The 112,603-nt window shown below is 33.6% G+C and overlaps 1 protein-coding gene across 5 annotated transcripts; it reads right to left on the bottom strand.

The window, feature by feature from the left end:
• Positions 1-37,157: 37,157 nt before the first annotated feature.
• Positions 37,158-107,230, bottom strand: LOC143230340 (growth factor receptor-bound protein 14-like). 5 transcript variants are annotated; one of them, XM_076463743.1, is made up of 15 exons: positions 107,132-107,216; positions 93,329-93,421; positions 80,612-80,724; positions 66,878-66,986; positions 65,276-65,435; positions 63,363-63,490; positions 62,487-62,576; positions 61,318-61,455; positions 60,353-60,460; positions 58,271-58,372; positions 55,713-55,820; positions 54,849-54,968; positions 52,833-52,978; positions 50,905-50,998; positions 37,158-43,807 (listed from the first exon to the last, which is right to left on the bottom strand). In XM_076463743.1, exons 3-15 carry the CDS (start codon positions 80,656-80,658, stop codon positions 43,643-43,645), a joined length of 1,515 nt encoding a protein of 504 aa, XP_076319858.1. In that variant the 5' UTR covers positions 80,659-80,724; positions 93,329-93,421; positions 107,132-107,216; the 3' UTR covers positions 37,158-43,642. The 5 variants fall into 5 exon arrangements, with proteins under 5 accessions (XP_076319858.1, XP_076319859.1, XP_076319856.1 ...); XM_076463744.1 differs by lacking the exon at positions 93,329-93,421 and having other exon boundaries at positions 107,132-107,230; XM_076463741.1 differs by lacking the exons at positions 93,329-93,421; positions 107,132-107,216 and adding an exon at positions 92,422-92,615.
• Between the last annotated feature and the right edge of the window lie 5,373 nt (positions 107,231-112,603).

The raw sequence follows: 112,603 nt of genomic DNA, 5'->3' as shown, positions 1-112,603 counted from the left end.
ACCATTCGCTAAGGTTTATCGTAATTCCAGGCACGTGATGAACTGGGCTATCTTAATGAAACTGTAACGTTTTTAAAATAAAGATGTAAGAGTAAGGTTTTTATGAACAAAAGTGACTGAACTTGTAAAATGTTCACAAAATAAAAAAATTCAGGGTTAACTTAAACTTTAAACTATGGCATCACAGTTAAAGAAAAACTGCTGTAAATAGGACAAATTGTTAAGTGGCTTGATATTGGAAAACTTTTTGGAGCACACTCGTGTGTTCTCTTCAGTCTTATGTTATCTTCTGACAGAAAACAATGTGATACTAATGATGATACATTAATGTGTCGAACTAATTTATCTAAGACTTCTGAGAGTTTTTTGTTTTTTTTTCCATTTAGTGTAGTTTTCTACAAATTGCTACACCCAGTATTATGTTCTTTCATTACTATGGCATCACAATCATTGGTATATAATGAAAATACAATTTAGAGGCGTTTCATGGCTACAGTTAGCTTACTTCAAGAGTATGAAATATGGTTACTAAGAAACTCCCTTCTGACATTGATCATCTTCATTAAAGTTTTGTTTGCCATGTCGTTCTTCAATGTAGAATATATTTAATACTACCAAGTGACCAGTCTGAATGTCTAGATTAAAATCTCTCAAAGGGTAATGTTCAACATTTCCTGGTTTTGTTCAATGCCCAACCTATTCAGTGTCACTAAGTAGGACTATAAAACATAAATTATTAAAGTGAAGACCTCATTGAATTTGTTTTACATATACACACAACAACTAATCAAGAGAAGATTTACGGATAATTTAATCCAGGTTTTCCAGTAATGAATAAAAGTTACATTTCTGAATTTTAATAACTGAGGAGTATATATACTTCGATACCCGTAGTAGGTACAGAACAGATAACTCATTGTGTAGCTTTGCGCTTAATTCCAGACAAATAAACAAAATAATTTCTGAATGTACTGGAACGCATATCGGACCCTTGTCACGCTGAAATGGTATTTCATCTTTGTTTCAATGTACTTTTGTAAATCTAATGAGCTTCTAACAGCCATTGTAACAGGAGTTTAAAGCTTCTTTCTCCTAGAAACACAAGTAAACAGTTTTATTAACATTTTTTGACATCCTGTATAACAGGTAAATGGAAAACTTACAATATGTTCATTTATTATATTACGAATGCAAATCTGACTGCCTAATGTGTAACTGTACGTTTATCTATGAAATGTACAATACCGTGAAAAAAGTGTTAGAATAAAGTCAAAAATTAGATTTCAGGCTACTTTCAATAAAAAATGAAAGGTAAATCACAGGTGAAACATCAAGATTTTATTTATCTTCGTATTTAGAACAACAGAAACTCAGTGAAAGTGGTTGAGTTCAGCAAAAAGTTAACATTTGCGTGTTCTCTTTTTGCCTTAATAACAGTAGACCGTATTTCAAGCGTTGTTGCAATGTAATCAAAGTTTCTTTGGAAGTAACTTTTGATTTATCTAGTTTTGATCTATCAAATTCTAGATCTGGTCAATTGGGTTGAGATCAGGATTCTGTGAGAACAAATGCATCATTTCAATGACTCTAGCAGCTTCTTTCTTAGCTAAGTAATTTATGCATAGGTTGGATGAATGTTTGGAGTCATGTCATTATCTTCTTGGTAGTAGAATCCTTTACCAATAATATGTAAAATCACTGAGTATACCATGAGAGATTCATATCAGGCTCATTATTTCATCTATTTTGCAAATGTCTCTTATTACCTCAGCAGAAAAACATCCGAAAACCATGACACTGTTTCCTCCATGCTTCAAAGTAATATGCATTGAAGTAAGTATTTTTCACTTTTTTTCTGCTGGATGTATAACCTACGCATTGAATCAAATATTTCACACTTGCACTCGTCCGTCCATAACACCCTTTTCTAATCATTAACAGTCCAGTTTAACACTTTTTACTAAACTTCATTTTCTTGACAATATCTGGAGATCAAAGTAATTTTTTAAAACTGCTACACGACTAAATGTTCCATTCTCGTTGAGTATTCTAGATACTGCATATCTGGACACTTTTCTGTTATTTGGTAAATGGTCATTTATCCCATGCTTGAGATCAGTGGCAGTCTTCTTTCTGTCCCAAAAGCTGCATAAAACGAAGATATTTAACATCAATATTATTGAGTTTAGATGTTCTGCCTCTTCTTTCCTATTTTCAAATTCACCTGTTTTGGTTTAACGATCTAGGGTGTACTTTACAATGTTGGGAGAGCATTTCATGGCTGTAGCAATATGTTGGAGAGTTCAACAAGCATCACATAAAACATTTATGCGAACTCTCTGCTCTACTGACAATTCTCCACGCTTTTAGGACCGTGGCATGATAACAAAACTCAGTATATAGTGCTAAACACTATTTTATCAATGTTCATTTGGAGAGTGCTATTAAATTGATTTCTTCTAACATATACCAGTACCATATGCTAGCTCCTTGCTAGCTTTATTCTATATAGTTAAAACACTGCATGGGGTAACATGACAGTTATTTTAGACTCTAAATTTGATCAGTACATTCATTCAAGCAGAGCCCTTTGGAAGTGTTTTCTAACATATTTGATACATACAGGATACGTAGTGCAAATTATGTCAATTAACTTGTACTATGCCGCTAGGTAGTAATAAACAGGAAATTTGTCGTTCTTTCCATTCTATGTATCTAATTTTCCATGTCATTACAGAATGTAGTCACTTGAAAAATTATTTCACTATGATTTTTTTATCAATAAAAATCAAATAGCTTGTTGAAAGAAATATGAATTTCTGTAACATGGCTAGGCATGACCCGGAATTTAGAAATAGTTGTCCCTAATTTTGAGCCACCAACCAGAGTAAAAATAGTTAGTCAGCAACCCTTCTTCCCGGTTGCAAAAAGACTGTGTCTGGCTTTTTGAACAGAGAAACAGAATTGACTATTACTTTTATAACGTACTTACCATTGAAAATGCGGATCGTGTTCAGTGGCATCACAAATCGAATATTGGACCCTTCAATCCACATCCCAGAACACTGACCAACACATCATGTCAAACACATATAGATAGCTACACATTATCTGATCTTTTGAAGAACTTAAGACAAGACACATAAGATCACACCTAAACCTTTAATTTGTTGAACATCCATACCAAACACTTCACGAGGGCGTAAACCCAAACACTTGTATATCCATTCCCATTGAAACAGGATTTGAATTCCATTATGTTCTACTACATATAGATTTTAATGTTGGCAACTGCCAAAGACAGTCCATTGAAACAAAAATATCACAAGAAAAGGAAATAACAAACCTAAACAATTACATCAATTGAATACAGCATTAATGGTAGGAGTATTCAAGATATTTTAGCATAACTGCTCATCCACAGAACCATTATTGGTAATGTTTCGAAAAGACGGAACGCTCACTGCTGGACTTGTTAATGTGTTGAGGGATAAAACTGCCTATCTTGACTCAAGTTCACAATTGCAAAATACACCTGCTGCACTTCTAGTGTTCGATACTGCTATTTTTCATGAATAAGTTGCTTTCCATTAGCTACTATCACACTCTTGATGGTGTGATATTCCTGGATTTGAATGTTTACATAAGTATCTACTAGAAGTATGCTGTAACTGAATATTCATGAATTTAGTTGGCAGGAAAGAATAAAATATTAAGTTATGTATACCGAACTAATGAATTTTATAGGCGACCTAGGAATTCACTGGTGTATGAAAAAAGAGCAAAGGCTAGGAAGTCAGAATGTTATAAACACCTAAAAAAAGCAATCTCTATCACTACACAAAGACCAAAACGATTATCCAAGATAACACAGAACTAACTCCAGATGAACAGACTGTACTAACTACATCAAAAGGGACAGCTAGCCCTATCTAACCGACATGAATAACTAAACAACAGAGATGTAGCTTGTTCTCAAATTCCCTGGGAAAATTTTTTTACACCCTCATTAAACCTTTCTCCGGGCTTTAGGACTGCTGCCCTATGTATTGTTACGTCACTGTTAAACAGAAATAATTGATAATTACCGTACACATCAAGCGCACATTTTTACCCTATTATGAATCTAGCTAAACGTTTTACAAGAAAGGTTATGTGTAAACTGATTTTAACCAAAATTCATTGACGTCACCGTGTTAATAGGGCAAGACAGAATGTCAACTTAAAGTTAGGACATATGTCATATTATCAGATGATTCCTGCTTCCAGCTTTAGCTGATGGTAGATATTACGTGTTTGTCGTTTGCCTGGAGAACACACAAGGTAAGATTGTCTTTCCCACAGATAACACACAGAAGGTGGTGCAGTAGGGTAGGGTAGCTATTTTTCATGATGGAAAAATTCTATTTATAATAATTTGATGTTATATACTGCCATTATATATGTTTTACTAAGGTTTTATTGTGATAGGTTGCTAAATTACACATCTTTCTACAGGTGTCTGATAAAAATGTTTGCTGCGATTATGATTCGTTCATGATGTTCATAGAGCCTGTCTCTAAACAAATTTGATTCCGTCTGAGTAATAATAATCTTATTTGTTAGAAAATTTACACACATTTTGGCCAAGACTCAATATGTTGATATCTTCAAATAATCTATGTTCAACTATTTGTGTTAAAGATACTTGAAACACTAGTGCCTCTTTTATAAAAAAAGGTTTTGGTAAACGGATAATTTTGAATTATCCAATGTTGCTGAAAATATTTTGTAAGACTGTAAATGTAGTACCACTATGGCTAAACATATTGCATATCCTAGATTGATGTTTCATAAAGTCAAATAAAACTTCCTAAATAATGTAACATTTAAAGAAAAGTCAAATAAAACTTCCTAAATAATGTAACATTTAAAGACTGTACCGATCACAACGTTTCCTGTAGTCCAATGACGTTTAAGATTCTTGGATACAGTACACCGGGGGCACCCTAATGTTTTAGCAATGGCCATTTGCTTCAATTCCTGCACAGTCAAATAGTATGAGTCCCTATAACTTTCTGGCAGGTGACGCAGCATGACTGTAAATGAAGTACAGAGACATTGTCTAAAAAATGTTGATCTGCTTCGAAAATGATTATATTAAAAGCCCAGCCATTTATACACAACAGGTTTGTATGTGTGTTTTACTCAAAACAACTTATACAGACAGGAATAACAACTGGTATATGTTTGCCTGATCATACGCTACCTTCTATATCACTACTCCTAAAACATTTAGTCAATAACCACTCAATGTATGTAGACAATATCATCAATATAGAACAGTACACAAACTTTATGGCCTAGACTGTAGTAAATTCGATATGATGAACAAAACTTCCTGTATGAGTTGGAGGTCGTATTAAGAACGAAAAGGAACATTTTCTGCCATTAATTGAGAGACGTTTAAAATTCTTTTCCGATGTCGAACCTAGTGTTTTCTTGTAACAAATTGTAGGTGAATTCTGAGTTATGCAGTCAGCAAAACTACGACTGGAATAAAATGTGGGTGAATTTCTTAATTCAGGTGTGTCTGTCAGTGATATATTTTTTTTAACATAATGTAAATTCATAATATGTGTTTATTTTTTTGTATCTCTTTTGAGGTTTCAATAATTTTAGATAATCACCCAAAAGTGACTTTAAGTTCTTAAGTTTCTTTACGTCACTTAGTCTACCTGGCCCGAAACTTTCCAGTTTTCTTTTATGTCGTTCCTCTAAAATTGATAGACATACACACAATAGTTTCTTCTTTAGTGGCATAAATTTATTTTTGTCGGTCAGTAGATTTTAGTACATAGGTTCAATAACGGTCACTAAAACTCAATATCTGTTTTATACAAATTGTAATACATTCTTCTTAGTTAACACTGTAAAATTATTATTATCACTTTTTAGTAACAATATAATGGTCAGTAATCACCAATAATGCACTTTCATCTGAATTCTAAGTAAGAGAAATGTAAACATTTGTTCATATCTCATATCTACAATGAATCAAAAACTAATTTTTTCTAGAGGATTCACTTCTATTGACAACTGGGACCGTTACTACACCACCATTCCAAAGCCAGAAATCAAAATTATATAAAGTTTCAAAAGCCGAATTATGGATTCCAAAATTCATTGAGAAGCAGTGATGACAATGATAACAACTGTAAGGGATGTAAGTCACTCTTACAGAAACACAGAACCTAAAACAGGGTATTAATAAAAAAAATAGTATCCCTTCACTTTAATAAAGACAATTATTAACTTATACCAATGGGCCAGTTATGATCTAGTAGTTTACAGTTTAAAAGGTTCGAGCCTGTTTACGCAAATGAACATACTTTCTACTTTCAACTGCGGTAGGTGTTATAACGGTTATAGTTAATCTCACTATGCGTTTAATATCATCAATTAATAGGTAGTGGCTGTGCTACTCGTTTATCTTTTTCTAATCAGAATTTTTAGATTAAAAATAACTATTCCTTGAACATAAGAGGCTCTGACCTGACAGAGTAGCCCATATGTTGTAGAAGGTGCCATTCATATTTAAAATACAAAATACCAAGACCAGCACTGATGAAGAGATAGGGAATATATTTTCATTTATGAACATTGTTATTCAGCTACGAGTATATGAGCAACACTTTAACAGAGACTTTAAAGCAGAGGTCATAGTTCATCGTCTCGAAGAGTGAATTATACTCAGTTTCCTTTAACATTCAAATAAACACTTCTCAACATTGTAGGGTCAACCAAATTTTCTTTTCAAATGTACTGCAATACATAGTTCAGAACAAATGAAGTAATGTACACTTACCTGATTTTATCATTGAATTACACATTTACACAAACCCAACACCTAAGACGTGAGAAAACAAAGTTTGTTATACTGACTCAATCTGTTATCCCACGTCAAACGATAGCGAAGCAGAATTTGGGTTTTACCCACGAGAAAGTTTTATGTACGCTTTCTGCAAGATGAAAATACTAGTGAAATAGAACCTTTCAGCGATCAACTGCAACTGACCAAGTGTGACAGTTCTATTCATCGTATAACAGTATCGATCAGAGGCGTTACTATTGTTCTTAAAAACATCAACTGTATTGATTTATAGATATTTTGCAATTAAATGTATTATTTTTTATCACTTCACTTTCTCTCAGCTTTCTTCACCAAATAAAACATGTTATAAACATAAAATAGTGTTTAGATCTTTCACATGATATTTCTTGCGTACGTTTATATGCTTGTAATCAGGCGGAAATTGTTGATTTACACAATATAGCACTACTGAGGGCACTTCTGGAATCATCCTCTGATAGCGGAATGTATTTGTATCAAACAATTCTCAGTTTGTTCTAAACGATACGGACTACTGTGGTTTTGTAAGCTCACGATATCTACTCCACACTTTATTTGAATTTCAAACATTATTGTATACACGCCGTTTCTGTTAGGGATATATTTTTTCTTTTTTGTTACTAATGCTGCCTTTTATTGGTTGCGTAATGTTCAGTTAAGTGTGATGGCCACCAGGGTAAATAAAAATCAAGCTAGGGTAAAAGAGAATGCGTTTTATAAAATGTATAAATCCAATACGACCAGTAAAATAACGGCGCTGAAGACATGTGTTTTCTAAATAAAAAAATAAGAATGCAATATTTACTAATGATTCAACACAACATGGTTATTTTTGTTCCCGCTTGAAAACCTTTCGAGCCATTAAATTTTGCAGAATCTAAACAGGGTACTGAGTACTTTTGTACAAGATGAAAGACACAGGGATTTTTTACTGAATGAAGAACAAAGGCCAAATATGAATGATGTAACTCAAAAACTCAATTAGACTAACCACAAGTTCTAACGTCGCAGCTTGTAGGTTTGTGTCAAAGTCTTCCCACTTTGTATAAGGCAATCAACCTCTTAGTATGACCACAAATAACAAACTAGACCATTGTTCTCCAAATATACACCGTTCTAAATTTTTTTTGATGTGGCTGTAGGAAGCTAAAACTGCATAACCTTAAAAATTATCACTTATTTTGATACGTTGATGCTGACCATAAAGACACTTGAGTCCTTTTACTGCAAAGGTTGTCGGCCTTAAGTGACGAAATTATCGATAAAACATAAGCGTTGGCACCGTCAGTGATACGTACTTTAATAAATAAAGACTGAACCTAGAAACAGAAATAACTTATCCATTAAGTTTCGTCTGTAGATCCTATCGACTAAGCTACTTCCTAGAGCTATAAGATTGCTTTTACTTGCATATTGTGCCCTAGTGATATATATATATTTATTTTTCTAAAGTAGTTTAGTATAGACGTTCGTGTTACTGAAAGGTCAAGAATGGGTTTAACACATTATATGTTTATTTTCATGCACCGTTTATGAACTGATACTAAACAATTTGTTTTTGCACTACTGCTGAGTATGTACTTAGCCTGGTGGTTCAGGCACTTAACCCATAATCTGAGGTTCGAATCTCTCTTGCAGTTGTGGAGGCATTATAAGGTGACGGTTAATCCCACAACTCATTCGTAAAAGAGTAATTTAAGATTTGGAGGTGGGTGATGTTAACTAGCTGCCTTCTCTCTAGTCACAGTCAATTGAACTACCCATAGAAACTAGCCACAAAGAACTGTACTACCTATTACAACTAGTCCCAACCAACTGATCTACACATAACAACTAGATACAACCAACTGACCTATCCATAGTCACAAACAACTGAACTACCCATCGAAACTAGCCAAAAACAATTGAGCTAACCATAGAAACCAGACCCAACTAACTGAATTATCCATAGCAGCTAGTCACAAATAGCTGAGCTTCCTATAGCACCTAATCACAACCAAATGGCTACTCGTAGCAACTGTATACAACGCGTTGTTATTTCTGTTGTTTTTTTAAATTTTAATACATGTTGTATTATTAACTAAAAATTCCTGACCCCTATCGGTGTATAAAGTAAGCATTTTGTACGATTATTTCTGCTGATAATAGCTGTAAGTTGTTATTTCAAAATAACAAGAGTACTAAACACGGACAAGAAAAACAAATATGCAAGGTCTGAAAAAGAAGTCATGTGAGCAAGTGGCTTTTAATGACAACTGATAACATCTCTGAAAATAAGCTGTGTTGAAAACAGACGTTCAATAACCTTGTTTGTTTGATTCATTATTTTGAAATATGGTATCGAAATATGGTTTCTAGCTGTCTGAGTCTGCAGACATACTGCTGTGCCACCAGGGGAGTGTTTCGATAAGCATGCCTGTTTTCAGATGTCACACCCACACAAATAATTCCAAAACAAACTAATAATTTCTAATTAAAAAAAAACTAAGTATATGGATTACGATAAGAAAACAACTCAATATCATAATTATACGCAAGAAAAGTGAAACCTGTGATAAATGCGATTCATTAAACCATGCTTTTCCACAGAATACTGAACAACCTCAACAATTCAGGAAGCTGTAATCACGAACTGGCCAAATGAGTAGTTTAGCAATTTATTATGTAATTCTGTACATACGTACATTAAGAGACTTCTCAAAAATCTGACTAAATTTGTTATGTAAAAGTTTTAGACGAAGAAAACTTTTAATGACTTCCATACAAAGGGAAGTTTGTATAATGTAAACCTACTGTTTCGGTTGAAATTTTTTTAAAACAGTAATCCTGAAATCATATAAATGTACATTTTTTGTTCGTCTGTTTTTTTTACCAATAGTACAATCTACTGTAACATTTTATGTGTACAGAAAAACAATTATAACATACTGTAGTTATATCAAAAAGTGGACGAACCTCACATGAGCTCAGATAAAGTGGCTGTTTTTGTAAGACACTGGAAAGTTTGCTAAACTGCAGTAAAAACACAAAGATTAAAAGAAAATAAAACGTGATAGAAACTATAAATTCTCTGCCTTACGAACTAGAGCCTCAGTGTATCAGGAACTCTAGGCGATAGGAACTGACTGTTAAGCGTAGAGGGAATTTAAACGTTTTTCAAAACATTCTGCTTTGTATGAATGTACTAATTAAACATGGTATCTAAGAGATATAAGTTTGTGAGCGTTTTTGTTAAGGGCACCATAATGAATACTAACAGAAACGCGTGAGAATATTGCGACCAGTTCATGGAAGAAAGATTAATAAGGGTAATAGTGAAGTTTATATCACGCTTCACTGAACTGCTTTAACATGTTATGTACTTTTTTATCTTTGTGCATAACTGCTTAAAAGAGCTTAGTATGATATTAAAAAATAATGATCAAGAGAGAAATAGAACAGTTACTTGTCGTACGATGACAGACAACTCGTAAGTTGTTCTTTTTCATTCCCCACGGAAATACAAAGCGATGCAATATATTTACACCATCACACAAGCATAATATTGAAATGGCTGGTTATAAGACAGTAGCTTCTTTAATTTATAGGGGGGTTAAAGATATTTTTATATTTATTATTTCGTTTATGTGCTATGCTTTTATCGTTGAAGTATACGTAACACAAGAGGTAACAAATTATGATATAAATCTGAAACGTTTTAAAGGAAAGGTATTCACACGTTATTGTTTGTATGCTAGGTTTTGAAAATAGGTTATGTTAATACGCTGTGTGATATACAGGTCAATATGGTACACTACTTGTGAGTTTTCTGGACACAATCAGATGTGATATCAGCGATATTTGGTGATTAGGGCAATCGATTCGCCGATTTGCGGGTTCAAATCTCCTTCACCGAACACATTCTCCCTTTCAGCCGTTGGGGCATTACAATGTTCGATTAATACCAAATAGCAACCCAAGTTGTTTTTGTGTTCCAAGAATCCTGAGAACATGCTGTAATTATCTCTATCCATTTAAGCAAGAACCATTAGTTCTTAAGACTTCAGCTGAATAAACTCTTTCAATTTTAAATCATTATTAGCTATATTAATTAAACTGAGATCCTCCTTCTTATCCCTTTATTTACTTTATTATCTGAGCTAGAATTTTCTTTAAAGTTCTTTTTACCTATATTGCCTAAAACAAAATATTCCCTCTAGTTCTTTATTAGGCTTATTTATGAATTAGAATCCTTCTTCTAGTCCTTTGTAAGCTTTATTACCTAGGCTTTAATCTACCTTTTAGTTCCTTATAAGCTTTGTTACCCAGACTTTAATTTACCTTCTAGTCCCTTTTTTTTAGCGTTACTACTTGATCTAGAATATTCATTCTAAATATCCTTTATACGCTTTATTACTTTTAATTAATGATGTAACAAGAAGCTAACTAAATTGTTATAAAACATTATTTTGGTTACAGAGAAATTTGAGAATATCTGCTATAATACTGAGTTGTATTACTTTATCCAGGATCTTAATGTTTTACGTTCGAACTGTTTTACTTTAATTTCTTGATCATTATTATAACATTATCCGAAGTAGACAATTTTTACTTAACCTTTATTATTTGTATTAGCTACACTAAAATAATTTCCTTAATGCTTTTAGTTATATCCCTTAAGCTAAAATTTCCCTCAAGTAATTCATTAATTATATTAACAGTAGTTTGACAAACAACTGAGCTTATGAGTGTGAGCAGCACTCGCCGTTTTTAGTGCCATACTTGACAAGTGTAAGTTATAATCATAGGTCTAGCTATCAATCTAGATACTTAAGAGTTAACTTATCTGTTGTAGGCTGTAATATTTATTATAAAGTAAGCCATTCACTCAGTTTTTCCTTCTGGTTTTTAGCTTTTTTTAATTCAAGTTATAATCATAAAGCGTTTTATTTACTCGAATAACTTGTTTTTGTTGTTTATTTCTGGCGCAAAACTACACAATGGGCTATTTGCGTTCTATGCTGCGAGTAGTCAAAAGGTGTAAATCTGTAATATTAACGCTGACCCACCGGGAGACACTTGAAGAAATAAAAACATTTAAAAGGTTACCACCTACAATCCAGTATAACTTTCTCTTGATCATACATAATTAAATATTATAAGCCTCTTGAAAATCTAACACTGACTAAATAATGAAATTTAGCTTGTTTTGTTTGTTTGTTTTTGAATTTCGCACAAAGCTACTCGAGAGCTATCTGTGCTAGCCGTCCCTAATTTAGCTGTGTAAGACTAGAGGGAAGGCAGCTAGTCATCACCACCCACCGCCAACTCTTGGGCTACTCTTTTACTAACAATTAGTGCGATTGAACATTACATTATAACGCCCTCACGGCTGAAAGGACGAACATGTTTGATACGACCGGGATTCGAACCTGCGACTCTCGGATTACGAGTCGAACGCCTTAATGCGCTTAGCCATGCCGGGCCGCTGAAATTTAGTAATAATACAAATTATGCAAGAACATTTATTTTGTAAAGATTAGTTTGAATTAACAACTGACTTTGTAATTAAACATTTGAGATGAATAATAATAAAATAAAATGACAAGTAAGAATATATATAAAACATTTTAAATTAATTCGTTTGTTTGTAGTTAACCACAAAGCTACATAAAGGGTTGTCTGTTCTTTGCCCACCACTGGTATCAAAACCCGGTGTCTTGCGTTGTAAGTCCGCAGACATACCAGTGGGGGTATATTAGTTCGTATAAGAGTTTTAGATATCCTTGATTTAAGACATTGCTTGAATAGCTTGCTTATGTGGGTGTGTGATTGTAAACTTGATGTTTACGATATGATTTCGATACACAATCCCACGAAATATATATACATATATAAAAAACACAAGAATGTACATATAAGTTTATGACGTTTCCGGTTATACGTTATTTATAAATGTAAGAGTAAAAAACAATTAAAAGGGTCTAGGATGTAAATATATATATATATGTATAGACTTCATTCCATAAATGCAGCATCCATTTTATTGCTCGCATCTATCAAAACATTCTTCTCTTTGAAGAGGAAGTTGCAAATATTTGCTACACCATTTAGTTAATTTATTACATGTCATCTTGGGGATATGTTGACAAAACCTAATGATGTCCCTCTTCTGGATTTTCATCTAGAAACAGAAAAGAGATCAACACGTGCATGAAGTCAAAGGCGTGTTTTTTTATACCTTCTGTCTTGGGCATCCTTCTTAGAGTTTCTAATGATTAATGAACTTGGTACCACCACAAACAAATGTCCTTAATAATTATATTAAAAAGTCACAGTTTTCAGGAATACTCACCTCTCAACAGAAAAGAAAATAATCTTCTTGTCAAGACACGTCTTCCCAGCATGCATTATGAAACCGTGTAGCTTTAAGAAACTGAATATCAGATCTCTTGCAGCAAGTACCAAAACTTGCAAACATTCATAAAATACTTTTTCCACTCATACACACAAATATATACGGAAGTAAATGCATCGCTTCACTCTGTAAATTCTGTAACCGAAGGTAACAAGTGTTACACATTAGGGATTGGGATTCCACATACATTTTTCGTTTTTTTTATTTGTTCCTGAGGCTAGAGATGATAGCAGCATTCCATCTGGCACATTTATACGGTTTTTCTCGCTATTTTGGTAATCAGATCTTTCTCTTTAACGTCATGTTTAGTTAGCTTCTGAAGAAAAGGAATCTTTAGAACTCTAGACCAGAAACATCTTGTTTGTTTTTACTTCTGACAGGGACTGGTATCGTTTCGTACCAAGGCTCTGTGCATGCACATAGCGAAGGCGTGACACATTGGGTAAACAATTCGCACTTGAGATTTTCGAAATGTGTATTGTTTTTGTTGCCTTTTTCTTTACCCAAGCCGTGCGAATTCATTACAGGGAAGGACATATTTCGACAAATAGGACTAATCTATAACGAACATGTAAATACCAACCCTTCTAAAGGCACGGGTCGGTAACTTTCACGATTGGTAGAAACTGAAGAAACAGATACCAGTGATATTTTCGACAGCAGTGCATGCTGTGTTTGAAGAAGGATCTTTACACGTATCTGCAAATATCTACTGTACAAAACTACATAGGGTGCCTTTTAACAGATTCAATCTCAGTGATTATAGATAACAAGAACCTCATAACACAATTTTATATATATATAAACTAAACCTTTCATCCCTATCTTATAAAGTTCATACCAGTTAGTCCTAATTCGTCTATTCATAAAAACAGAATGATGACGTTGTTATTTACACACAAATTGTTCTAATTTTCCTACTCAGTGGCTCAGAAGTAATTCTACGGGCTTACAAACCCCCAAAACTGGTTTGATACCCCTGGTGGGGAGAGCACAGATAGTCTGTTGTGCTGTTCCATACTTAACACCAACCCGACTTTTTCAATGAGAACAGCTGAAGTAATACAGCATCGCGAACTGTTGCAATAAAGCTAAGAAAACTCAAAAGAAATATTGTTTGTTTAGAATTAAGTACAGTTATACAATGGGCAATCTGTGCTGTGCTCGCCATGGGTATCAAAACCTGCGGTGTGAGTCCGCAGACATAACGCTATGTCACAGGGGGATTTCAAAGGAAGTAACAGTTCTGTTGAATTCAGCTATTAACTTCTTTGTAGTCTTAGGTTATCAACACATAAAGAATTTGTTGCCGTGACTTATAAATCTGTTGTTGTTTCCTATTCAATAACTGTTAAAATTCGAAACAGTGAAAAACAATGTCTTTTTTTTTCCATCTTTTTTGGATTCAATACATCAATATTTAATTACACGTAAATATTTATAACCTACTTATTATTCATGTTTTCATACGTGCATGTAACGAATCATAAACGAATTAAAATTTACACTGATGTCAAATCAACAAATCGCAAGTTCGTTTCTTCGACTTGCACAACATATAAAGTTTCTAGAAATACGAAAGGAATTGTCATACACTTGTAGCCCACAATTAATCTCTGATTGATTACTTTTTAGCACAGCTTCCCCTTCCTGTGGGACAACGGTAACTTTACGAGCTTTTAACTTTAAATTCTGTGATTCGGTTTTTCTGTGATGGATACAGGAGATAACTCAATGTGGCTTTGTTCCAAAGCGAACAAACAAAATCTTAGCACCGCTGAATTGTTAATACTTTTGCCTTCCACAGCAGTAATAAGTGACTCGATGAACCATTCGTTTATCTGTATAAAACATCATGGATGTTATAAAATATTTTTTTTATTAAAATAAAAGTATTTCTATTTGGAATATGAGTAAGCTTACACTTCAATAGACTTAATGAGCACGTAACTGTAAAATAGTCTGAGTATATTAATAAATATACGTTCTGCATATATGATTAATAAAACCGTGTTTAAATCCTATAGTTTACGATCAAATTAAACATATTTGCTAACAGATTGTTGGGAGATTACTTAGACTTAATACATTCAAACCTAATGATTGCACATAATTGTAAAAGGTAAAAAAGTTAACTAGTTAATCCCTTCTTTCTCCAAAGACACACACAGGCATACATATACATCTCCCAACACTAAGAGGAAAATCTCATGAACCACTGTTTTAATGTATGATAATGAATATAGTGCCTCGATGTTTTCATGAGGAAAGCAATATTCCAATTTGAGGGAAGATTAAAGTAGTGTTTCAGGTTTACATCTAGTTTATGGTATTTTGGTAACTACATTAGTACTTTAATGCCTGTGGAAAATTCAGTATATAAGTGTTTTGATTATTATACTAGTGTCGTATTGTATAGCAACAAAAGCAGTGTCGTTGTGTGTTGATATCTTTAGTAATGTACAAACCAGTTGATAACACAAGAAATATGGCCCGGCATGGCCAAGCGTGTTAAGGCGTGCGACTCGTAATCGTTATAATGTGACGGTCAATCCCACTATTCGTTGGTAAAATAAATACTAACACAAGAATTGGCGGCGGGTGGTGAGAACTAGCTGTCTTTCCTATAGTCTTACACTACTAAATTAAGGATGGCTGGCGCAGATAGCCCTCGTGTAGCTTTGTGCGAAATTCAAAAACAAACAAACACAAGAAATGTTCTAATATATAATAGATAATATAGTATGTTAGTATATATGATAACGAAAAAAACATCTTAATGTTTTGGTAAATATAACTATAACCTAGTGTTTTGAGATAGTGTAAAAGGATCTATACCAGAGTGCTTATTTATATCTGTATTTATCAGTCATCCCTTAAGTAATGTCCGATTTTCAGATTCAGAAAAAGATAAAGGATTTCAAACTCTTTTAATATTAATCAATCAGTAATGCATGTTCTATTATTATTAATAATTTCCTGCTAATGATTCACAAACTTCTAAATGCCACTTCTATAAAATTCTCGGGGTTTGGAGGAAAATAATGTAGAGGGTAGTTTTGACATCTTCATGTGTTCCAAGCTCTTTTCCATCAAGACAGTTCTGCAAACTTTGGAATAGATGATAATTAGATGGGGCAAGGTCTGAAGAATAAGGATGACGTGGAAGTTTTTTTCCAGTCTAGCTCTTCATTCTTTTTATATGTGATCCTTGCTGTATGGGGCCATGCATCATCCTGGTGTAACACCTTTACGATTAATCAAAACAAGCCTCTTTTCTTTCAGTGCAACATTAAAGAGCTCTAACTGTTGACAGCAGAAGTCTGATATAATTGTTACATTGAGTGGCAGCAACTCAAAGTGGATCACACCAACAATATCCCACCAAACACTTAACAAGTCCTTCCTAGGGTGAAGGTCAATTTTGGGCTGTGCTTTAGCCAGTTTACCTGCACTGAGTCATTGTCTGCGGCACTTAACATTTTTATAATATATCCAATTTTTATCTCCAGTCACTAACCTGTCAAAAACAGGTGAGTTACGTTCATGAAAGTGCAGAGAACTGCAAATGTCCACTCTTCCTCTGACGTTGGCTTCTGTCAAATCATGGGGGACCCATTTTCCAAGTTTTGACACCTTTCCAAGCTGTTGCATATGACGTTGAACTGTTGAATGTGTTGTATTAAGCTTCTGTGCTAGTTCTTCAACTGTTACAGCATAATCTTCATCAAGTGCAGCCAGCAGCAAGTCATCATTAAACTCAACAGGACGACTTGAACGTGAAACATCACTTAAGCTGTACTCACCTGATCTGAACTTCTGAAACCACATTCGACATTTTCTTTCATTCAGAGACTCCGCACCATAAACACCTTGAATATTTCGTGTAGTTTCTGCTGCACTATTGCCTTTTATAAACTCATAAAGCATTATACGCCTAATGTGCTCTTCATACACATACATGCATCTTCATAAGGGTTTATTTGATTAATAATCTGAAAAAGTGAAGTTTCGTTAGTTTCTTTTGTTTGTCTGAACATTTTTATACATGTCCTACTACATATTTTAGTCATTAAAGCTTTCTACAAAGACAGAAATGATGATGCACTTTCTGTATTAAATTTTTGGACATTACTTATGGGATGACCTAATATATTTCAAATATCATAAAGTTTCGTAACAGTTCTTCGCGCACTAACTGATTTATAAAAATTATAATTAAACTACAGTCCAGTGTTTCTTTAAGGCCAATAACACTTCAGTCTAAGCTGTGAATTATTAAATGCTAGTATGATAAATGCAGTCGGGCCTGTTGTTGGACACACTAAACTAAACTGAAATAAGTACTATCACTCTGTATACAGATGCATATTTCCAAATATGCTCGTATAAAAAGTTGACTGTACATTATCCCGAAAATACAGCTTGGATGAATTTCATACCGCATGACTTCATTCTGTGTTTTGAAAGAGTCACAAACACAACTCATACAACAGTTTATGTCAAAACAATAACATTAATAAAATGGTGTGGTTGAAAGTATAGTTTCAAGCGAGTTACGTCGTCATTTGGATGCTATAACTATGAAGATTCATCTTTTTATTATTGTATAGCTAATCGCTTTTATTGTGTGAAGCCCAAGACACATCTTACAAAAAAGCCACCCCAGTAACACAGCGATATGTTTGCGGACTTAATACCGCTAGAAACTGGGTTCCGATACCCGTGATGAGCAGAGCACAGATAGCCCTTCATGTAAATTTGTGCTTACTCAAAACAACTACAACTTACGAAAGTACTGATTACACATGTTGTATATGATAAATTTTGTTTTCAGATAATAATATCACACGAGGTAAAATAAACAGAGGTAGTAAATGTTTCTCCTTGCCGCAACTCAGTCTCTCTATGATTTACAATTTAATAAATAATTCTATAAACCATAACTATATAAGTATTTTATAAAGTAAAGAACAAAACAAACCATATATATATGAATTGGTTTAACAGTTAACGTGGTTATATCTGAAACTTTTCAAATTCTAGTAAATAAAAAATGCATATTATTTTCACCTATAAAATCAAACCTTTCCAGTATGTACAAGTGCATATACTAAGAACCTTGAAATGATACCTGCTTAGTAAACGACCCAAAAGGAAGTAATTTATACTAGACCCTTATGTTCGCTTTAATTAGCTGAACGACCTGCCATCAAGGGGTTCCGGTGGGCGATTTTCAAATTCCACATAGTCAATCAGTGGCATACCAGAACCAGATGTTCCTCTATTATTTCAATTTTCCATCCCATTCGACTTAGGGTGATACTCTCAGTACAACTGGGAACTAGATTCTGTTATTATAAAGCAGAAGTTAGAATGGCTGTTCAGTTTGACTTCTTTTTCCAGTTATTTAGAGGAAGTTTCGTTCAACAATAATACGTGGCTTCCTGGTCAATTTCATATATTATTTTATTATGCGTTTTATTAAAAACAGTTTTAATTATCACTAATGTATACTGTCCTGTCTCTCATAATTTTTTAAATGCTCGTAACTAATGAACATAAAAATAATTTTGGAATTATACTTCTTGGCAAAGTTTCAAAAATATCCCTTTCATTGCACATCACATTATCTGTCATCTTCGATATGCGAATTGATGTTATTACGCCTAAATTTCCTTTTTCTTTGAATACTGTTTGTTCTTATTTGTAATTTGTTCTCAAAAGTAATTTCAACTCGGATAAACTTTAAACAGTATTAATACCGAGCACTAGTTATTAGTCAATAAACACTTTTTCTAGCTCGTTGACGTGTATTTGTAAGCAAACATTGCATATTATAGATCGTTCTAATGATTATCAGTTTCTGTTTTGTGGCTTTGCACTCTCCCAGTTTACCGGTATATTAAATTATCTGTATTAACTACTCTTAATTTTTAGTTATGGTCCAAGTTGATCGTTATTGATAGTTAGTTTCCAATATTTTTCGTTTCCATTTTACAACTGAGACGCAAACCTGATATTTTTCAGGTTCTGCATTCTTTTAGTTGTTTTTTTCTGTGTGTTTTACTGTCGTCTATGTTTTGTACACCCCAGTAGCACAGCGGAAGGTCTGCGAACTCACTTTGCTCGACACCGGGTTTCGATACCCTTAGTGGGCAGAGCATAGTTAGCCCATTGTGTAGCTTTGTGCTTAATTCGAAACAAACTATGTTTCGTAATTTAAATTTTTATTTTCATCATGCATAATTTTTACTGTCTTTCAAACAAGTCTTCATTATAAAAACCAAGTAAGCTTTCATTTTGTGATGTATAAAGTATCGTAATGGTTAATAAACAAAAACAGACTTGTGCACAAATTTACTGAAACTCCTCTAAATGAATTCGCGAAGGTCATTAAAATTTTGTCCTAACTACGTATTGTAAGTGTCATAAAGCAAGAGACATTCAGATCAGTGTTAATTGCAATGATCCAGATGTTTGCGATATGAACGTGAGTTTCGAGAATTTCCCTGCAAATCTGCATGAAAGACTTACTTTCCTGTTGCCACAAAAATACACTCCGCATTTGGTGCGCTATAACATCGACGGTCAAAATCTCACTATTCGTTCAAACAAGGGTAGTTTAAGACTAAACAAGGTCCAACATGGCCAGGTGGTTAAGACCCTCGACTTGTAATCTGAAAAAAGCGGGTTCAAATCCTGTCACACCAAACATTCTCGCCCTTTCAGCCTTGTTTGTGTTATAATGTTACGGTCAATCCCACTATTCGTTGGTAAAAGAGTAGCCCAAGAGTTAACAGTGGGGGATGATGACTAGCTTCCTTTCCACTAGTCTTACACTGCTAAATTAGGGACGGCTAGCGTAGATAGCCCTTGTGTAGCTTTGCGCAAAATTCAAGAAAACAAATAAACAAACAAGACTAAACGGTGGGTAATTTTTACTAGCTGCCTTCTATCTAGTCTACTAGAGACTTTTATTTGCATCTAACTTCTGTGTAATGGTTTTGATTAAAATTCTGAACAAATATTAGCATAAAAACTTCGAATTTAAAATCTATTTTGGTGATAATCAGTCAACACCCTGAAAACCTAACTATAATACAGACACAACAGTCCACGCTGTTGAAATATTCGACATTGTAGTAGTTTGTTATAAAAATAAATGTGCAGTCAGAAAGAGAAGCTAACCTGAGCAAGAAACGAAATAACTTTCTGTGTATTAACTAGAGTATTTAGTTATTAGGTGATAAATAAATTACTTTACCACATTAAGAACAGATTGATATAAATAAATGCTTCATAGTGGCGATGTCTGGTGGTAGGTTACGGAACTGAACTCTTATTGACTCAGCTTTCCATTTTTAATTTTTTTCTCCCCACTTTCCAACAAAGAAGTTAGGCAGTCAGTCATGACGTACTTATTTATAGACTAATACAACACATTCCAGCATCTCTACAACCTATAAAATAACCCCAGTTTAAAAAAAAATTCAAGCTCTTAATCATCAGCAGTAAAACAGCGAAATTGTCTTGGTAAAGAATAAACACGTTCATACAGACAAACAACAGTTTTGTTTTGCAACACTTCAGTGTTGAATATTTCAAATAAAACACAAAACTACTCGTTTTAGTTTGTATTAAATATTTAGTTTTGCAAAAACTCAATGGATCTCATGCACCATGATATTTACCTTCTTCCTGTGTCTTATCATATGAGAAGGTTCAGAATTTTTAGTGTAAGCAGCACCTCAAGCTCATTCAAATACTTGTACATTAACACAATTTTCTGGTTTGTATTTCATTAACATGTTGCAAATCTTCACCTTTGTTTCCAATAATAATTAAATACGTTAGTAGTTATTCATCATTACAAAGTACACGTTATTAATCTTTATTAGGTTTTGTATGCAAGTATTTAAATAATATTATCAATATGGACATAACCTAGATAATTAATATAGCTACATAATAAGTTATTCTTTATATGATAGCCTATTTTAAATTTTATAACGCATATTCATTGGAAGTTATAAAAACGAAGGAAGAGCTCTGCTTTTTTGTTACATGGTGTAGAATGACTCATTACCGAAAGCATTTCCTTAGTTTGTAATAACAGTATTTCCTTAGTTTGTAATAACAGAGTATCTACACAAAAGTGGATTAATTTCCTTAGTTTGTAATAACAGAGTATCTACACAAAAGTGGATTAATTTCCTTAGTTTGTAATAACAGAGTATCTACACAAAAGTGGATTAATTTCCTTAGTTTGTAATAACAGAGTATCTACACAAAAGTGGATTAATTTCCTTAGTTTGTAATAACAGAGTATCTACACAAAAGTGGATTAATTTCCTTAGTTTGTAATAACAGAGTATCTACACAAAAGTGGATTAATTTCCTTAGTTTGTAATAACAGAGTATCTACACAAAAGTGGATTAATTTCCTTAGTTTGTAATAACAGCATTTCCTTAGTTTGTAATAACAGTATTTCCTTAGTTTGTAATAACAGTATTTCCTTAGTTTGTAATAACAGTATTTCCTTAGTTTGTAATAACAGTATTTCCTTAGTTTGTAATAACAGCATTTCCTTAGTTTGTAATAACAGCATTTCCTTAGTTTGTAATAACAGCATTTCCTTAGTTTGTAATAACAGTATTTCCTTAGTTTGTAATAACAGTATTTCCTTAGTTTGTAATAACAGTATTTCCTTAGTTTGTAATAACAAAGTATCTACACAAAAGTGGTTTTAAACGATAAGCTCGTACTTACAAAGACGTGAAATTATTTATAAAAGTCTAAATTTACACTGTAATTTATATGGTTAAAGGAATAACTATTTGGATTAAATCCTCTTTTAAACGTATGGAACTATTAAACACAATATATGAAAAGTGTATCCAGCATGGAGCAGCTTTATCACATCTTATACTACTTAATGTGTCCATTACATGTTGGGTTGAAAATATTTTGCAATTAATTGGTCAAAACATAAAAATGCCGTACAATACTTTTATCCGCAAAAGTACATTCAGTATTCTTCTAGTCTAATACCAGCATGTAACATATAAATATATCACCAGGTGTGAGAACCGTAAGTCTACGGAATGACAACACTAAAAGCCAAAGTTCGATGCCGTGTAGAGAAGATGACCCAACGTGATTTAGCTTAAAAAAGAAATCAATCAATAATAGGTGTGTGTTTTATATTTTAAGGAAAAGATAATTAATAAGAAGGAAATTTCCATAAAGCATATAAACTAAATAAATAAATAAAGTTAAGTGTTATAAGCTATACTTTAAATGTTAAGTAAAGAGACCTACGGGATTAACGATAAAAGTGAGATCGAAGTTTTAATAAAATAAGCCTAGAACACTTACTAGAAAGTTCTGAGAATATGATGTAAAATTTAACATATTTGAGAGTACATTACAAACACATAGTTACGTGAAATATCGGTAAGTTAATAAGAGTTAAGAATGTTTTGAAGATAAAAAAGTGAATCAGTCGATTTGTTAGCCCTTGATGCCGGCCCGGTAAGGCTAGGTGGTTAAGGCACTCGACTCATAATGCGAAGGTTCGGTTCGAATCCCCCGTCACACAAAACATGCTCGCTCATTCAGCCATGGGGGCGTTATAATGTCACGGTCAATCCCACTATTCCTTGGTATAAGAGTAGCCCAAGAGTTGGTGATGGGTGGTGATGACTAGCTAGCTGCCTCCCTCTAGTCTTACACTGCTAAATTAGGGACGGTTAGTGCAGATAGCCCTCGAGTAGCTTTGCGCGAAATTTAAAAAAAACAAATAAGCATTAATTATTAGAAGTAATTTTTTTTTAACATTTGTTAATATCAATTGTAATGCAGACCTACAACAATTTATAGAAGCGTACAGGTGTTCAAGTTTGTAGAATCGTTAAAGAAGGAAATAAGGTAAATTATTATGATTACGTGGACTATACATTTTCACCAGATAACTTAAAAGAGCCTGAAAGTGAAAGTACAAGGTCACTATAGTATTACATAACAAGAAACAAAACTTTTCTTCACAAGTGCTATTGCTAAGGCTAGACGTAACTTAGTGGTTAGCACAACTGGACTGTGAATCCAAAGCTCATAGTTCACTTTAGGACCGTAAGTACGCCGTAAGAGTGTTTGTTTGTTTCGTTTTTATGAACTTCGCACAAAGCAACTCGAGGGCTATCTGTACTAGCCGTTCCTAATTTAGCAGTGTAAGACTAGAGGGAAGGCAGCTAGTCATCACCACCCACCGCCAACTCTTGGGCTACTCTTTTACCAACGAATAGTGGGATTGACCATTACATTATAACGCCCTCACGGCTGAAAGGGCGAACATGTTTGGTACGACAGAGATTCGAACCCGCGACCCTCAGATTACGGGTCGAACGCCTTAACCCACCTGGCCATGCCGGGCCTCTGTAAGAGTGACGGATAGACTACACTTTTAGGTCAGATAAGAGTAACCGAAGAACTGGCGGTGAGTGCTATTGACCAACTGTCTTTTTTGTAGTTATCCATAGTTACCTCTTGCATAGCTTTATATGTTAAAATTCTAAAACAAACAAACAAACAAACAATTTAACAGCTATTTACAACTTTACAACACAAAATGAACTCTCATATTCCGTAAACTTTGACCTCACTCTGTAATTACAGACTATGGATTTATTGAGATATTTTCAATCACAAAATGGTTGTAATCTCAATTAAATCTTTAAAACTGTTAACTTTTTTATTACAATGTTTTGTGTTGGGAACTATCACCAGTTTTATTGACAACCAGAAACAATGACTAATTTTACAAATGTGCAAGCTAAATGTAAACTCTATGTAAAGGCAAACGAACAAACTCAACATAGAAAAACATAATGATAATATTTTCACTCACACAGCATAAAATAATACCCTATATTCAGGTATTTGACACTTATAAAATGCAACTGTTTAAATTATAAATCCTGTAACGCTTACAAAATATTTCGAAAATATATGGTAAAAAATCACGACTGCTTACGTTGAGTTTGTCCTATCCCAGCCGACCTAAAGAGTTCTGGATTGAGCGAAGTGCGTCATCGACAATGGCTATAACAAAAACCTCTAAGGGACTTGATGAAGAATACAGTGTTTAAAAATGTAATAGGTCTAATACTAATGTTTTGTGACGAGTATAATTGTAATCATTCTTCGTCAGCTTCTAAAATGCGTACACACAACAATAATTGTTTAAAATAGATGAAGTGCATTTCCTGTTACTAATAGACTTTAAAAATATTTAGTTTTTAACTGATCTGATACTTAACACCTAGCTATTTTTAGAATGTAGCAAAAAATGTCCATTAAATTAATTAATGTCTACACTTTAAACAATTTTGATATAATATGAGTTGAGTTAGAATTGTTTTGTTAGCATCAAATATTTTATTTAATCATAAAAGCAAAAAGCATAAAATAACACTCTTGAATGGGCAGTTGGCTAACCACAGAACTAAACAATTGTTACAATGATTGGTTTGTTTGTTGGTTTTGAATATTCGCAAAAAGACTCACAATGAATATCTGTGTTAATCACTTATAATTTGAAGTGTTAGATTAGGGAGAAAGAAGTTAGTCAACAGCACCTAACTCCAACTCTTTGTCTATACTAATCGAGGTGTGGGATTTGACAGTCACTATTTTAACAAGTCCGTGTCCTCAAAATTCGGAGCATGATTTTGTAGCAAAAAGACACGAGTCATAGATCCTCAGATTCAGAGTCCGGCAAGCTAAGCAATAGGTCAAGCCTGGTTCGTTACACTGGAAACAATAAATAGCCATGATATGACAGGTATTATAAGGGTATATGTTAAAGAAATAAATTTTGTTATAGGTTAAAGAAAATGAAATCGTGAATTTGATAGAAATAAAACTATTGTTTTAAAACAAACTAAATTGTTTGAATTATATATTTGATTAAGGGTTAAAAATAAAATATACAACGTGAGAGATTGCAGTGTTACTTTAAAGGCAGATAAAACTACACACCACGACTTCTGTAGTGATGAAAATGAACCATGAAAATTGCTTTCGCATTCTACATTCTCTCTGAGCGTAACTAATTATACTAGTTTATAAAAATCCGGAAGTGGTCCTGTTCCTTGGGGTAGTTTCAAAATAATCTCACATTCAGAGTGATGTTGGAAACAATACAAATATACAATGAAACTGTAATGTCCGTGATTGAGTTACAATAGAGAGTATAATACAAAGGGCTAAATTAACTCACATCTGACTTAGATCGAGTTCATCAGGTTTTGAATTAAAATTCTACATAAAAAAATATTGTTGTTGTATCTAAAGTGTATGCAGATTGTTGAATTCTGAAAATGCTGATCAACAAGCTGGAATAAAGTCGTGGTAGAACAGAATGTATCAGAACTAAATTTGAGTATTGTTTGGTGTTCGTAGGTAGTCACTTGAAATTTATTGCTTTTGGGAAATGTATTTGACGGCTCTTTCGGTTGAAAGTATTTCTAGATTCAGATCACAAAGATGTGTTCCGATTGAGGATTTAAATTTTTTTAGATAGGAATATTCTTTGTAATTAATAGCATTGAAAAAACAAAGAAACGTGGACCAACTCTGTGCAAAAGATTCATCCAGAAATATACCTGGAACAAATCATACCTTAGCCATAGTGAACAAATTGCAGAGTCTTGTAACAGATGAGAATTAATAGACACAAAGGTCAGATGTAAAATATATCTATGTGGCCTAGGCACCAATACGCAACATCATCAAAAAGGATTTCCGTAAAAAAGAAAAAGAGAAAAATTAACATAAGCAATATACGCATAAGTTTCTTCTAGGACTACCTGTTAAACTGTTGCATACTCCAAGCAGCTAAATAATGTAACAGGTATCCATGTTACTCCATAAAAAAAAAACACAAGAAACATACTGGTAAATTTTTCTATGGATCTTTGTGTAACCAAAGTGTTGAAACAGGTGCTGGGAAACCGTCGTCTCTGTACACTAGATAGACTATGGAATGCTTGCAAGGAGTAGTAGTGTATTTTTTGATATAACAGCGCCATAAGACAGAACATTTTGTAAGAAAACCATACTGAAAGACTATGGTTCAAATGCATGGTCTCAGATAAAGTATGAAAGGACATGCAGATATGGACTGTAGCGATGTGGTGAGCTCCGAAATAGTTGCCCCCCGCTAGTACAGCGGTATGTCTTCGGATTTACAACGCAAAATCAGGGGTTTGATTCCCCTCGGTGGGCTCAGCAGATAGCCCGACGTGTCTTTGCTATAAGAAAACACACACACACCGAAATAGTTTTAATATAATGCACTCATCTTTTTTACTGTAAGGAAGTAAAATATGCGATATAGGTATTCGGCAACTACAAAACAATTTTGTTTAGTTCTATATACGTAACGCACAAGTTTCTGTTAAGTTGATATTTTTTAGATTTCGATAATTTTGCGTATTAAATAAATCATCCGATGCAAATATGTGATAAAACCTGAATAAAACACATCTTACAAAGACGATTGTTACGTGCACAAAACATGCAGAACTTTTTCTCCCTAGTGATTCAGCAGTAAGTCTAATGGTTTATAGCTCTATAAGTCAGGTTTCAATACCCACGGTGGGCAGAGCACTGAAAAATCCCATTTCTAGATGCCCCAGTGGAGAGACAGCATGACATTGAGAGGAAACGAGCTCCCTGAATGGTTTGGCTTGTTTTAAATTTCGCGCAAAGCTACTTAAGGGCTGTTTGCACTAGCCGTCCCTAATTTAGCAGTGTAAGACTAGAGGAAAGGCAACTAGTCATCATCACCTACCATCAGTCCTTGGGCTACTCATTTACCAACGAATAGTGGGATTGACCGTAACATAACGCCTCTTCGGTTGAAAGGGAGAGCATGTTTGGTGTGACGGGGATTTGAACCCGTGACCCTCGGATTACGGGTCGAGTGTTTTAACCATTTGGCCTTGGCCGGACCCCCTCTCGATGGACGTAGCAGAAAGCCTGCTGTGGCTTTTGCTATAAGAAAAGCACACGCACACACATATTTCGTTCTTTTTCTGCCATCTGGTGACATATTGATGAAAATGTGTATGATTTCCAAGTGGTTCAGCAGTAAATCGGAGGGCTCACACTGGTAAAATCGGGTTTCGGTACTCGTTGTGAGAAAAGACAGCTCATTTTGTATATTGATGCGTGAAAAACAAAGTATCTGCGCGAAAGGTATTTTAAAGAGCTGTTTGAGGTATGCAATGCTTTCTTTATTTGTGACTTGTTTAAAATACCCATAGTAACGAGATATTTTACAAATATGTCTGTATTTCACACTACGGTCAATTTTCACGTAAATTCAGCTGCTTTTTCATATTTTTGAATAAGTTTATTATTGTTGAATTTCACGCAAAACTATTCGAGGGCTATCTGCACTAGTTTTTATCATTTTGAAGTGATAGACTAGAGATAAGACAGCTAATCAAACACCGCCTAACAACAACTGTTAGGCTACTCTTTACCAGCCGATAATTGAATTGATCCTCACATTATAAGCACACTCATTTCCTAAAGGGTAAGCACGTGCGATGGCGGGATTTGAACTTGCAAAAAGCAAATCAAGTAATATTTAAATAGTACTTTGATGGAGTTTATTTACTGATTCTAAGCAGTATATACCTGTAAAGATTCAACGAGTTGTAATGAATGGGAAGTTTTAAGACCTTTTACCAGTAGTTAGGCCACTATGGGTAAAATCGTTTTTCTTTTCAGTTTTCTAAGCGCTCATTGTTGATATTTATAGAACTCTGTTTTCTGAAGTTTTTTAATAGTTACGCACAAACCTAAGCAATGACCTAGCTGTGCTGTACCCACCATGAGTACCAAGACGCGGTTTTTAGCGTTGTAAGTCTGTAGAAGTTCCGGTGATCCACTAGAGAGTTTTTTCAAAAGAGACTATACACATTCCGAAAGTTTATAATATACTCATAACTGTTTGCATGTAATAAATATCTACCTTTCAGTATTGATATATCATAACATATTTTGTAAAATTAACCCTTTTGGAATTAAACGATGACTGTTTGTTGTTTAGTAAAGTTGTTATTCCACAGATAAAACACTAATAACTATTCTATTTCAAATATAATTTCAATTTTTTGCAAAAAAAGATATAAATCCAGGTATTCAACTAACAGAAGGAACTTTTACTGTGTCAATACCATACAATGATAGAAATCTTGCTTGAATGATACTGGAAAACCATTTTAACACGCGATGTGCAACCAAGAATTTTTATCTTGTGTGCATGTAGATTTGCAATAAGGGTCACAACTTTCTCGTTTCGCCTCCATTTACCGTCAAAGAAAACTTTATTTTTCTCCATTCTCAAAATACACATACCACGTAATTTACCTCACACACAGATATAATGCACTGGCGCCATCTATAGAAACACAATAGTACTGTCTGTTGTATGTTCAAGTAAATACTTCGCAGGGTATTGGGGTTCCATGGATAATACACAAATATTTTTAATTTTGAATTTTGCGTTTTTTTACCACTACTTCGTCAATATTAATGGATCTTCACCAAATTTTCCATGAAGGTTTGTTGGATCCATGACAAGATACATTGAAATATACGGTTTCACACTTTGTGTTTTGCTATTTTTATGGGTGTTTTTTTAATTATATAAACAACGGAAACAACTTTTCGTGTCCTAAGATAACCTCTCATTAATCATTAATTAGTATAACTTCCGTCCAGGATACGATACCTCAGCTAGTTATTCTAAAACATTTTCTTATTTAAAAAAAAAAAAAAAATTTGACGTGTGGAATCTTCTAGTTTTAAACAAAGAAAGGTAAAGACAAGGGGAAAAGTGATTTTGATCATTATACCCTCAAAAATTATTTCTCATTGACTCATTTGGTGTTGTAAATATATGTTTTCTGGCCCGGCATGGCCAGGTGGGTTAAGGCGTTCGACTCGTAATCTGAGGGTCGCGAGTTCGAATCTCGGTCGCACCAAACATGCTCGCCCTTTCAGCCGTGGGGGTGTTATAATGTGACGGTCAATCCCACTATTTATTGGTAAAAGAGTAGCTCAAGAGTTGGCGGTGGGTGGTGATGACTAGCTGCCTTCTCTCTAGTCTTACACTGCTAAATTAGGGATGGCTGGCGCAGATAGCCCTCAAGTAGGTTTGTGCGAAATTCAAAAAACAAATATATGTTATAGATGTTTTCTAAAGACCTCTGCTTTTCGAGTCTTTTCGTCATCCTGAGTATTATTGTATGTATGTTTATTTTTAGCACTTTATGTAAATAATTTAAAATGTAGTTACCAGTCTTTTGGACCTACATATATGTTAATTTGTATAGAAATCGTCGCATTTTTTATTTTAAGTAATTTGATTTCATTTCTTAGAGCGTGAAATTTGATTTTTAATTGAGAGTTTCTTGTATTTATACAGAGTTTTCTAATTTCCTGGCGTTCTTTGACTGCGTTCATGAGGCACCCATCTGTCAGGTTTAGAGTTTTGGACATGTGTCTGCTGAATGTTATAAGCACTCCGTGATTGTATTGTACTAGTTATCAATATTTGTACAGCTATCCGCAAATTCTGTTAAATATTTCTTGATGCTTTGGTTGTTTGTTGTTTTTAAATTCTAGTTGTGGTATTTATTTTTATGTTATGATTTGGACAGAGATTGAAGTCACAGTAAATGATAGGAAAAATATTAAATAATGTTGTTGAACAAGGACAATGGTCTAGGCTATCGCTATTGTTGTATCCATTACTCTTATGTGTTACATTACTGTCGTTCAACGGGATAATACTTGTTTCCTCTATAAAGTATTACTGTTTTCTCCTGTTCCTTGATGTGCTTGAATCAAACGTTATCAAAGCTCTTGGTAGAGATGAACTGCGACACGAGACAAAATTTGGTAAAATCTGATGCAAATAACCTAATTACTTTATTTTTAAAATAATTAGCATGCAGAACATTAAAGTCAAGGATCTTCAACAAACAAGGCCAAACACTCTCATTAGCAATGACTGACTTTGAAGCACAATTTATCAGTAAATTTGTTCGTTATTGCAAAGGACCATCGGCCCGGCATGGGCAAACGTGTTAAAGGTGAATTTTACAGAAAAAAGAAAACTTTGCAATCAAAAGAACTACTCATACTGATTAATATTGCAGGTTCACATTTTTCATAAATGAAACATAGAACTTGGTGCAGAAAAAGCCCTTTCCGAGCGGTAATCCGAACGTTCTAGTTTTTACGTTTGCCGCAAGGAAAAGTACTGTAACGTAATAGTTGCCAAACAAACCGCCAATGCCAGCGCGTTGAATGTAAATAAACATGGCCAGTGCATATGGAGAAACAGAGGCGGAGTCTGTTTTGACTTTGTGTTCTGAACAGTGTCGAGTAGCGCCATATCAATTCGAATCTACTCTGAACGAACCTAGAACAGTTACTTTTGACACAGATCTGACAAGTTCTAGCTACTCTCGCTCGTGGAACTGTGAGTGATACTGATAGCGCCCAGGCCGATTGCGAGTCGGTTATACCTCCAGTGGAAAAATGGTAAGCCTAAGTCATGACAACAAATATGGACTGTATTATTTCACGTGCAATTTTAAGCATCTCGAAACCTGTCTGGTGTTTATAAATTATTGGTACCACAGACTGGGTTTTATTTGTATGTACTTTGCCGACTATGGTAACTAATACTCGGCCCTTCCACAATCATTGTACCATAACGTGACTCGTAACAAAATGAATTTCAATTATACGTTATAATTCTCTCTATATAATCAAACTAGATGTAGCAGTCTGAATAGTTAATTTATCTTGAAATATTAAATTTGAAAAATGGAATTCTTCAAACTTTTCCATATTTAAAAATTATGCAAAAATATCTACAGAATGATCTACCAGCTTTTAAACTTGGAATATACTCTATTTGGGATATATTTGTCCACTATCTAGACTAGGAAATCAAGGTTTCACTGACTTTCAGGTGCCACAACTGCAAAACACGCTTATGAATGAGAAATGTGAATGTCTAGTTACATTCTTCAAAAACTTGTACTTTTTAAACTATTATATCATACTAGTTATTGTTTATCGCTTTATACTACACACATACCTTTAAGTTTGTTCTTTTTGTGATGGCAAGGGATGGCTTTAAAGGGGTGGAACCTGTACGCTGCAGGCTAAGATCAGTCCTCAGCTCTACACGAGGAAAAATAGTGGGGCGATCCTATCCACTGCCGATGTTTTTTTCAGTCTCAAACTGCCTGGCTTGAAACCCACGGAATCCAAAACAGTGGGATCCGACACAAAACATGGGCGTTCAAAGTGATTTTGACAAAGCTTTGCATGGTGTGAAGGAGTCCAGTTTTTTTCAATTGACCATCCACACCCACTGTCGCCACGGAAACGAAAAGAAGCTTTTGCCCGATGCCGAAGCGTTTTTACAACCATAAGCAACGCAGTAAACCATGTTATCATAAAACAAACATAAAGTAGCAATATCAAGACAATAAATAGTTTTACAAAGAATGTAATCCGAAAAAAGCACCGATATATTTACATAAAGCACCAGCACTAAAAGGAACACAATGGTCGGCGCGCAACGAAGTGTGTTTGGCAACTATTACGTCATAGTTGTAAAGCGTCACGGAAACAGCCGAACGACCGAGAGAAACTTGAGTTCGAGGACCCGTATACTTTGTTTCATTTTTTGCTCAAAAACTAAAGTGTTTAAAAATATGGCAACCGCACAGAAATTATACCTAACCAAAGTACAGTTTCTAAGGCAATTATTAAATTTGTTGAAAATTCATCTTTAAGGCATTTGACTCCTAATCCGAAGGTCGCGGGTTCGAATCCCAGTCGCACCAACATGCTCGCCCTTTCAGCCGTGGGGGTGTTATAATGTTACGATCAATCCCACTATTCGTTGGTAAAAGAGTAGCCCAAGAGTTGGCGGTGGGTGGTGATGACTAGCTGCCTTCCCTCTAGTCTTACACTGCTAAATTAGGGACGGCTAGCGTAGATAGCCCTCGAGTAGTTTTGCGCGAAAATCAAAACAATAAGCAAAGGACCATCAAGCGAACTTCAGCTTCTTTGCTGCTGTGCAGAAAATGAAGTAATGCTGCCAGGATCTTCTCTTTCACTGAGAAGCGTCTTCCTGTTAATAAAGTTATTTCCAGGGCATCAGTGGACTCCACTCCTCAAAATTACTTTCTCAAACTGCACGACTCCCAGTCACTCAGCTTCCGCTTGGCTACCTTCTTACAAAAGATCTAAATGTGATTGAAAACTGTCATGCATGTATGGAATGAAGAATTTCAAATTTTTATGCAGTGCTTTTGACTTGAATCTACAAGTATTAAATTACCATGGGAAACAAGCTTTGCAAAAAATTGGCACTGTATGCATTAGCCCTCTGCGTAATGCAGTTGTCAAAAAATCCTTCAACCAAGTCTCATGTGTCAATTTTACTTCAGATTCTCGATGCTGCTGTGTGCTCTAGCACAATTATGGTGATGAAAGGCATGTGCTGTGTCAAATGTGTGATTACGGATGATATATTGGAAAGGTTTAAATCTAACATGTACGATGTTGTGTCTGAAAAAATATGATTAGGTTAAATAAAGATAAGTAATAGAATTGCATTTGTCGATATATTCCATTAGAAAATATTTTGGCTAAATAGTAGTGATAATATAGCATTGAGCTTTTGTTAGACAATGTTTGTCTGCAATAATTTCTATCACCTGGAAAACTTTCCACGTCTGTCTGTTTCGGAATCTGGTAAAGCTAGCTTGAACACCCAAACACCTAATGTTCTATGTTAAAATATGTTTTTATGATTTTGTTACAGTTTTTACGTGCAGTAGTACGTAGATGATCAATGTCCAGTTCTAAATGTCGAGAGTACTATACATGTGTTACATAAATAGTAAAATTATTTGTTAGCACAGTGCAGACGAATTAGGTGTTTACTCATGTTTCGTGAAGAGCGTTTTATTTTGTTTTGGACGGTTCTGACTTTTATTATTTTCGCCCACAATACCCATACTTTTACAAAGGGCTTCTCGCAGAAAACGTAACGCGTTGAGTAAATATCAGATAATTACTGAACTATTTGATGGTAATTTGTCAGATTTTCCAAGTGAAGATAAAGATTCTGATGTGGCTCACTCTGACAGTGACTCTAGCTACAAAGATGTTGTTGCGCCCTTAACTGATTCTGAATCAGAAAATAATGATGATTCTTGAAGTGTTCATGTTAGTGATTTGGTTTTCTGTTGTGATAATGATAATTGGCCAGAAGAAGATATTCCACCGAACTTGAGAAAAATGTTTGAAGGAAATTTAGGAATCACTAAACTCCACTCGAATCCTGAATTATTGCTGCCGTGACAAGTTTAATGTTTGATGATAACTTGTTAGAAATATTTTCTCAGGAAATGTGCACCTCGCATAATAAAACTACGAAGAAAAGAGTTCAATGATCTAAAGTTACACTTAAGGACATGAGAAAATTTCCAGGCGTTATTCTACTAATGGAACAAACAAGAAAATGTAAATGGAAAGATTATTGGTCAACAAATCGCCTTTTCACTAGCCCAGTATTTTAGCAGACAATCAGCCGAAACAGATTTGAATAAATTTAGACATTTTGGTATTTCAACGATAATCAGAAAATGGACGAGTCCTCAGGCAGACAATTCACAATTCAATCAGTACTTGATTATTTTCTCAATACATTCAGAACACTTTACAAAACAAAGAGACAGGTGTTATTGAATGAGGACATGATTCTATAGAGAAAACGTCTAAGAATCCGAACGTAGAAACTTGCAAAAATTATAAAATATGACCTGCTGATGAGAATGGTGTGTGAGAGGGACACAGGTTATACTTACAACATGGAAATTTATACTGATGAGGGGGAAAATTGGAGGAAACTATTCTTTCGGTTTTGCTTCCAATCTTGAATTGTGGCACCAAGTATATCAGGACAGTTAATACAACAGTGCTTCTAATGAAAACCTGTTCCTCGAATACAAACCAAGAGTTTATGGGACAACCAAAGCAAATAGATAGTTGCCACAAAGACTGAAGCTTCAACAATGAAAAAAAAAGGTGAAACGGCTTTTCGTAAACAAAGTAATGTTCATGTTCTCGGTTTCCTGTGGAAAGACAAGAGAGGAATGAGAATGGTTTCTACCATCCATGATTTTTTGTTTCTACCGAAGGGAAGAAAAAATAACTGGAGAAGAAGTAAAATAAAACAAACTGTGTACGTTTTCCAATACAATGCCCAGATGAAAGGTGTTGATCGTGCTAATTAGTACCTCTCATACTACACCATTCTCAGAAAAACAATGAAATGGATAAAAACGGTAGTACTTTATCTAATAAATTGCGGCCTTTTCAATTCGTATACAATCTAAAAAGCTCTGAATCAACAGAAATAAATACAATGTACGCAGTTCTTCCTTTCTGTGGCAAGAGAATGGATTACTGACAAAGAGAAAGAAGGCTGACTGAAATTAGAGAAGAACAAACCCGGTCCATCATCTGAAGGTACAAGAAGAGCCTCCACATAAAGTGTTTATTTCATCTGCAGGAAGAAAATAAATTTCCTGCCAGAACCTGCAGAGTTTGTACTGCCCATGGAAAAAGAAGTGAAGCGCGATACGTGTGTATGTTTTTTGCGGTTCCACTCCATGTAGGAAAATGTTTTACAATATACCTCACTTTACAAATTTATTAGGTGTCTTCATGTACTCTGTTTCAAATAAATAATATAAATTATAGTTCAGTTAGGAGCAAAATCGAATGCGTCAGACACCCCTCAAACTCTAAATTTGAATTACTAAATATCACCCAAACACTCTCTGCACGAAATATGAGTAAAGTCGTAACCTGCCCACAGTGTGTTAAGTGCAATGTCAAGAATATATTTTCATTTTCGGATTGTAGATCTAATGTATTTGCGGATAAATTGTTTTTTAGAAACCAATTATTCTCCTTGCATTTTCTGTCCTTTGTAATCGTTATATAGTCTTGTAAAATAAATATATGGTCTTCTTTCTGTGATAAATAAAATCATGGTTTGGTGTGACTTATAAGATGTTCGATTTTGTGCCGCTTCGAAGATAGGCCTACCTCGATGTTGACATGGAGCACAGCGACTTTATATATTAAGTCGTCAAGAAATTAATGTCGCTTTGTTTAAATGAAAAAACAACAACACCGAGCAACTTCTTTGTTTGTTTTAGAAATCCGCGCAAAGCTATCTGAGGGTTATCTGCGCTGGCTGTTTCTAGGTTAGCAGGGTAAGACTAGATGGAAGGCAGCTAGTCATTACCACCAACCACCATCTCTTGGGCTACTCTTTTACCAACGAATAGTGGAATTGACTGTAACATTATAACGCCCTCACGGCTGAAAGGGCGAGCATGTTTGGTGTGACGGGGATTTGAACTCACGACCCTAGGATTACGAGTCGAATGCCTTAACCACCTGGTCATACCGGCCCCGAACAGCTTACATATCAAAACAAAATATTTATTAAATGAAATATTATCCATTCTTATCAATGATGCTTTCCCATCTCACAATCAGGTTGTTAATGCCCTGATTAAAGAAATCACTTGGATTTGAAGCAGAAACATGTCGATGTCCTCTTTAACATCTTTCACATTTGCACAAGTTTTTCCATTAAGAAGGTGTCATATCTGGACAATATGGTGGGTAGGGGGAGAACTTTCCAATCCAACTCCATAATCTTTTATTGCGTTAAACACGTCACATGTGGGCATGCATTGTCGTGGAGAAGAAAAGTTCCTTTCCGATTGATGACTAAAGAACGTTTCTCATGAAGGACATGATTTAAACGTTCCAGTAACTGACCGTAAAGAAGCGGTATTAATTTTTTGGCGATCTAATATTTAGACTGAATAGGAGTTTCGTTATTAATGTTCAAATTAATGGCATGGTTCTTTTTTTTTCCCTCTTTGTCATGATATAGGTCTTAAAAACTTCTTTTCGTGAATTTGATCTTTGTAGACCAGGGAGAATTAGGCTCACTAGGTTCTCCTCCTCGACTCTTAAAGACTAATCGCTAAGTTGAGAACAATTTAAAATTCCCATTAAGACAAGCAGGGAACAATAACTGATGCAAATCAATAGACATTATTCACAACTGAATGATCAAAACAACGCAGTTCGATTATTACTGAACTTGTGTTAACGATGCCCTAAGTTTGATAATCTGTTAAACGAATTTATTAACAACTTATGATACTTGACTCGAGCGACCGGTTTTTCCTGACTTTATTGTACAGCAGAGTATATCTATAAACTAATAACTTCCTAGCACGTGGGCCCGGCGTAGCCAAGTGGTTAAGGCACTCAACTCCTAATCCGAGGGTGTTAGGTTCGAATCCCCATCTCACCAAATATGGTCGCCCTTTCAAACGCGGGTGCGCTATAATGTGATGGTCATTCCCACTTTTCATTGGTAAAAGAGCACAGTAGCCCAAGAGTTGGCTGTGAGTGATAATGGCTGGCTGCTTTCCATTTAGTCATACACTGCTAAATTAGGGACGGCTCGTGGAGCTTGGCGCGAAATTCAAAATCAGTTGATGCTAAATAAACTTTGTACTTCATGTCAAATTAAAACATTTTGCAGCTAAGTCGGCCTATTATTTAATATTCGCTATACATAAAATACAATAACTCCCTCAACTATTATTCTTGGTTGTTTATGTATTTTCGGTTAAAACGAAAACAAGTTTTATAAATTATACTTTTATTTCTCAAGAATATAGAAACGAAAATAATACATACACACATATATCATCTTACATTTTAAATACCCACTACTGTCAAAATAACACTTCTACAAGTAGGTTGATAATAAACCGAACATAAAATATTGCATTTAAGTGACATGGTAACCACTTTTGCTTTTATAAATCCCTCTTTAAACGTTTCCAAACAAGTCAAAAAGAGCAAGAATTATTTGATAAATTATAAAAACTAATGTAGACGACAAAGTTTTACTACCATATAAAATTTGGTATTCTGACCACGTAATTTCTGATGAAGAATGTCATTGAAAAACTAATGCAAATAGCATGATGATCGCATGTCTTAGGTAATCAATATCCTTTTAGATATTTGGAAAATTACTTCGAGTAGATAATAACGGTATTTGAAAATTAATTGTACAATTTCCATTCTTCGTATCAACGGTGGAATTTAAGCATGTAAGATTAATTTAGTAAAAATATCTCGTGCTTCAGAGTTGTACAGTAAGCTCCTATAGGAGAAAGAAAGTCGCAAACTGAATTTCTGCAAGATGATTGTCATCAAATGAATCACAAACAACAATATGGAATAAATAATGATATAAAAATAAAACGCATAATATTTAAATAAAACAAACACTACATTATTTTCTTAGTTCAAACATATCACAGGTATATAACAGTACAAACAAGGTTACATACAATGAAGTGCAACAAAACACTGCTGTTTAATTTGTAACCTTTTATCAACATAATTAAAGATTTCTTTTCTGGCACATGTAACGTGAGCCCTAACATGAATAACAGTGTAAAACTAGAACGTTAAAGGATAGAATATGCTCTATATACAAATCAATACAATAATTTAACTGGAAAACAATAACATCAGAGTTTAACTGAAAAGACAACCAAGTCCATATTACTGTTTTGTGCCTCAATTCATGAAAACTTGTAGTATAACAAGTAATGCTATAATTTAACATATTTCAGTAATATGTGTAAAAAGGAGTAACATGTAGTAATTTTTGTATACATTTTTAATTTAACTAATTTTAACTTGTACTGGTTTTCAATAAACATCACGTAACTGGATTTGAAACAAGTGCAGTTCCCATCTTGTTAATGCAATAAAAATGTTAGATTTAACAGCTACTCCTTGTCAATACAATATTTTTTACACATTTTTCATATGTTGACAATTTTACAATTTATTTCTTATTATATTTTCGATTATGACGACTAGATACTTTAAAATATCTCTTTCATTGCAGCGTATGTTATACTTTGCTATATAACTTCAATGTTTTATTTCACATAAATGACAGGAAAATGGCTGTTCAGTCTAAACATGATAAACAAGAAAGCAGATCTCATGTTAATTACAGCATGATTTTCCTCCCATCCCCTAAAATCCTGACATTTTTCTTATGATAAACAACAGATACTGAGTAAACTGGGCTTTCCAAATTAAATATTAATATCAGCTTAACATGAACTATGTGGAAATTCCAAATTTTATCAATATCATGCATGAGTGTGCAAAAAAATTCTAACAACCCTTTTATTTGTCATTTATTCAAAAGTATCACCTAAAAACTAGAATTGTTAGTATTCATAATTTCATCATGAGAGATAGGTATAAGTATTTACTATTTTATTAATATTAACTCACATTTTTACAATAACAAGACGATACTATTAATGTTTCTTTTTAAACATCTGAAACTGTTTTGAAATATGAACAAAACCTATTACTCTAAACAAAAATGTCTTTTTCCTTAAAAGCAAGTATTGTAAGTGAGAGTTATGGGCTGTGGTATGCATAGTAAAAAATATTTCAGACATCAGCTAATCAAATACTGTTGGGAGCAAGAGTTATGGTCTATGATGTACACAGAAAAAACAACATTTTAAACATCAACTAACAAAACAGTATTGTGAGCAAGAGTTACAGGCTGTGTTGTGCAGAGTAAAATGCTAATAGCAATGAAACAGTAGCTTCCTTTCTTTTTACACATCTATATTATTGTTGAAATCTAACCTGCAAAGTTCATAACACTCCATATATAAATACATAAGGTGAATAAGATTTAAGATAATAGCTGTAGACAATTGACTCAATGACACAGGCACATATAGAAAATAAAACAATTATAGAATCATATGCTTTAACATGTTACTGATTGTACTGGTAAAATATGCAAACTTGACAAGTAAAAGACAACTTTAATTACAGCTAGGAAAGTCTGATAAAACTGTTATTTTAATAGCATTGCTATGCTAAAATTGTCAGTTATTAGAATACAAATAGTTAGAAGGTTCTAATCATTACAAAAACATAAACTTCAAAAACTACTTTCAACTTAATTCTAAACAGTAAAAAGAAATTTATGCACAGTGTTTTATATATTGTATTGCTACATAGTAGGCACATAATATATTCCACTGAATTACAATGTACTTTTATGATAGAATGGAACGATTTATTTAGTACAGAAGTAAAATAATTAATGTCAACCTTAAACAACCACTCAAGTAAAACGTTACAAAATATTATGCATATGCTTATTGAAGTTTGCATAGTCTGTAATGCAAAATGTTAAATTATCAAAGCAGTTTAGAAAAAGAAGGGGCATAACTATGTGTAAGATGTTAATGCTAATTGGAGCTTGATTGAGGAATGCCATATGGTTTACATATGAAGAGTAGCATTTACAAAGCACTACAGATTTAACAATCTTTGAATAATTAGGTCTATAGAGCTGATTTTGGTTTGACAAGTCAATCAATTTCAAATGTAAACTAATCATATTTGAAGCAACTAAGCTGACTAAGTGTTATATTTGTAGTAGTTCAACTAAAGCTAGAACTCCTAGGACTTGATTGTTTCTAATTTCTTCTTAGGCTAAAACTGCTTTTGTAGATTAATATAGGCCCCATAATTCACTGCCTTGACTATTCACTATAAGCTAGTATTAAAACAAATATACACAGTATGTTCAGTCACTCTTAGGTAAATAAACAAACACATAATTTAAAAAAGAACTGTCCTCCTGGATAAACATACTAAAACTATTATTGTAACAAAAGATACAATTGTTTTTATTTGGCCAATTAAGTTGGGCAGTGTTTAATACATTCAAATATATATATACTGCTGGCCAAAATCTTAAGGTCAGTGAGCATAAAGAAAAAATATGCATTTTGCATTGTGAGACTCAACCACTTATTTGAGTAGAACTTCAACAGATAAAAATAAGAAAAGGGAAAATAAAAAACTTTTTTAGCATTTAATAGGGAAAATGTGAACATTATGAAATTAGCATAAACACTAACTGGTCAAAAGTTTAAGACCATACTGAAATGAAGCATTAATTGGTAAACACATAACAAAATTTAGTCATTTGTGTTCAAGCATTAGCATTGTCAACATCTCCCACTGACATCTCCTGTGTTACATTGGGTAAAAATAAGGCAAAGGCTAAAAAGTTGACAGAATTTGAACATGGCAGAATTGTCGAACTGCAAAAAAAAGATCTCTCTCAACGTGCCATCGCTGGTGAGATTGGGCATAGTAAAACTGCTGTTGCAAATTTCTTAAAAGACTCTGACAGATACAAAACGAGAATTTAGAGTAATCGGCCCAAGAAAATTTCACTGGCATTGAGCAGGAGGATTCGATGGGTCGTCTGGCAAGACACCAGCTGATCATTAAACCAGATTAAGGCCCTTATGGATGCAGAATGCAGCTCAAGAACAATAAGACTACATCTATGAGAGAAAGGCTTTAAAAACCGTAAACGTCTTCAAAGGCCAAGCATCCTTCCATACCATGAATCAGCTTGGTTAAACTTTGCTGAGAAGCACCAAACATGGGACGTAGAAAAGTGGAAGGTTTTGTTCTCTGATGAGAAAAAAATTAACCTGGATGGTCCAGATGGCTTCCAACGTTACTGGCATGATAAGGATATCCCACCAGAGACATTTTCTACACGACACAGTGGAGGAGATTCCATCATGATCTGGGGTGCTTTCTCCTTCCATGGAATAATGGAGCTTCAGGTTATACAGGGGCATCCAACAGCAGCTGGCTATATTGGCATGTTGAAGAGAGCATGCTTATTGACTGAAGGCTTGTGTGGGAATAACTGGATCTTTCAGTAGGACAACACTGCAATCCACAATGTCTGCAGGATAAAGGACTTTTTCATGGGGAATAACATGATTCTTTTGGACCATCCAACATGTTTGTCCAAACTCAACCCCACTGAAAATGTTTGGGGGTGGATGGCAAGGGAAGTCTATAGAAATAGATGTCAATTCCAAACAGTGCATGATTTTCATGAAGCCATCTTCACCACTTAGAATAACATTCCAGCCAGCCTTCTGCAAACGCTCATATCGACCACGCCAAAGCGAATGTTTGAAGTTATTCGCGGTGACAGCCGTGCAACTCACTACTGAAACCTCTTGTTGAGCATTTCCTACCTTGTTTAGAATTTTTTTGGTATGGTCTTAAACTTTTAACCAGCTATTATTTAGGCTAATTTCATAGTGTTCACATTTTCCCTATTAAATGCTAAAAAAGTTTTTTTATTTTTATTTTATCTTTTCTTATTTTCATCTTTCGAAGTTTTACTCAAATAAGTGGTTGAATCTAACAATGCAAAATGCATATTTTTTTCTTTATGTTCATTGGCCTTAAGATTTTGGCCAGCAGTGTATGTATATAATTAAAAGAACAGGAGAATATATATTTTTATAACTAATACTTTTGGTTAAATTAAAAATTAACTTCCAACACTTTAATATTTTGAATTACTTGTACAAGGGCTAATTACTTAATATCTAATACATAACAAGACTGAATTTTCTTTTCTTAAACACAAGTGAAAAACGGGATGGATTCAACTTTTGACCGTCATTATAAACAAAAACAAATTCTATGTAGATTTTGTGTTTCATCATATTTTGTATACATATAAGCTGTTTTAAATTAATTTGATGTTTTTCTCAATTTTTATGTTATTGATATTTTAGAATTACAGAAAACTAACACATCCAAATTGTAACTTTGAAACTTAGTGATTTTCTTTACTTCATCATTACAGTTTACCTAGTTGTATTAACAGTTTATTATTCAAAAGTTTGATTTTCATAAGTTAATAAACTAAATATTATTAAAGAACTAAAAAAACAGGAGCATTTTGAGAGCATTTCTTAATAAGCAATATATAATTTTGGCTATATGTTAATCTACAGAATATATTTTAAGCAAACAAATTCTACCATTTTTATCCTCTCAAATAGTTTTTTTCTTAGTGAAAAGTTCTCTTTGCATTTAGATTAATAGCTATGATTTTGAACCAAACTATTAAAGTATCCTTCTCATAGTATTACATGAATAAAATGCTCAAACTTTTAACATAAATAAAACACTTAACTAGCAAGAATTCCTAAAGAAAAGCTAAGTTTCTGTAATAATGGTTTTAGCCTGAAAATACAAACAAACAAAAACACTTTGAATATAATAATATATATCACCTTCATTTTAATAGTAGTGACATAATGGTTAAAGGCCACTCGTACATGGCATTCCCATATTTCAAATCCGTTTTAAAAAAAACAATTCAATTAGCAATTGTCCTAATATTTTCATAAAATTCATGCATTTTTGGAAACTTATCTAATATAGTATAAAAATTACTGTAATTTCAAATGTATTCCTTTTAAGTACATCTGATATGAAGTGAAGCACAATATTTTGATAAGCAGAAGCTACTAGTCTAAGAAGCATTTTAGTATATTATTTCTCAAAAGACAATTTTTTTTAAAAAAGGGCTTTGTTAAACAATACTTAACAGGACAATCTTAAAAAGATGACAACATGTAGATTCAATATAATTTTAATATAACAGCATCTTTTCTAAATGTAATAAAACTAACAATTTTACACATTAAAAAATCAAAGTCCTACCTTCTATGAAATACTTGCCTAATAGCTTAGTATCTACTTTTCATGCTGATTCAATGTCATAAGGAAAAATACACATCAGTTGATAAAACGAGTTTTTACTAATAAAGCAGTAATAAAGGAGACTTGGTGTCCCATAAATATATTTGACCCTTGTTTAAAATAATATTTGTTGGATCTTAAAAAGAAAAATAACTAAAAATGTGTTCTTGGAAAAAGAAATCAATAAATAATTCATACTATAAATTATTGACTTTAAATACAGTTTCCTATACAAAGGGATGCAAGTACGTATGCACAAATGATCCACAGATGGCATAAGCTACACCCAACTAAACACTTTACACATACACCTTTATTAAGGAAGCCAAGACTTGCTAAACTAATGGATGATGCGTAATATGAAGATATGATTCTTTGAATCACAGTGTTGTCATTTTCCCTTACTTCAACAAGCTATCACACATGCACAGAAAACCCACACTTATAATTTTCAAGGTGGAGACTCTCTTCTTCTTGGCTGATGAACAAAGAAATGTGTAAGTTTTGTTGGCAGGTAGCCTAAGTTGAGCTGGTAGAACTCAACCAACTGCAATAAATCATAAAACTTGGTTTTTCCACCATCAAGAGTGAAACACAATTGGTTTTTCTCTTCCATCTGCAAAAAAAAGTTTATATCAAGGAACTACATATATTACAAAATTATATAAAAAAGGTTTTTTTTAGAGAGTGTTCCTATACAAAAATATTCACTCTTGCAAAACATGGATAAAACTGAAAAACTGACCACACTAATGAAATAACCTGTTACAAATTAATTACATATAAATATTTTATCAAGTTTCTGTGCATTATTAATTAATATACACAAGTCTGTTGCCAAAAGCCTCTCAAGCAATTTAACGTTTCTTCAGCAAACTAGTTTATTTATTATAGAATCTAACATATGCTATTATCAAGTGCATTAGGACTGCATTTAGTTAGTAGTGGGATAATCCCTGCTATGTTTAATGGTGAAGTCCAAAGGCCAGTAGCCAAGGAGCAAACAAAAAGGAAAAACCCTTAAATGTCATTGCTCTAATAAATAACAGTTGGTAGCAAGAAATAGTAACTGATTTCAGGCAATGATTAATACTAAAAGTGGGTTTTTTCTTACTGAAATGGTGCTCGAGTGGTGAAATATTACCCCCACCTGTTCTCAAGGTGTGCTGTCTCTATAGTAGTTGTAATATAGTGTACACTTTCATAGATAATCCTCTTAAGTAATGTCCTTGCACTAAACCACCAATGTCATCATTTAGTACAGGTATATTAAAGTGTCAAACAAAAAACAGGACTATTCAACTATTCATAGATTTTTATTCATTACTAAAACACATGCACACAAAATATATGGATACAATAAATAATTAATGTTTCTAGATTGATATTAATTTTTAAAAGCACAGTTTTGTGACAGAAATTTAGCACAATGTTTTATTAACAACTAGATACTGTATAGGGAAAGACAAGTGTAATCAATTTTAGAATAGACACTTAATGCATTGTATTAATGATACAAGATCATAGATGAAGGCAAAATTAACATTATCTTAATTAACTAACTACAAAACAAAACCCAACAGCTATAATAACTAGAAGACAAAAGACAAGAGATATCACAAGGTTTAAGACTAAAGACATCAATTATCACATTTAACTCACCAGAAGATAAAAATGTAACAGTTATATAGCATCTTACTATAATAAATTTAAAATAATCAGTTGATACAGCTTTAATTCTCCAACCAGACAGCAGACCAATGTTATGGCTGTTTTCAGAATGAAAAGTAATGAAAGTTTTAAAAGACTTGTAGCAAAATTTTAATTACATAACTCACCCAAATGACTAATGAGTAATTCAAATAGCAGCATTAGTCACCTGAAATTGGCCTTTCCAGTCCTGGTTTCGAGTTATTTGACTTTATGACTATTTTCTAATTTTACATTGAACTACATGTACTTTGATTCTTAAAAGGGATTCTCATTAAAAAAGGTCTAATGTATAAATTTAAAAAACTTAAATTGCATTAAAAAGATTAATGGCCTTTAAAAAACTAAAAACATTTCTAAGGTAGGCAGTGTTACCATCACCAATAACACTGTCTAACATTATGGACAAACCTTAGGACAAAACATGTTTAAAATGGTGCTATTCTTGAGAGTTGTAACAATGGCAAAACAGTAAAGTGTGGCTTATTGTGACCTGGATGTCACACAGACAACACACTGGTGCATCAGTTCCAGATGAAAGAAAATAAAGAGTTAAAAAACTGACCAATGTGTAGTCTAGTTAGAATAACTTCCTCTTTCCGATCCTTACAGAAGCAAGATAGCCACAGTTTGATAGAGGATTTTATTTTAAAAAAGCTTGTTTTCACATTGCACTCCAAGTTGACTTCCAACTGGCATGGAGCCGAGCCTTGAATGCAGGACCATAGTCTATATATGGAACAAGCATAACAGTGATAGTACCAGAGCAGACAGATTTAGCTGCAGTGTCAGCAACCCCAGTTCCCCGCAAATACCAACATGGATGTTAAAGAGAAATAGGCCAGTCAGTTTTGAATATCGGCGAGAACAGGGTAAGAACTAATGTGAAACGATTCCAGGGCCAGTTAAGAGAGTCAGTATAAATAGTGCAATTTCAGTACTGCTTAGCTTCCACGTGATCCAGAGCAAAAGAAATGGCGTACAGTTCAGCAGTGAGCACAGAAGCTGTAGAGGGAATTCTGCACGCAACCACCGAACTGCAGCAAATCATGGCAGAGCCCACAGAGTCCTTCCATTCCTATTTATACAGATGGTTCGAAATGTGTTCAGCAAATAGCAGACAGTATTTCCAATTGGTAGTGTCTGCTTTTCTCAGATGACTTAAAGACAGGTAACATTTAGGGATTGTAATAAGCCATGGTGGGATGGACTGACCAGTGGATACAGCAATGTTATCCAAGGACAGACTCAATTCATCCAACTGCACATGGATACAAAGGCCAAAAGGAGCAATGGTAGATCATCTGTTTTGAAAAAGCATGGCCAACTGAGTAAGGAAAACACAACCCCAGATGTGATGCTTTGGTAAGGAACGAAATTTCAAAGCATACAGTAAAGACAACTGCAAACAGCAGAGTTGCAGGAGGTTCATGAGACTCTGTGTATGAGCTCTGAACTGGAGAAGTGATGTAAGCCCTGGTCCAGAGCCGAAGTCCCTCATGATGAAGGGGGTCCAGCATCTTCAAGGCAGAGGTCCTGACAGAGCCATAGATCGATGATCCATAGTCTAATTCCAATTGAATAAAAGCACGATATACCTTTAGCATAGAACATCAATCCCAAGTGGTGGAAGAGAGGACATGGAGGATGTTCAGTGCTCTTGTACATTTGACCTGTAGCTGCTTGATGTATGGTATAAAGGTCAGCTTATGGTCAAAGATAAGCCCCAAGAACATTGTCTCAGGAACCACAGGTAGCACAACTTCACTAATATAGAGTTGGGGATCAGAGTGAATACCTCATTGATGGCAAAAGTGCATGCAAATGGTTTTAACTTCTCTCTCTAAAACCATTTGCTGTGGTCCACTTCAGCAAATAATTGAGGGCAGTCTATAGCTGATGCTCAATACACCTCATGTTCAACGACTAACATGAGATGTGAAAGTCATCAACATAGAGCCTGTTTGCAACAGGAAAAGGGAGTTGTCCAGTGATGACATTAATCTTTACACTGAAAAGTATGATACTCAAAACACAGCCTTTAGGGGCTCCAAGTTCCTGTTAAAAACAACGGAAAGCGTTGAAACCCCATTTACTTGGAATCGCCTGTCCATCAAAAAAATTTTAATTAAAAATGAGCAAATGGCCACGTAACCCATATAAATGGAAGTCTCGCAAAATGACATACCTCCATGTTGTGTCATAAGCCTTCTCAATGTCAAATTTGAGAAAGACTTCTCTGCTTGACGTTTCAAGTTGAATCAGGTGATCCACGATGAAGTGCTGTTGTTGGAACCCACACTGAGTGGGCAAAAGGAAGTTGTTTGATTCGAGGAACCAAACAAGAAGAGCATTAACCATATTCTCTAAGGTCTTACAGAGACAGCTTGTTAAAGTGACTGGACAATAGTTTGAAGGAATCTTGGGATCCTTCCCAGGCTAATAGAAAAGTAGGACAATATCCTGGCACCAGGCATCAGGAAAAACATTCTCCTGCCAGATCCAGTTAAAAACAATCAGAAGAATAGCAAGAAAAGCAGGAGAGAGATGGTGTAGCATTTCATAGTGTATGTCATTAGGTCCAACCAACATACTGCTAGACTGATGAAGACCCAATTTGAGTTTCACTGATGCAAAAGAACGATTATAGTCATAGAGACAATCAGCTTGCTCTGCCTGAGACTTGATGGCTAAGAAGGTAGGGGATGAAGCAGAAGTGCTTGATACCTAACAAAAGTTTTCACCTACAGTATTGGTGATGCTCCAGGTATCAGTTACTTCCTGCCTATCAGAGAGCAAGATCGAGAGGGGGACAGAATTATATTGCCCACTGGCCTTTCGAATCTTGTACCATGTGACTTTGGAACTAGTGGTAGAAGATATGCTGGTTGCAAATTTAATCCAAGAACCCTTCTATTTGATATCTTACCCACCGAGCATGTGCACAGGCTTACTGGAAAGCGATGTGGTGCGAGAGTGTGGGGTATCTATGAAAATTATCCCAGTCACATTTTTGAGCCTTCCTTGCCATATGGCATGCAGGATTCCACCACAGATGAAGATATCGTGGAAACTGTGTCAAGGTTTTAGGAATACATTGAGCAGCTGCTTGTGTAATACAGTCAGTTACTGCTACCACACACTCGTCTATTGATAGCTTACAGACGATGGAAAGATCAAGTTCTGCGAGAGCAGTGAAAGAGGGCGAACTTTCTTAATCCAGCTTCCACCTGGGCATACAGGTCAGGTGGCATTGACCACAGCCAGTCTATCTCAAAATTATCAGAAAATGATCACTGCCTCGTGGGTTAATGTCAACCTTCCATGAAAAGTGGGAGAATAGTGAAGGGGAGCAAATTGAGAGATCAATAGCAGTAAAGGAGTGACTAGGTGCATGAAAATAAGTATAAGAACCAGTATTGAAAAGAAAAAGGTTGTGATCACAGAGCATATGCTCTATGGAGCAACCCCTCCCTATCAATATCAGCACTTCCCCAGAGGGGATGATGTCCATTACATTCCCACAAGATTAAAAATGGAAACAGCAACTGTTCAATGCGAGCATCAAGGGCTGATTGTTCATAGGTATCTCCAGGTGACAGGTAGAGAGAATGAACAGTGATGGTACAACCCAAGGAAACATGGATGGCTACAGCCTCCAAGGGTGTGTTGAGTGGCAAATACAGGGTGGCTATATGCTGCTCTCAACCAACAGTGCCACCCCACCATGCACTTTTCCATCACACAGCTTGTCACTTCTGTACAATAAAACTGCCAAAAGGTGACTGTATTGGCAGATTTCAGAAATGTTTCCTGTAAGGAAAGACATAAAATGGCAGGAAGCAATCAATGTTTTGATGTCATCCAGATTACAACGTAAACCTCATCAGTAGTTCCATTGTATCAAGGTTGCAATTTCATTTATGTTTAGGCAAATTGGGTGGAGAGCCCTTCTGTTTATTACCACGTATTTTTTATCATCTTTATTCGAGGGAGGCCTGTCAACCTTCATGGATCCTGCCCTGGGTCAGTTGGGCAGGTCTTTGTTGTTGGAAGAGGATTCCAGTGATTGAGGATGTGAACGAATGATTGTTTGGCATCTTGGGGTGGGAGAAGAAGATGTATTTGAAGAAATGCCTGTACCCAGAACCAAAGGATGTGGATCTTGGGGTTTACTGGAATGTATGTTTGGGACAGAGATAGGTGTTGACGTTGATTCATCAACTTTTTTAACCATGAAGGTCAAAATACTTTTCATTTGGTTTGAGAATGATTCTTTTGGAGGCACAAAGATATTAGTCTACACTCCCACTGTAGTAGTGAAATGAAATGCAGCAGCATATGTCCGACATGAAGTGGTGGACAGCAACTTTTGAGCCTCAGGGTAAGTAATGTTTTGAATTGTCTTCAAACACTGCACCTATTTTTCTTCGAACCATTTAGGGCAAGAACAGGCGAGAGCCATTGCAATTAAGACAACGAGGGTTTGTTTCACACTCACAGGTATCATAGTCCTTGCTGCTGCAACAAGCACACATCAAGAAACCATGACATGATATCTTTGAGCAACCAAACAGCTGACACTGGAAACATCTGAAAGGGTTTGGAATGTATGACCGTACCTTGCAATTAAGATAACCTGCCTTGATGGTGGCAGGTGGACGTGGTGATATAAATGTCAGAGTGAGGACATTGGTCGACATATTAATTCCATCTTTAAGAGTGCAGATGTGCCTCACTGCAGAAACCCCTTGGGTGGAGGAACCAGTGAGAATATCCGACTCTGGGATGTTCTTCAAATCCCTCTCAACAATAACTCCTCATGATGAATTCAAAGTAGCATGAAACATAACCTCAATAGGTATATCCCCAATCCCCTTTGAATGCAAGAGGAATTTACTGTGTTGAGATGTGGATGTTTCCACCAATATGTCACCAGATCAAGACCTTGGAGAGCCAGCAAGTCCCTCTAGTCCCTTCTGAATAAAAAAGGGTGACATTTGCCCTAAGAATTTGTCTGAAAGAGAAATGTAGTATAAGAAAATGAGGTACAACAGGTGTTTACAGATGTTGAAAGTTGCTGCTCAGAATCTTCAAGACATGGTCATTTACCTATGGACTGTTCTTTCACTATTTTATTTAAGTTTGTATTTGGAGGATCCATAATAAAAAAAAGGAATATTTCGGTGCCCACTGACCACACCTACCATGTAGCCCCACAAGAGGATGCACTACAATGCCAAACAAGGACACTGCAGCAATGTCAAGGTTTCATGAGCACTATACCCAAACACCAGCATCAGATACAATGTCCACAACATCTGTTGAGAACATTCAACACTATTACCTGGTTGACTATAGCCCAAGTGGACCAGCCAACTGATCCTAGGTGAGGCCACTCCAAGGCCACCAGTTTAGAGGAATTCAAGGCCAAAGTGGTGTGTTAGGGTTGAATCCCTCAACCACCAGGATCATCTCCTCCCCTTCATGGGTCACCAGGCACGGCAAACATGTGGGTGGATGTTTAGATCCTAGAGGAGGTAAAGTGAAAGAACAGAACTTTCTCTGGGAGGCCCTCTCACCACATACAGGAATCCACACCGAGGGGGTTAGCACAAGATAATGGTGGAATTTGGCCAACATCTACTTGCCATCTGAGTAAAAGACAAAAGCCACCAGTTGTCATAGCTTTAGGTTACTCAACGATTATTACAATATCTTACAGAGATAAAGTTGCCAGTTAGCAAAAACCATAATATGATAAAGTAACTAACTATTGTAAACGTAACATACTAGAAAATATCTCTCAACAATTATTACAGCATAATAAGATAAAGCCTTAAGTTATCACAGTTTTAACTGAATAGAAACATTTAAAATGCCCTTTCTATAATTGAATAGCATATAACTACTAGATATTTAGTCTTTAACTTCTGCATATTTCAATTCTACAAAAAGAACAGTAGAAAGCCAGCTACCAATGTTTTTGTAAATTAAACTTACTGGATAGATTTGGGTATGTAGTATTTTCTGATTGAAGGCATAGGATAGGACAAAGCTACCCGGATTTCGATGGCTCTCTCTCACCAAGAATACTCTGTTAAAAGAAAGATGAAGAAAAATGGGAAAGAACAACAATAAGTTCTTTCAGGTTTTAGTGTTCTATCCCTAATCACTCACAATTTTTTTAGAAAATATTTATCAGTTGGTGAATATTAGAAAAAGCACGAACATAAATACTATTTTATTTCAGTCTACATCTATTGAATGAGGAAGGCAACTGTGATCTCAACTTACAAACACTATCTTCACAATTCATTAATTGAACTTTGATAGTTATAATTCACAATACAATAAAAATGTATGGTCATTTAGTAACATATTTGAAATGTTCTTTCAGAAAGAAAAGGACTAAACTTTCATTCTGATACATTAATGTGTTTAGAATTACAATGACAACTATTAAATCACACTGCACAACAAAGGTTTTGCTTCTAGAACACTGTTGGGTGTTCCTTATAGATTTTTGGCTGCTGATCTCGAAAATCACATCCAAATTTGTCCATCATGTACCATTTCATTGAAATCTTCAGTTTCACCAGGCATTACTACAATGGAAAAATAATATCAGGGCAATTGGAATCCGTCAATGCTTGTTGACTACTGTTGGACACTGTAACGTGATGCACCAGACATTGAATACAAACGAAAATCAGGAGCAAAACACTTTTAATTATGTTGAACTTAATAGCGTATTAGAAACATAAATGCAATTACATACATTATTGCAAGTAAACAGTTAACTGTCTATTTCTCAGAGTTCCTACATGATGAAGCAAAAACAAAACTATATTTGTGCATACCCACCAGATACCTGTCACAATCAGCAAAAACGTTTCAGGAAGCAAAATTTTTCAAAAAAATTGTTGTGCAGTATCATTTTCTCTGCATCTTATGATACATGTTTTAAAATGTACTTTCTTAAATTTGTTTTAAAAAACCTCAATCACATTACATATATCATTTTAAACAAAGTACAAGAATTTTGTTTAGGTAATAACTACAAACATTAAATTATGGAAAGTTATGCTGGTTTTTATCCCTACTAGAAAAAATAATTAGAAGCCACAAAGTTTTCATTCTGACAATCAATCAGATATCACAGCTTTGTAACATCATGGCTAACTTATTTTTTTTTTGTATTAATGTATTTTTTTTGATGGTTTATTAATGTATCAATAACATTTTCAAATCTGCATTTAATGAATGACTGTAAATATGTTAGTAAAGACTTGGAAACATACTTGTTAGTTTATTTAGCATGGTCTAGTGCAGTATTTCTCAAAAATTTTAGGTCACGTCCCCCTTTTTTTGACTTTGCCTCCCCCTTCAATTCATTCAAACTGTGATATATGCAGACACATAAGTATACACCCAATGATGACAACAATAAACTTATTTTAGGAAAACGAGCAAAAACAAAGAATTTTCCTAACTCATACCACCCAACTCATGAGTGCTACTGTCCTGGTGGCCAATCTGCTGAACTGTAAAATCAAAAAGCCTTAAAGTTGAAGGTTTTCTCACAATTTGATTTAGAATAGTCATGTATATGACAGAAGTGCTCAACAGTTACTCTCTTCATGAGAGAGCTCCAACTAAGCCATTTAGCTCAAGTGTTGCATAAAGTGTTGTTTGAGTTGAAAGTAATATACCTAGTTTTTGAAATTAATTTTTTTCCAATAAAAAATGTTCACTTGTAAAGTATTTAATACTATTGTGACCAAAAAATGAGATAAGAAAACAAATGAAGAGCATAATGTAAGAATTTATCCATTCACTGTTCTGTATTTTGTAAACAAAGAAGTAACTCATATTATGCACCATAAAATATTAAGCTAAAGATTATCAACAATACTACATAGTCTTACCCATCTACAGTTACATATTTTGTTAACAGCTGCGTTGCTTCCTCTCTTGTCATGCTACCATAAAACCATGGCTGCAGCGTGTGGATCCCAAATTCAAAGGTTGTTTGATCTGGTGAGTGTTGAGCTCGAAAAGTTGAGATTTGTTTCTAAAATCACATATATCAAGGAATGGCTTATTTAGCTTAAAATTACATTAAGTCTTTATAACCTCTAATTATTATGAACATTTACATTTTTCTTGTAAAATAGAATAAGAAAATATATTTTAAATAATATTTCACATCTAAAATTAATATAATAATGAATAATCTATATCTCAGTCACCTCATTTATAAAATAGTTACAGCAACAAAGGCTACATAAATAATAATGATGGCTTTCTTTTTCATTTGCAATACTTACAGAATTATGAAAAAATAATGTTACAGTTGTGATAATTTTTAGAGCATTTGATGTAATTAACATTTGCTATGTTTAACACTAACAAATTCTCTTATTTCATATTCATATTTTGTTCACAAATACAAAAATGGTGCTCAGCTTACTACTTAACATTAGCTAAATTCGTTTATAATAATGTATTTTAATGTTCCTCTTGCTTTAAAGAAAAGTTATATTTTTTTTTAATTCTGGAAGTTTAGATTTTAATTATCAAACACAGTTTATAATGGAAGACTTCAATTTAACAGTGTATACATTTTAAGTTAATTTATCTTATATCATACCTGAATTATTTAAAACTACAATTACATTTAATCATTTGAAAACTACTTGTTTTATCTAACCAAATGTTTTGATAATTTTCATATGATTTAAGTTTTTCTTACTTTTTGTGTTTAAGAATATTTTTCTGTTCATATCATAAAAATACAGATTTATATATATGTTTTTTTCTGTTCTGAGGACAAGGATCACTAAATATTACCATTTTACAGAAATAAAATCATTTGTTTTTTCTCAAATGTGGCATTAATATGAAATATAAAATGCAACTTCTAAAGTTCCATAAATATTTTCAGAATCCACTTCAAAATATTATATAATCAATCAGATTCTAAATTTATATGTTAAGATGAGGAGATGGTAATTTTTCAGCTTTTTAAATATTTAAGATAAAAAAAGCATGTTCAGCTAATTGTGGCATACATTTTCCCTCATGAAAACTTAGTTAAAATATTTGTTGATTGTCACAGTTTTATCAAAAGCTTCTTCTCCATCACATGAGTACTTAGAGTTACGAATTTTTTGTTTCCTTATAATTACTTTGTTAGGAATGAACAGAAACAACTTAGCTTAAGTTTAGGTAGGAGTAGTGGTGGCTTATCCATGTTCCTATATAAATATTTGAACCATAGTTTTTATCCTTAATTATGTTTTAGCTGTAATGATTTATAAGAGTGTAAAAAAATAAATTAATTAATTGCTACAAAAGTTCTGATCATCATCCAATATTTCTAAATAAGGAAACAATGGATATGTCCAAAGAAGCAAACCAAGCAAAAGGAAATGATATGGTCCACTGCCACCCCAACAGGAGAGCGTTATTTGTTATATATTACCTAACAACAACAACATAAGAAATGGCTTCTGCAGAGAAAAGAAGTTTTAGAACATGATATATGTGGACTTCAGGTTGTAAATGTACCCACTTCTCTAACCCACTGGTTAGAGTAATGGTGAGGATAAAACAAACATGGTTATGATGTTGGTTGTCCAAGAGAGAACAGTAAATGTTCACTCAAATCATTAAATTCAGGCATTAGCCAACACTAATGTTTTATAGCCAGTAAATTCTTGAAGAACAAATATCAATTTTTATAGTCGACTGAGTATACAGTGTTATATAAACACTCATCTATGCTGAAATAGGTAGTATGAAAAGTGTAAAGGCCAACTTAAAAAAAAAGTTATATGGTATGAGTAAATAAGCTAGAGTGCATAATCTATATTGAAATTTGCACTTACTAGCACAACTAACTTCCAATTATAGTTTATCACATCATATACACTCCTCACCTTTTTGTTCTGTGCTTCTATTGCAGCTATTGCTTTGATTTCTACTGGGTTTTGTACCATTCGACCAAACTTTCCTGTGAAGTCCATTGCTACTTGAACTTTATTAGATGAGAGAGAATCCTAAGAAACAAAATAATTTTCTAAAATTTAGCCAAAAAAGTACTGAAAGTTTTAGAAGTAACTAGCAGGTGTCATTAAATATCCATTATGAGCTTTTACTTTTCTAAACATTCATTTTGTGAGACAATTTTAAATCTTTCTTTCACACTTTTATTAGAAGCTCATTAAAAGCCATTACACATAACTAAATTATTCTCTTTCTTGTTGTACATAAAGAATATAAAATATAAGATTACTTGTGGCTACAACATAACTGACTTTATAAGAGCTGACAATCACTATCATGAAAGACTAACAAGTTCTAAAACTTTCACAAATCTAATTAAATGTCCAGATTGACAGTGTTTCAGCATGTGGGAACATGAAAAAATGTTATACTGATTTTCAATAGCATTCTGTAAGGTTTTAAAATCATACAGTAAGATTTGTCAAAGCAATAATTGCAAAGCAACTGCTATGTTATGAATAGAAGAAATACTGAAAACAAATTCCTTTTCAAGCATTTAATCAAAGCATTTGCTGTAGTGAAATAAAAATTCCAAAATGAATGTACAGTATACACAAATAAAGAAGCTAATGCATTCTAAATTTTAATTCTAAGTTAATTTTTATAACCATCAACTGAGTTTATACTGGATTTTTATAACAATTTCAACTTTTGAAACACATACGTGTCATTAACTAAAATTTAAGAAAGATTTTTTCGCTGACAGACTTAAAAAAAAAAAAAATTCCTACACTTACTGAAGCCATATCATGGTGTTCTCCTTTGTTGAAGCATAAAGTTGAATTGTCTACACTGTTGCTTCTTGATTTGGCTTCTCTGTAGTTTTCTCGTAACTTTTTCCCAAACTAGTAAAAATTTCACAGTAATAATTATTTCTAGGATTACTGATGTCCAAGGTAGCCATTAACAGAAATTTACCATATTAAATAAACAAAAAAACTCAGTGAAATGCTGATACTTAGGACAAATATTATAATTAACATATTTAATGTAAAAAACATAGGTTGTATAATCATACCTACATTGCCAGTGTTAAATATAACTAGTGAAACTTCATGAGAGGATAATCAATAGCATAGTACTTAAGGATATGGCTACCTGGTCTAATGGTCAAGATGGAAGAGATATATTCCTGTTTAATTCCAATGGAAAGCCCGGCATGGCCAGGTGGGTTAAGTTATTCAACTCATAATCTGAGGGTCACAGGTTCGAATCCCTGTCGCACCAAACATGCTCACCCTTTCAGCCATGTGGGTGCTATAATGTGATGGTCAATCCAACTATTCATTGGTAAAAGAGTAGCCCAAGAGTTGGCAGTGGGTGGTGATGACTAGCTGCCTTCCCTCTAGTCTTACACTGCTAAATTAGGGACGGCTAGTGCAGATAGCCCTCGTGTATCTTTGCGCGAAATTCAAAACAAAACAAACCAACAATAATTCGAATGATAAAGCACTAATACTATCTGACAGTTCTGGTAGTGCAGTTGGTAAAGCATTAGTCTCAAAACACAAGAGTGACCTGAAAGGTTTGGCAGATTAGTTAATATAAAGCATTACTTCCAGAGCACTAGCTTGAGCTGAAGTTCTAACAGCTCCATTGGTAAGATTCATTTATAAGTACTAACATGACAGTGAGGTCATGATAAATTACTCTTCAGAATATTACTTTATAAGAATTAGCATGAGATGTAGGTTCTGGTAGATCATTTTATCTACACAAAAACACCTTAGGTGTGTGAAAAAAACAAAAGTGCAGGTTTGGATGTGTGACTTAAGGAATGAAATCAAAACTGACAATCAAACTGATTGCTACACTTACAGCATTGATAAGAATGTTACAGAAAATATTCGTTCAATAGTTACCAGGCTACAATTTTTGTTCAACTTAGCACATAATGGTGGGTAAAAATAAATTCATGGTCTAGCTAACTAAGGAATGAATATATTTTCACCCCTAAGTTGTTTTTCATTAGATATCACGACTTTTTGTCAACACACCTAAGAAACATCACAGCAAGTAAGAAAGTGACACTCCATAATAAACTTCAGCTGTAGGATCTCAACCCTATTATTCCAAACAGACCTACACTTTACAGCAATAGCTATATTGTTTAAAATATACAATTTTATTTTTCCTCTCTAAAACAATGTTAATAGCTTCCTTTATAATAACACGATGGAATCTAGATCAACAGTTTCTTGTCATCACCTACATACACCCAGTACAGCCATGTGAAGCATCATTATTTATGCTAATTGCTTAAACTGATATCATGTAATGCAAAATACTTTTTAATTTAGAAGAATTTTAGTAAATTTAGCAAATTTATGTTTAAATTTTGGCAATGAATAACAACTATCCACCCATATGATTCTTTTGAAAACTTGGGCTAGAAACTGTTAATCTAACTTGCTTAGCCTAATGAATATTTATGTATCTGTACGTCCTTTCACCGACAGTATTGCTTCTCTAAATTAGCTGTTTTTAATTTGAATGACAAAAATTAATAACAGTCCATTTCTATTCTCAGATGAAGTTGCAATATAAATTTTAAACTGATGTCTTATGAAACTTTTCGTGTAGGTAAGTGCAAAATTTCTGGATAAATTTGAACAGTTTTTGTTGAATAATTTTGCATATGTGGCTTACATTAATACCGAAGTTAATACCAAATTGTAGGTTGTAGAGACATGTTATTGTACCAGTTTTGGAAAAAACAACAAAAACTTCAAATAAAGGTTCTATTCTTTCGATGCAAAGGAAGACAAAAATGAAAAATTCAATCAAAATAGGAGATTTTGTATTGCATGTATTTCTTAACATATTGCATTGAAATTTGGTGTGCTAAAGAAGGTTACAGTACAACACATCAACTGAAAATATATGATAGTTTGAATTACCAATGTCTGAGCTACAGAAAATGGAAATCGTTTAGGCTGCACAACACTACTGCGTGTCTTAATAAGAGTTAACCTGAAATGAAGGTTTTGGTAGCTTGATTGTTAAGACATCAGCCTCAGAGTACTAGTGTGAGATGTAGGTTCTAGCTGCTTTTTTTTGTGAATCTAAGTTTTTACACAGTTTTTCAATAAATGTTTTGTTTTCCATGGAATCATTTGGTTCATTGATTCTTAAAGTACTACAGATCTATGTGATATACTGAGGATAAAAAATTATTGTCTTAACAGGAGTAAGCACTTTATCTCTGTTGATCTCGTAACTAACTAGATAGACAAAGATATATAATACATAAATGTTTAGTTTGTAAAAATGATTTACTAAATACAGTACTTACTTTTGCTAATCGTAACGCCACAATCCAGCATTTTCTCCCCTTTTCAGTAGCAGAACAAAACCACTTAAGATCAACAAATGATCCTTCAAGATTTGTTCTCAGCTAAAACAATAAGAAGCATGAGAGACATTTTCTAAATATCACAAATTAATAAAATACAGATCATGAAAAATTAAAATACTAATTTTTACATAATTGAGGGGGGATCACTTCTAGGAAATGCATATTCAAAAGTGGCTTTGTATTTACAAGAAAAACTATAATTAATTCTATAAATAGCCATCCACAAGTCCCAATGCTAAACCAACTGAAAATTTATGGTATCAACTGAAATTGCTTGTTGCAAAGTAAAAGCCAATTAACCTGTGAAAATGTTTGAAGGCTGTACACAAAAATAGAATACTAGCTGACAATCTCAAACAACTGTTAACATCTGGATATGATTAATGTTTTCAAATAGTTAATACTAATGCAGGGCAAACTAAACATTGGTTATTTATGTAAAACATTTAGTGCCTGATGCCTAATATTATAATAATGAGTATAATACAAGTAAATGAAAACACTTTTCTTTGTTTGTTTATTATTAAGCATAAAGTTACATAAAGGGTTATCTGTGCACTGCCCATCAGAGGTATCAAAACCCAGTTTAATGCAGTGCAAGTCCACAGACATAGTGTTGTGCCACTGGAGAGCTATTTTTCTTAATTTGGCAACCTTTGATGAAAACAAGAGTGTTGATACTTTAAACTCAGGTTTGCAACTAGTGTTGAATATTAAAATGATCTGCTGTCTACAAAAAGAAAACTAAATTCTCTTAACAAATAAATTGTAGAAGCAAACCACTATTTTGACATTTTGACAACAATTATACTGGAATTAAACATTTAGCCATGATACTTGGGGTCAGGTTTTATTTATATTAGGTATAAAAGTTGTAATTAGGGAAACTGTTGATAGCAGTAGGTATATTTTCCCTGCTTTTTTTAAAACTCTTTTATAATAAAGATCCAAGCCTCAATGTTTCTAATATGTGCACAAACACATACACTGTATATTTTACGTTACATATTACAATTTGAAATAGCCTGAAAACAAGTTAAATAATAATTAAATTTAAAAATGAAATAAATGTTTATGCATATTAAATTTATCACATTTGCCAAAAAGATTGATGCACACAGTTTTCTTTCTTAATACAAATGTTTTAATGTACAAACAATGATATAATTTATAATAACAACTTTATAAATAGTTATTACAAATAATGATTTGTACACAAAAGTTTTACAAACGTACAAACAATGTTGAGTCTTCTATCTGATTCAGAACTTTCCAGATATCCAATTCAAGGTTAATGATGAGTAAATTAATTTTAAGTTGATATAGGTACAATTAACTTAACCTAGAGCCAGCTCGCTTTTCACTATTCATACAAGTTTTTTACAACTGAAGTTATATAGTGTGTTTGCAAAAATAGTAATGTCTGATGCAAATCCACAGAAGTTAAATAGTTTATAATGTCCAAAATCTATAACCATTCCTGTTAAAATATCTAAAGTTCCCAATTAATAAGCATTAATCACAGTCATAGCTTTGAAGGTTTATAATATACTGCCTTAATTATTGTCTTAAAAGGAGTAAGCACTTTATCTCTGTTGATCTCGTAACTAACTAGATAGACAAAGATATTGGAAAACAAACATATATAATACATAAATGTTTAGTTTGTGACTGTAGCACACTAATAATATATACTGTCTCTTGGTGCTTTGTGTTGGTTACATTTATGGGCACGAGAAAAGTTTCAAGAAATTTCAACCTACACAACAACACTGATGATATACATGTTTTTACATATTCACATACATTTTTTATTCTTACAATAAAAAATGTTCTACAACTTTAGTGAACAATTGAGAATTTTGTAATACATATTAACACAAGTTATATGCATTTCTAAATATATATTAAACTAAAATAAACATCAATATTAAAATAAGAATACAATAGTAAGACAGTTGCATTTATGAAACACCTCAAAGATCAAAATAAGAGTAAACAATGGATAAAAGCACTAACTTTGACACAAAAACAGAAATTAGTTGGAGCTCCAGTGCACTTTCCATCAATTGGCATAAAAATATCACAGCATTGTACATCTAAGAGTGCATGCATCTTCTTTTGTTCCTACAATATAGAGAACATTTCAAATAAGCAAGACAGTCTTGTTTAGATCTATGCAAAATAATCTGAAAAACAATATTTCTTTTTCAGATTGCATATCCTTTTCAGTAAAAACAAAATAAACTTTGATAGTAATATCTAAAACTACACTGTCTTGTATACAACAAATTACATTAAAAGACGAGTTGAATAAAGCAAAAACAATTTATTTATAAGATAAATAATTGATGTTAAGATTTAAATCACAATCAAATATTTCATGAAAATGCTAAAAGTATTGAATATTTACTGTCATATTACTTTATTCTATTTTTTATATCTAATCCATTTCTACTTCAACTGAAAAGTATATATATATATATATAACTTATCAATTCACAAGTAGGTAACCAATATAGGAATTAATTTAGATAGAACTGTTCAAGTGGATTTTTATACAGATGATTGAAATTTATTTCAAGAGCCCAACAGGTGTAATTTATCATTTGTTTCTAAAGACAATATTCTGATCTGCTACCTCAGGTCCTCTGTTTTAGAAAATCAAAATATAACCTTTAAACAAGCTCCAGTGAGTGAATGAAGTTCACTGAACATACTAAATACATACACGGTCTTTTTGTGGGTTTTTTTCCAAAGCATAATACTTAAAATATGTTTATGCACAAGGATTTGTTTTGCTAACTTCTACCATAATAAGCATCAATGTGAAATACACTTACATGTTTGTTAATCATGTCGAGATTAATATTCAACAAACTGTCTCATACTAATACTATAATAGTATTAAGAAGGCTGGAGAAAGATTTGTTTTTTAAGTTTGGTATTAAAAAATTTCAGTGGAATTTAACTGATTCACTCACCTTCTCAGGAAAGAGTGAAAAACTCAAAAGTCTTTCTTCAATTCTAAAGAAATATTTTCTCCAAGAATATTTGGTGGAATCTTTGAACCAAAGAAAACTCTGCACAACTGGCATAGAGTTCCCCAAATGAAGCATGTTCTAAGATATTAAAACTTTATTTCAATTCAAAAAAATATGAAATCAGTTTTGTTTTGTTTTTAAACAAGTATTAATTTTCTGTTAAAAATTATATGTAGTATTTTTTCTGTTATTTACAAGTATGCTCAGACATTTCAAAAGAAAATAACTACATCACATTTTAAATTCTAAAGTCTAACAAATTAATCCTTATTTTACAAATTAATGTCACTCTTGATTAGGAAAAATCATTTTAAATGTTTACACTGGTGTTAACTTTTCAAAAAGTAACAAATGATAGCCTAGCAAAGCTTATCACACCAAATATAAAAACACAATTGCAAGCACAAGGGTAAATTATCAAACAAAAACTTCAAATGTACAGTTTTCTCAAGAAAGATACAAATGTCTCCCAAATACAGTATGAAATAAGAAACAACACTTCCAATGTTTAAAGGACCCAAATATAATGTTCTTTTTTGTTAATGTTTATTGTAATTATTCCCAATCTGATGCTAAGAAAGCAGACCGGTCAGTTTCCCCATTGACTTTTTTTAAATATGTTTAATTAAATATTTGGAACTTCAAAGAGAATATGTCATTTGAACAATAAGAAATATGGTAAAACCTTAGCTCCATAAAAAAAATACAATATCAAAACACTAAAAACGTCTTATGTTAAAAATGAAATACATCAAAAGCTAATTAAAATAGTTTATTTAGATATGCATTCAAAAATTATTAAAACATATATAACTAACTGTTAAATTGTATCTTTTGAAATGTTCTAAAGTTATTTTATCACACAAATAAAGAGCTGATATAAATTCAATGTTAAGCTGGAATTGATATTTTTCCAATGTAGCAATGAAACAAATAATTTGTACTGATAAAAATCACAAACTGAGCAGGTCTCTATTACAGGGCTTTTTTGTTACTCTTATATGATCAATAAAAGTTAAGTGTCCAAAACAAATGTTCATATATTCAATACTTAATTTATTAAAAGTAGCAAATTTTGCCCCTTAAAATGTTTCTATTTAACATTTTACCTGAATAGTGATTATTTTGGAAATAGCTGTAGACTGTGTTAGGCAGTTGTGCTGCAATTCAAGGTCCACTAGTTCTAATGGATAAAAGTTCTGCAATAGTAACATATACAGATTTTGAAATGAATGATATTTTAGCATAATAAAAATACAAGCTTCCACAAATATAATGCTATGCTATAGAAAATTAATAAGTTCTGTGTGTATAGAACAAGCAACATATTATTAAGCACAAAGTTACATACTAAGCTATAAGTACCGTGTCCACTGCCGAGATCAAGCTCCAAATTTTATTGTTATTAGCCCTCAAGCTCCCCACTTAGCCATTGTGTTTCATTCTCATGAATTGTTATAATTTTTTACTGCTTCCAACTTATACAAAATGTTTCTTTGTGTGTTTTTCTTAACGATAAACCATTTTTGAATTTTCAATATTATTAAAGATTTGTAGCTTGGATTTTTCACCTTACTAAGTTTTTAAGCAATAAAACTTTGTTTTTTATATGAATCTATAAATCCTAATTAGATTAGATAACCCTGAGTTGGTACACTGTTTGTACATTTACTTTTGGCAAAAAAGATCAACTAAATGATTAAAAAATCTATTCAATAACATACAAATGCATAGACTTAATATGATCACAACATGGTGCAATAATATTAAATGCCAAGTTATATAGTTATATTAAATAATTTACTTTTAACTAACTATAAATACTCCAATTATATACAATAATATGTAGAGCTGCAGGGATCGAAAACTAAGCCCATATATCTATTTAAGTATAAGCACTGCTGAAACAAGCGTTGTACAATAACTTGCACTTGTGCAGAGACCAGATAAATATGTAATAAATAGATTTTGAAAAATATATATACCTCAGGGTTCTGGAAAAACTGATATTTGTGGATGTCTTGTCTTAAAATAAACCTCCTGTCTCGAGAGCTAAGATTGCAGAATGACGCATATGTCTGAAGGACCTCTTCATGATCCTCCAAAATTCTCTCTAAGAAGAATTAATAATTTTTGCTACAAATTAAATGAATTGAAAAGAATAAACACAATCAAAGTTTGTCATAAGGCAAAGCATCTACCTAAGGCCCATTGCTATTGGGGACATGCATGGTTATTTTTAAAACGAAGTTGCAAACCTCACAAACCATACAGTTGATCATTAACTAATATACCACATTTGCTATACAGATTCTGTCACCTCCTGTTTTTCTTATTGCCGAGTGCTATGAATAATCACATTATGTATCTTGCTTATGGACCGTAAAAGACCAAATAAATTGTTTTAGAATATTTTGCTGTTATTCACACATTTATGCCACCCTTTCATACTACGGGAATGTAAATGCTTTGTGTTAATGTACATACTCAATAAACATGTTCGTTGTGGATTGAGTAATACATGCATTTTTAACTGAATGCAAATTCACAGTTGGTCATACAAGCAGAAAAGTAAAAACTTGAGTTTTAAGAATAATATAAAGTTCTGATTGTCACGAAGCAAGTATAAACCCGGAATCTGTAAAAACAGGCTCTCTGAATGTAAACGTACACATGGACTGATGGAGGCATATCCACAGAACCCACAGCTTAGCCAATTCGTATACGAATGAATAAAACCAGATATGGGGCATATTTGAGCGACATTGAAAACTTGGATAGTCATTACATGACGTTATTACAAACTGCTGTGAGAGTGATGTCAGATCTCTCATTCACTCATCGATTTGTAGTGTTATCTTGCATACGTAACGTTACATGAGCAAAAAAGAACATTATGTACTGCACGTTACTGAAAATTTGCTTCTCTTGTATTCTATTTTGTTTGCATATTAAACATTTGATGGAATTTGATGAAATGAAATTTACTGTTTCAAGATCACCTTGCATCGCCATATGTTATTTTTTTGAAAAATGTGTTGTTCCATATATGCTTTTATATACCTGTATCAATTAGCAAAGCTTTACCTTGTATTGTTCACCTACTGCCAATACATTTATAACCAAACTTGTTTTGTAATAGCTCTGTATATTGAGATTTACTTTGTTAAGTTAAATAATTACCTTCTGCCTCATATTTCAAAAGACTACAATAACTCTTAAACAGTCTTTGCTGTGTGACTGAATTATCAGACTAAGAATTTGCAAGTCTTCAGTCCAAAATGTAAGGCTATTGAATCACTTTACACTTTCAGGTGCGAGTGCATTATAGAAGTGAGAGTAAAACCAATTATTCGGTTCAGTTAGCCACTTCAGTTGGTGAATGCTGTTGGATGATTGCTTTTCATTTGGTCTATAGTTCAAAATTAGTAGTGGTTATGCTATAACCAAAAGGGTCTCCAAGTCGACCGTTGCATACATAAAGTGTTATTCGGGTGAACAAACAAAACCTCCACGATTCACCCATTTATTTCAGAATTATGTAGTTCAATGATAAGAATTAACTTTTAAGTAATCTAATACGACAATTAATTGAACTTATTCTGAAGAAGTGCTAACTGAAAGCAGGTAAACTTCGACATCGTCACTCTGCTTGTCCGGCAAGCATGTCAGATATTCGAATTTCGTTTGTGTTCACTTTTTCTTATTAATATCTTGCATTACTGAAAATTTCTAGAAACACTTTAAATAACTAAAATAAGTATACTAAATTTTCTGTGAATAAAGTAAATTAAAACTGTAGAAAGTCGTGGAGCTTTATAACTCATTTCATTATGATTCCATATAAACATCTTTTATACTATAGCTTCAATGAAAATTATTATCTGATTACATATACCAATTCCAAGGTCTCTGAACTGTTCCACAATTGTCCATGCATGGGAGCGCGCAACACTAAACTTCAGAGTTAATAAATTGCAAAGGTCAGTCGCCCTCAACCCCTCCTCTACTATAAGATGGTGATGTCTTCCATCTTCAAGATAAAAATAGAGCGCTACCTGGTGTAAGAAAAACGAAGTAGAAATATAAAGAAAATATATATTTAAGAGAATTTTTATATACACATACTCAAGATGAGATCAACAGAAAAGGTTCACTATTATTCACGATTGTTCTTAAGTAGCTTCTAGAATATCAAAATAATTTTGCTCAGCAATTATGATCCGGACTTTAAAAATATTTTACAGTAACCCTAACAGTATAATGTAAAATAATCTTTGTTAAAGCAGCTTAGAGTTCTCTATAATTTTTAGTGCAGGAAAAGAGTGTAAGTAAATATAGAAAAAAAATGAGTGAGCTTTTCTTTCTTGTTAGTTAAGTCCGTTCCCTTGTTTGGATAAAACAACAAAAAATTAACAAAATAAACAAGACTATTCTATAGAAATTATTTATCAATCGAGCCAAACTAATCAGAAAGAAGAGGAGAAAAACTAACATAGTCACTGTAAAATTTTCTGCCCATTGCTTATCATACTGTATAAAATGACTTCAGGGTAGTTTATTACAAGCATACAAAAATGAAATAAAAAGTCAGAAATTAGGAAATGTAGCACCACAAAGTAAGGAAACAAGGCAGAAATTGGCGGAAAGACAATACAGCATATAGTAGGGTTTTTTTTTTCAGATGATGCAATATCAAAGTTGGTGTAGTCATTGTTCCACATCTACAAAGTTCACATTTTTCTAATCTAAGTGATACACCTACAGCCTAATCATGTAGCATGTGCGATAAGCAATCGTGCCTCAGCATGTGATATGATAGTGTGTTGTCACGTGGTAACTCACAGAGCATGATCACAATCACAAAATATGGCTACTAGTGTACTGTTAACTCGTTAGTAGCGTTACAAAATATTTATTGTTATTACTTATTGTTTCTAAGGATGTAAGCAATATTAAGAAAAATATTAAAAATATTAAGAAACATATCAGCATGTGATATGATAGTGGGTTGTCACGTGGTAACTCACAGAGCATGATCACAATCACAAAATATGGCTACTAGTGTACTGTTAACTCGTTAGTAGCGTTACAAAATCTTTATTGTTATTATTTATTGTTTCTAAGGATGTAAGCAATATTAAGAAAAATGTGTTTATTCAAGGTAGTGTAATTCAATCATTTATATTTACATAAGGTAAAGGCAATGGAGAGCTATGCTTTTCCAACAACTTTAGTCAGTCAGATAGTCAGATTGACAAAGATGTGGTTTGGGATATTTTTGTTTTTGCTCTACAGATTTTTTTTTCAAGTGCTTTTGTGACTTTTACTCTGCAGTTAATTTATACACTACTCAACAATATGTGTAAACTGCTTATAAGGTTTTGTTTACAAGCTGTTAAGAATGTTTTTGAGATTTTAATTTGTATTGCACATCTGACCCATTCCTACTCTAAGTACTACCGTGCTTATGATAATGAAAACACTGGCGGTCACTTACCTCTTTCACTGTAGTTTGGTCAGTTTTGTTACCTGTAACAGGTAATAACGGATAATTGTATCCTGTGTCCATTAACAGATCATATTCTTCATTCTGGGAATCTTTGCCTCTGCACAAAATAAAAGGTAATTGATCCTTGTTAAATCCAAATTTAAAATAGAAAATGCTTAAACTTTAAAAATTTAGAATTAAAAACAAGAAAAATATTGAAAAATCTAAATTTTACATAAATCAATTATGTTTGTTCCAGAATTTTCTTCCAAAGCCGTACACAGGGTTGCTCCTACATAGTTGTCCCTAATGTTGATTAAAAACAACTAATAAATCGCACCCATCATCAACTGATGGGTCACTGTTGTCTGATTGAATAGTGGTATTTTATCATGAAAATGAATTGGAATAAATTATAAAATGTGTGTCGGTGGTTGTGTTATTCTATTTCAAAGATTAGAACTCTAGAAGTGGAAAATACAATAACTATGCAATATGTCATTCTCCTCTGGTGATTTATAATAATAAATAAAATTATAAGTGACATTGAACTGAAACTTACATGATCACATCTCACAGAGTATATATGAAATACAACTTTAAAGGCCTTTAGATTCTTGAAATACACAGAAATACACTGTTGGCCAAAATCTTAAGGCCAGTGAACATAAAGAAAAAATATGTATTTTGCGTTCTAAGACTCAATCACTTATTTGAGTAGAACTTCGAAAGATAAAAATAAGAAAAGGGAAAATAAAAATAACAAACTTTTTAGCATTTAATAGGGGAAAATGTGAACACTATGAAACTGGCATAAACACTAGCTGGTCAAAAGTTTAAGACCATACTGAAACGAAGCGTTAATTGGTAGACACGTAACGAAATTTAGTCATTTGTGTTCATGCATTAGCGTTGTCAACATCTCCCACTGACATATCCTATGTTACATTGTGTAAAAACATGGCAAAGGATAAAAAGTTGACAGAATTTGAACGTGGCAGAATTGTCGAACTGCAAAAGAAAGATCTCTCTCAACGTACCATCGCTGGTGAGATTGGGCGTAGTAAAACTGCTGTTGGAAATTTCTTAAAAGACCCTGAGGGATACGGAACGAGAATTTAGAGTGATCGGCCTAAGAAAACGTTGCCGGCGTTGAGCAGCAGGATTCAACGGGTTGTCCAGCAAGACACCAGCCGATCTTCGAACCAGATTAAGGCCCTTGCAGACGCAGAATGCAGCTCAAGAACAATAAGACGGCATATACGAGAGAAAGGCTTTAAAAACCGTAAACGTCTTCAAAGGCCAAGCCTCCTTCCACACCACGAATCAGCTCGGTTACACTTTGCTGAGAAGCACCAAACATGGGACGTAGAAAAGTGGAAGAAGTTTTTGTTCTCTGATGAGAAAAAAATTAACCTGGATGGTCCAGATGGCTTCCAACGTTACTGGCATGATAAGGATATCCCACCAGAGACATTTTCTACACGACACAGTGGAGGAGATTCCATCATGATCTGGGGTGCTTTCTCCTTCCATGGAACAATGGAGCTTCAGGTTATACAGGGGCGTCAAATAACAGCTGGCTACAATGGCATGTTGGAAAGAGCATCCTTATTGATTGAAGGCTTATGTGGAAATGACTGGATCTTTCAGCAGGACAACGTTGCAAATGTTTGGGGATGAATGGCAAAGGAAGTCTATAGAAATGGACATCAATTCCAAACAGTGCATGATCTTCGTGAAGCCATCTTCACTTGGAATAACATTTCAGCCAGCCTTCTGCAAACGCTTATATCAACCATGTCAAAGTGAATGTTTGAAGTTATTCGTAATGACGGCCGTGCAACTTACTACTGAAACCTCTTGTTGGGCATTTCCTACCCTGTTTAGTACTTCTTTTTGGTATGGTCTTAAACATTTGACCAGCTAGTATTTAGGCTAATTTCATAGTGTTCACATTTTCCCTATTAAATGCTAAAAAAGTTTTTATTTTTATTTTCCCTTTTCTTATTTTCATCTTTCGAAGCTCTATTCAAATAAGTGGTTGAATCTAACAACGCCAAATGCATATCTTTTCTTTATGTTCATTGGCCTTAAGATTTTGGCCAGCAGTGTATATATATATATATCGACGGAAGTTGAAAAAAAATCATCTTAAAACAGGTTGTTCGAAACCATTTTTGTTATTTATTTACATCACTTCTCTTGAAATGACATATTTTTTATTTTATTTATTTTGTTTCTAGTCAAGATTTCGTATCGAAAGTTTTATAATATAAAATTTAAAACGTCAACAATAAGTAAGCCATGGTGAAAGACCACGATAGTCTCGTACACTAGATGACAACTCAATACTTCACTACTTATATCTTCTTTACCTATGAGTTAAAAATAATTTTCCCTCATAAATGTTAAAATTATAGTTAATATAAGACAGATAAACAAGACATGTTCTCAGCGTAATGAACACTTCGTAAACGAAAAATTTCCCAGTTATTTGCTTTCTTTAATTTCGCGCAAAGCTATACGAGGGCTTTCAGCCGTGGGGGCGTTATATGACGGTCAATTCTTCTATTCGTTGGTAAAAAGAGTAGCCCAATAGTTGGTGGTGGGTGGTGATGACTAGTTGTATTTCCTCTAGTTTTATACTGCTAAATTAGGGACGGCTAGCGCAAATAGCCCTAGTATAGCTTTGTGCGAAATTCAAAACAAACAAAGTTTTCGCAGCGAGTTTCAAGTAATCATAATGATGTTTCTAGATTTACCTAGTGGCATACCGCTATGCCACTGGGGAGCACGTAAATAGAAATATTATTTTTAATTACGAGTGGTGCCAGAGCATTAAATCCGCGTGTAACGAGTTTATGACGTCATATCTACACCCTTAGAATAAAAAAAATAAAATTCTCTGAGACAGGGAACGGAAGCGTAGGGGGAAAATCTTGACCCCTATTGCAAATCTACATGCATACTGGATAAAAATTTCACGAAGTTGGGGTTGCAGATCACGTATTTAAAAGTTTTTCCCAGTATCACATAAGCAAGAGTTCCATTGTGTGCACGCCGAACATGTAACTTTGAGTTCAGTTTAAATAATTTGTGCTATTGTTTAATTAATAGATAAGAACATCTGAATAGAGCTCGTAGCACCCATTTTGATTCGCTTTTCTATATTCAATGTCGACTGAAACCCGCTTTCACTTTGGTTTAGAAAACTATCCACTCATTGTTATAGGCTTCTGATATTTAGTTTGAACTCCATGGATTGTTAAATGTACACTTTAAGCGAGCTGTAATAGTAATACTCGCGATCAAGTACCACAACAGCACGGTAATTCAATTAACAAATAGTCAGAATACTGACTAAAAGGAATCATTCATGAAGCTAGGGTTAACGCCGCTGAACAATTGCCTAAAAATATCAAATCCTGTTAATAAAAGAAAATATGAAAGAATAATGAAAGGTAATATATCGTAAAATGAAACTAAGAAAACAGTCACTTTCAACGCCAAACCTACAAAACGCAAAGTTTTCTCACAATGACTGGGTGTGGCCTAGTAGTTAGTGTGTGAGTCGAATGATATAGTCTTTCAATCGTGATATCGTTATAAAAGTAACAAAAGAACCCAATAATCATACAGTCCTGACGTCAAAACTTTCACAAGAACAACTAGAGACATCTCTAGATGTTAATAAGAAGTAGATGGTAGAGACACTAAAACGTGCCTGTAAACATCTAACGCCCAATTTGCTTGCCATGGTCGGTTCAAAGAACAGAACAACTCCCTCGTAATGGCGGGCGTTGTTGGCCAGCTGCGTTGTCTCTGGTCAGTAGTTTAGAAGTGGAGACGGTAGGTGCCGTTCTGGTTGAAAATTTTAATTCCCGTTTTCGAAGAAACTGATTAATAAAATAATCATTATCATAGGCGTACGAAGCAAGGTTAGGGCTACAATCACGTGTGTGTGATGGGGAAAGACTCAGTAATGATATTAAAATTTATTTGTAAAATGTACATATAAATGAAGCAACCTCGATCACTCAGTCACATCAATTTTTTGTACACTGAACTAATTTCAAACTCACAATATTCTTCAAAGTATTCGATCAAATTATGTCACATTATTCAGGCCGTAGTCAAATATAATCCTACTAGTAATTTGACTCCCGTGAACTGCCCCTGCGTATTTCTGGAATGAGGAGTCGCTGTGGCTTCTATAAAAGTCCATTCAGAAACAAACAATAGCACTCCATTAAACTCAAATATCTACTATGTATACACTTAAAATATCAAGCTCCTACCCTTACAATTATGATATAACTTTGAGAAGATAAACTTCAGTAACTATTATTACTAAATGACAAAATCGCGTCAGTATGCTGCCTACATGTCTATTTGTCTATTTATACTACCCGCTAGAAACACTGCTGAGAAACTTTAAATATATCCATATATAACAAGCTCAGAACGCCCAGCAACGCACAACACGGCGTAATACTAGACCTGAAAAAGATTCAGACGTCATCTCGTAATTCGGAAATCATGTTAGAGAAAAATAAATTGAAGACTGTGGTTTTAAAAAATAATGAAAAAGAGACCGCATATTCCTCCGTTAACTTCGAAGACTGCGTAATACGCTTACGTGTAAAGACTATGGTGTCTAATTCAGTAAACCACCTGGATAATCTTAATGTGTGATGACGTAAAAACATACGTACGAAGAACAACGATGACGAAACGTTAAAACTACGCTTGCGAGTGTGTTACTTTGAGGTGAAGTCTTATTTTTAAGTATATATTTGTAAGATAAGTTTTAAAATGAAATAATTAAATTACATTTTGTGTCAATAATACACAAGCTAATTCTAAGCAGGAAAACAGGATAAGATACTACATGATTAAGTGACTTTTGTAAAAATATTCATTTGAATATGTTACAATAAACGTCGACTCTTCAGTTATTTGGTTGTATTCCAGAACACTCCACATTCAACCACAGCTCAGTAAGGAAAATAACAGCTCGACCAATAGAAAATTTGAATATATTGTGTGTTGCTACACGATAATTTCAGTGTCAGACTCCAGGAGTGTTTAAAAAACAGCAAAATTTGGCATTATTCCGTGTTTTGTAGAAGGCTCAACTTAGATTATAATCGTTATTGTACGCTTTAACTGCTCTAAGCTGCTATGGTACGGTTTAACTATTCTAAGCTGCTACTGTACGGTTTAACTACTCTAAGCTGCTATGATATGTTTTAACTGCTTTTAAGCTACTTTTGCATTTTTTAAGCGCTTTAAGCTACTAATGTACAATTTAATTGATTTAAGATGTTTTTGTACATTTTTACTGCTTTTAAGTTGTCATTTAACAGATGTGCATGAATTAGGCAAAAATTTCGACTACAGTAAATCAATATTGTATTCGATATTTTTTTAGGTTTAAGTTTTCTGACTAATCCACAACTGATGAGGTATGCCATTTTGTTATAAAACTTGGGTCGCACATGTGTTATGATAATATAGATTAAAACCACCTTGGCAGATGAAGCCTATTCGAAGTCAATTGACTTTAGACACGTTAAAATACGGTAATTTTGTCTTTGGCTTGTGTATATCATGTATCACACAATAGTCTCCTTACGAGCTCATCAGTTCAACATGCAGCTTTCCTTCACCAGTTTTAAAGTAGCAGAGCGTTGCGGTTATTTGCGGGAAACGTGTTTACAATCTTACCGTCTTGCTCTGGTCTTCTCCCGGGAAATCGATCTCATTTAATCCAAGCGATCGATCATTTGGGACAAACATCATGTGCAAGCTCATACTGCATCTAGTACAGCATCAAGTTTTCACTCTATGTGTACGAATTTTTGGAATAAACTTGATCTTTACGTATAAAATTGTCACGTATAAAAACATCACTCGATCTCCAATTGTAAATGCACATTTTCTTCCAACCACATGAAACTAGACTCATAGCAAACAAAAACACGTTCACTGTCGTTATCATTAAGTTAATATAGTTGTTCAGAAAACGTCAAAATGTAAGCATTTTCCAATATTACATGTATTATCTAAGATATTTGTATATGCGCCCAATACTCATAAAGAGTCGTTAATTTAAATAAATTACATGAAACACTAGCTTCGTATGAAATACGCTTATGTAACTCATAACAAAACTTTCCACAAGTGTTTTACACACCATTCAAGTATCTCGAGTACAATTCTCATATACCTTATTGATTCCAGTGTGTATTATAGTGTATGCTATATCTATATAAACATGTTACAAATTCCACAACATTTGTAAGAGTTGCATTAAATTCCCCGATGTAATAAATATCAATAAAATGGTCTAATGTATTATTAACATAAAAAAATAACAATATGTAAATAATAACCTATCTTTAACACTGTTATATTGTCTCTGGAAATTGATTTTGAGGTTGGCTAAATATATGTGTGTGTATACGCGTATACAATTCTTAACTATAAAATATATTTTTAAGCTATATTTAATATACGTAAATGCGTGCATGTTCTTCTTCTTCTTCATGTGTCAAATCTGCGGCAGACATCGACGACCATGACATGCCAGACTTCTCTGTTGTCAATCCTCCTTATCAACTCGATGTTGCTCATTGAGTTCTTGGTGACATAGTTATTGAGGCTGTCGATATATTTAGTTCTTTGACACCCTCTGCTTTTCCTCCCTTCTATTTTTCCACATAGCATCTGTTTCTCTATCCCATTCTTCCTACAGATGTGTCCTAGAAATTCCATTTGTCTCTTTCTTATAGTTTTCATGAGGGACCTTTTGTATCCTGCCAGTTCCATGACTTCTACATTTGTTTTTCTTTCAGTCCATGATATTTTTAGCATCCTTCTAAGGAACCACATTTCAGCAGCTTCTAATCTCTTCTCTGTATCTTTGTTCAGTGTCCAGCTCTCACAGCCATATAAGAGAACAGACCATACATATGATTTCAAGGTGTTAATTTTAGTGACATTTGTTATGTTCCTGTTTGTGAATATGGACTTCATTTTATAGAAAGTATCCTTGGACATTGCAATTATTTTCTTTATTTCTGTGTCACTCTTTGCATTTGATGTTATAGTATATGCAAGATATTTGAAGCTTTCGACTTGTTTTATTCTCACGTCCTTGCCGGTTATGCTACATGTGGGTGTAATTGATTGTTTTGAGATAACCATGCACTCTGTTTTCTTTGCATTTAACTGCAAGCCTTTTTCTTCACTCTCGTCTACTGTTGTTGTGAGGAGAGTCTGTAGATTTCGTTCGGAGTCCGCAATAAGGACTGTGTCATCAGCGTAGCGCAAGTTGTTGATATTGCATCCGCCTACTTTGACTCCCTGATGTTCATTGATGTTTCGTAGGATTATTTCGCTGTTTAAGTTAAAAAAGATCTGGTGAAAATACACATCCCTGCCTCACCCCTCTTTCAATTGGTCTATATTCACTCAATTCATTTTCAATTTTGATAGCTGCCATTTGCTGCCAGTAAAGGTTTCTGAAGATTCTTAGATCTTTAGCATCGATGTTCAGGTCTGACAACAGCGTACATGTTAAGTGTGTAAATAAATATTATATATGTATACATTTTTCCTTGTAACTATATGATTGATTGAATAACTCATAAAATATCAATAATTATTATATGTCTCCAGAAAAATTTAGATATCCCAAGTAAGTTCGCCTGTTTTAGCAAAAAATAATAATAACCACTCTGATTGAAACAATTCTAAAACTTCAAAAATACTAGTGTATTTACTTGTCCCACCTCACTGGCAGACATGTCTAGCTATATTAACTTGCTCTGTTACCGTAATTTTACCAAATAGTGTTAGTTTTCGACACGTTATTCTGTATAACGAGGCCTAGACGTTGTTAAAGGTAGTTTTACGATAATTTGATTTCAGGAAGTACCAGAGGTCAGAATCTATCAGTTCGATCGATCACAGATGAAATACAAATGTTTGTATATACAAACACTTTATCTTTCCTAAAAACCAAAAGTTACATAAAATTAGCCATTCGTAAAACTCTGACACTTTCCAAACCGATTGTTTCAGCGCCAATTATTAACCACAAGGTACAGAGAGCGCTACAAAAAGTAATAGTCACTTTTATTGTTTTTATTTGTTATTGCTTTTTGCAGGTTCAATAAAGTTTGAACCTTAGTTTAACATTATATTTCTCTCTTAAGTTTTTTCATCATATCTCAGCCAAGATCTTTGCTCGTTGAAGTAGAAGATTCGTTATACAAACGACGATCAATCTCAATATTCGATTAACGTAGCCCAAGAGTTGGCGGCGGTGAGTGTTTTTGACTTTTTGCCTTCTCTTCAATCTGTGACTTAAGTAACGGCTACTCAGATAGCCCTCGTACAGCCCACTCCTTCGAGAAAGTTTTATTTCAATGATTCCATGTGCTTACTGCTTAATAAGTTAAGAAAACTCTCACATACATAAGATAATAAATTAATTTTTCAAATGTTTACTTAAAATAAAAACAGATGGTCTTCGAAATCTTATCTCAAATCGTTCAGTAGAACGAAATGTATAAGCAAGCAATAATTAAAGACAGTCTGAACATTTAATTACCTGTTTAATTTTTAACACTACAAACCCAGGCCTAATTTTAAAAAAATAAATAAAACCTAGTAACAAAAAAATCACATTTTAACACCTATTAATGTTAAATTACATTTCTGCTACAGGGACGTTACAATGTTACGGTCAATCCCACTATTCGTTGGTAAAAGAGATCCCAAGAGTTGGCGGTAGGTGGTGATGACTAGCTACCTTCCCTCTTGTCTTACACTGCAAAATTAGCTCGTGTAGCTTTGCACTAAATTCAAAACAAACAAAATTATACAAGCAGAGATTGAATCTATAAGTGTATACATACGTGGAATGGTCAGGTAGTAGTTATTCCAAATTTTGTGATTTTTGATATTAATTGTGTCGTATACCACAAACAGCTCCACGTACTGCAGTTTAAGAACCCCTGCTATAATGAATATTATAATCTACATAAATTACAATCAAATCATTACATTTTAGTGAATGTAGAGCTGTCCTGCAATAAGTTTGGAGTAAAAGCCTCTAGAGTCTAGACCAAAACAGCCATTGCTCTAACAAAGATCTTTCGTGAATTCGACATGATTCACTTTAATTCAGTGTAAAAATGGGTAGAAACTTTGAGTTCTTGGGATTAGAGATAATGAACTAACTGTTTTTAACCAGTCCTGACAAGATTAGAACTATACAGTTCTTTAAACTTTAAAGAATAAAGTGTTCATATGTTTTAATAGATGATATAATTTCACAAATACAAACTATTTAAAACGATGAGAAAACTGGTAATCAATGAATTTCAAAAACAAACAATCTACTGGAAGTCTAATATCACGAAAAGTCGGTTTTATTAGTTTATAGTGTATTTATTGTAAAATATAAAATACTATTATGATTTATTACCAATTTTTTATTACATTATATATGCAAATACTTCTTACGTAGGAAGTTTCTTATCTCGAAGATTGAAGCTCAGTACTTAATTGTATTACTTGTCCAAGGCCCAAGGCCTTGGCCTGCATCATAAGCCCAAAAGAGATTTAAAAGGAAAACAAAACTAAATAATTATCTAATAGCAGAAATAAAGCATTTACAATAATATATTAAAATAAAGTAGATGTACTTATCAACGAGACTGTGAAAAACACGTCTTTGTTTACGTCACGTAATTACATTATATTAAGTTGCGACATATTTGCTTCGTTCTATCCAAATACGTTTCGTGTATATATTTATGATGCCATTTTGCTGGTATCTCGCTTCCCGATGCGAAAAGTAGCAGGAACTCTACGCTCGCTACTCGTTGCTTTCATAATCATAAAAATTCATAATTTATTGGTTAAAATATTCACAAAGTTTTAGAGTAACATATTAAACTATAAAATGGTCTACATATTACAGTCTATCAAGTTGACTGACCTACAGTTAATAAATATGACTTAAACAAATACTTTATTGAATATTTATCCAACACTATGACTGTACAAAACCAAAAACTTGTACAAAAAACTAAGTTGTTGTTATATAACAGAAGTTTATAACTTCCGAACAGTGTAACTTATGTAGTTACAGCGAAACTAAAACATCAGCCTTAACATCAACATATCTAATTAAATATACATTTCTTACTTATATAAATTCATGGTTGAAACCAACTTTTCTTGTATTTGTTAATTTGCCCACCACAGGAATAAAAACCCGATTTCTAGCACTGTGAGTCCGCATACATGCCATTGTGTCAGTGGGTGTAAGCAACATTTAGTCTTAATGTTGCTCTAATTTCAGCATGAATAACACGCAGGCCTAAATCTAGCATGGGCGAATATGCAGATCTAGTTCTAGGTTTGATGAAAATGTGACCGCAAGTTTTAAACGTACATGTCACCCGACAATCCAAAATAACATGTCTCTGTTTATTTCATGACACTTTTAACACTAATTAGTTTTTGTGTGTAACGAAGATTGCGACATCAATTCCATTGACGTGTTAACTGGACTTTTTATCATTTTTACGAAGTTTCTATAAACGTTTTGAGGCGGTTGTATTCTATTAGAAACTTTTACCTTATAAAGTCTTATAGTCAAAGAGCATTGCATCTTTAGGGTAAAGGTATAAAATCGGGAAAGAGATTATTTGCACAGGATTTTGGAGATGTTATCAACAGTGGCAAATTTACGATGGAGTTGTGGGTAGAAGAATTAGTACGAAGGATGTTGGAGCAACAACTCTTGATTTGGAGACTTATCCTCCATAGGGGGATTCAAGGATGGAGCTCCCGAAGGTGTGGGGAGTTTTAAGCAAATGAGCAGCAACGATATGCTTAAGAAAGTAAAACTCAACAGGCATGGGGAACACAATAGGGCGTGCGACAGTGACGAGTGTGAGAGTGAACAGTACTAGTTTGTACCAATAGTAATCCGTATCGTAGTCGCAGTGATACGAACTAGTCGATAAGTCTCTGAAGTCCAGATATTACCATACTTATAAAAGGACGTTAGTACTTAGAATGAAACTTGAAGCAAAACTCTATTAATAATAAGTTTTAATTAGCCATAGTCCAACCACGCAACCAACGAAATATCATTTTTAAATTTGTTTTTTTGTTTTTCAATTTCGCGCAAAGCTACTCGAGGGTTATCTGCGCTAGCTGTCCCTAATTTAGTAGTGTAAGACTAGAGAAAAGGCAGCTAGTCATCACCACCCATCGCCAACTCTTGGGCTACTCTTTTACCAATGAATAGTGGGATTGACCGTCAGATTATAACGCCCCCACGGCTGAAAAGGCGAGTATGTTTGGTGCGACGAGGATGCGAACTCGCAACCCTCAGATTACGAGTCACACGCCTTAACCCACCTGGCCATGCCGAGCCTCATTTTTAAGTTATGTCCTGAACAAAAAGGTACTGAAAGAGATGAAGCCGTTTTATAATGAATGCTACATCTGTGTATATATTTTAAAATACAAGCATTTTATTAAACCACGCTTTTTCCATAGTTTAATATCCCGGTTGGTCAGTGGTAAGTTCAAGAACTTACAACGTTAACATCCGAGATTCGATTCTCCACAATGGACAATGTAAAAAGTGTGTAGCTTTGCACTAAGAAAACAACACTAACATCTACCGTGTAGAATATTGTTTAAAATCTAATATTACCCACCACACACCTCAACTTACCTAAACCAACACACCAGCTTACCAGCTCTGAAGCTATATTCTAAGTTCATAAAAATGTATAAAATAATTCTAAAAGTACTTAAAATGAATATTATTTAGCACGTAAAATAATAAAAAACTAATATTTTATTATCTACTTGAATTTAATAAAACAGATGAATTATATTTCTATTTTAAAATTACACATTTGTCCCTCTATGTCTAAATTCTTTTCTTTCAGCAACGATAAGATATGTTTGCTTTTTTTTTATGTTAAGTTATACCTGAATAGAAATGCTCGAAACCTTATAAAAATATAGTTTTGTCTCAATTACTATCATGCAGTTTGTTTGTTTTTTATCGAACTTACAAATACATGAGACCCGGCATGGCCAGGTGGTTAAGGTGCTTTGAGTCGTAATCTAAGGGTCGTAGGAGCGAATCCTCGTCGTATTACACATACTCCCCTTTGAGCCGTGGGGGTGTTATAATGTTACGGTCAACCCCAGTATGCGCTGGTAAAAGAGTAGCGTAAGAATTGTTAGTGGGTGGAGATGAGTAGCTGCCTTACCTCTAGTCTTATACTGCTAACTTAGGAACGGCTAGTGCAGATAGCCCTCGTGTAGCTTTGTGCAAAATTCAAAAACAAACATATAATAACTGAAGTACTGAATTTATGATTAATATTTCACGTAATGCTAAAATTTTATTTTAAATACAAATTATTATTTTTTATCTTATTTCGTACTTGCACACAAAGTCACGAAAATACAGCTTTGGCCAGTAAAGATTAGAAAAGGACAATACACACTTGTTTTCGTGTAGAGAGAAGCGATGTCGTCAAACAATTGTTTTACCTTCAGGAGCATTTTGGTCAAATTTCAGGAATATTTGATGTCACTTCAGTTCTGCCTACATTCTCTTTTGACAAATGGCGAAACACACATAGTCTTTTACTAATAGTATAGATGTTTTTATTTTTTGTTCTAGGACTGAGACTTCGGAGGGAGTGGATCTATAGACTCTTAGCCCTTTTCCCCGGGCGTGTCCCTGTTTTTTGTTAATTAATACTAAAATTATTAAAAATTTTCGAAAAGGATTAAAACATACAAGCTGAGTTATCTTTCTGGCATTTTTCTGCACAAAACAGCTGAGTAACTCCTGTTCCATAATTTTCTGGTTATTTGAACTGTGTACCTCTGAAGTTGACAGTTTTCTCCTTGTAAAGTTTAATCTTTTTAGCTTTGGTTTTCTCTGCGTTTTTAACAACATTACGTTTTTATAATGAAAAAAAACTGATAAGGCTTTTAAGAATTTGCGTTGCGAAGCTATAGTACGAGAACAAATATACTGACGTGGTTTTACTTCTACCATGCTCAAGATTGACAGTTCAGTTTTTTTCCTAATTGCAAATGTATCGTACGTTTAGGTAGTGCATGATAAATGGATATTTTATAGTTTATCCGAGAAGTTTGTTTATAGGGAAAGGAATTCGTGATATTTCAAATATTTTACTGGTTTAGCTCTGTTATAGTATCCCAAAGTTTGAATAGTTTTAATTTCACTACACAAAAAACAACAACAACCTGATTTTGGTTTTAGCGGTATTCAAATGGTTCATAGCATTGAGTTCAAAGAATATTACTGTTAAGTATTTTTACAGATTTAGTTTATTTCTGTTAATGTATTACATAAGACCATAATATCTTTATTTTTCTTAAAAATGACGCCTTTGCATGTATTTCGAAAAAGTAACCATAGCTGAAATTCACTTTAGTATTTTTATTTAAAAAAAAAACAAAATATTTATTCTTATAATATACAAGTTAAATATAAGTTCTGATTAAGTGTAGACTCTAAAATACGTAGATGACCAAACTTCTTGTTATCGTTTAAAAAACTTAGGATGTTCGTTTAATACTTTTAAACATCTCTGTACTTTAATGTATTGCTTCAAGACATAAGTGTATTGAGTACACGCTTACATTGTTGGGGTTCCCAGAAAGGAATGGGTCAAATGCAGACAGTTCATTATTTCTTCCACTTTCACTGGATCATTAGTCCTCTTGCTTTTAATCTGTGTTCCCTGGATGTTATCCTGAAATTATTACATATAAAGTACTAAAATAAATACATTCTTTAATAGCTCAGGAAAGGTTACACTATTGCATGGAGAACGTATACCAGCTGTATAATATAAAATATAACTCTAATAAATACTTTTAGTAATCTCAGTACATAAAATGTAACTAAAACATACTGTATTGTAAAACAGAATAAAGCTCTGAAAAAAAAGACGTAAGGTAATACTTTGTTGTTAAGTACAAAGCTACATAATGAGATATTTATGATATGCTCATCGCGGGTATCGAAACCCGATTATGAGCGTTATAAGCCTTCACTTACTGCTGAACTACGGCGTGCTCACTACAAATAAATATTATAAATATATATGCACACTAACATAAACATCTAGTTTTCATAATTATATTCCCATAAGAAAGATTATGTGTCAAAGAAAGAAAGACAGAGAAAAGAGCTTTTTTTTTTATTTTTAGCACAAATCCACACAATGAGCTATTTATGCTCTGTCCATCGCAAGGAATCGGACCTCGGATTTTAGCATCACAAGTCTAAACGTACTGCTGACCCACCGAGGTGACCCATTAGAGTTACGTAACGTTGAAACAAAAAGCCAGTTAATTCACAACATACATCTCTCTATGTATAAACTACTGCGAATTATTAATAGCTACTCTCCTTTTTTAGTAAACTTGTTCGTGTGACTATTTTACTCAAGCGCTATAAATTGCAGATAATTTGTTTATTCGAAGCAAATACACATCAAATTAATATACTCTATAAATGAATCAAAACATTGTGTATTTCTTTACGTTCACTCGTTCACCACCTACGCTGCAGGTGAATGTTTAAATAACTACGTATTATGTACACAATATCCACTTGCTCTCTTGTAAAAGGAAATTGTCTCCGTTTAAAAGCAAGATCGATGTTAGAATATGAAAAAAGTTCACAAGGTCAGCAGTTTACAAAGGACACAGAATTAAATACGTTGAAACAATCATTAATTGCTTGTATTCGATTTTACCGGCAAGAATCTAGATTATACTGTACTACCAAGGCGTGGAAAACTCCATTCTGAACCTATTTCTAGCCAAAAGTACCTAACGATTATACATTAAATATATTTATTAAAACTTCATTTAGTTGCTATTTTATCTCCTATTTACAGTTATGAGAATCGAAGTACAGTTGTTCCAGTTAAAATATGCAGGTGCCACACAAATATACACACGTCTCTCATTATTAATTGCACAACAGTTCTTGAGTACAGCGTTTGAGTTATTTTAAATCGAGCTTACGATAAAAAATAGAGCTAAACCCATCGAGTTTGAACCTGAGTTTTATAATGTAAAATATTTTCCCTTGAAATTTCAACTCTCGTTATTTTTGTTTTTGATTCACTTACCTAAGTTGAAGTCTGTACGAAAACCATAGCAATTCTTCGAGAACAAACAACTGACTGGCTCTTCAACCACGTAGCTGCTGCATAAAACTAGTGTGGTATAAAGTTAACCTTCCTCTGTTGGTACTTTTAAGAAGAAGAGGTAAGAAAAACAAGAGGGAGAGATAGCTGAGCCAACGCCGGAAAACGCGTATGAAGGATCGAATGAAGATTTCTATTGGTCCGTATGGATATGATGGAGCCAATAGAAAGACGCAAGCCGCTGAGTGAAGTAGACAAATAGAAGAAAAACACTTGTTTACTACTTAAGCTTTTACGGGCACTGCGGATGATAAGAGATAAGTATGTGCGCACGTTTACCTTGATACACAGACATGACGTTCAGCTTTCACGGCCAATGTCTCACGACCGTGGATTACACAAGCTTCAAAGGTTTTCATTTCACAGGAAAACCTTTACATTGATTTCTCTCCAAGACAACGAGAAAACAGTGACGTTTTGTTTACGCTATTGAAACCTCTGTATAATGAAAATTAGCATATTTTACTAGATTTTCATTTGGTGACGTTTCATAAAGTTTCTAGTATTCTCCTGCCGAAACCAAACAATACTGAGAAAACATTTGGTTTTTTAACAGAAAAAGTGAAGGCAGCAAGTCAAGAGAACCCCCCGCCAAATGTTGGGTGATCTTATCTGAACGTACACACGAAGTCTATTTTTGCAGCAAAGGATGGCGACGATATATCAGTTTTTTCATTAACAGTTCCCTCACTCTAACCACTAAATACCCTGCCTCATTTTCTCCAGCATATACTGATAACATTCTCTAATATTATGAATCTATTTTGCTTGTACAAACTAACATGATTACCTCTAAGCGTTAGATACATATAAACTATGATTTTTGATTAATTAGATTTACCTCGCTGGTTTAGTGTCGCATGGCAATTAATATCTTATACAGTCTGACGTAGCCTTTCAGCGCACAGGAAAAACATAGATTAGTCTCGAGAACGATTAACCAAAATCAGAGTTAGCTTTCGAACACCCAATGTCACTTACCAAGTTTGGTTAAGATGAATAGATTGGTGTGCGTAATACATAGATGGTCCGAGAGGTGAGACAGGGAGTCAAATTACAGTGAAGAACCACCCCCTTCTACATCACTCTCTTGAGGATGCTAAAAATGCCAAGTTTGAACGAAAACATTAAAAATACAGGCGTGAAAGGCGGATACACAAAAAAAAAGAAGCCTTCCCGAGGAGTGACATAGTGGATCAAAACGAACTCTGATTCCATTATGACATTCTCTGGAGGCCAGGATTCGTAAGGTGCATGCCAAGTTTGGTTGTGATTAGTAAAACACTATAGTGGAAACACAGACAGACAATTACTCCCAGAAGATTTAGATGGTGTTCAGATCCAAACGCTGACACCCTTCACGACACTTTTCGGAAAGTCATAAAGATGCTACGGCTGGTTGAAATTGGTCAAAATAGTACAGACGTAAGAAGCCGAACACAAAGATGACACTTTCGCTTTATACATTTAGGTAATAATGGTTTATTTTAATGGTACCATACCGGTCTGTAAAATTGAAACTCCTGTTAATCGAGATGATCTGGTTGAGTTAGTTAAAGGTTTGTGAGTGAAACACAGGTTAGAATCCCAACTGATATATAGATATATATGTGTACGAATCTTTATACTTTATTATAAATATTGTTAACACGGAGAATATATAAGAAACGTTATATAAAGATATAAACAAATTATCAAAAGCATTTCTTACTGAACGATTCGTATAGAAAAGGTCATATGAAAAACAGTGTTGTATTCCTACCACCACCTGTATATTTTTAAGTTCGTCACATATATACTTGTAAAAATTAATAAAACAGTACTTACATCTCCCCATTACTGATACGTAATCTTTTGCCAATATTTTAGGTATATGTTTTATGGATAAAGAAGTCTTATCCAACGGTAAATCGTTTGATCAAAATTTAGTTGATAAATTTTTTTTCAAAAATAGAGATATTCCGAAAGGTGGATAGATGTGTTATTGATCAAATACTGTTTGCAACTGTTTTAACTAACAATAATAATTGTCTGTTACATAAAATACTTTAAAAGGAGACAGTATACCATGCCCCAAGTGAATAAAACAAATAAGTGATTATGTTTATAGCGTATACTTTCAACTATGATATATGGAGCCTCCTCTCTCTGTGTATGACACAGTTTTCTGCGAATTGACGTTTGCGGATCAAATATGGAATGAAGGCTAGGAACTGCAGCGACCTCTATTCTCGCAAGCTCAGTAAACCAGAAAAACAACTAGATTTTGACTTTTTCAACCAGTACATTTGAACATGCATGATAATTTTTCGTTATTTACTTCCCGAAAGTAAATTTTATTAAAAGAAGCAAATAATATTAAATTTTTTATGGTATTAAAAGCATAAATAATATTTTGAAAGTTATTATCAAAACAGCTTTGAAAAAAAAAGGTTTGGTTTGTTTGTTTTTTGGAATTTCGCACAAAGCTACTCGAGGGCTATCTGTGCTAGCCGTCCCTAATTCAGCAGTGTAAGACTAGAGGGAAGGCAGCTAGTCATTACCATCCACCGCCAACTCTTGGGCTACTCTTTTACCAACGAATAGTGGGATTGACCGTCACATTATAACGCCCCCACGGCTGGGAGGGCGAGCATGTTTGGCGCGACCCGGGCGCGAACCCGCGACCCTCGGATTGCGAAGCGCACGCCTTAACGCGCTAGGCCAAAAAAGGTTTGGCAAAGGTAAACAGTCCCCAATAACAAATGAAGAACAAATTTAAGCTCTATTTGTTATCAGACCTATTATTTATTCTACTGCTTTTCTGTGATCCAGATCCTGACAAAAACAAACAAATAAACAAAAAGTGATCAATAATGTTGATTACCAGTCACCCACAGCTTTTTTTATAATAATTATTTTCAGTCTTGATTCTACTCATTAGTTTAATTTGTCTAATTAGTATAATTTTTACCATAAATAATTTCACAATTTAAAGATAGCATAACAAAAGACATGCGTTTTTAACGCTCATATGTTCAAGACTGCCAAATTATATGGACTCGTTAATCAATTTGGGAAAATTTCTTGCGCTTTATAACATGCCCTCCGCTTAGCAAAATGGTTGCTTTCAACAATCGAGTCTATTGCCCTCACTGTTTGCCATTTATTAATATATTTTGAATACAAATGTTTTAACGAAAGTGGTCCAGCCATTACGTGGATGCCTTATAGCAAAATGCAAGTATCAATCGATACATTAGAATAGACCTTATAAAACTTCACTGTCTTTGCTGGTGAACAATGAAGACAGACGTTGCTTGATATTGTTATCTTGGCATTTTGCTAGCTTTATTATTAAACATTCTAAGTTTGACGCACAGATTTTTAAGACACACACAAAAAAGAGTAAATTTATTATATATAGATTCTTTGCTAGTTAATATTTATTGTAGTTTCTATTGTATTTATAAACATAACTTATATTTTTACAACTTGATCTTTTAAACAAGTTGAATTTTGTCATTATTAAGTTACTGGTTATCTAATAAAACTTACACACACGCACATTTAAAACTTTAAGAGTTCTATAACAATACTTAGAGATGACCACAAAAGTGTATTCTTGTAAGTTATATTTTCAACGTTATAATTCAATTGTTTGATACAGAAAGCTGCTAATCGGTATGATGACTACATCACGAAAGCCCATAAAAGTAGTCCAAGATCACCTAGAAAGTTCATGATCTAGAAATTTCGTGGAATTTGAAAAACAACATAACATTATAAATATGAATAATTGGTGTGTGAAGATAATTTAAAATTTGTTTATTTAGTGAGTTATTGAGTTCAGTGTTTATAAGACTAACTGCTCATATTCTGGTATTCAATTAATCGGTGAATTTAGTGTTTTTCATACGTGAAAGCTAATTAAGTTAGGCATCCGTCTCGCAGTTTACACTAAAACGGTGAATTTAAAACGAAGACTACATCTAGGTGTGAAATTTATGTTGAAAAGTTTGTTTACGGAATTAGCCCCACAAGAGAACGCGACTGTAGCAAACTTACTGAAGAAATAAATTATCGTCAGATAATGAGCGGCCTAACTACTTGGCCATGCCAGGCCAAAACAGACATGGAAATACTGGTTTCAATAACAGCAGCATCTATAGATACTTATACATTGTGGTATATCATTTCAGTTGTTCAGTTCTTGTAGGGAGAGGATATACACAGTTTAAAATCAGTTGTACATTCGACCAATACTGAGTATTTGAACGTCCAAAGATCTCTAGTTGTTTAATCTTGTACTGAATCGTACGGTTAACAATGAAATAAATATATCTAAAGAAAAAGGGAGAGTAAACTCCTTTTTGTTCAGTATGAATTAAAACCAAACAGCCGTATTTAAGAACATATAAAATAAATTCAAACACTAACCCATTACCAACCATTATTTATGGTGGAGAATAATAAAAACAATATAAGATAAATTGTATAAACATTCAGAATGGGGTCAGTCCTGTGTATAACGTTTTATTGTTTCAGGCACTTCTACACTGAGATATGGCGTATAAGTTTTCCTTATACAATATAAATACAATAGATTATTTCTATATTAAGGGAGACTAAGCTAATATATTTTGTATTCTCATTTTAATATATATAAACCATCTTTAGTGGTATGTGTCCTCAAAAGATGAGTGGGATTATGTTCTCAGTACAAACCCATCGTGTAAAGTCTCACAGTGAGACTCATATAGATAGATGTTCGCTTTTCTAGCACCTTCTACCTTCGATCCTTTCCCCAGAGTGCCAGTAGTAAGTTTACGAACTTACAATGTTAAAATCTCAAATTTGATTCCCCGAAGTACACAAAACGCAGATAGTCTATTGTGCAGCTTTGCGTTAAAATAAACAAAGCTTCAACCAGCAGTTTCCACAAAACTATCAATATTGAAGCCACAAAATGTCACGTAGCATATGGCAGAACATAAATTTACAGTCGATAACCATCTCAGTAAGAAGTTGTTGTTGTTTTGAATTTAAGCACAAAGCTTTCGATTTGCCTACAATTTAGATTTGATAAAAAGTTACTTTTGTACGCCAGTGATTCTGAACACAGTTAAACTAAGTGTGGCATTTTTCTAATAAAAAGACAATTTATAAAAAAAAACGTTTGTATGAAAGTTTTACAAAACCATAGAAAGACATAAAAATCAGTAACTAACATGTACAATAAAGGCAACAAAGGTAAACATTTTTGATTGTGTAGTAAAATATCAACATGAAATATTTTCAAATATTCAAAGTTACGAATCGGTACGATTTTGTCGTATAAAAATAACATATCTGCAGAAGCTGTATAAATATTTTTTTTCTGAAGTTTGACACTATTCTATCTGTTAGTTTATTTTTCGCAACGCAATAAAACAAACCATACAACAGGAGCGTCAAATCGACGTACCCAGGTGTAGTATAGTTAAAGAATATGGTGGACAGTCACCTGTTATCATGAACGACTGAGGTAACGACGCATTCTAATGTTTATGTGTAAAGAAAAGGAAAAAAAAAACAGATGGCTAATACTAACCCTTCAAAAAGAATGTAAACAAGATTCTAAGGATGGTATTTGTATGATTCATACCTAATATCAAAGGCACACAGCGTAGTAAAATGTTAACAATATTAACAGATAGAATAGAATAAATTAAAATCAATTGTTATATATTGCTATATGTTAATTTTTGTCTGTGCTATTATGTGGGAATGATTGAAATGTCATCCCTTCTATCTTGTTTATATTGTATTTTAAGGATTAATATTAGCCATCACTGCATTTACTTCCTTTTTTTTCTTTACTTTATTAATGCAGTGTTTCAATAAACATAGGAAGGTTGTGTTTATAACAGGCCCTACATAACATAAGATTCCAACTTTAATATTTATTGTTTATCTATTATTGGCTTGTAATAATTCTTGTTTCACCATGTACTTAAATAAAAAAGCTAATTAAGGGATAATGATAACATAATTTACACTAGAATCATTTTAATTACTACTAGTTATTAATAATATTTATAAAATTGGATACTCTGTCTGAAACTATGTCACCATTGTCTTGGTTCTTCAGTTATCATGTAATAAAAAAGAAGCAGAAGAAAGAACAGGAAGTTCACATTTTTGATATTTACAGATACTCCTAGAACTTTTAACTTAGTTATTCCATAGATATTCTCATAAGAGAAAAGAGTGTATAGTATTGTGAAGCTTTGATGTACGTAGAGTAGATATTTAAATTACCAATAGATAGAAACGTAGGAAAAGCATATTTAATTAGCTATACTTACCACTAGTTTGATTTTTAGTTTCGCACTATCTAAATAGCTTGTTTTTACTAGAAGTTAATATTAATAGCCACTTATGGCTCCTACATGAAAGATCGCGCGAGAGATTTTTGGGTATTCATCGTCTCATGGAGCAACATCATTTAGCACACAGTTGATAAAGCAGCACAAGGATAGGCTGGAAGCCATAAAGCATTCTTTGGATTGATAAATCAAATAACTACCAAAATAATATTTACCACTGACTCATAGGCTACACTATATAAAATTCAGTGACTGGTACCTAGCTGGATGATAGAAATCAAAGCACCTGCATGGTAATAACGTCAATAGGATGTATATGCTAGACGATGAAACAGCTGACAAGCTCGACGGAAAAGTTCCTTTATCAAATCTAACACAACTCTACTTACATGATATCGACTTCCTCTGCACCAGTAACGTGAAAATGGCAGCCATAGGAGGACTTCGTCAACATTCAGAGAATGAGTATGCAGGAAAATAAAGTATATTATGGTGTAGCTAGGAAAAATGTAAGATGAAGAATTATTGTACAGTATACAGCTAAATGGCCATTGGTAACATCACATTGTATAAATTATTTTTTTATCTCCCATGAGACAGTCATTCTCAACGTGAGGAGTCAGAAGCGCCTATCGGTGCAACCCCTGGGAATTTTATCTAGTATACAATTTGACCCCTAACTGGTTACAAGTGTCTCCGAGTGTCATTAGGTTCAATGGTTCCGTTTCCAAACGAATGATACAGTCGCTTGGATACCTGATCAAAACAGGCAATATGAGAAGATGATTGTTATCAGTTTATTTTGGTTGGTCAAAATCATAAGGCATCTTTCCAGAAATTGAATTAGATGTGTGCAGTTAAATCTGTACATTATGGACTCCTATGTCTGAATCCTAGGTGTCTCTGATCTAGCCGTTTAGTCCGCCCTCATGCGCACAAGGTGTCTTTTGGACTAAAAATACGATTACCTTGAATATTTTATACGAGGTCTGATCAAAACGTTCTAAGACTTCTTCTGTTATAGGTGCCAGTACAGAAGCAGTGAGCTTCACTAAGATATGTACAAAATACAAATAGTGATATACTTCCCGAACAAGCCATTCCTCCAGACCTTATATCCGTGTTGCAAAAAACGTGTTCAAATACAGGCGCATCTCTCGCCCCTGTCGTATTAAAAATTAACATAAAAGAAGAGCAACGTGCTTTTATCAAGTTTTGTGTGAAAAATGGTAAAGGAGAAACATAAATCCTCGAAATGTTAAAACCTGTCTTTGGTGATGACTGCTTAAGTAAAGCTGTTGTTTATTAGTGGATAAAACGCTTCCAAGATGGCCAAGAATCGATCAAAGATGATCCACGTTCTGAGCAACTGTCGACATCGTCCATTGATAAAACGGTCACTGAGGTGAAAGAAAAAAAATTGAAGTGATCGCAAATTCGCTGATGAACTGAACATTTCCTTTGGATTGCGTCAGACGATTTTAACTGAAAAACTCTGCATGCGTTTTCGTCGTGACAACACGCCTTCACACACTGCTATGTCTGTTCAAGAATGTTTGGCATAAAAAAAAAACATTCCTGTGATACCACACCCTCCGTATTCTCCGATCTTGCCCTGTGTAATTTTTTCTGTTCCCAAAAATTAAAATTAAGTTGAAAGGAAAGAGATTTGATGACATTCCAGCCACCCATAATAATGTGAAAGCAGAACTTAGTCGCATGACAGTTGAAGACTTCAAGCATTGCTTTCGAAAATGGCAAAAACGTCGGAACACGTGTGTATTAGCTGGGGGAGATTACTTTGAAGGGTATAGCATATAATATTGATGTATGTATATTATTCTTCGAAATAAAAGTGAAGTCTTTAGAACTTTTTGATCACACCTCGTATATTGTCAGCACGAAGACCTCTTTTTGAAAATCAAAACATATACTGATGTTATTTAGAGAAGAAAGAAGTAGGTTTTCCTTCTGACTTCCCTTTCATCACATGCTGTTAGCTTTGATAATAGGGATAACATATTATCACGTTTCATCAGATCTATCTTGTAATAAAATTTCACTTCTGTTGAATCTTTAAAATTGTCAGAGCTCGTGCAACAGAACGTATATTTGTTGTTTTCGTCATGCTATGTGTATTGTTTTGGCAGGGAAATCAATTCTTGGCAAGTGTCCAGTTTCATAAACACCTACTGTGATTTTACTTTTCGTATTCAAAATCCTGTATGGGCACTTTTCTTAAAGTACAGCTTATAGACGGAGTTTACTAAGTTGAAGATCAGTAACTCAGGTTATCACGATTTTCTGCTTGTCAGAAGTAAACAGATATTTATCTGTTTATTTCCTTATTTGATCTAAGCCTTGGTGCTTGTGTTTGATCTAAAATCAAAAATACATATGGAATTTCGTTAATGACACACCAAGATCTGGAAATTTCAGATACCATGTAGCATTTTATTCTTTGTTTATTCCTTTTATTATTTTATTGTAATTCAAATATTTTCATTTTTCAGCAAATAAGAAATGTATGAACGTCGAAACAATCCATACAATTTACACAAACTATATGGAAAATTGTCCAGTAATCTCTAGTTCTTTATTTGCAAGCTCGTTTGCTTGGTTGGTTTTCTACATAATTTTTATAAGTGATTTTTACCTGTCTAGACTTATTCTTTTACAGAAAAATCATAATCTAACGATTAATCTGATCAAATAAAAGACTACAAACTATAATTTAGATTTCCCTTATAGTTTGTGTAAATTGAATGAAATGTTTCGACGTTCATACGTTGTATGTTTAAATCTAGTACACAAAAAATATGGATATGGATGTAGCATCAAGTGTGTATGCTTTTAGCTACGAATTATAAGTGAATATTAGGTCTAATACGCGTATTCAATTGTTGCTGCCATTACCCATTTTCGATATTTAACGAGAGGTTAAATTACAGCCTGTTGATGCAAGGTAATTCATGCGCAAGTGAGTGTTCCATTTTAGACTGGTTTTATTTCTTAAATTAATTATTATATATTATCAAATCAATGAATTATCTATCACTGTGAAAAAATAAATTCAATATCGACCGTTTAAATTCAATATACAATATGTGATCTATGGTTTTATTTTGAACGCACTGGCAAGTTGAAATATCGCTTTCTGTCGAAACCATTACACAGTACTATGTTATCGAAGCTATATTGCAGTTAAATAAAAACAGCTCTATAACTGAAATGGGATTGATCCTTCCCTAACGTTTTGCATATTTCGCAGGTTTTACATGAAAGCTCAATAGATGGCACTGCTCATAGCAACTTTTTGGTTACAGAAATTTTTAAGAACTACGTAATAAATAATATGTATCTATATTGTTACCAAGATACTTCCCTTTGGCAGGTGATGATGCACTCTAATTGTACATGTGTATTTATCTCGTTACTGAGGCTTTGGCAATAAGTTTCAGCAAAAAATAATTCAAGTAAGAGAAGATATTCATGCATCGCAAGTTAATCATTTTCAAGGTACTGAATATTTTCCACAATAAAACAAAAAAACATTCAAAAATACGGTTTTCAACTTACCTTCAGAAAAGTTATAAAATATATACTGAAATATTCACTGCTTCAAAAAGTAGATTATGTGAATCCTATATTAATAAATAAACAACTTCACTACAATGTGTGGACAACTGAACAATAGAGACATATCAGTAAGGGCAGGCATAATTTTAAACTACCTGATTCAAAACCTTTTTGAATTTAAACATGCACACGCAACTTGTTAATTTTCCGCTAAAGTAACTCCCATCATATACCTTGGACTGGTTAACCTTCCATTAAAGTTGGTTAATGTCTCAATCGAGTGAGCCACGTTACATACCTGAGATCGGTTTTCCCAGTCGAGTAACATCATGTACCAGAAATCTGTCTTCTCATTCGAGCTGGTAACACGTGATGACGAGAAAACCCACTTCTACAGAAAATTATATATGTAAAAACGGCTGGTATGGATAGAGAAAGCACTATGTGGAGGAGCGAACAACGCTTCGACGTTCTTCGGTCATCGTCTGGTTCGTGAAGGTCGAAACGTTGTTCGCTTCTCTATATAGTGTTTTCTCTACCCACACCAGCCGTTTTTACATATACAAGTGAGTAACATCATGTATCCGAGATCGCTTTCCAAGTCAAATGAATCGCATCATGTACTCGAGATAGGTCTTCCAAGCCACGTCTCATCCTGTACCCGAGATCGGTCTTCCAACTCAAGGGAGTCACTTGATATACCCGAGATCGGTCTTCCAACCCAAGTGAGTAACATCACGTACCTGAAATCAGTCTTTCGAATCAAATGAGTCACTCACATCGTGTTACATATGTCGGCTTTTCCAGGCGTGTGAGTCACATCATATACATGAGATTTATTATCTCTCTCAAGTGAGTCACATCAAGTATCTAGGATCGGTCTTCCCAGTCAAGGTGATCTCAGTTAAATTATTATAAAAGCAGAGGCATAAAGTCCATGACTTTAAATATTTTATATTGTGACATGAACGTTCAACTGCTAGTAGCAAGTTCCGATGCTTACCACTTCACAAGATAAAATTTTGTAAGTAAGTTTTACGCTATTATAGCCTAACATAAAAAAGACTGCAGCGCCAGAATGTTTGTCAAACAACGCTAGTTACTTTTCAATCTTTGTAGCGTTTCTTACGGAAAAAAAAATGACACGGAGCTTTCAAACATTGTTAACAACAGTAGCTCCATACAACTACGCTGCTAAAACTTACTTATGTATTGATTTTCATGTTCTCCTGCACCGCTCTTCCAAAGTATGAAAAATAGCTCCTCTTCGAGATGTCAGCCACCGCAGCGTCACACTGCTATTTTAAACGAACCACAGTTTGATGTATTTAGTATTATAACGTATAACATTTTCATGTAAATTAATACAAACATATGTAAAGAATTTTTTTCTCATAAAATGTTTTTAATTACCTAACAGGTAAGATGTAAGAAACAATTGCGCAACGTCCGTTACTTTTCCTGACCGAATTTAGCTCATTACTAATGAAATACCATATAAGAGATGAACTCTTAATAAAATATTACCTAAATCTCAACGTTAATATGTAATTCCCCTTTCTAACTTAAATCTAACCAACCCAATAAGCAAGATTATTGTTTTATAAATATCAAATCAATCTATCAAGGAACAACATTAAAGGTCTGGCATGGCTAAGCGCGTAAGGCGTGCGATTCACACTTTCTGCAGACAACATAGAACTTGTTTAAAGTACATAATTTCACCTTTTTAGGATGTTGTAGGGAAAGATAGATAAGTGTGAAAGGTCGGTGGCGTATTTAGGTAGGAGCTAGAGTGGGATCATGGTCTTAATGGGGACTCCCTGATAATTTTACATGTAAAATTACATGGGATACAGGGCTCACACAACCTTAAATCCACCACTGTGTAAGGTAGATTAATTACAAAAACTAATTCTAATTACCTTATTTTCCCAAAAAGTCATTGATGTTCTCGAAAAAATTATATCGTTTTTTACAACAGAGAAAACACTCCTTAACTGTTTCGTATGGCTTAAAGGGTTGAATATATATTGTTTTAACATGAGTAAAAATGACCATCAATTAAAATCTTTCATTTGGTTTAAAGGGTTGAATACATAATCAGAATAAAAAAAAAAGGTATATTTTATATAATTCATTTGGTCCTGAAATACCAAACCATTAATTTTCCTGTAAGAAAAAAAATTTGAATACAACAAAATTTTAATTAGCAGGACGACATATAAATGTAGATCTTGCGACGATAATGTATGTTTCTTGAATATTTAGGCCCGGTATCGCCAGATGGCTAAGGCATTCGACTCGTAATCCGAGGGTCGCGGGTTCGAATCCCCGTCACACCAAACATGCTCGCCTTTCCAGCCGTGGTGGCGTTATAATGTTACAGTCAATCCTACTATTCGTTAGTAAATAGTAGCCCAAAAGTTGGCGGTGGGTGGTGACAACTAGTTGCCTTCCCTCTAGTCTTACACTGCTAAATTAGGGACGGCTGGCGCAGATAGCCCTTGAGTAGCTTTGCGCGAAATTCAAAACAAATCAAACCATCGTGAATATTTTACAAATCACTTGTAATTCACTACTGATTGTTTTTCAACCATTACGGTTTATTCTTATGGATCAGAAAGCCATCAGACCAACGTAGGTAAGAAAACTTCATTCAATGAACTGCCAACACATTTAGAAATTAACCACACGAGTCTTAGCTTCCATTCGTTTCAGAACAGGAAATTTCTGCAAGTGTATATGCCCTCCCGCCATTATAGAATGTTCATGTCCACTAAACTGATTTGAATTTAAATAAATTATGGAAGCGTGGTTAAAACTTACCAAGAGAAACTATTTTTTTCCAGCTTATCCAAAGTAATATTCAATACTCATAAACAAGTCACATACAATACACATGAATGTGGTTACATTTCCACGTGGATCTAGTCTGTTAATCAAACATTTGAATCGTAAAGCACAACGTGTACGTTTGGATCTTTCTAGCTGTACAATTTTGTAAACATGTCTCTATTACCGTTCTTTTTAGCACGTTTAAAATGTGAGCTATCTGTTGCAGAAACCATACGATAAACATTTGTTGTTTATTTCGTTCACGGGAACAAATAGCTTTTAGTAATATATTACTGCCCTTGCTTTATAATGGTCTACTTTGAATAGTGTACTAAATAGAAATAGAAACTGTATAAATGAAAGTCAGTTGATCTGTACAATTTTTACCTGTGAACTTTAATATTGATCGCTAGCGCTCAGACAATTCATATAGCCAAACATTTTATTGTTTACCTGGAAACTTTTCACAAATCAAGCCCATGATCTCTGCCAAGTACACCTGTGTTTCTTGTGCTCTTGACACAATAACCGTGAAAAGTTTCCCTCTACCTGACCCACTTTCACTTTTGCCAAGAATGACACGCAAGAAAAAAAGAAAAAGAAAAAGTACACGCTCTGCTTAGCGTTGGACTCGCCGTCAATACGACGGCACACTTTTGAAAAATATATATATAGTTTGCACAAATGTGAGATAACATTAAATGCTTGTGTTACTGAGCAACTTCCAAGTATAAAGGTTAAAAGTGCTGAATGAGTGTGTAAACTATAAGGTTTAATATGTTTTTACCCATGGCAATTTTCCAGAAAAAAAGAATACGAACCGTCTAAAAGGTGACTGAACACCTTGCATAGCAAGTGGAAGCTAGTCGCCGTATTTCTTCGAAAATTTGTTTCTTGGCAGATTCATCGAGGACAACAAAACTCAACATGTACAAGTTATTGACTTAACGTTTTTAACCGCTTAGCCAACGGTCAGCTTGACTCCCACAGTATTTACATTTCTAAACAAGGACATATGAATATATTAATTAACTTTATAATATTTGTGTCATTCATTTTTAAATTAAAGTACATATCTTTCAAACCCTGCAAGAACAGTTAAGTATACGTATTTACACCGGTAAAATCAAGGGGGATCGATTCCCCTCGGTGGACTCAGCAGACAGCCCGATGTAGCTTTGCTATAAGTAAACACACACAAGTAGAGAAGTGAAAAAAGGCCACATATAACTTATATGTTGATATAACGTTTTTCTTTCGTTGGGTTGGTTCTTTTAAATTATTTGTGTGTGTGTTTCTTATAGAAAAGTCACATCGAGCTATATGAGGAGCCCACCGAGAGGAATCAAACCCCTGATTTTAGCATTGTAAATCCTTAAACTTAGCGCTGTACCTGCGGGGAACTATAAATTATTTGTTAAAAATAAGGCCAAGTTCAGTCTTTGTAACGATAACACTTTAGGTCTATTTCTTTCTTAATGTATTTGCATGTTGCCTTTACTTGTAGGCCGAAGTAAGTACACAAATTAATTTCAAACAAAAATATTAGTGTGATGGTACCACGACTAGCACACAAATAAACTTACTTGTGCAATTTCACGGCTAGCTGATTGAGTGACTGAATATACGCCTTAACTAACAGTGATACAAATACTTCACAGTTCACTGAACTAAGTTAACTGACATCCATCTGTCTGATTCTCGTATTTATAATGTAGCCTTGTCTCAAGACACTTTGGAAAGCATCTCAACCGCTATATTACTAGATGTTTAAAGGTATTCCAGGATAAATTTAATGTCATTCGCCCTCTAGCTAGCATCCAAATTAAAACTTTGCAAATATAGTTTACAATATTAACCAGCAAGCAAGTTAAGAAGGAAATATTAACCCTGTTCTCTGTGCTCATAAAACACAAATAATTTCTTAAGAAGATATGTAAGAATGTTGACATTATATTTTAATTAAACTGTTTTATCTCCAATGAAGTATGTAAAGTCTGTCCTATATACTTCATGAAGTAAGAAAAAAATAGTTGGCGGACAATTATGCAAGTACGTATTTCTACAAAATCAATCCAATAGTTTACTTAAACTTATAAAAAACTTCATAATGCATAATAATTAGCAACACATAAATAAAGCTATTGATATCTAACTGAGCTGCGGCTAAAAGAGGCTACATTGCAAAACAAACAGAAAGTCTAGTGTTTAAATATGTGTTTTTCCAGTCCGACGTAGCTATTTGTTCTGAAACGTCTACATCACCATGGTAGTCACGAAGAACTGTCAAATCTGAAGAGTAATTTGCATTCAATTATTAACAACTACAAATGTTTCCACATAAAAAAGAAACAACTACAAGAGAGCATCATGTGTCTCAACAGTTAATTTCATTGTAGATTTCTCCCAAAGTAGTGCTACAGGAGACTAAGCGGAATTGGAAAACTTCATCCAATTTATCACGTAGGCACCATAGTTCCTGTGCTATCATATCACTCATCTGCAGATTCCTTTTCATTGATGTTGCCCATGATAGAAATGGTCAAGTGTCTTCAACAGAGGCAAATCGGTCTTTAAAGCATAAATTATATTAATGGCACAACGGTATGTCTGTGTACTTGTAACGTCAGAAACCGGGTTTCAATACCCATGGTGGACAGACCAAAGATAGAACTTTGTGTGGTTTTGTACTTAACTACAAACGAACTTAGTAGGGAGTAAAACGTTACTGTTTACTCATTGAGGAGCAAAGTTTAATCTCCAATATTGTTACAGATATTTAAACACTGTGATCACACAATGGAAGAAAATTTAAGAATCTGTTGTTATACAGTGTTGTGTAAAAGTGTTAGGACAAGATAAATTTTTGTCATTCCTTCCGTTTTATGGGGCTAATTTTTCCACGCCATTACAGAATGTAAATTTCAACACTATGGTAATGTTTCACTGATTCTTCTTGATGGTTTGAAATAACTTATCATTCTTTAGAAGTTCCATATATTTGTACCACGGGCATGTCATTAACGTTCTGCTTGAATGTACATACTGATCAAATTTAGGGTTTAAAATAATTATCTTGGTACCTTATGCAGTGTCTTAACTATATAGAAAGAAGCTAGCAAAAAACTAACACATTATAGGGGTATAGGATAGAAGGAATAAATTTAAAAGGACTTCACAAACGAACATTGATATGAACAATGTTAACACAATATATTATGTTTTGTTGTTATGCCACGGCCCCCAAAAAACTTAAAGATTTGTCAGTAGAGCAGAGAGGTCGCATAAAATCGGACTCTCCAGCATATTGCTGCAGACTTGAAATGCTCACCAAACATTGTCAAGTACACCCTAGATCGTGAGACCGAAACATGTAAATTTATAACAGGAAAGGAAGAGGCAGAACATATAAATTCAATTATATTTATGTTAAATATCTTCGTTTATGCAGCCTTCGGGACAGAAGGAAGACTGCCACTGATCTCAAGTGTGAGATAAATGGCCATGTACCAAATGAGAAAAGTGTGCAGATCTACAGTATCTAGAATACTCAACGAAGAATGGAATATTTGGTCGTGTAGTGATTACAAAACCTTTATTTTGATATTAAAGTATTGTCAAGAGACTGAAACTTGCTAAAAAATACAAAAACTGGACTTTTAACAATTGAAAAAGAGTAACATGGACGGATGAGCCAAAGTTTAAAATATCTGATTCAAGGCGTAGGTTGTACGTCCAGCGGAAGAAAAGTGAAAGATGCTTACTTCAATACATAGTACCTATCATGAAGCATGGGGAAGGCAGTGAGATGGTTTTGGGGTGTTTTCTACTGAGGCGACAAGAGACATTTTCAAAATAAATGGAATAAGGGGCTAGCATAAGCACCGTCAAATATTGATCCATCATGGTATACGCATTTTTGGTAAAGGATTCTACTACCAAGAAGATGACGACCCCAAATATTCATCTAACCTATACATAAATTACTTAGTTAAGAAAGAATCTGCTGAAGTCATTAAAATGGGATAATAGTCCCTACATAGATCGATCTCAGCCCAACTGAGCAGATCTTGAACTTGATAGATCAAAAGTCACTTCCAAAGAGAGTTCATTAGAGTAAAATCTCAAGAACACTTTGAGTAAGTATGTTGTAACAATGTCTTAAAAATTGTGTGTGGTAATTGAATCAAAAGGGGGACACAACATATTAACCGTTTGCTGAACTCAAGCACTTTCACTGGGTTTCTAATATAAAAATTAATAAAATGTTGATGTTTATTCTTTGAAAGTGGCCTGAAAACTAATTTTTGACTTCATCCTAGCACTTTTGCACAGTACTGTACTACCTTTATCACATCCATAATTTGTGAAATACCACTATTGTATGTTTTGAGATGTATCTATTTGTTCAACAATTTTCGTAACTAAAACGTGAGATACTGCTGTGTTAAGGAAAATCACGCACAAAATTGTCTATAAAAGTTGACACAAAAAAAGAATGGTTAAAAATCTGCATATCTTGATACTTAAAAGTTCGCGCGTCATGAGTAGCAAGGATCCCGAAGTTTCCATGAAATGGTATCTTATCCAGGCCATGGTCAACTCGTGACGTCAGGTATATACCTAATTACATAGAAGTGTAGTTCCATCCCGCATTTGTAAAACCTTGACACAATGAAAACATGTAAATACGAGACTAAATAACACCTGTAACTGCTTTATAGACTATTATGATAAAGATTCTGTTTCTTATCATTTTCCTTCAAGGGAGTTCTTGGAAAAGTTTGTAAATGAACGAAATATGATCAGGTTTGTTACGTAGCAGAAAAACTACACTCACAGAGTAGCCTTGTACATGGTTCTCAGACTCATAGTGCATTTCTTGCTGTTTTAATGTTAGTATTAAAACTCGTTCTTATTTTGAGTTAGTCATTTCTCGCTATTTTATGGGGGTTTATTTACAACGCTAAAATCAGGGGTTCGATCCCCTCGGTGGAGTCAGCAGATAGCCCGTTGTGGCTTTGCTATAACAAAAACACACTATTTTGTGCATAACGTATACCATAACCAATGAGGTAGCAAACGAAAAATATCGGTATCCGAAACGCGCTGGCCGAAAGTACCATTAGTGGTTTTTAGTTCAAGATCACAACTAATGTCTCATCCTGAAATTACATTTATTTGAGATAGTGTTTAAATAGAATTTAAAGAAAAACAACATATATCAAACATGGAGAATGTGTTGAAGTTATTGTAAGGAATCAACGCAAACATTACAAAAAATATATAGGTTTCTTAGAAACATAAAAACTACACAAAATATTAAAAATTAAAGCAGTTACTAAAGTTTTATTTTGTGCTGAAGACTCCTCACATTATCAAATAAATTTCCATTGCACCTACCAATAAAAGGATTCTTTCCTTAAAGCACCTCTGCAAATACAGATTCCTTCATCAAAAATCCTCACATTATTATTATTCACTGCAGCTTCTTCTTGAAAACTTTAAAACATTGTAGAATCATGGTTTCGAAATAAATAATATAAACAGCAAAAGAGGAATTTCACATACATGTTATGCATTGATAATAGCTAGTAAATATAATAACTCTATCATATACTTTCTGCTCTACATTCACAAACAATATACATGAAATCAGAGATTAACATTCGCAGGCGAATGCGATATGTCTCCGCAACGCAATCTCAAAATGGTGAATTTTGATGCCAGGAAAATTGTGGAAAACACAGAAAACGGAGCAATCACATCATTTTTGTTTAAAAAAGTATTGTACCAAATTCCAATTATGAGTTCTTTTAACTTTTAAACCCCCATAAAATAGAGAGAAATGAGCATATCCCAAAATTTTCTGAGTACGTGAATGGGACGTGTAAGATGTATCTTTGTACCAAACCCCATGAAAATTGGCCGAAATACTGTGGATTGATTGACAAAAACTCTTAAAATTATGTTTTTTGTAACATCTTGTGTGGAACCTGTTGGAAACCATCTTTGCACCAAATTCTATGTAACTTGGTCGAAATATGTCGAAGTAATTTATCACAAACCCTAAAAAGAATAAAAATGGGTAAATTAATCTTTTTATGTTAGTATGTTGGCACATGAAAATGTATAACTGTACCGTTTTTCATTTTGATTGCTTTAATTATGATCTCGCGGGATCCCAAAATGTAAATTTTGGGTTTGTTTGACTTTTGACCCCTACAATCCTTGAAAAGACAAAAATAAAAATAAAAAATCCGAAAGGTATCTGCACGTATTAAAACAAGGTATACCAATACACTGAGAAATGAAGGAACGGCGGTAGATTGAAAAGTGTTTGGAAAAAAGAGAAGAGGAAATAAAGAAATCAAGAGGAAACAACAGAGAAACATACACGTCCTCAGTGGAACAACGGTATGTCTACGGACTTACAACACTAGAAACTGGATTTTGATACCTGTGGTGAGCAGAGCGGAAATACCCCATTGTGTAGCGTTGTGTTTATTTATTTAAAAAAAAACACAAAATAAATGAAAGTAAAAGTACGTGCCTCTCTCGGCGGAGAAAGAACTATATCTAAACAATGTTACCACTCTGCATGAGTGTACATAATGCTAAAGAAACATTATATCTTTACCATGTTACCACTATACTTTTTTTCTTTTTTTTGCATTTCCACCTTGATCTCATCAAATTAGGAATCATTCAGAAGTTTTGTAAGCCAAGTATTTTAACACCTAGATGGCATAGTCCAGTCAGCAATCAGAACATGTTCGGTAGTGCGGAAACCAACTTTGACCTTTATATTGCTAGTCGAATGCTTTAACTGTCGGGTCATACCAGACTACCACTTTTCAAGATTATACATAATATTAAAGAAACTTTGTACGAATACCGTGTTACCACTCTACACAAACGTACATAATATTAAAGAATCTTTGTACCTATATCATATTACCATTCTACATTAATGTACGTAATACTGAGAAAACTTTGTATCTATACCATGTTACCACTATACATAAATGTACTAAAGAAACTTTGTACCTATAACCTGTTACCAATCTACATGAATATGCGTAATACTAAATGAATATTAAACGTACAAAATCTTACATCTTTTAATATTACGCACATTAAAGTACCTAATATTAAAAATACTCTGTACATCACATAACCATTTCACAAGGTTGAATATCAACTAACGCCTGTATTTCTTCTACTTATTTTTTATTTATTTTTAGATATTCGCGGAAAGTTACTCAAGGACTATCTGAGCTAGCCGTCCCTAATTCTGACTAGAGGAAGGACAGTTGGTAAATAACACCCATAACCAGCTTCTGGATGACTTTTGTCTAACCGAGTAGGGGGATCAAACAGTCAATCTTCTAACGCACCTATGGTTACAACGTTTAGATGAGATTTATTTATTTTATTTTTCTGTTGTAACGAGACTCGTACACAGAACCCATAAAATCGAGATTGAGTGTCCGGCACGCTGAACCACGTTCGGCTAATCTACTCTGGACTGATCAATATAGTACTAAAGATACTTTTCTTGTTATGGCGTAATAAGGTTATGAACTCAAACATTGAGGCTTATAATATTAAAAAAATATATATAAGTTGGATTTCCAGTAGAATTGTAATAAAGTATAAACCTTGCAGATACCTAACAAAAACTTCTTTCGAAATGATATAGTGTGATGCACCAATAACAAAACTCGCTTTACATTCAATATTTTTTTCACTGACAGATCTAATGGCGAACACTACATTATGTTCAGCTATCTCTTTGAAAAAGCAAATGTTTGTACGTTAGAATAATCATAATGGGCTTAGAGCCATTAGCTGTTAATATGAAATTGCAACTTTGGATGTACTATCATGCCATAAGACCCAACATTTTCTACATTGTTGTAAAATTATAAGCCTTCTTCATATACAAAAACGATCAAATGTAAGTTTGTTCTCGAATATTTAACTTAAAAACTTTATATTTCATATTTCTATTAGTATAAAGTTACACAGTGGGCTATTTGCATTTCGTCGACCGTGATGAAACGAACCACGTAGATTTACCTAAAGCCCACCGGGAGATAGTTTTGTAACACAAGTACATTCAAATAAAATAGAGCTGTATCCTAACTAGTCCAACCAAAAGAGTTAGAAGTGGATTACAAATGCTTCGATTAAACAAAGTCATTCTCGGGATTGAATAAAAACAACAAACCTCTTTCATCATCAAAAATGATAACTTTCTAATTATTACTACGCGAAGTACCTTGTAATGAATACTTTTCCCATTTCTCTGTGTTTAAATTTGCATTATCTTCTACCAGAGATGTAGCTATGAGAGGGTGACCCCCTGAAAATTCTAGGCATTTTAATCACATATTATTTTTCAGCTTTTGTATATAATAATCCCGTTTTGTATCATTTAATGAAAAAAATTAAACTTCTATTAACACTAGTACAGTTGATTTTATTTATTTTAAAAACCATTTTATTAAAAATTTAGATCAATTATAGCTTTTTAATTTATTCGCCCCCTCACAATTTTCTGCCCTCCCGGTGGAAAATCTGGCTACAACACTGTTGTTTACATAACTGTCAATTAAACGTAAATATAGAGTAAACAGCTTCCTCGAATTCGTGATTTGTCATCATTTCTAAACATTTGTTACAGAAGAATTTGTACAAATCAGAACTTGCAGAAATGTACTGATTATAATCTGCACTATACTCAAGTTCGTATATTTGAAACACTACGTCTATGGTACTTCACTTAAACTTGAAGAGTTTGTTTGTTTTTTAATTTCGCGTAAAGCTACACGAGGGCTATCTGCGCTGGCCGTCCCTAATTTTGCAGTGTAAGACTAAAAGGAAGGCATCTAGTCATCACTACACACCGCCAACTCTTGGGTTACTCTTTTACCAACGAATAGTTAGATCGACTGTAGCATTATAACGCCCCCACGGCTGAAAGGGCGAGCATGTTTGGTGTAAAGGGGATTCGAATCTGCGACAAACTTTAAGAGAAAGACAACGTTGTATTTCGTTACGATCGTTGAATAAAGTACTGTGTTTTCAAGCGTTGTCAGGTTTACAGGAGAATTTTCAGCTGTAAATAATATAAGTTTAAAAGCATACTTATGGTAAAACGTTATAAAAATAGTTTTTTATTTTGTTGAAGAACAATGATGGTTATTGGTTCAGCAAAGACAAGAATGATTCTTCGACTGTTCAGAAGATACAACAATCCTTGTGGTTATTTGTTTAGAAATTGTACACCTTCGGTAATAAAGGATTTTAAACAATTAACAAAAAAAGCAATTTTAAGTGTCGTCTCTTGTAATCAATACAGTGTGCATACTTTACGCTACTCTTAAATGTTATAAAAATGTACATTTTGATAAATTAATTGAACCAAAATATCTGTTTTTTTTCTGAATCAGACATTCCGTATAATTTGTCATACAGAATGACGAAAACAAATAAAAAAATCAGGTGAGAATATTTATTTTTATCTTGATTTTTAAATCTATTGATATTGAAAGTAAGATTCTTTGTACTAATTCAGATGTAAAAATCAGGATAAAAGTATACATTCAACACACTATTTATTCAGGTCCTTTTATCATATGTCTTAAACATTATGTAGTAGAACAAAGAACGAAGCATAAACATAGTTTTTAAATAAAGTGAAATTTTCATTGAGAATGCTTGGCTATTTTGTTTTGTAGATAACAACTTTTAACACATACTTAGAAAAAATCAAGAGAAAATACAGACCCGTTTCATCTAAAGCTCGAACATGGAATTACGAGTTAAAATGCAATTTATTCCATTCTGTACTATCCCTGTCACACTAAACATGCTCGCTCTTTCAGCCGTGGGAGCGTTATTAGTGACGATCGATCCCACTATTCGTTGACAAAAGAGTAGCCCAGAGTTGGTGGTGGGTGGTGATGACTAGCTGCCTTCCCTCTAGTCTTACACTGCTAAATTAGGGACGGCTAGCACAGATAGCCCTCGAGCAGCTTTGTGCGAAATTCAAAAACAAACAAACTTTAGTCTTACACTGCTATATTAGAAACGGCTAGCGCAGATAGCCCTCGTGGACCTTTGCGCGAAATCCAAAACAAACCAATCCATTCCATACCTTAAATTTTAGACTTGTCTCTTTTTTTTTAACTCAGTTTAAATAATTATTAAAGTTACGCACAGTGATATTGTAGCAGAAACGTGTCAAAATCAAACGTTCAAAATAAGGAATATATGTATATATCATATGTAATGTTTTAATAATTAACATTGCATTATAGCATATAACTAATACTACGATTTGGAGGATTTTCGTTTTACTCGCTGAATATATCTGTTACGCATTTGCATAACTCGTTACAAAAGTCGATACAGGTCCAAAAAGAAAGTCCAATTGAGATAAACGTAAGTTTGTCCCTGATACGTTACACAAAAATAAAACGGAGGTAATAAATACGACAACGTACATTTCTTAAACAAAGAATTAGAATGTTTATACTAGCAGAAACTGATTAAAGCTGGGGATTTTGCCCAACTTCTCGAATAAAAAAAACATGTTTGCTATAGCACATCAACGTAAATGCAACTGCAATTTTAAGATACGTTGAACAGTCTCTAGGTAAAATAACAAATATCAATAATCAATACACCAAATACTTATGTTGTGAAAAGATTTACATTTTTACACGACTGAAGTACATTCGTCATACCATATTAACTTATAAAATAAATTATTTATTTTACTAAATATTTTTATACTTCTATGGGTTCGTGCGTATCATTAAAGCCTTTCCGTGAACAGTTTTTACTACCCGAGATTATAAAGTACAACTATTTGTTAATATGTTTCAAAATCGGATTAACTACATTTTTCGATACAAATAGCCCTTAAATCGCACGAAATTATGTTTTTGAATATCACCAAAACGGAACGTATCCACTTTCACCAAACGAACAGTCATGACACACATTGAGATTATTTATCCTTTAGATGATTGGCAGTTATTGATATAAAGAATCAAAGAGAACTAAGTTAATCGGCAAATAGACAGAAAAATATCACACAATTAGGTTGAACTAAAAACAGATAAAGCAATTGACATCCAGAAAGAAACATTTAAGTATGAATAGACGGCTAAGTAATGAAATGTTAAAAGAGATTTTGAGAGATACAGGTAAACAGATCAAAAACAAACACATAGAAAGGCAGATGAATATAAAGACTTACTGGGATTTAATATTGATCTAGCTACTTACTCTATGTTTGTCTTTGTTTGCTTATATCTCTCAATTTACAGATTATTGTCCTAACCAGTACAACATGTATGTTAAAATACAATACCGATACTTGTATATAAAAAACACAAATTTTTCATTATAAACATATTTTACGGCCTTTTGTCTTTTCTTATCTTATAAAAAAAATTGCACATATATATATATATATTATAGATATGCATTCTTGTGATGACAAGAAACCCAATTGAAATAAAAATGTATTCTCAAAACGGCTGGTATGGGTATTAAAACTAAGAACTAATAAGGTCAAAATGTTGTTCTGTACTTTATTGCAATTAAAGTTTTAATGCCCATACCAGCCATCTTGAGAATACAAATATACAATCTGTCTCAATAACCAGCTTTAAATTTCATTTAATGGATTTTTTACGAACGCTGCATGGTTATCTTATTATTCTCCAAAGCCATACTATCAATTATGTTACTCAGGTCTTTGAAAGCTCCTTCTTCCAGAAAATAAAGAGGAAGAAGAAAGAAGTACACATACGATTGCAATGAATCATCATCCAAAGAAATCAACTTAAAGTGTCTTTAATCATTCAGAGTTAAAGCTGAAGATCGGTTTTAAGCCTATTGGAGTAATTCTTATTTGAAAAGTTTATATTTTATAACGTATTCCGTATTATACATCCAGTAAATTCTTGTTTTGAACAAAATGAAAAAGTAGTTTATATTATTTGGGTGATTAATACAACCATTTAATACAAATAAAACAATAAAATCCATATCTCAATTGGAATATCTCAATCGATAGTGTTGACATTTTATTCGTCTTAAGCTAAGACACAATAGTCAATTCTTACTTAAAACATTAATCGTACCTGAGTTAAACCATTGACTGCATCAGATCAACTTACTGTAGATCTGCCTTACTGTAGCTGCACCAGTAGTTCCAATGCTGGCCAATGAATAAACAGCCGCTTTTAATAAAGTACTTAAAGATTTCTTTGAATCTATATTCTCATGACGTCACCTACACAGAATTTTCCTGACGTCATGAAACGCCTACTAGTCACTGGCAATGAAAAAAAAAAAAAAACTCCAACAGCAAGGTTTGTATTTTCGACATAATTGGGAAATTTCAATAACTTATCCAGTACCAAAAAAAAAAACGTTTTTGAGGAATAGCGTATAAATCATGTATAAGGTCACAGTTGCCTTGTTGCAGTTGATTGGCGGAACTGAGAAATATTTAAAAAAATATAAGTGCTTTAATTGAATGTGGCCTTCTTTAAATATAAGAAAAATGTGGTGCGTACTGGCAATTATAGTTTTAATTAATCGTGTTTATATGTTAGATGGATCTTGGCATTTCCTTATACATTCGTCAGTTTTATCTAAACAAACCACGTTAATTTGATAAAGTTAGATTGATAATAAATACTGATATCATAACAATGTGGTATACATTATGGCTATATCCCTTTTATAACTTCGAAAATGAAAATATATCTATATTTAAGTACATTCAGATAATTTGTCAAAGATTTAGTAGGAGTTATCTTACATATACGTTCTACGTGGCAGGATGATCTCACCCCTCTTTAAATTATGCTTAATCCTGCTCTTATGCAGTTTCTCGCTCAGTACTGCCGCCCAGAGGCACAACGGTATGTCAGCAAACTCACACCGTAGAAACTGGGTTTTGATACCCTTGGTAGGGAGTGCACAGATAGTTCTTTCTGTAGCTTTGTGCTTACTTCTAAAAAATCAAACAGTCACTACTAGTGCACGTCTGCCTGTCTCTGTATGTGGCAAGTCCATGATATATATCATTAATTCATTTTTGACGAGACGTTTTCATGTCTGGTGTGATGAAACATTTTCGGCCGAATATAGCTCTTAGCAAAGATAATTTTTGGTTAGTTTTCTTCGTCTTCGTTAAATTATTCAACAGATTAACCCACAGACACAAGTACTGCCAAGAAGAATCTGAACGAATGTTGATGGATTTTAGACACTTCTTAAATTAGAATCAATAGAATGGGTAGGAGGAGATACAACAATGTCTCATTCTGAGTTTAGATGACCTAGCGTTCGTACTCTGTTATCTCGATGTTTAATAGTGAGACTACTCTCCTGAGGTAGGTGATATGACATTCTGGTTAGTCCTGGCGGAGAATTAACCTGTATGCAGTTCTTAGAAAAGCTAATTCTTAGTCAGGATTTGTAGGTTTTGTTGCCCTTACTGTACTCGTCAGTAGGTTCTATTGTAGCAGAACAGCCTAAATATTTGTTTATTCAATTATTTGAAACTTGGTTCTATAAAGAGAAGTTTATTTTATATGAACAAGGTTCACGTATTCATTTCCGTTGATATTATTTGTTTCAGAATCCAAAAACTGATCAACTGTTTTTCCTTTTTCTTTTGATAAAGTTCGATTCAGTTTCACTCTGTAAGTATTTCCTAACCAGAGCATTTTCAAGTTGCATAACTGGCTTGATCTCTCGCAATTGCCTCAAGTGTAGTGGAATAGAATGCTCATCAGATCCAATCGGCAAGATAATGAGATATTTGAATGTCTTCAGATCGATTAGGCAGATTCTGTAAAACTCCAATGTGTGTATTCGTCAACGAACATTGTCAAACACAATGACAGATTGAAGTATCAAATAATTATGAAACAACTCGACGCATCCCATATGATATTTTCAGATGCACTGATAATAATAATAATAGTAAATGTTTGACAGAAAATATCTGCAGAGCTAAAAGGTATTATCTGGCTTTGATTGAGATGTGAGACTAAAGATATTGAACACAATGTAAAATAATATGAAATCAAACTTGATTCAAAATAGAAACAATCAAATTGACAATTGTGAACAAAAATGGCACCTTTACTATAGGTTCAAAGTGTCAAAAAGGTCTAACTCAAATCTGTAAAAATCTGTTCTAGACTAAGAGAATATGTCATTACATACAGGAGAACATAATGCCATTTGTTTCCAACGTACACTGGCCCGCCATGGCCAAGCGTGTTAAGGCGTGCGATTCGTAATGTGAGGGTCGCGGGTTCGCATCCCCGTCGCGCCAAACATGCTCGTCCTTTCAGCCATGGGGGCGTTATAATGTGACGATCAATTCCACTATTCGTTGGTAAAAGAGTAGCCCAAGAGTTGGCGGTGGGTGGTGATGACTAGCTGCCTTCCCTCGAGTCTTACACTGCAAAATTAGGGACGGCTAGCACAGATAGCCCTCGAGTAGCTTTGTGCGAAATTAAAAAAAAACAAACGAAAAAACAAACATTCCAAGGTGCATGCATTATTCATGTCACTATTGGCCATTCTCATTGAAAAGTAGTGGAATTTGTATTATTCAGGTATCACCTGACCCAAAGTGAAGAGATCGCGTTTTACATTTATACAGTATAACTCAATTTGCAGTAACTTTTCTCACAAGAGTATACACATGGTTCGACTTGTGAATGATGGAGTTTAATAGAAAACTAGAGCAAAAGGAGCTTAGCGACATCTTTGAACAATGTCCTGTGTTACAACTACGTGGTGCAATTATAGGCATAAAATTTCTTTAAAAATCTATATACTTCAGAATTAGATAAGAGAGTAGAAGATATATATGTATTATGCCTGCTGTTACGTATTATATTTTTTCTCAGACAAATCTCCAACTTATTATGTTACATATTACGATTTCAAATAGCCTGAAACTAAGTTAAGCTTGAATTTGAATTTAAAAATTAATTGAATCTCAGTATGTATCAAATTAATATTTGTCAAGAAGATTGATACATACAATTTCCTTTCTGAACATAAATATATTTTAATATACAAAGAATAATATAATTTATAATAACGGTTGTTACAAATAATTATTAGAAATAATGATTTATATACCAAAGTTTTACAAATTTACAAACAATATCGAGTCTTTTATCTGGTCTGGAACTGAATATTTTATCGACAGCTCACGATCAGCGAATTAGTTTCTAGTTGATAGCAGTACAGTTTATTTAACGGCTAGCTAGCTAGCTCTCTATTCTTTATTGGTCTCATGCCATATACAAGGTGACTTTTCACCCACGAAGATATCTAATGTCCTTGTAGAAATACTAACGTCCGAAGTTAATTCTCTAAAGTTAAACTGTTTCTAATGTTCTAAATCTACATATGTCCATGGTCAGATATCTGTAGCTTCCAGATTGATAAGCATTTATCACATTTAGAGCTTCCGAGGTTACAGTATATTAACTGATTCAAACCAACAATATACACCGTATCTTGGCGCGTCTACTTACGAACTTTAGGTGAGGTTCCCAAAAGTTCGGTTGGCCAAAGTGAAGGCAACCACTAGTATTTTACATGCACAAATAGTTAGTATTTTACATACACAAATAGTACATTATTGATTTTTACACTCAAAAATCTTCTACAAATTTAGTGGATAAGGCGAGAATGTCGCAATGACACTTAACAGTACAAGTTACATGCATTACTAAATGCATATTTAACTGAAACAAACATCAATATAAAAATAAATATACATGTATATGTAAATCTGTTACACTTCGCGCTTTAGAGAATTAAAAAATTGTCTAACGCCAATTTTTAACAAAAATATTATTTATATATTGTTTGTTTGGTTTTTGAATTTCGCGCAAAGATACACGAATGATATCTATGCTAGCCGTCCCTAATTTAGCAGTGTAAGATTAGAGGGAAAACAGCTAGTTACTACCACCCACCACCAACTCTTTAGAGACTCTTTTACCAAAAAATAGTGGAATTGACCGTCACATTATCATGCCCCCCAACAACTAAATTATGGTTATTTATTTTCAACTCGAGTGGTTATCAAAATGATGAGTGAGTTAAAAGTGATTGAGCCCGTCTTTAGAGCTAGTGCTGCTTCAACTACAGTGAGCCCAAGAACAAAGTATAGTATCTGAATACACTGATTGAAAATGCTCAAAATAGTTTATTCTCAGGTCAGCGAAAGGACACTCTTTCGATGTGTTTGTAAGACTAGATGGCTAGTTATTTGTCATCACACACATACAAGAGATTTTAAAATCTACTTGCAAACATAATATATTTTTCTTTGTGTTTAGCCCACCAGTGGTATGTCTGCTGACGTACAACGCTAAAAACCGGGTTTCGATACCCGTAGTGAGCAGAGCATAGATAGCCCATTGTGTAGCTTTGTACTTAATTCAAAACAACAACATATTTGTGTTTAAGTTTTAAAATTACTTATCGGGAGAGGGTGCCAATTACTTTAATTACGCCCCTGCGTAAATGAAGAACCTTTTACTCAAAACTGATAATTTCTTGATAAATATAAACAAATGCTTTCGACTGGACAGAAAAATTCTACTGACATTTATAATTACATTGGTTATAGAAGAGGTTCGGACCTGTGCAGAAATATCAGTACGAATATTTTTCAATTTATCATTGTAAACTACTCTAAATAAATGTACAAAATAGCAAAATATCAGTTAAAATGGTATTTCGTGAAAAACTATTGATATAGAGGAACAATTATCATGTTTTACTTAAACATAAATATTGATATGCAAGTACAAACTCATCATATGAAAGGTGTTCACTGGTTTTGATAGGGTCAAAAGTATTTTTGGGAGAGGTAACTTATGGACCGTGGAAGAGTGATTGGACAAAGTTCTTGAAGAAACAAACAGTAGAATGTTACTGGAGGTTCTGAAGATTTAATAACAAATCACAGATCGGAGAATTTTATGATAGTTTCTTTATATTAGATGTAACCTTGGAACATTAATAATGTTTAATGATCACTGGGAATTTTAACACACCAAGAGGGTGAAACAGTGAAAGTATTGAATGGAATAGAATGGTATAAAAAGGGCAGGTATTTACTAGAGAATCCACCTCAAAGATTTTATATTTATATGTGACCCTTGGTTGAATTTATGCTGTTGCTTTACAAAAAAAAAATGGATTATTTGGGGAGTTGATTGAATCAATGAAAGAAGGCTTTTAATTGTAAGAAATGAATATAGCGCATGTGGGATATTATAATCTGAATTATTAATATGATTTTTACGAGAATAACCTAAATAATGTTATGGAATAAAACAATCTTGGTGGTCAGCACACCTATCAAACATACTGCCCTTGTGTTGTATGTTGTATTATGATTGTGACTGTTTGTTTGTAAATAAAGATTATGGTTCTAACTATCTATGTTTGTCTTTTCTTTACAATGAATCTCGCTAGTCACAAGTTGAAGTGAAACACAAAACATTCCATAACTCGATATTCTTTAAATCTTCAGTTAGCTGGCTCTAAGT

Source organism: Tachypleus tridentatus, chromosome 10 (assembly GCF_004210375.1).
Source record: "Tachypleus tridentatus isolate NWPU-2018 chromosome 10, ASM421037v1, whole genome shotgun sequence".
Taxonomy (NCBI): Eukaryota; Metazoa; Arthropoda; class Merostomata; order Xiphosura; family Limulidae; genus Tachypleus; species Tachypleus tridentatus.
Note: the sequence above shows the minus strand (reverse complement) of the source record. Positions and strands in the feature narration are given on the sequence as shown.

Coding starts and splice junctions, on each gene's coding strand:
- LOC143230340 (XM_076463741.1), bottom strand. CDS start 92,454: ATGATGTTACTCGACTGGGAAAACCGATCTCAG. Junction 60,461..61,317: donor TTTCACTCTTTCCTGAGAAG/GTGAGTGAATCA, acceptor TCTATATTGTAG/GAACAAAAGAAGATGCATGC. Junction 58,373..60,352: donor ATTTCTGTTTTTGTGTCAAA/GTTAGTGCTTTT, acceptor TTATTGTTTTAG/CTGAGAACAAATCTTGAAGG.